This window comes from Nelumbo nucifera, chromosome 2 (assembly GCF_055504915.1).
Source record: "Nelumbo nucifera cultivar China Antique chromosome 2, China Antique-T2T, whole genome shotgun sequence".
NCBI classification, from domain to species: domain Eukaryota; kingdom Viridiplantae; phylum Streptophyta; class Magnoliopsida; order Proteales; family Nelumbonaceae; genus Nelumbo; species Nelumbo nucifera.
In genome coordinates, this window is record NC_142650.1 from 93090321 (window position 1) to 93234499 (window position 144179).

At 39.9% G+C, this 144179-nt stretch overlaps 2 protein-coding genes, 1 long non-coding RNA gene and 1 pseudogene across 5 annotated transcripts; 3 read left to right on the top strand and 1 right to left on the bottom strand.

The window, feature by feature from the left end:
* Positions 1-21002: 21002 nt before the first annotated feature.
* On the top strand, positions 21003-24176 carry LOC104612010 (uncharacterized). Its single transcript, XM_010279311.3, has 2 exons — positions 21003-23755; positions 23877-24176. The coding sequence occupies exon 1, from the start codon at positions 21269-21271 to the stop codon at positions 23738-23740; it is 2472 nt and encodes an 823-aa protein (XP_010277613.1). The 5' UTR covers positions 21003-21268; the 3' UTR covers positions 23741-23755; positions 23877-24176.
* Positions 24177-58796: 34620 nt separating this feature from the next.
* On the top strand, positions 58797-118362 carry LOC104612011 (uncharacterized). Of its 2 annotated transcripts, XM_010279313.3 has the most exons (16): positions 58797-59342; positions 59489-59683; positions 65730-65804; positions 65930-66097; positions 66312-66475; positions 77480-77698; positions 79895-80021; positions 84625-84813; positions 106286-106372; positions 106460-106614; positions 111214-111333; positions 114997-115222; positions 116106-116165; positions 116243-116416; positions 116520-116629; positions 118057-118362. In XM_010279313.3, exons 1-16 carry the CDS (start codon positions 59160-59162, stop codon positions 118220-118222), a joined length of 2418 nt encoding a protein of 805 aa, XP_010277615.1. In that variant the 5' UTR covers positions 58797-59159; the 3' UTR covers positions 118223-118362. The 2 variants fall into 2 exon arrangements, with proteins under 2 accessions (XP_010277615.1, XP_088753364.1); XM_088897238.1 differs by lacking the exons at positions 116243-116416; positions 116520-116629 and having other exon boundaries at positions 118057-118221.
* Positions 68583-76979, top strand: LOC148802524 (uncharacterized). The gene is made up of 3 exons (XR_016082186.1): positions 68583-68701; positions 76726-76756; positions 76876-76979. It is a non-coding gene; the product is annotated as an uncharacterized LOC148802524 (long non-coding RNA).
* A 13684-nt stretch (positions 118363-132046) lies between the features above and the next one.
* LOC104612012 (scarecrow-like protein 3 pseudogene) lies at positions 132047-134522 on the bottom strand (annotated as a pseudogene). Its single transcript, XR_016082187.1, has 3 exons — positions 134127-134522; positions 133918-133994; positions 132047-133649 (listed from the first exon to the last, which is right to left on the bottom strand). The product of XR_016082187.1 is annotated as a scarecrow-like protein 3 pseudogene (transcript).
* Between the last annotated feature and the right edge of the window lie 9657 nt (positions 134523-144179).

The window sequence follows — 144179 nt, forward strand, 5'->3', positions numbered from 1 at the left end:
TGCAAAATAATTTGCCTTTTTGTTGCCTTCTTTGGAAACAAGGTTTATCTCAATCCTATTCCTTTTCACCCAAATTCAAATGTCCTTAGTGATGTTGATGGTGATGGTCCACAGGATTTGAGCTTTCCTAATCTATGCAATCGATGGAGAGATTTGTTTCACCTTCAATACAAACCATGAGGACAATAAGAGTGGATGCTGCGAACTTCTCCCATTCTAATCGAAGCATGGAGTTAACTTTGAGATGATATTGTTGGGGTAGTTTCCCTTTGATGAGCACCAAGTGTCTAATCTTAGTGGTATGTTTGTATTACCACTATCTTGCAGTAGTTTCTACAGTTTTGATGGCGTTTGGATGATCATTGCTGAATATAATTTTATTTCTTTGTTTAAACACACTTGGACTAATGATCCATTGGACTACCTTTTCATTCTCCGTGGGCTCCAATTTTTTAGTGTGAATCTCATTTGGAGTGGGTGAGAATGCATATATAAATTTGCTTAATGCAAATTCTGGTCTACTTAATTAATTTTGCTTCAGATTTGGTTGTCTTTTTTTGTTTGTGAGAAGTAGAATGGGAGGTTCCCACTTTATATGAAAGAGAATAAGGGCAAGAAGATAATTTGTTTGAGAAGGAAGCTAGGAAGCAGAATGATGTAATCACCACTTCATATGGGAGGGAATTAAGGAAGAAGGAAGGTAGTCCAAATTTTGCATTAGTATTTTGGATGCAAACTTTGCACTACCAATGAGTGCAAAAGAGATAAGTGCAAATTTTGCATCAAGTAAGAGTGCAAATCATAAACAACTAGATGAAAAACTGAATTGGATGCACAATTTGCAATGGTTCAGATTTACACTGCATACAAATGCATGGCATGACAGTGCGAATAGAAAATTGCAAATTATGGTTCATCTTTGCAACAGTTCACATTTATACTGCATACAATTTGCAACTGGCTCAGATTTTCACAATTATTTAGCTTCATGTTTAATTTTACTTCAGATACAATACAAACAAATAAAACAAGGCAAAAGCTGAAACAAAAATGAATCAGAATTTACATTGAAATCATTTACACTCCCATAGGATCATTAGAGTACTCCAAATTTGTGTAAGGACATCACAAGGGATGAAAGTGTATTTTTTTCCCGATCATCATTTCAAAATGGGCATGATAGATCGATGTTTCACCCTCAGCTTAATTTAATATACTCTTAGTTGACAACTTTCCCATAATCAACATCCACAAAAATACTTTTATTTTGGGCTGAATGCGAATTTTTCTCATAAAGTAGCTTTTGCTTTGCAGCATTGCACTTCGGCTGAGACAGGTTGCTGTTTTAATTGAAAACCCCACTACGAAAAGTGAGCCTTATCAAGAATGACTTGGAATAACATTTCAGAACCTTATCAACAATGGCTTGGAATAACATTTGCCAATATCCATTAATTGTTAAATTATTAGTGCTTAAATCATTTCTAATTTACTGTTTGAATCTTAACTTTTTGATCTACTCCTAACCCTTTCTCTAATTCAACTTATAAGATTATCTGAGTAAATCAAAATTTTTGAATCTTACTGACTGCATGACAGATGACTCACTTATTATGATGTTATCTTAGGTTATTCTTTTCAGTAAAGCTAGAAGAGTTGGCTTCTATCACCTTGGTGATACCTCTTGTATGAATGTTCTTTGGATATGTTTGAATGGATTTTACATGACATTTGTTGTTACAGCAATTGGTTTTGCCCTACAGGCACTTAAAAATGAACCAATTTCAAAGTGAGTGTTCTATGACATTTATCTTTTTGTTTTCATTTGATTTGTCTTTAAAATTGTCACACTAGCAAAAAATTGAAACATGTTCTCGAGCTATGTCTTTGTTTGTTTTGAGAAGCAAGAACAAGTTTCTGTTTTGAAATCATCAAAATTATGGTTTTTAAAACAAAACGTAAACTTTAGAATATAAATATCAGATAATCTATACTACTTTAAAAAGTATAAATGGCCTCAAGAATATTTCTAAAATTTTCTAAGGACAATATTTACCCCTCTATATTTAAATTTAATGATAAAAAAATGAGGGCAAATAGGGTAATTGGTTCTTAATATTAAATGAGTTGAAAAGAGGTAATTTAAAGATATTCAATGCATTCAATCCTCTCTCATTAAATCCAACATTTATGTTATTCATTGAATCATATATTTAAGTCATTTTTATTTTTTCTCATCATTAAGTTCTATTAATTAAATCCATACTTCATAAATTAATAATTCCAATAACATAAAAGCTTATACCTTTAAAATCTACATACCAAAAATAGTGTTTTCATCTAAGTGGTGGTAAGAAATTAAATCATTTTGAGTCAAATGGGTTAATCTAGGCTGCCACGGTTAAATAATAAAATTAAAAATAGATAAAATGAAAAAAATAGGGAACATTTTTAACATGCATATTAAACAATAATAAGTATGTTAAATAAGAAATGTTTTTATTAATGATGAAAATGAAATGTTAAATTTAAAACCAATTGGAAATAAAAATAATTTCCTATTCTCTTTCATTAAATCCTATATATAAAATATATTTTTCTCATCATTAAATTCTTGTTGTTAAATCCACAATATTAATTTTAATAGTATAAAAATAAATATTTTGAAAAGTAATTTGAAAACAAAACCATTTTCTTCCCTCCCAGTGGTGGACAAGCAATTTGACCATTTGGAGCCAAATGGATTAATAAATAATGTCATAATTAAATAATAAAAAATTAAAATAAATAACTATGAAATGTAAGAAGTATTTTTATTAATAATGAAAATGGAAAGGCAATTTCAAAATCTACCAAGAAATTAAATGATGCCATAGTCAAATAATAAAATTTTTAATAATAGAAAATACAAAGAATCACAAAAATAAAAAAAAGGATAAGAGAAAATTTCGGGTACATATCTAATGTTATATATTTATAAAAAAAATACTGGGTATATCTCTAATATTGTACATTCATTATATTGAACAAAAATAAGTTTTATACATAAGAAATAATTTTATCAATGATGGAAATGTAATAAAAAATTTAATGTCAACCTAGAAATCAAACAATTTTCATTTTTAGATGGTGGGTTAGTGGTTTGAGTAAAATGTACCATAGACAAACAAAAATTAAATGTGATAAGTAAAAAATATTTTATATAATGTAAATGAAATATATAATTTAAAGGGAAAATTATAATCAAAGTTGATTGTACATTTAAAATTAGGTTGCAGGTTGGTCTAGAAACCAACCAAACTCTGAAAACCAGCTCTACATTTCAAATTATAAAAACCCCCGCCATGTCATCAGAGGCTTATGTGGTTGTTGCCAACATGAAACTCTTATTCCATGTTGGACACAACAAAAAACCTATATCGAAAATAGGTTTTCAGTTTCTCTTCCACTCCCTCTATCTCTCGATCTCCCTCCCTTCTCTCTCACTCTCACAGTCATCTCTTGATCTCCTGCTCCCTCTGTCTCTCCCACTCTCTCTACTTCAGTTTGTAGCCAAATGAAAACCTCTCTCTCTCTCTCTCTATTGTTCTCCCTCAATTTTTCTCATTCTTCTACCTCACTCTCCTTCTCGGTCAAAATCTCCTTCTCCCTCAATCTCTATCGTTCTCCAATTGGTGTAAATTTCATAACCAAGAGTTTCTTGTGAATTTTATCAATTTGGTGTAATAATTTTTGAACTATACCAAATTGGTCTCATGTTCTTTTATATGATCCGATTAATACCATATAAGTGTGTAAGAAAAGAAGAAAATAAAAAAACTGAGAGAGGGAGAAGGAGAATGATAGAAATTAAGGGAGAAGGAGAGATCGACCAAGAAAGAGAATTAGAGAGATTGAAGGAGAATGGTAGGTAGAGAGAGAGAATTAGAGAAATTGATATAGAGAACGTAAATACAAAAACCAAAATCCATTTTTATTTATTTTCAAATCACATAGTTGTTGAGCAGATAAAGATGACTGTGAGTGAAAGAGTGTGAGGGAGATTGAGAGAGAGAGAGAGAGAAAGAGAAACTAAAAACCATTTTTCTTTATTTTCCAATCACCCAACATTAAAGGGCAATTTCAGTATAAGCTTTTTATTATGTCCAACATGGATTAAGAGTCCCATGTTGGCAATAGCCACATAACCCTCCGATGACATGGTGAGTGTTTTTATAACTTGAAATGTAGAGCCGTTTTTTAGAGTTTTGTTGGTTTGTGGACCAACTTGTAACCAAATTTTAAATGTACAGTTGACTCCGACTATAATTTTCCCTAATTTAAGACTAATCCAAAAGCAATGCTATTTTTTATCTAGATGGTGGGTCAATGATCCAACTTTTCAAAAAAATGCATGATGTCATAATTGAATAATAAATATTTGTATATTTTAATCATATTGTTACTCTTTTTAATTTTCAATTTCTATCTTAACTATGATATATCTAAAATTCAAGTAATTAATATGAAGAAAATTTTCTCATGTGCAACACATGTTCTTAATTACTAGTCTATGAAACGTAATATTAAATCATCATATGAAAAGATGTTCTTTCAACCAGAAACTCAATAATTATTTTCAAATAGGATGTTCTTTTGATTTATTTCTCTGTTTTGCTTCATGGAGCTACACAAGCGGCGGGGGGGGGGGAGGGCAGGTCTTTGCTACAATGGGCCAGAGATCCCACCAAATGAGCCAACAATAGTGTTGGTGAAGATTGGTTTTCAAACTCAAAACAAGAAAAACTGTTGTGAATAATTTACAATGGAGAGTAACTCCAAGGGGTCTTTTTTTAGATTTTGAGAGGGGGAAGTTGGTCAATGGGATTTTGGTTCCCGTTGACCAAGAATCCCATGTTCTTTTTTCAGATTTATGTGGGGACCAAGGAAAGTTTATTTTCCTGGGTATTACTTACCTGGGTAAATAACTTTCCCACCTAGGGGGAAGTTGCCAATACTTGAATGGGACAAAAATGCCCTTTTTAATAATGAATTTTTATGACTAAAATGGTCATTGCCTTATTTTCATGAGAAATAAAAAAACATGGGTAAATGCACTTACCCAGTAATTGCATTTACCTAGGTAAGCGACTTATCGAAAAGTGAACGGGGCCCAAGTGCATCTGAAATATTTTTTTTTTAATTTTCTAATATTTTGTTAAGGTCAATAATTTTCTAGTGTAAGTTTCTTTTTAATGCTTTATCCAATCTAGTTTTTTTGTTTTTGTAAATAATTTTCTAATCTTTTGTTTTGGTGATGTTCATTGCATAAAAAATAGAGAACAAAAATGAAGGTTGGAGAGAGAGAGAGAGACTTGTTGTAAAAATAGAATTAAGAAGAGAATGGAACTTATCATTCAGCGCTTTCCAAATCCGGTGTGCAACAATGCTACAGAATTGGTATTGAGAAATTGAGAAATGTAGTTTTTAAATGGATTGAGTCGTGCCACTTGGTCACTCTCTTTAAAATTGTATTTGCCCCCCTACAATGCAACCGGGTGATTGCAAATCGGTTTTCAAGATGAAACAACCCACATGCTTCTGATAGACGTGCATTTTCTTACCATATCTCCACGAATCACCAATGGAAGATGCTCAAAAAAAGACGAAGTTTAGAGGACTGTGATTGTCTGTGTTCTGTTCTATTAGGTTGATTGACACTTTATTTATAAAGCACTCAATCACCCGAATGGATGCAAAGGTGTCCTTTTAGAGAGATGTCTCTCCAGAACAGTGTGCAAGGCACTTGTTCGAAGAGACATGTAGAGCCAGACAAACAAAGAAGCACAAAAAGGAACGTTTAAAATAAAAACAGATTTTAAATGGTCCAAACGGTTTAAAAACAAGCATTCAAAATGGTCAAAGAAAAAATTGGTAAGGTGTGGCACGTGCACACGTACACGCATGCACCCTAACCCGACCCAACCCGGCTCAACTTTCTTCATGACTATGATATCAAAAAGACATGATGCCAAAAAAACTTACAACCAATCAATCAATTTAATAAAAGAGGGTGACTAATTTCATCAAAATTCATGGGGATGCTTTGATCAATTGGTGAAAGCTTTTCCCATACCATGTCTTTCCAGTATGTTATACCATGGTTTTCAAAACTGGACTGGGCCAGACGGTCGAATTGGAAAAATTGGGAACCAGTCAGGTGACTAGTTCTGTTTTCCCCTAAAACCGGACTTTCTCCCAAAATCAACGATTTTGATCAGCAAATCGCTGAACTAGGCGATTAACCATTCGAACCGTTTGAATGGTTTTGGCCATTTTTAATTTTTTTTTATGTTTTTGTCAAAATAAGCCGAGCGTTCAGTTCGAACAGTCGGACCATTCGACCTAGTAATCGGACCCCCAACCGATTACTAGGTCGAATGGTCCTATACTCGCATCTCCTGCCCACAAAAATCCTATACATGTCTACCCACATAATACTTGAGAACATTTTCAGTATCTACATGTGGGCAGACGTGGGTAGGATTCTAATGGACAGGAGATTCGGAGTCATATTTTCTTTCTAGAGTTTGTGCGGATTGCTATATGTATAATTAAAAAAATAAATTAATTGCAACGGGTAAATCAACCCTTTGCTAAAAGCCACCTTATAGCAATAGTTCTATTATTCGATCTTAATTTCTTGTAGTAGGTTGAAAAGGCAAAAATTCAAAATATAAAGGTACCTTCTCCCCCGAAGGCAACCTTCAATGTAATGGAAATTCTTATCCAACCTGCTTGAATTTTGAAGGTTTTCAAAAATAGAGAGTTTCAACAGGAGAGGTTCCATAAATTAAATGACGATTTTCATAAAAAAAATATACAAAGGGAATCAAGTGCGTTGGAATTTATTGCCCTATTTCAGCCACTTGGCTATTAAGTAACTATTTGGATACATTTGTCCACGTCTGCCTTGCATCAATCCAAATCATCAGCTCCACGCCTCCACGTCCTTCCTTATCTTGAATGCTAATTCTCTAGATAACAGCCTCTTCACTTTCGACGTGAAATTGAATCATAATCATTATTTTATTAACACAACATAATGACCCGATTTAAAGAAGCACAATGAGATTGGAAAATTCTCAACAAGTATTCTTCCTGTAAAAAAGTCCATTTTCTTCTGCAACTTGAAATAAAATAATGGACTACATATTGTTCACTCAGAATAACGAGTAATTTGGGTGGTTGAACCAGTTAATTCAACAACTCAACTCAATTAAGTCTGAGTCTATTATTAGAGCAAATATTTAATAGACCAAGCCCTATACTACAACTGAAGTACTGAACCAATTAAAGGGTCTCATCAATTCGGTTGAATTCAGTCAATCATGGTTCGACCGTTTTTTAAACCTACCTGTCGAATAGAAAAGATGGCTCATATGCTCTGTTTAAACAGATGGTTCATATGCTTCTTTTAGTCTAATAATGGAAGTGGGTTTCTTTGCCATTTGACTCGATTAGCAGCCAAAGCCAAAACGAGTCTGGTTCATCTTAGGATGATCCAACTGTTGGATTCATTTGAATATGTTAGTGGGCTTGGAATGGGTTTGGCTCAACACAAGGCAACCCCAATCCGAATCATACTCGACTTGATTCATTGGAATGGTTTGGCAAGGATCAAAATACAGATGTGGATATATCACTCCTGTATCCAAGGGTCCGATTCACTTCTAACAGTGAGTTTTTATGAATAAATAAATCATTGTATAATTTAACTAAGAATCAAAAGAGCATAGATAAATTCCTTCTTAGCCTAGTCTGTTTGAGAAATTATCAGAGTGACAAAGTAAAAGAATATCGGTTAATCAATATGCACCAGTACCCAAGGCGTTGGTATTGTGTATATCGATATTTTGACCTTGGCTTGGAAGAATTCACATTTGCTCCCCACAGCACATTCTAACCATGTATTAAAATGTCTCCTAATGATAGGCACGGGAGAGAGATGTTTTCAAGAGTAGCAGATCGTATTAATGTTGTAAGAACAATCCTCACTGTAACTTTTCTCGTTCTCCAACTCACTGCCTTTTTCCACCTCACTCTTTACAATTCTAATTAGGCTCATATCTACCCCTGTCTAACACTAGGCCCCCATCTCAAACTGAAGCCAGGCCCGTTAGAACGTCATCTCTGGGCCATTAAAATGGGTCTACAACGAGCTTTACAACAATCCCCACCTGCAACCTGAGATCGGCTTCAGTCAGTGCAAGTAAGTGCTCACACAGTTCGAGCAGTCTCTTTCAACATTGCATTGAAAATATCTTCCCATAAATAAAGCATATAAGTAGGAAGATATTCCCAATGCAAGGCTTTAAAGGGTGTTTGAACAGGCCTTGCACTGATCGAAGCTGAACTCCTACAACCTTCCATGGTAATTCGAATGTGATGACCGTTCAGCTGACTGGAACCAATGATAATATTCCATACTATGTAATAAATTCGTGTACCCCAGTGTAAGAGGTGTGAGTTTCATGTATTTCATTACTGGTGTGAAAAATTATCATTGGTTTACAGTCCACGGATCAGCCACCGTGTTCGGTTAATCTTCACAAGAAGTTTTCATTCACAATAGTGCTCAAATCCACCTCTGATCTGTTGGAAACTATTTTATATCTTTACACTTCTTTGGGTTATACACATCAAGGTTTTTAAAATTGGACCAGATAGGGAGTCGTTTTAGGGACCAGTTTCTAAGTCGAACAGTCTAACCGTCTGATCCGAATAAATAGCCTGTTCTGACAAAAAATAAATAAAAAAGAAAAATAGTCAAAAATCATTGTCTGGGTTGACGGCTTAATCACCCGAATCAGAAATTTATTGACAAAATCAATGACTTTTGGCCAAAAAATAGTTTTGGAGTGAAACGAAACCAATCAGATGACTGGGTCCAACTGTTAGGTCTGGTCCAGTTTTGAAAACATTGATACTATATATAACTAAGTCATCTATCAGTTGGATGGTCATAGTGTCCAAGGCCAGCCCAGGTATGCAACGGGCCTAGCACCCAGGATGAGGGGCTTTGCTAGGTCAGAGCCACTGAGCCAGGCGTAGAAGACATCCTGAACCTTTATTATAGGCTCAGCCTGAAATTTGCAGGTTGGGCTTCAAGGTTAAGCAAAAAACGACCACCCCTAACCAGGCAGCATACTCAATTGTAAAATTGCAACTTGGGCGAGCACAGGTTGGACTTTTGTCAAAATTTAAATGGGCTCAGTCTGAAGGCTCAAGTTCAAAGCAGTGTAAAATGCTAATTCGGACCAACCTATATTGCACTCCTGTTCAGGTCCAATCAAAATTTGCTTCTCATAGAGCGCTCCTCACACAGTCACACGTAACTTTGGTGAAAGAGTGCCAATATGGTCCATTAGAAGGTGGGTTATGATTCTTTGCATAACTAGTTGCATTCACTGTCCAAATATGTGAATATACAATGGTTTGAAGCATCAAAATTTGTTGCCAGAACATGTGACTATAGACTGTGTCCTGTATTTATAACTTAATAAGGCTGTTTTTATTTACATGTTCCATGAAGGTGTATTTCTGTTGGGAATTCAATTCAGTAATGGATTCCACTCATAGGTAACCACTAGATCTGGTTGCTGGTTTGAGTTCTAAAATTCTGTCAATAAGTTGGGCAGAGAAGAAAACGAATATACGAAAAGAGGATGGTATAACTTTGGGGTCATGTCTTAATTTTTAACTGTTGATTTTTTTTTTTAATCTAACGGTTGGTGTAATCCCTCTTTAGGTTAAAGAGGTTTTACATGTAAATGCTTTCTTTTTTATGTAGGGTTGAGGTTCTTTATGGAGAGAGGGTGTGAAAGAAAAGGATAGAGAGTTCTCTTGGTATAAAAGTGAGTTTTTTTTTTCTCTTATTTTTGTTTTTCGGATTGAAAGAGAAATGGGAAAATAGGTGTACAAGGGTTAAGGGTTGGTTTAGATTGAAAGCCACAAGGTACTTGTATTGTTTGTTAGTTTTTTTTCATAGTGAAGAACATGTTTCATCTCTCCCATAGGCATAGGCGGTAAGGCCGAATCACGTAAATCTTTATGTTCTTCGTGGTGCTTGTTTTTATTTGTCTTTGCTTATATTTCATTATTTCTGTTGCTATTAGATTTTTCTTATTTGTTATTTTAAATACTTTATGATTTTATCCTATGGGTGGTTGTTACAAGGCCCAAACAAAATCGTATCAGAGCTCATAGGTTAGTGCTTACAAAGTGTTTGTAAAATTGCTTAAGAGATGATGGTAGAAAAATGTACAAGTTTTCAGTTCCAGATTGAGAGATTTAATGGTAAAAGCAATTTTACCTTATGGCAAAGAAGAGTAAAAGATATCCTGATTCAACAAGGCTTGGTTAGAGCATTGAAGGGAAAGGATGTTGATTAGGAGGACATAGAGTCAAGGTGTTTTAATATGATTTGATTACTCTTGGCTGATAATGTTATATTTAATGTTATGGAGGAAGATTCTACACCAAAATTGTAGGACAACTTAGAGTAACTTGGGAAAAGGCTTAACTATAAAGCTATATATGAAGTGATAGTTGTATAAGTTGAAGATGGAAAAAGGTGGAAATCCCTTGGAATACCCAAATGTATTTAACAATATCTTAAATCAAATAGGAAAAGTTGGTGTCAAGGTGGAGGAAGAAGATAAGGCCCTTTTGCTTATTGCATCACTTCTTGATTCATATGAAAACTTGATGACAACATTGTTGTATGAAAAAGATACAGTGAAGTTTGAAGAAGTCACCGCATCTTTTATCTAATGAAGTTAGGAGAAAGCCCAAGTACGTGAGTAGGCATGATTCTTATTAGCATGATTCTTATTGGTTATATAGGGAACGGATCGAAAAAGAAGGTCATTTGACAAGGGATATGAGAGTAGTAGGCCTACATCCAAAGCTAGGGAAACGAGCAAAGTACAGTGTGTTATAGATGCAAAAATTTTGGGCACATGAAAAGAGATTGTTTTACACGAAAAATGAATGGGGATGAATCTGGAAGCATGGCAATTGCATCTAATGATAATGGAGACGTTCTCGCAGTCTCCAAAAGTATGTGCAATTTTTCTCCAAATGAATGGGTTTTAGATTTTGGATGTTCTATGCATATTTGTTTCAAGAAGAAATATTTTGATACGTTCTAAGAGAGGAAGACAAGTGTTGTCTCCTTGGGTGATGGATCTACATGTAACATCACAAGAGTTGGGACAATGAAAATCAAAATGTTTGATGGAGTGGTTTGCACTTTGTGTGGTATGGTGTATATCCCAAAAATGTGTAGAAGTCACATGTGGCAGTATTGCCCAGAAGAAAGAAGAAAAATGCAAAGGTTTGTATCATTTGGTTGGAAGTACAATGATTTTCAAGATTTCGATGGAATGTTAGAAATGGAGTGCACAAGGTAGTGTGGTCACACGGAGAGTCATTTTTGTGGATAAAGCATAATATATAGAGTGCAAAACCTTATATTTTGAATTATTTTGTATGTATTTGCACAGTACATATTTGCATTTGTACTCTTTCCAAACTTAGCCTAAGATTCAAAACATTATTAAATCCAACACATGATACATAAGTTCATATGCCTTATAATTAGGAATGGCAACGGGGTGGGGACCATACTCTTTGTCCTCGACCTTGATCCCTACCAGGGATAAAAATGACCTTCCATTCCCGATCCCCTACAAAGATGGGTTCCCGATCAAGGACCTGAATTCCCAAAATTTTTAAATTAAAATTATTTAAAAAAATAGATTTACTTAAAATAAGGATATTTTTTTAAATATAAAAATATTTTAAATATATTTGATAAATAATATTATATAAGTATATTTATCATATATTTTAAATATATATATATATATATATATATATATTATAATGTATTAATCAGGGTCGGATGGAGTGGGGAATTCACTCCCCATCCCCACTCGGGCATCACTATCAATCTCCATCCCCGCCCCTATTCTTGCCAAGGTAGTCTCCATCCCTGATCCATCGGATCAAAGAAGCCAAATACCCAATATGGATGGGAAAAATTGTCATCCCTACTAATGATAACAATTCAATTATAAGCAGGGAAGTTATATTAATAAATTCAATAAATGAATCAAAAGAATTCGCTTCTATCAGGGCAAATCGGTGTTTGAATCATTCTAACAGCCCCTTGCAACCTTGTATTGGAAATATCTCCCATGAAATGAATCATACAAGTATAGAGATATTCCCAACATAAGGTTGTAAAAGTTGTTAGAACCGACTTTGCCCTAACCGAAGTTGGACTTGAATCCGAAAGGGTTAGGTTTTATCTAATACCGTACTCTATTTGTTTCCATATGATAATAAAATCCTCCATCCAAACAGACCGAGTAAGGAGGAAAATGCATCCCTACGCTTAAAATGAATTTGATAAATAACCACGTGATTAGTTACCACTTATATGTTATACCGGTTGATCGGTTGATCGAATATGTTATTCCGGTTGATTGGTTATAAATTTTTCGATTATCAAACACTAAAAAGAATTTTGCTTCGAAAGATGCTTTACAGCCTACCAATATTCCTGATGTGCAGCTATAGTATACGTGTGAGTAACATATACGAATTCATCATTAATCCAGAATTTCAGATAGCAATGCAACGTGAAAAAAAAAATTGAAAGAAAAATCAACACTTGAAATCAACTATCGGCAGTTTAGGTTTCCATCAGAAAGAGTGCATTCCCCGACCATTCACTTTGTCTGACAAAGGGGCTGATCCTGCCACTATGATCACCCACTTAGGTGAATTCTTGGATTGTCCCAACATACCCAGGTTTTGACCATCTCTAAGGATCTCACTGATTGGCACATCAAAGACAACTCAATCCAACACTTAGTGCAGTACCATAATCGAGTTTAGGTGTCAGGTGTAACTTTCCAGTTTTGCCCATCTATTTCCAAGGTCCAAGACAATACTGGAAATTGGTTTAGTACAGGGTTTCAAGAAAACCCACACTGCATGTACCTCGAGTCTCACCCTGGCAGCTGAGGCAAGCCACCCTAACCAACTTGGTGGCACATCAGTGTCAACCTAGATAGGATAGACCTCCTCAGATCTATCCAACGGCTGTGAAGATTCTAAACTAACACGTGTCTCATAAGTGTCCAGTTTATGGGTAAAAACACAAAAATATACCACAATGACATAAATCAATTATGTACTTTATTCATTTACAATAAATGTCAAAAAGGTACATCAATCTGATTGGCACTAAGGGCATACACTATCTAACAGAGCTGCCAAGTTTTCTTTTGTGCAAACTGCACCATGCCTAGAATGGTAACCCGAGATTCAACCTACCTTTGGTGTTGAGGCTAGGAATGGCAACAGGGCGGGGCGGGGCCAGGTTTTAACTACCCCATACCCGACCGCGAATTCAAATCCCCAGCCTCGTACCTGTCTCAAACCCCAACGAGGCTAAAAATCCTAACCCTATCCCCATCCCCTCGAGGAATGGGGATCCCTGACTTAACCTTGCCCCACCCCGGTTATTCTTACTTGTATACTTATTATTTTTTTTTAAACATACTAGAAATATTTTATATTGTCTAATATAATAAAGTATAATATAATACATATATTAGAATATATTAATAATTATATATATATTATGTTATATAATATAGTCGGGGTCCAGGTGGACAAATACTGTCCCCGCCCTGAACCCAGATCAGTGATAAAAAAACCCACCCCAATCGGGGTGGGGTGGGGAGGGGACCCCACGGGGACGAGTCAAATTTCCATCTCTAGTTGAGGTAGTAATTACAATAAAGGTTGGATTTCTTATACTTCGAATTAAGCTCTACAACAAAGCCAATAATAGCAAGGGGCTTCAGCCCAAGCTCGACCTCCCAAAGGAAACTCAAGATCAAGACCAAATCAGGATGGGTGCTTATCAATAGAGGATATGGCAAGTACTACAATGCCCAGGTCCATAATTGGCAGTTCATGATAGGAGACCTTGTACTTCAAAAGGTCATCGTACTCGAGCCCGATGTTAGAAAATTACGACCAAACTAGGAAAGATTGTACAAGATCAACAAGGTGCTCGGTTTGAGCTCTTATCAAATGGAAGACCTTGGCAGCAATACTATACACCAAAGCAGGAACTCTACTAATTTAAGAATATATTATCAATGAATGGCAACTTTGCTCCTTGTACATAGAATTTTTACTAGCAATAAAATTTGTTCTTCTTTTCGATGTGTCTACACCTCAAGGTATGATGTTGTTGAGCACTAAAAATAGATCACATGCTAAGCACTAGCCATACACACATGCACTAATGGCCTTGATCTCCAACCTAGAAAGCCTAATCAAGATTAGGCACAAAGGGAATGGTGTCCCATCTACCCATGGTGAGAGGACAACCACTAGATTGTTAAGAATTGCGTTTGCATGGCTTCATTTGGTTGAGGACCCACAAGGTAAGCTCCCCAGCATGGGATTGTGGGAAGAGGAGTTAAATGAAGACCATGGCTATCTCTTTGATGAGCTATGTATGGCAATGTTTTGAAAAACAACCCAGAACCAGAACTGTTCTAAACACCAATTTCTGAGTTGATAGTTCAACCGTCCAATTCAAATGGACATCCCCCGTTCTAACAACAAAAATTAAAAAAAATAAAAGTAAATAAACAAATGGCCAATATCATTGAATGGGTCAAAAGGGTCAACGGTTCCACCACTTGGGTCAATGGGTCATTAACCAATTCAACGGTTTTTGGCCAGGGACCAGGTTTGGGGTAAAGCAGAACTGGTTGCATGGATGGTTCTCGGGCCGAACGATCTAACTATCCAGGTCAACGGTGATTCAAAAACCATGATGTATGGGTTCACAAATGACTTCATACAACTAAGCTCCCCCACTTAGACAAAACTCAAGGATCAAGAGCTTGGAAGTTCTTTGGTCACCATGGTTCGGTTGCTATTCAAACTTACCCAAGAAAGACCTTGGCCACAATCAAGCTAGGTTGGATCATAAGACCTCAACAATGCTTGGGCCAAGTCACCAACAAGATAATCCCGACCTTGTCATGGTGAGTTAGCATTATCCTATTCATCACACACTAAGTCAAAAAGCCCAATACACCAGTAACCAAGTCTAATAGCTTGACCATGCTTTAGCCAATTTGTATGAGGACCTCGACCAAATTGTGGTTGAGCCATATCATTGCATTATGCTATGCACTCTAGTCAAACATCTAAGCCACATTGACACACCGAGCTCTACTGTTAACAAAAAAATGTGACAAACAAAACAAAGAATTGAAGCAAGATACACAAAAAAATTCTCATTATACTCATATTGTTTTTACAATTAATCAACTTAGCATATCAAGCTCTATATCTGTACAAGAAAAAAGAGAAAGAGAGAAGAGAAAAGAAAGAAAGCAAAATGAGAGAGACAACGAAGACCAAAAGAAGATAGGAAAACCATAGCAATTAGTATTTGAAGGGTGTCGACTCAAGCAAGTCAATAGATTACTACTCGGTTAAAGAATTAGTTACATTCACCTGCTTGTCCTCCCTAGTTTGGTCGGTCACCTTAGCTCCATTCTCTGCCTTTGTCACCTCTATTTGCTGCATAAGTATGCTGCAATCAAAGGGATTGAGCTTCTCCACGACTTCAGCCATCTCAAGGTAGAGCCTCATGACCCTCCTCTTATAGCAAACGAAGATGAAGTAGTAGGAGTCAATGCTGAAGTTGTTTAAGATTGTCATGAACTCATTAGTTCTTTTGAATTGATGAATTCAACCATGACCCTATCCTTAGCTCGGCTAATCCTCTCCTAGGCCTTGTCTACTAGCTTCTTCTCAAAGGCTAGCTTTCCCTTTGGGTCATGAACCCGACTCTTTAGCTTTCAATTCTCTTTCCTCATTGGCCTTAAGTGCAACCTTGACCTCCTCCAACTCATCCTTCATTGCCATCTTAACACCCTCCATTTTTTCTATATATCTACACAAGTGTCACAACCTACGTCATTGTGCAGACATTTTACAAGATACAAAGTATGGATCCAAGCTCTATAAGTTGATAAATTTCAAGATAGAAACTTACCGCTATGGATATGTGGATGGTTGAGCTCTCCAATGACTCACTTGTGTGGATTATGGTTTCAAAACTTATTTGTGAAAGTAAGGTTGCTTAGGCAAGTTGCTCTACCATAACCTCTTTTTCCATGGTGTCATCGCAATGGATGTTTCTTAGGAGATGATACACCTATTCTTTGGGCTGTCCTAAGGTTTGGCCCTCTGAACTCCTCTTCGGAGTTGTCTATTAGTAGTTTTGGTTCACTGACCTCTTACTCAACATCCACCACCATGACCCCGTCTGCAATCACCCTCAACATTTTGGAAGGGCTAAATATAGAGTCCTTGGCTTACTATTGAGTTGGGGGCAACTCTACTCCCATTCCCACTAATCTTTTCTTCATCATTGCTTATTGTAAGTAAATTATCTATTGTTCCTCATTGGGGTCCATGGAAATTTCTACATGGAGAGATAGGGAGTTAGTACTTAGGAAAAAAGAAGCAATATATCTCAAGGAAGCAAACCTTAATAATTCAATAATTGACAAACCAGATGGAACATCATCCCAGTACGGATCAACATGGCCAAGGTGTACAACTTGATATCCACCTCAAGCTCAACTATCCATGCCAATGTCACACTATCCGCCTTAGACAGCTCCATTGCTTTTCAAAACCTTTATTTTAGTCTTTGAGGTGGTCAGCTTAGGCCCTAGAGGCCATCCATCATTGCACTTCACAAAAAAAGAAACGCTCATTCTAATGATGAGCCGAAGAAGGAGACCTGAAGAGCACCTTCATGTTTGGCCGAGCCGAAAAGTAGTAATAACCCTACTAGTGCTTCTTCAAGTGGAGAAGACCGTAGAAAAATGAGAAAGGTTGTCGGAATACCATGGATAGTATAGAAGCAGAGAAACTTGGCCAAGTATCTTAGAGAGTTTGGTAGCAAATGGACGGGCATAACCTTGTGCCTCTTCAACATGGATACCAATGTTGAATCTAAGGGGAACATCAAGCTAGCTACAAAGCCTTCCTCATACACATAGAGCTCAGCCAACCGAAGGGAGTGTGTCATTTCTCCCAACTTTGGGCATTTAAGCTTGTATTTCAACGGAATACAATACAACTCCATAATCCTCTTCTACCTCCCAAAGTGCACAAGGAACAAAGCTGAAGAAATCCAAGACTCTACTTCAACCTCTTCAATTTGTTAATCAACCTCAACTCGAATGAAGTTTCATTTGATTCCTCCTTGGACCTCGAACTATACCTCAACTTCTTCCATCTCAACCTTGGCTTGATTGGCGTTGGCCTCAAGGACCATCTCCTCGACCTTAGCCTGGTTGGCATTGGCCTCAAGGACCACCACCTCGACCTTGGCATCATTGGTGTCAATTTCAGGGACCAATACTTTAGTCACCTCTTAATGAGATGATTCTTGACTCTACTCGCTATTCAAGCTAGAGCAACTAGACTCTATGGACAAAAATGATGAGGATGAGGAAATGTTACCAATGACTAACTCTAACCACGGAAGCACCAAACAAGGACGAAGACCAACCAAACTCTAGAAGGCACTCTCACTCACATGATAAAGGAATATGACTCACCCCTTGCCTTATCTAGAGGTTATAGAGGTAGTCAACGACTAGGCTAAGATTAACCAGTGGTCCAGATCAAGCCTCGCACTCTGTGCATATATGTAAGCTCAAGAAGACACAACATCACTACTCATAAACCGTCCGTTCAAATTTTAAAATTTGAACTTTCCCACATATGGTTTGTCATCATTACTTCATACTAAACCCAACCATGAGCTAGGCAATTCAACCAAGGCCCAAAATCACAACCGAGCTCTGTAGTTGAGTATGTCTGGAGCCCATCCTCCAAGCATCTATTGAGCACCTCCGTTCTCAATTTCAGAACTAGGGGATTAGTGATGAGGTTGTACCTTGGCCGGGCTGAAACACCACGTGGAAGTCAACATGGCCAAGGGCCTGGCCACATGCTCAGGCACGTTGGCAATGTGAACCACCATTGTATAACATGCAACAACTATGACACAAATCGAAAACCTTGAACGAAGAGGGGCATGTAGTGAACGATGGACCTTCCATGGCCTCCCATGACAAGGAGCACAAAATTACCCTATGACTCCAAATGAAGGCCACCCTAGTGAATTCCTCATGTCCCAAAAAGTGAAGAGCACAATGGAATTCCTCTAAGGTATTTAAAGGCATGATACTTGAGGTATTCTTCTTTTCTTCTTCCACTCTCAACCTTTTTGGTCTCTTGCTCACTTGCTCTTCAGCTTGCTTTTCTACAACTAGCTCGTCTTTAGCAATTTGACCTAGCTGACCTCTTCTCTCTTGCTTATTGACTTAAGCGTCAAAGTGCTCCATGAGAAATCACCTCGTCTAGAACACCTCATCCAGCCTAGCTTGTCCAGCGTAGCTCATCCAATTCACCTTGTCTAGTTTGGCAGGACCTTTATCTTGCCTATCCTAATTTGATATTAACGATAGTATAAAGGTTTATTGCTCAACATGGTTATATGCTTTTTTCTTCAAACCAATTAATGCAGACTTGGTGATGAACAATGTCTAGTGTTAGGAAGGGCAAGGAAATAATACCAGTAAAATGAGGGTTTTGTCAGAACGTAGGGAAATGAACAAGAGCAATTGATTGAGAAGCAGTGAAAATTGCACTGGGATCATCATCATCATGTCATCCTTATCGCAACTATATGGGGTTGGCTAATGATTATGAGAGTTTAGCAAAAGTTTTAGTAATCACTCACAACCTAACCCAACCCTCCTCCTTTATCCAGGTTTGGGACTGATATAAGATAAGCTCACATTAGTGGAGTTGAAAATTTCATTGGAATCCTCAGTAAATATAGCATCAATAAACCAGCCTTCATTAAATCCTAGTTTGAGATTGAATGATGCTATAAAGGCTTATCATCCAACATGGTCATATGCTTTTTTTTCCAAATCAATTAATACAGACTTGGTAGCGGAAAATGTTTGGTACCAGTGAGGGTTTTGTCACAGGGTAGGGAAATTAAAGAGCAAGAGAAGTCGATTGAAAAATAGCGAAATTCACTGAAATCATCATCATCATCATCACAGCCTTATCAAAAATATGGGGTTGGCTGAGAATTTAGAAAAACTTTTAGTACCAGCAACCAATCTGACCCAACCCGCCTTTGAAACTGATTGTATAAAATAAATTCACAACAATGGAATTGAAAATTTCATTAGAATCCTCATTAAACATAGGATCAATACACCCAAACCACATAAATCTTGTATATTTTTCATGTTATCATTTTTCTTCGCTATTTCAATTTTTCTTCACATGACTCGAAAGTACAAATAGAATGGTATCAATAAAATAAAACAATAATACTGCAAATACTTAGACTGTGTTTGGAAACGATGCAAATAGAGTATAAATCCCGGTTCAGGGTAAATTTACACTCTGGTTCACTTTTGCCTGTGCTTGGTAACATTACATTTTTGTATTGACAAATGACAGATCAATGCATATTTACATTGATGATAAGATGTAAAAATGCATCAATAAAAAAAAAAGTAAATTTACATTCAAATGGGTTTTTAATAAAAAAAAATGCATATACTTGCATCCATTACAGCTAAAAATCTGTAAATTTATCAGTGCAAAACTAACCCAACTTTACACTTTATATGAGCCCTTTATACTCTACATATTTATATTCCACTTATTTGCATCGTTTCCAAACACAGCCTGGGAGAAAATGGAACAATAACCAATCTGACCCAGCAAGGTAAAGGAAAACAAAAATAAACTTGTCTCTCCTTATCAGTAGTTGGCAAGGAAGATATTTGATTGTAGACCAGCTCACATGGGTTCATGTGCACATTCTCCTCCAATAATTGATAAGAAATTCTTTCATCCAATTAATTCACTTTAACTCAACTCAATTCAGCCTTAGTTATAACCATTAGAGTGACATAAATCCTATCCATATTTCTTATCCAACCAGGGTTGTAATGATTATTTGAAGTTGATGTTTAGCACATTTTTCTTTATATTTATAAACAAATCAAATTAAAAAGAAAAAAGAAAAAAAAACCTGTATAGACCACCAAAACCAAACAATCTCCTAATTTCTGACTTCTTACTTCTCAGTAAACACGGCAGCTAGACAATCAACAACCGTACAGACTGGATTGATCATGACCCACCCAGTTGATCTCCTGGTTGGCAACCATGTAATCCCCCAAGCAACAAGCTGAACAACCCAACGTCGGTGGAAGTCTAAGCTCTAGAATGGTTCAGGCCTCAGGGGCGGTTATGCCGAAAGCAGAAATTTTGAAAAAAGTACTTTTTTTCGAGGAAAAGCAAAGACTAAAAAAAAGGTAAAAGAACTGACTAGTGGAGCGTTTGTGTGCCGGCCTTGCTCAGGCGGGCCCCTGGCCGGCACCTTTCTGCCGACCATGGCCCATGGGCCTTGTCTTCACTCAGGCGTGCCTTATTCTTCGTTATTCCCACTTATACCGGTCGATGTTACCATAACACCCATGTTATGTCAAGCCCAATAGAAGATTAATTATCCAAAACTTGAGGGTATATCTGTAATTTGAAGTTTGAAAGGAAAGTTTTGTGATTTTAGTAAATTCCTTGGGCAGAGAATATTCTAGCCATTGGTTTGTGGCGGATTTCTTCTCTCCAGTCACCATAATTGAATTTCTTAAAGAACTGGCCAAACAGGACCCAATGCTCAGGGTGTAGAGCCGTGTGGGTCAGCAATCAGCATCATGTTCCTATCTCAGCCATATTCAAAAACTTGAGCCAATCACGGTTGGGATTAAAAAGAAGGTAAAACCACCCAAGAGAGGCAATGAAACCAAGCTTGGAATCCTCTCTGTTAAGTTTTCATTAGTTTTCTTTTCTTTCTCTGTTAAAACAAAAACTCTCGTCTCAGAATCCAGGAATCCACAGAAACAAGAAGAGTGGTTTCTTTTCTTCAGAGTCTGCAGGCTTCATCTCAGAGGAAGATAGAGAAGACATCCCCACCTTCATCATTGCTTTCATGTAATTTTGATCTGTTTTACTACTTTGGGCCAAGTCTTGTTATGATTTCTCTTTGAAGATGGTTCAAAGAAAGTCTCCTAACAAGCTTGGAATCCAAGCAGCTTCCCAGAGACATGATAAGGCCGAGAAGCGGTCAACGACCCTTAAACCATCCCCTACGCAAAATCATGACATGAGAAGCAGAGGAGCTGAGTTGAAGAAGAAAATAAAGAAGTCAAGATCGTTGAAGCGTTCTGATTTGGAGAGCTTAGGATCGTCTCCTGTCACACCGGCGAAGTTGCGACATCAGAAACCAGCTATGGAGGAATCTAGTCCTTCTGTGATCAAGATGTCTGGTGCTTCTCCGAATTATATGAAGCCCACGAGCAGTTCTGATGCCAAGAAGGAACAGCGTTTACAGGTGAGTCCCAGTACATCTCAAACTAGCAATCTTCATGGTAGGAGTTCTAGTAGGAGGAATTCGAATTATTCAAAACATTCTGGTTCTGGTCACAAACCTGCAACTGCAAGGACTCTAGCAAAACAATCTAGTCTGAAACCAGTGAGAACTTTGGCAAAAACATCTAGTTTGAAAACGTCGAGGCCTTCCATGAAGAAGAGCTCCCGGGTTTCTTTGTGTCCCAGTGTTGATGTTGACCGGGCGACCTGTTCATCCACTCTGAAGGACTCGAAGTTCCCTGCCTGTCTGACGCTTAGTCCCGGCGGAACAGAGGCAGAAGGGACTTCAGTTTTCAAGGTCTGTCCTTACACTTACTGCTCTCTTAATGGCCATTACCATGCCCCAGTGCCTCCCCTTAAGCGTTTCCTGTCCATGAGGAGGCGTCTGTTGAAGACTCAGAAGAGTTTGAGATTGAGAGGTCTCTCTAAAACTTCTGGGGCCAGAGTCCGGGATCCTGCAATTCAAGAAGCAGATTTAGCAGGTTTGGCAGCATCTCCTATGATGGAGGAAGTGGACACAGATTATTTTGTAGAAATCTATGCAAAACCCAGAGAGGAGACTGTTGAAATCATGTTGTCAGATAGAGGTGGTTCTGAAATGGATGTAGAAAATGATGATAAGAGCCTATTAGATGAATCTCCATACTCGGAAATAAGCTTTGAAGATGGTCTCGACTATTACAGTGAATTTCTCCAGGCAGAAATGGATAATCAAATGACATTTCCTGAACAAGAGCAGTTGATAGAAGTTGAGAATGAGGATTACCGGCCTTGCCTGATAAAAGAAGTTAGCCCTGCCGAGACTGTTTCTGAAACTAGTGATATGGATTTGGAGGAAGAACAAGTCGTAGTACCAAATCTTGATAATGGGTCTGATGATTCCAACCCTCCTGGTAAGGAGCCAAATCCTGTAACTCTGTTTTTGACAGAGTCAAAGGATCCTGGACTGCACAGTGAGACCACCTTCAAGCCAAATGGCATTTTTAGTGATTACCGTCAGGAAGTTCCAGAAGATGGTGAACTGCGAAAAATTTATGAGGAAAATGAACATTTTAGTGAAGAACTTGGAGACAGTGGCTCTGAATCGAATTTTGGAGATGACTATTTGGAGGGTGACATATCAAGTGAAATAAGTGTGGAAGGGTCTGATGCTTCTCAAGCTCTAATTCGGGACATATTTTCTTCCACTGAGGATGAAATTGAGGAACCTACAGTAATTAATGGAGAAAACAATGAAGTTCCAGTTACAAATAAGTTCATCAGCAGCATGATATCTGCAGAATTGGAGGAATCAACAACATCCACTGAAGAGAAGAATGGGGATTCTCAACTAGATGACAACATCAGCAATGTAGCAGGGGAACCTGTCAAGGATGTGGTAACTGAGGATCTGGTTATTGAAGAAGAATCCAAACCCCAACTACATGAACTGGAAGACGCAGATAGTTCTATTAAAACACAGATTTCGAAGTCTTTCGATTCTGATGAAGCAGCTAAAAGCAATCTTAGTCTAAGCGAGGCAGTCTTGGGTGCTCATGTGGGAAGTAGAACAGAAGACAAAGTGCAAGAAGATTGCGATGCAAACCACCAAGCTCAAACAGAGATTGAAGCTTGCCAGCTTGATGTAACCACTGAAGATGACAAAGGCGTTCATCTAGAGATTCAAGATCATTCATCTGACAATCAATCAGATATGAGTAACACAGTTGAGGTACCAAAGTTCCCAGAAAAGGACGACCAACAACTGCTCAAGGACGACAGAAATCTGAGAGGGAAAGTCAGAAGCAAGAAGCCCACTGAGGATGAGGAAGAACTTAGGAAATTCAACCCAAGGGATCCACGATTCCTGCCCTTGGAGCCTGAACCTGATGCAGAGAAGGTTGATCTCAGGCATCAAATGATGGATGAAAGGAAAAATGCGGAGGAATGGATGCTTGACTATGCACTGCAACAGGTTGTTAAGAAACTTGCTCCAACTCGTAGCAAGAGGAGAGTATCTGTGCTTGTTCAAGCTTTTGAAGCAGTTAGTCCAGAACCCAAATTTGAAACAGCATCCTTTTCTCCTTCAAGAGTAATTCAAGCTTGTAGTTAATTTGTGGACATAGAAGTAAGAACTGATACTTTCCATTAGTAACTTTAAATCTTAGTGAAGTTACTTAGAGAATATCTGAGCTAATGAAGCAGAGAGAGAGATTCTCACTCTTCTTTTCCCAATTTCTGATATGCAGGTGATGATCAGAAAGCAGCTCTAGTATATCTACTATAAATTAATAAAGCAGATTGGCTAAGTATATTTCAGCACGAGCATTCTATAGTCTTAATTGAAGAAATAGCATCATTGTTACTCTGAAGTGCTAGACTTTGCATTCATGGCTGGATGGTGTTTGAATTGTGCATATGAAACACTGTAATTTTTCTTAAGCTTCTAAGATTATGTGCCAAGTTATGGTATTTGACAGTAGAATGAATGAGGAAACTTATTAAATGTACTCTATCCTGTGATAATTAAGTGTGCTATTTAATATTTATTTGATTGGTTTGTAGTTATCTGTATGTACCCATTAGAAGAAAATTGATTGTGCTCTTAACCCATAGCTCCTGTTTAAGATATGAAAAGGAATAAGCCAGTAATTGATTATTCCTGTCAGTACCTCAGTTACTAGGTTATAACAGATTGAACCTATAGAGTGAGATTTCAAGTGCTAGAGAACTGGATTGAAAGTTATCAAAGCAAAGGCACTCAGATACCAACATGGTTAGCAAAACCTATCAACCCATCTGATATGTCATTCATTAATGTATTGTTCTCAGTATAAATATGAAAAGCATCAGTTCCATAGGAAATGGATTTCTGTCCTTATTAGCAAGCTAATCGATGTAACTCCAATTCTAAGAGGTAAATTCACACCAAGGGATCCCTTTGAAAACAGTAAGATTCATCCCTAAGGCACCAATTTTCACAGGGAAGAAAGTCAAAGAAATACATGCAAAGGGGGACTTTTTCCAGCTATATCAACTAGATTTATAGTAATAGATTTAGGCCATGTTTGAGAGTGCTTAAAAATAAGTGCTTATTTGGGATGAGACCACACCATTAAGCACTTATTGGTGTTTGGAAAAAAAGCCTGAAATAAGTGCTTATTTAAAAAATAAGGGCTTATTTTTTAAGCCCAAATTTCTGGCTTTTTCAAGAGCTTATACAATAAGCACTTATTCAATTTTTACTTCTAAAATTATCCCTAGTTGAATTTTATTAAAGTGTTTTCGTAAATTTATAGAATTTTGCAAAAATATTTTTATTAAAGTGCTTTCATAAAAGTACTTCCATAAAATACTTTTATAGTACTTTCGTAAAAGTGCATTTATCAAAGTGCTTTCATAAAGGTATTTTTGTAAAAGTGCTTTCATATAAGTACTTTTACAAAAGTGTTTTTTGTAAAATTTGAAAAAAAAGGACAAAATAGTTACAAATGCTTATTTAAGTGGTTTTTGGAGAAAAAGAGTATCAATCACCCAATATAAAATAAGTGCTTATATTTTAGGGATTCTAGTTGATAAGGGCAACTTTTGGACCCTAATATCAATAAAAATATATTTTTTAATATAATTTCTAGAATAGGTTAACTTTTTTTTAAATATCAAGTAGGGGAAAAACACTGTTCATCTTCTTCTTCCTCCAAACCGCCGAACAAATCTTTCCACCTCTATCTCTCTCTCTCTCCCTTCTTCTTCTTGTTTTCTTTGTAATCCATTAAGAGCACTTCTGCGATTGGGTCTCCTACTCTTGATCTTCCCGTGAAACTTCGCAGTTCAACTAAATCGGCCCTACAGGTGAACTTAACATACACCACATCAAGGCAGGCGGAAGCCAACTGCATGGCTAGCTGGACTATCTCTTCTTCGTGTTGTGCAACAGCCTCGAATGTTCTTTCGTAATTGGCCAGGTGAGCCAGCACTCGAACGGCGACTCTTTGCTCGACCCAACTGATCTTCCCTCGAAGAAGCTCCATCAGTGGTGAAATTATGTCAAATTTCAAAGCTTCCTCTGCGAACTCGACCTTGTTCATAGTGTAGGAACTGATGACATGAGCGGTGTAGTTGAGGATGTAAATATTCTGGTCTCTCAGAAGCCTGTTAGAGGTTGAAGCAGTTTTGAACACCATCAAAGCCTAAAAATCAGGATTGGGGGAGATTTGTTTGGTGGTTTGAAGGAGGAATGAATAAATAGTGTTTCTGCCCTTATTTGATATTTTTTTTTTAAATTTAACCTATTTTAATAATTATATTAAAAAGATTATTCTTATTGATATTAGGGCCCAAAAGTTGCCCTTATCGACTATAAACCCTATTTTTTAAAACAAGCACTTGAAAAAGTTGGGTGTCAAATGCAAATAAGTGCTAATTCGAATAAGTACTTATTTTTCAGAACTTATTCAAGAAGCACTTATTTTTAACATAAGCACTCTCAAACATGGCCTTAATAAATAAATACATAAGTTGAAAAGTTGAAAAAGAGAAAATATAGGTGTCAAGGGCCAAGTTTGGAATGAGTTTGCTTCAATAAAATAAATCCAACACTGAACCAACCCAACCCAAATAAGTAAAAATGGAAATTTGGAATACCAAACCTGACCAATACGGTAGACCTATACTCAACCAAGGCCATCTCCACAACTGTTTCAATGCTAAAATACCATTGGGTCAGGCTTGGCGCGGGTTCACTTCAATCCACAGCCAGGTTGAAACCCAATTAAGGTCTGTCCGGTCAATGCGGGTTTACCACTTAACCCGACCCACTTGCATCCCTAGGAGTAAAAACACATGCTAAAGGCATAACAGTAAATCTATCTATTAACATATATAACTTCTTCTTCATCAAAATGGCAATAGATGATCATGTCAGGTGGTTTCAGTGTAATAAGTAATAACTGGTCCATTATCACTTTGTCTTAGTGCTATAAATCAGAGATTAGGTATGTGATATGTCTCCATACACCAACCATATACACATCAAAGCTTAAACAAAACGACTTTGCTCCGGCCTCTATGGAAGTGTATAAGGGCCCGTTTGGGAGGGCTTCAGCGTTTATTGAGCAGTATTGTACGAGTTGCTTCTAAGAAGCTCCCGAAAATAGCTGTAGTAGGAAGTCAAATTCTCAGCTTATGTAAGCCTATTTTTGGCTTTTCAGATTCAGATTTTCCATTACTGTTCTTTTCACAGCTTTCTGCAGGGCCTACCTTTCAACACCAAAGCCACTGCGTAAAAGCCGGGCACAGAAGCTGTAAGATCAGAGTAAGTCATTGAGAATTAAGATCAATATCACACTTCCCCTGTTTTCTTTTTGGATTACGTGTTAAATAATAGAAGAGGACGGAAAACAACTTGGGTGGAAGAAATTAGAAATGATTTCAGCACTCATTTAATTTAATGGATAGATATGACATTAAATATGGCAAAACATGATTCATGTATCTAACCCAACTATCATATAGTTAGTTGGAGGATTCATGTATCTAACCCAACCACCATTTTTTATTTTATTTCTCTTTTCTTCAATTTATATATGAAACTGTCTTACTTTTTTTTCCTACACTTGGTATTATATTCATTGTCTTTTCCATTGAGCTTAACTGAAATGACTATAATAAACACAACAGTGAATGTCTAGAGTTTTCAAGTCTATCTAGAGTTTTTAAAATCTATGCCCAGAAGCAGCTGAATGACCCTTTTTAATTATTAACTCACTAGAATGTTTTTTTCCTTTTCCAACTGTGAGTCCTTTTTTAACTTACTGAAGATTTTTTAATTAAGTTACCGGATATTTCTTCTTTTTCTAGTGATGATAACCGGTGAGATGACAAAAGTATTTCCCGCCGAGAAGAAATGGAGGTATTTTTGGGACAGTTAGGTTTTAAGAGAAAAAGAACAAGAAAAATAAATAGAGAAAGTTTAGTGGGGTATTTTAGTAATTTAATGCCTCCCATCATCTAACTTAATGGTTAAGGGGGTATTTGTCACAACATAAAAGTTTAGGTCTTTGTCACTGACCCCATTAAACAATTTGGATAGAAATACACTTTGGAAACGCATGAATATGAAATAAAAAATATGGAAACACTTGGATACGTTAGGGAAACAAATAAAAATTCAATGAATACATTAATAGTATTAATTTTAAGGTCAAATAACCATAGATAATATGTAAATACATAGAAAATGTATATTTTTATATAAAAAAATATATTACAATTAATATCACTATTTTCAAAACCGTACTGAACCGGATGGTCGGAGTGGAAAAACTGGGAACCGGTCACTGACCGGTTCCGTTTTCCTCCAAAACCGCTTTTTCCTCCAAAACTGTTGATTTTGGTTAGCAAACCCCTGAACCGGTTGGTTAACCGTTCAAACCGTTCGAACAGTTTTGACCGTTTTCCAATTTTTTAATTTTTTTTAAATTTTTTATTTTTTTTGTCAGAACGTCCGGCCGTTCAGGTTGAACGATCGGACTGTTCGAACCGGTAACCGGACCCCTGATCGGTTCATTTTTTAAAAACCATGATTAATATAATAGGATGCATAAATATCATACAATTTTATTGATAATGTATCATTCAAGAGTCCAAAATGCAAAACATATGCTCCTATTATAAATATCATACAATTTTATTGACAATTTTCATAAACTACCCTTATGGTTTAGCTAGTTGACTAAGTATATCCCTATTGTTTAACTATTATCTAATTCTACCCCTACTGTTTCGAAAAATTACCTTTGTCGTTAAACTATTGACAGAAGTGTTGAAATGTCCATTTTGCCCTTATGTCAAATTGGAAGCTCCCCTGGTTCTTCTTATCTTCCTCAATCTGGTCTTTGCCACCCAGGTCCAATCTGGTCTTCATCGATTAAAATCACCGCCATTGTTGCAACTTCCAGTAGGAACGATGATCTTCCTCCACCCTCCTTCCCCTATTCATCAATCAAAATCCCTGCCATTGCTACAACTTCCAACAGGAGCAACAATCTTCCTCCACCCTCCTTTCCCTCTTCGTTCTCCCAAGCCTACCACCTCTTTCACCTCTATTGTTCTTGTTGAATTGCTGAATGAATGTCTTCCATCAAGGCCCCACCATATGATCTCCAACCATTGCCTTACCTTCTTCCATTCTTTCATCCACCATCCATGCATCTTCGCTCTCCACTGACCGAATTCTCTTCCACCACACCGATTTGGCGGTCTTTGATTGGTTTGAACCTAAATAGGGTACACAGAAACAACACTTTCTCTTGGAAAATGCAACATCCAATAAGTCTTCACCCAACCCCCTTTCTTTGTTCTTGAAATCAGGAGTCTTTGTTGCCATCCAGTTGATAGATCAAATAGAGAGGAAACAAACGTACTTTAGAGGTTAGCAAGGAAAAGAAAGGAGAAAGATCTATAACCAATCCTGGAACCCTAAACCTATACTTCTTCCCCCTGCCTCCTCTTTGGTGTAAGGAAGAGAAATAAAGAGCCAAGTCAGTAGAAGGGTAAAGTTGGTGGATTTATAAATTCATAATTCACTAGTGTTACCAACTCCCTGTGACGTGGAGTCTCTAACGGTTCGTTTCGTTTTATCGGAGGTGGAGAGGTCCACTACTGTAGCGGCGGTGATGAAATAGGGGAGAGAACAAAGGGGAAGAAGGAGAGAGAGAGAGAGAGAGAGTGAGTGAGTGGATATTGCTATTGTTGGTTAAGGATCAAGCCGACTTGGTTTGCTACTATTGAAAGGGAAAAATTGGGTTAAAAAAATTATATGTCATGTGTGTACGAGTTTTGACAGAATATTAACAAATGCTAATGATAAGGGTAGAGATAGTCAATTGTTAGAAATAGTAGGGGTAGCATTAGACAATAGTCAAATTATAGGGGTATACTTAGTCAATTGGCTAACAAAGAAACCAACCGAATATTAAATTCTCAAATGTAAATTAAAATATTAATTAATAATTTATAAAATATATAATCTCAACTTATATCAAATCTATTAAAATTTCTATGATACATATCATATGCAAATTCATAGTTTTTAATTACTAAAATGATTATTCCATTATTAACATTTTTATTTCTATAGTTTTATAAAGTTAAAAATCTTTTTTTGCATACATGTAGAGTAGTAGATTTGTTAGATTCAGTTTAATATTATATTCTTGATTATTTTGTAAACATATTTTTTATTTTTATAAATAATAAATATGTTATTATTTAATGTAAATTAAAATATTAATTAACAATTTTAAATATATATAAAATTTTAAAATACATGTCATGTACAAACTTATAAATTTTAAGTACTAAAATAACTATTGTATTATTAATATTATATTTGTATAAATTTCTTGTGACTCAAATAATCTTTTAATAAAAATGTGGATTTGATATGTTATTTATTCCACTATTTTATAAAATACTAATTTTCAATACTATTTTGTTAATCTTTAGTTGAAGTTGTTAAACATAAATATGCACTATTTATTTGAATTGTATTTAAACAATAATGGTAATAAAAGCTATTTTATTTTAATTACTAATACAAATGGTTGAGTGGCTTTGTGCCTTAAGGGTGAGTGCGTTTAAGTGTTGTATTGATATGGAGCGATACAGACCCATATTAGTGTATTATTTCAATCCTTTTATAAAACTAATAATTGTTAGATAATTTTGTTTTAGTTTTATATTAATTATAAATGGATATTAGTTTTAATTTATCTTATTACATTTTACTAATTTATTTGTTTTGTATTATATTAATAAAAGTATTATCAATAATAACAATTAATAATTATTTTTGTAAAAATGTTTTTATTAAAGTGTTTTCATAAAAGTGCTTTTATATAAGTACTTTTACAAAAGTGTTTTTCGTAAAATTTGAAAGAAAATGAAGGACAAAATAGTAACAAATGCTTATTAGAGAAAAAAGACTATTAAACACCTCATATAAAATAAGTGCTTATTTTTTAAAACAAACACTTGAAAAAGTTGGATGCTAAATGCAAATAAGTGCTAATTCGAATAAGTCCTTATTTTTTAGGACTTATTCAATAAACACTTATTTTTAATATAAATACTCCCAAACATGGCCTTAGTAAACAAATACATAAGTTGAAAAAGAGAAAATATGGATATCAAGGGCCAAATTTGAAATGGATTTGCTTCAATCCAACCCAACCCAAAGTAAATAAATAACTCCAAAGTCTCTAAGCCAGCCCAAGTAAGCAAGGATGGAATACCGAACCTGACCAAAACAGTACACCTATACTCAACCAAGGCTATCTCCACTACTGTTTCATTGCTAAAATCCCATTGAGTTGGGCTTAGTGCGGGTTCACTTCAACCCACAGCCGACTTAAAACCCAATTAAGCTCTATCCGGTTAATGCGGGTTTACCACTTAGCCCGATCCAGTTGCATCTCTAGGAGTGCACATGCATGCTGAAGGCAAAACAGTAAAACATTTTTTTTGTTAACAAGGCTTAGTTTGGAGGAGTGCAAATACATATAAAATAATACAAAATACAAGGTTTTGTATTTTAGTACTCCTTCCAAACTGAGCCGAAGGAAAAACGGTGAAACATGAATCCAGCTATCAACATAACTTCTTTTTCATCAAAATGGTAATAGATGATCACGTCAGGTGGAGGTGGTTTCAGTGTAATAACTAATCCACTATCGTTTATTGCTATGTATGAGAGGTTAGACATGTATCCATACATCATTCAACATATACACATCAAAGCTTAAACAAAATCACTTTGCTCTAATCTCTAAGGAACTGTGTAAGGACCCATTTGGGAGGGCTTCAGCATTTATTGAGCATTATCAAGGATTAAGGTATTGATAAGATACTTCCGGTATAAGGCGTATGGTATCTGTATTGATATGCTACAACTGGATACATATTTTATAAGTCATGTGTATCAGTATAATATGCCTCCGTATTATGCTGTATCGCACTGAATTAGTGGATACAGTCCGATATCCACCAATATGGAGATGTATCTATGCCTAGTTTGACAAAATTGTACATTGAGTACATTTGGATTGTTTTTCATCTTTAATACAAGTTAAAAAATAGTATTATGAAAACTAAAATAAATAATTTAAGATTTAGTTTTTCAAAAAAAAATTAATAAAAACTAAAAATATAAAAATAATGTATTTCATCTACCTTAGATGATTTATATATTTTATTTTACACATAATTATATGTAAAAAATGAAAACATGGTTATTATATGAAAAAATAGAGTTATTATATAAAAATACTAAATAAATAAAATTTTCCAACAAATTTAATGGAAAATAGAAAATTATAATTATAAAAATTGAAACAAATAATTTAAGATTTAATTTTCTCAAAAAAAAAACAATAATAACTAAAAAATTAAATATAATTTATTTTAGGGGTTTTTACTGTTCAGTCCACCCTTAGAAATCTTATCTCCTTCGTACACAGTTGGGGTAGGTGCTAGCTCGGAATTGATGCCAATTCAAAGGCGGGTAAGGGTGTTATAGGTGGAGTGCAATCTAAAAATCCCTTTATCTTATCTACCTTAAATGATTTATTTATTTTATTTTACAATTATGGGTAAAATAAAAACATTATATGATAAAAATGAAAACATCCTTATTATTTAAAAAATAATTGTTATTTAAATAAAATGCTAAATTAATAAATATTCCCAAATATTAATACAAATTAAAAATTATAATTATTAAATTGAAAGAGTGATAATTATTGTACAATTTTTGAATGTTCTAGAGTCCCGATGTTGTTTATTGTAATAATTCTCTTCATATAACCTATTGAAATATGCATTTCTCATGTGATTATATTTTATTCATAGATAATTCAGCTTTCAGTTTAGTATGATTAATGCATTTATGTGATCTGCATGCATTTTACTAGCGTATTCAAGTGTTTTTATATCTTTCATTCGTATCTATGTGTTTCCAAAGTGCATCCGTATCTATATCTATATCCAAGTTATCCGATGCAATATCCGATATTTTAATCCTTCAGCAATATTGATTGAACTTGCTTTAAGAAGCTACTGAAAATAGTGATGGAGGGTGATTTGGCCCGACCTCGTAGCCCCGGTACACGTGTGCGTGACCTTGCTCAAACGATGACTCAGCGCGACAGCACAGCATGCGCAACTGCAACTCGGAGGGAAGGTCCCACCGAGTTCAACCCGGCAACTCGACGGGATAGACTACTCATCGGGAGCCGCTTGGCCTGCACCTCCTCCCTGGGGCTAAGGCACCCTGAGTTACCCCCGAGCTTGGGGTCCCCCGACCTTTCCTAATACCTGAGCTCCTCCTAGTGGATCTCGGGCCACTCCCCGACAGGAACACACCGATTCGCCTATAGATACCCCAAGGTGAAGACACCTCGGGCTAGACAGCTCGGCTTAGCTTGCCACAGGAAGCCCGTCGCTTATGAGATAGCCCAACATAGGGTAACTCGCGGAAGGGTAGTTCGACATACCGCAGGAAGATCTCCTGCCCGACTACCGTACCTGACAAATCTGGGGACAGCAGCCATATCCCTCGTCAAACAGCGTCGTGCCTGCCACCTTTAGAGTGTGCCTTACACTTGACAGGCACGTACCCTGCGATGGCGGCCCCGCACGTGCCACCTCACCTCTGCCTGTAACAACTGCAGCTGGCTGATAGTGGCGGTTATACCTGCCTTGTCAGAGGCCAATAGGCCTGATGCAACGGATTTCTGTTATAAGGAGCTTATTATCAAGGAAGAGAGGTATCTTCTACTCTCGCACTATCTGCACTCTTAGCCTTCATCTTCTCCTTGCTTCTCCTACAGAGCACTAACTTAAGCATCAAAGTGTTCCTACCGGGCAAGCCCCCGGGGATTCTTCTTCTTCTCCGTCTCAGGTACCTTTCGGGAGCCACACAAGTGCGAGCTAGGAGTGACCGGATTGCACACCATCATTTGGCGCCGTCTGTGGGATACGCTTCAAAAGGCCTTTCTCTAAACCTTCACAACTCTTTCTTCCTTGAAAAAACTCAACACCCATGGCTTCCTCAAGTAACGTTAGACGAAGCATGGAGATGGGTAGCTCCAGGGAACAACCCCAGGTTCCCACGGTCTACATAGGGCAGTTCACCATTCCTCTCTCGGTGGACAGAGTTCCCAGCTTGAATGTGTCGCGAGCAACGGAGCCTGTGGTGTTCCCCTTCCTTCCTATGTAGAAACGACCTTTGCCGAACCGACTGTCGTTCCTTTGGTGAACAGCCAGAGCCAACTCGATGACCTGATGCAATGCATGCGGGCCATGCAAGCCCAAGTGCAGCAGCTCCAGCAACACCAGCTCTATCAGTAGCAAGTGCTGCACCACGTCTCCCAGTACCACTACCAGCAGCAGTTCCCCCAGCTGCCTCAACCTCAGCTTCAACAGCAGTAGCTCCCGCCTCGGCACCCAGCCTCACAGCGAGCTAGGTCTCGCGCGCCAGGAGGAATGCCCCTCTCGCCAAGGAGAAGCCTCCCAAAACCCTCTTAAAAGCCAGGCCTCCTCCCGCGGCAGACAAGAGAGACCGGCCACCTCGGTCTCGCCGCGGGCAGTCAGGTCAGGAGGACACTAGCTCGCCAGGTCTACGTCACCTCGGCAGTCAAATTTCGAAACCCCACTCCTGGAGAACCGGTTCGAGATCCTGGCAGTAGACTCCAAGTAGAATCCCTCTGTCCGGAGCCATCACTAGCGGCCCGAGCTACTTCCTGCACAAACCATTCCTGACAGCACGGAGGTGAGCAGCACAAACGTCGAGCCCGCTAAGAAGCAGAGACGCCGCCGCCGAGCTCACCGATCTGCCACCCACAACCTGCCCAAGCTCGAAGACAAAGAAGAGGTAAGCTCGGGTGAAGTCAAGGCTCCCCTCCTTTCAGTTACATCCCCCCTGTCTTTTGAACTCCTGGTAGTCCCAATGCCTAAAGACTTCAAGCTCCCCCCTCTTGACAAGTATGACAGGTCGTTTGACCCAAATGATCACGTAGATACCTTCCAGTCGCAGATGCACCTAGCAAGAGCCAGTGAGTCGTGCATGTGCGTGGCCTTCTCCACCACTTTTAGAGGAGTAGCCCGTACATGGTAGTGGAACCTGGCACCTAGATGGATAAGAAGTTGGGCGCAGTTCGTGCAAGCCTTCACGTTCCACTTCGTCACCAGCAAGCGATGCCCGTGAACTGAAGAAAGCCTCCTCAACATAGTGCAGAGAGAGGGAGAGCCATCCGGGGCTATATCAAGCGGTTCAACGATGCATGCATGCAGATACCGTGCCTCGACCCCGTCGTGCGCCTCGTAGTAGCAAAGAAAGGCGTGACGCATAAAGAGTTCAAAAGGCACATGGTCGTCAACCAACCGGCGACCATAACCGAGTTTCTTAAGCTCGCGGACAGGTTTATAGTCACGGAGGAAGAGATCAACCAGAAAGGCGAGGGCGCGCCCGAGAAGAGGAAAAGGGAAGGAGAACCTTCCAGCCAAGGGGACAACTGAAAGAAAAAAGATGCAGCTCGGGGGGAAAAGCCCGGTCACTCGTTCCGAGCTCCTGTGGCGGACCGAACTGATTACACCCCACTAAATGCAAAGCGGGCCGAAATCCTGATGGCAATCAAGGATGCCCCATATGTGAAGTGGCCACCCCGTCTGAGGGGGAATCCCAATGAGAGAAATAAGAACCTCTATTGCAGTTTTCACAGAGATCATGGTCACAGTACCAAGAGTTGTAAAAACCTCCGCGACGAGATAGAGGAGCTCATCCGTCGCAGATATTTAAGGAACTTTGTACAAAATAACAATAATAACAATAGTAAGGCATGTCGGCAAGGGGAGCACGGTAAGGATGCTCCCGAGTCGAGCAGCAGGCCGGCCGAACAGTCACAGAGGCAGCCTCCAGAAGAGAGGCCAGTTCGGGGCACCATCCACGTGATAGTGGGAGGCTCGATTGTCGTGGGTTGTACTTCAATAGCAGCTCGGACGTCAATTCGTGAAGCCGCCCGGGAAGAACAGAATCCTCCGAAGCGGCCAAGGACAGAAGAGCCAATTCTCTTCACGGAGGATGATGCGCGAGGGGTCCACTACCCTCACAACGACGCGCTTGTGATAAAGCTAAGGATCAACGACTTCGAGGTCAGGCATGTACTCGTTGACTCGGGCAGCTCGGCAGATATTTTCTTCAAAGCCGCGTTCGACCAACTTCAATTGTAGGGAAGTGACTTGAAGACCGCGAGCACTCCTTTGGTGGGCTTCAGCGGAGAAGAAGTCTGGCCCCTTGGGAAAGTAACAGTACCTGTGGAAGTCGGCACATGGCTCTGCGTAGTCAGATTCAACCACGACTTTCTGGTGGTCGCGACCCCCTCCCCATACAATGCCATAATAGGTCGGCCAATCACCCATATCCTACGGGCGGTGGTCTCCACCTATCAATTGGCGATGAAGTTCCCTACAGACTTTAGTGTGGGGGTAGCGCAGGGCAACCAGCTCGAGTCCCGCAAGTGCTATGTCGCCGCCCTGAATGGAAAGACCAAGGTGGCCGATGACCTCGAACTGGAGCGGCCTACGGAGCAAGGAGAAGATGAGCTGCACCCACAGAAGAAACAGTCGTTGTTCCGACCTCAGCCGCAGACCCAGCTTGGACGCTTCAGATCGGTGCTTTCGTCCAAGAACCTCTACGATCCAAACTGGTAAGTTTCTTACTTCAAAACTTAGATATTTTTGCATGGTCCACTGCAGAAATGTCCGGTATAGATCCTGACCTTATAACTCACAAGCTCAACACTGATCCTGTAGTTAGGCCCGTTAGACAGAAGAAACGCAACCTAGCCCCAGAGCGGTGGAAAGCGGTCGACGAGGAGGTTGCGAAGCTCCTCACAGCTGACTTCATAAGAGAAGTCCATTACCCAAGCTGGGTAGCCAACCCAGTTCTGGTAAAGAAGGCTAACTGCAAGTGGCGCATGTGCGTCGACTACACCGACCTAAACCAAGCCTCCCCGAAAGACTACTTCCCGCTCCCCAGAATTGACCGCTTGGTGGACGTGACCTCAGGGCACGAGTTGTTGAGTTTCTTAGACGCCTATTCGGGCTATAACCAAATCACAGAGTTCGATCTATACTGTTACAAGGTTATGCCCTTCGGGTTGAAAAGCGCAGGGGCAACCTTTCAAAGGCTTGTAAATAAATTATTTGAGCCATTAACTGGCAGAAAAGTAGAATGTTATGTAGACGACATGGTCGTCAAAACCCAATTTTCGCATGAATTAATACAAGACTTACAATCTGTTTTTGAAATTTTGCGTAAGTTTAACATGAGATTGAATCCAAACAAGTGTGTGTTCGGTGTTACCTCGGGTAAATTCCTAGGGTACATCGTCAACCGGCGCGATATTGAGGCCAACCCGGATAAGATTAAGGCCATCTTAGATATGAGACCACCCCGAAGTTGAAGGAGGTTCAGAGGTTGAATGGCCGCATAGCCGCCCTGAGCCGCTTCATGTCCAAATCGAGTGGACCCAAGACTGCCAGCTTGCATTTGACGAGCTCAAGAAATACCTCGCTAGTGTGCCGATCTTAACCCTACTCGAGGAGGGCGATGTTTTAGAACTGTGCCTCTCGGCGAGCGACGAAGTGGTCAGTTCGGTACTAATAAAGGAAGTAGATCGGGTCCAACGACCCATCTATTATGTTAGTAAAGTATTGCAGGGAGTAGAAATGAGATATCCGGAGATAGAAAAGCTAGCATACGCACTGGTAATTGCAGCTCAGAAGCTCCGCCCGTACTTCCAGGCTCACACTATTACCGTCCTCACCGACAAACCTCTAAGGCAAGTCTTACTTAGCCCGAGGTCTCTGGTCGGCTGACGAAATGGGCTGTTGAGCTCAGCGAGTACGACCTTTAATACAAGCCGCGAACTGCCATTAAGGCTCAAGCCTTAGCAGATTTCATCGCCGAGTGCACATTCAGCTCCGAAGTTCCCAGGCCGGTTGAGCACGAGGTCCCCAATTCGGGTGAGCCCGAAGCTCTCAAGCCGGTTCAGTCCGAGCCCCGTGAGGTAGCAGCCAGTGTGGCATCTCTCCTACCTAGGCCAAGTGTGTGCTGGGATGAGGAGCCCTGGATCCTTCATGTAGATGGCTCCTCGAACCAACAGGGCAGTGGAGCCATAATAGTTCTGTATGGCCCAAGTGGCACGAAACTGGAGTACGCTTTACGCTTCGAGTTCGCGGCATCTAACAATGAAGTGATGTACGAAGCGTTGATAGCTGGACTAGCCTTAGCCAGAGAAGTAAAAGCCAAGCACATCGTTATCTGCAGCGACTCCCAGCTCGTGGTCAACTAGGTCACCGGTGAGTATGAAGCTCGCGAGCCGACCATGGTCGCCTACTTAGCCAAAGTCAGAGAGGCCCTACTCAACTTCCAATCACACTTCATCAGACAAATCCCTAGGTCGGAGAACGCTGAGGCCGATGCCCTGTCCAGGTTAGCCAGCACTAGCGACATCACCATAAGAACCGTGTACATAGAGGACATGCCTCGGCCTAGCATTCTCAGGGGGGCAAAGGAGGTTGCTCCCGTCGTTCAAGTAGAGCCGAGCTGGATTGACTCACTCGCGAGCTTCTTGCTACACGGGACCCTCCCTGCAGATTGCATTGCAGCTAGAAGGGTGCAGCACCAGGCAGCCAAATACGTCATGATAGGCGAACGTCTATACCGGAGATCCTACACGCTCCCCTACCTGCGTTGCTTGCGACCTACCGAAGCCGAGCTCGTACTCTGTGACACTCATGAGGGTCTATGCGGCGGACACTTGGGGGGCAGGGCCCTCGCCCAAAAGGCACTTTGACAGGGGTATTATTGGCCAACAATAAAGGCAGATGCCATTGAACTCGTTAAAAAATGTGACAAATGCCAGAAGCACGCCAATATCCACCACCAACCTGCTGCCAACCTCAAATATCTCACAAGCCCGTGGCTCTTTGCACAATGGGGCATCGATCTACTCAGGCCATTCCCACCAGCAACGGGTGGGAGGAAGTTCTTAGTAGTAGCAGTGGATTACTTCACCAAGTGGGTAGAGGTTGAAGCTCTTGTAACGATCACAGCCCGGAACGTCCAAAACTTCTTTTGGAAGAATATCGTGTGGCCGCTTCGGGTTACCTCAGATACTGATTTCTGACAATGGCAAGCAGTTTGAGGACATCAAATTCCAAGACTGGTGCTAAGACATGGGGATTCGACAGAACTTTACTTCAGTCGCATACCCTCAAGCAAATGGTCAGGCAGAAGTCACAAACAGAGCCATCCTCTGCGGACTGAAGGCACGGTTAGACCGAGCTAAAGGGTTGTGGGCGGACGAGCTACCTAGTGTTCTATGGGCTTACCGAACCACAGAAAAGACCGCTATGGGAGAAACTTCCTTTAACCTCACCTACGACACCGAAGCAGTTATCCCCGCAGAGATCGAAGTACCTACGTTGCGACTAGAAGCATACAGTGACCAGACGAATGAAGATGAGCTGCGTACCAACCTCGATCTACTCGACGAAGTAAGGGACCTCGCGTACATCAGGACCGCAGCCTACCAGCAGAGAGTAGCTCGGTACTATAACGCCAGGGTCAAGAAGCGAAATCTCTGCGTTGGCGACCTGGTCCTTCGTAAAGTTATGGTACCTGAGCCCGGTGCTGGCAAGCTTGGGTCCAATTGGGAAGGACCTTACCGAGTGAAATGAGTGCTCGGGGAAGGAACATACGAGCTCGAGACTCTCGAAGGGAAACAAGTACCTCGGGCATGGAATATTGTCAACTTAAGACAATTTTATCTATAACAACCGAGTAGGCCACGAGCCACTCCCCAAGCCTAAGGGCCAAAATAATGAGCTAACATGACCTCCGCACAATAGGACCCAATCACCTCTATGGCATGGGCAAACTCCAAGAGTGGGCTATAAGTCACTTCCAGAGCCTAAGGGCCAAAATGCCGAGCTAACATGACCTCAGCGCAATAAGACCCAGTCGCCTTTATGGCATGGGCAAACTCTAGGAGAACGGATTATAAGCCGCTCCTCCAGCCTAAGGGCTAAAACGCCGAGCTAACGAAAGACCTCGGCACCATACAAGACCTAGTTGCCTCGTCGGCATAGCTAAGTACTTGCAATGCCTAAGGCACAGGCAGTTCGGGCGAGAACCTTGTGACGGACAGCCCGCCCTGGCATGCAACAAGTTGAACCCGTAAAGGACAACTGATGTCAACTTAACCCGGGTGCAGACAGGTCGGGCATGTACACTACTATGTCACTCACCTCGGTGTACACAAGGCTACCCCTACTAAGTATTGGAATACAGTTCGGGACCACGACAGCTGAGGAACCCTCACTTCGGGTAATTAGCCTAGTAGCCTAACAGTTTAGAATAAGACAACCACTTCGGCAAGTAAAATAAAACTGCACAAGTGTTTGGCAAAGTGAATTTTTCATTATGAAGATTTCATTACAAAGTTTTGTTACAAGAAAAAGAAAAAGAGAAGATTAATACAAGGACCGAGCTATTTTGGAGGCTCATTGTCTTTGCCAGGGACCTCCTCGGGGGTAGTAACTGGGCCAGCAGCCTCCACTTCATTATCGGCGCCTTTGTCTTCAGAGTCCGGATCATCCGCCGACTGACACACTATGTCATCAGTGATCTGGGAAGTAGTGATGGCGCTGGTATCCAGATCGGGGTAGAGGTGCCTGATCAGCCACCGGCTGAGCTTGAAGCCCTTCGGTAAGCCTCGGCCATCACGTCGTCAAACCTCGACGACTGGACATAATCGATGACAGCCTTCACTTTGGTCTCCTCGAGAGCGTCCTCAAAAATTTCCGTCTTCTCCTTGATATCAGCTCGGAGGAACTCCACCTCTTGCTCTAACTTTCCCTTGGCCTCTTTAAGGCCCTACACCTCAAGCTTCAGGTGTCCCAGTCTGCCCTAAGCTTATCCCGATTTGCCCTAAGGCTGTCCTGGTCTACCTTGAGACTGTCTAACTCCAGCCTCAATGCTTCCTGACCGACCTTGAAACCGTTTACTTCGGTCCTCAGCCTATCCTTGTCTCGGGCCAGCTCGCTCTTCTCTGCCAACAGCACCTCAATGAAGCTCTTCTGAGCTAAGGCGTTGTTCTGAAGGTGGTGGATTTGACCCCGAGCTGCCCTCAGTTCGGTATGGGCTTCACGAGATGACCTCTGGGCATCTTGAGCCCGTCTCAAGTTCCGATCGGACTGAAAGGTCAAGGCACGCACGGCGGAATTCACCTGCACAAAGGCAACACCGGTCAGTACAAAAAAAAAGAAGAAAAGAAAGAAGTGATGGAGAGGGGAAGAACCCTTCGCGAATAACTCACCACCATGGCATGCGCGGCAGCTCAGCCACCGAGCTGACCGGGAGTGAGATTAGCCCATTCGATGACTTCCTCCGGATAAGCAGCCCCCTTGCTCTTCTGAAGACTGCATCGAGGGATTAGAATACTTTCACCCCCCGGGCTATCTGAGCTTGAGACAGTCACCTCCGCCGCATGGGCGGACTCCTCGGAAGCTTCGACAGCAGTATTAGTAGGACAGGCCCTGGTAGTAGTCTTCACAGGGCGTGCCCCAAGGGTAGCTCCTGTATCACCCCCAACGACGGTCTCGGCAGGCTTCGTGGTGGGCTCTGCCGCTATCTTGGGGCCTTGAGCCACCATGTCCTCCTCCAAGTTGATGACGGGGTGAGGACGAGGGAGCTTGGTTTCCGGAGCCGGGGCTTGTGAAGATTGAACCTCGGTGGAGGCTTGTGGAGATTCAACGCGAGCCTTCTTGGCCACGCGCTTCTTCCTCTTCATTTGACGGAAGAGTCTTTGACCATCAATCTTCTCTACCTCCATAGGACCTGCAGTGAAGCTCGGCGTTAGTAACTCTGAAGTAAATATATGAACAGAAAAGCCGAAGTGAAGAAAGACCTACCCGGGCTCAAGCCAGCCTAGATGAGCTTCTCCTCGGATGTGAAGTCTTTGTAATTCAACCCGAGCTGAGCCAGTGACTGGAGTGCCTTCTTGGTCTTCCCATCTAGGATGACATCGGGGTCTTGAATGGCCACCCTCCAGTCAGTGGGGAAGGGTCACCCCGTGCTACTCTGAATTACGAAGTAGTCCCGCTTTTAGGCCGAGACTTTACTCGGGAGCTTGTGCATGAGTTTGAAACTCGTGCGGGGAGACAGGTAGTAAGACCGTCTGTGCCTGGGGAGAGTGCCCGAAGCACTCTTCTTTGTGGCCAAGATTGTGCTAAGGATGTCTAGGTCAATGGAGAGAGAACGGTCAAAACAAAGGGAGATGGACCCCACCACATTCCGTATGGAGTTCGGGTGAAGTTGGTCCAAAGTGATGTTAAAGTGCACCAACACCTCAACAATTAGGGGGTGAAGAGGAAGTCGGAGTCCAGCTACCAATTGCTCCCTAAAGACCACGATCTCATCAGGACCGTGCTCCCATGGGAAGTTGTTGGTAGGAAGACTATATGAGTATCTCCCAGGGAGGTTGAACCTTTGTATGAGGTTCTGGAGCCTCTCTGGAGTCATTGTGGAAGGGCCGAACTGATCAGGCACCCGACCTCAGTGGGAGGTGGATGCCAGATGGCTCGAAGCCACCCGTACATCGGGCGACTGGGCGGCAAAAGAGCCACCCTGAGCTGAGGTACCCACCTCGGGCTCGTCGATGAGGCTATCTACATCTACGCTAGACGACATTACAAGACAGAAGGGAAAGAATGCTCGGAAAAGAAAGAGGAGCTCGGGGACTCACCACTAGAGACGCGAACTGACTAGAGGAACAAACCGAGCTAGAAGACCCGAGCTAAGAACCTCAGACGCGAGCTCAAACACTAACGCTAGAGACTTTGTGGCGAATAAATGGCCAAGGGTCCCCCACTATTTATAGTTGCTGTGCCCGAGCATCAACAGTCAAGATGAAGACGATCCAATAGCTCTCAGAAAAAGTGGCTATGGGTTCCTCGAGGTGAAATCAGTTTAGCGCATTTTTTCCCGTCCGCACGTAAGCTAAACGCGACCCGGGTTCCTTTTAACTGAGCCGGGAACTAGACCGGTCCAGCTGGGCGGAATGCGTGACGAAGCGGCATGAGTACCGAAGCCAAATACACCCGGCGCAACATGAACTCCCCGCGTTGGGTTAACACCGCCAGCACAGGAAGTGGGGGGTAATTGATGGAGGGTGATTTGGCCCGACCTCGTAGCCTGGGTACACGTGTGCGTGACCTTGCTCAAACGATGACTCAGCGCGACAAACAGCATGTGCAACTGCAACTCGGAGGGAAGGTCCCACCGAGTTCAGCCCAGCAACTCGGCGGGATAGACTACTCGCCGGGAGCCGCCTGGCCTGCACCTCCTCCCCGGGGCTAAGGCACCCTGAGCTACCCCCGAGCTCGGGGCCCCCCGACCTTTCCTAATACCCGAGCTCCTCCCAGTGGATCTCGGGCCACTCCTCGACAGGAACACATCGATTCGCCTATAGATACCCCGAGGTGAAGACACCTCGGGCCAGACAACTCGGCTTAGCTTGCCACAGGTAGCCCGTCGCTTACGAGATAGCCCGACACAGGGTAACTCGCGGAAGGGTAGTTCGGCATACCGCAAGATCTCCTGCCCGACTACCGTACCCGACAAATCTGGGGACAGCAGCCATATCCCTCGTCAGACAGTGTTGTGCCTGCCACCTTTAGAGTGTGCCTTACACCTGACAGGCACGTACCCTGCGATGGTGGCCCCGCACGTGCCACCTCAGCCCTGCCTGTAATGGCTGCAGCAGGCTGACAGTGGTGGTTATACCTGCCCTGTCAGAGGCCAATAGGCCTGATGCAACGGATTTCTGTTATAAGGAGCTTATTATCAAGGAAGAGAGGTATCTTCTTCTACTCTCGCGCTATCTGCACTCTTAGCCTTCATCTTCTCCTTGCTTCTCCTATAGAGCACTAACTTGAGCATCGAAGTGTTCCCGCTGGGCAAGCCCCTGGGGATTCTTCTTCTTCTCCGTCTCAGGTACCTTTCGGGAGCCACGCAAGTGCTAGATAGGAGTGACTGGATTGCACACCATCAAATATCTTTATTAGAAAGTCAAATTTTCAGCTTGCAAGCCTATTTTTGGCTTTTCCGGTTTTTCATTAAACATTATTCCTTACACTGCTTTTTATGTAGGTCCTACCATTCAGCTAGGAGTGACTGGATTGCGCACCATCAAATAGCTTTATTAGAAAGTCAAAGTTTCAGCTTGCAAGCCTATTTTTGGCTTTTCCGGTTTTTCATTAAACATTATTCCTTACACTGCTTTTTATGTAGGACCTACCTTTCAACACCAAAGACGCTGCGAAAATGACCTCCCAAACAGGTACAAAAGCTGTATCAGAATAAAATCATTAAGAAATATCACCTCCTCTTTTTAAAACAACAAATTGGAAATTATTAAAGCACTTATAATTTAATTAATAGGTAGATATGATACTAATAAATAGAACAGAATAGGAAGGAGGATTCATGTAGCTGGATTCACCAAAGCCTTATCCAACTATCATATACTTGGGATAAGGCTTTGATGATGATGAGAGGGTTACTCAACGTTTAATCTCACCACCTTACCAACTAACCATCTTACTTAATGGGTCATTGTTCAGCTATGATGGTGTTTGGCATCGGAAAATGGCACTAAATCAGAAAAAGTGATGTTTTAAAAAACGGTTTCTTATTTGGTATCATTTTTTTAGAATAAAAAAATGTTGTTTTAAGTTGTCTTGAAAATTGGGAAAGTGTGGTTTGAAGAAACATTAAATTTAATGTTTTTTCAGAAAACAGTCTATTATTATCAGCGGTGTAATGATGTAGCATCATCTTGGACGTTGAATAATATGGACCAATGCTGAAAACGATTCTAAAGCACTAATACCAAACAGAAACAGTATTGTTTTTCCAAAAAACAGCCTATGTGACAGTATTATTTCCAAACAAAAAATAAGAAAAAATGGTACTTACAACTCAGACATTCCCAACACCGATGCCAAAAACCTAATATATTTTTCCGCTTGAGTTGATCATGAGAAACTAAAAAAAGAATAAAAAGCAAAGAAAAACCCGAATATCCCTGTTTTTTTCACATGGCTTAACAAATAGAAAGATAAGACTACACTTCAGAAATCCAGGCCTCTCTCCCGCAAAAATCTTCACCAGCTATATTGAAAATGGCAAGGGTGGGTTCCAGAAGCTACTGATTCTCAAAACTCTTTATGAATTGGATCCTCCTTTCTATTTATTCATTTATACATATTTGTAAGGACAATGAAAGGAGCTGGTACTGATATTCCTCATTTTTTTTCCAAGTGTTAGTATCTTTGAAAGGTAACTAGGTAAGCCATCCGCATCAAGAAAAACAAAATAGAATGAGGGATTAAAAACTCCAATATTATCACGGAAGTGATCTAATTTAATATATGGGAAGCAGCACTTTCTCTTTACGCTTCAAAAAATTAACAAATAGTAAAATACTAAAAGAGAAAGAAAATTGCTTATACGAATACGAATATTCAAAGAAACAATCACATACTGCAAGTAGATTTTACATTTTAGGGTAAATTATAAAGACCCCCTTTTACTATTGGAGTATGGGGTTAGTGACAAAAGCCACGTACTTTAATTTGCAACAAACACCACCTTAATTTTAGCTATTGGACAAAGACTCCTTCATTAGGGTTCAGTCAGTTAACTTCGAAAAAAGATTCTCATCAAATTATTTAAAGTTTTCTAAATACCCAAACTATCATTTTCTACTTCATTTTACCCTTTTCTTCAATTTATGAAACCATCTTACTTTTTTTTCTACGCTTTGTATTATTCATAGTCTTTTCCATTGAAGTTAACCGGAATGACTATAATAAAGACAATGGTGAATGTCTAGAGTTTCCAAGCTTATCTAGAGTTTTCAAAATCTATGCCCAACAAGTGAATGTCCCTTTTTAATTAACTCACTAGAGGTTTTTTTTTTTCCTTTTCCAATGGTGAGTGTCTCTTTTTTAACTCACTGGAGATTTCTTCCTTTTCTAGCTATGATCACTAGTGAGATGACCAAAGTGTTTCCCAGCGAGAAGAAATGGAGGTATTTTTTGGTCAGTTAGGTTTTAAGAGAAAATGAGCAAGAAAAGTAAATAGAGAAAGTAAAGTTTAGTGGGGTATTTTGGTAACTTAATGCCTTCCGTCATCTAACTTAACAACCGAGGGGATATTTGTCGCAACTTAAAAGTTCAAAGGGTATTTGTCGCAACGTAAAAGTTCAAAGGGTATTTGTCACAAATTAAAGTATAGGGGGTCTTTGTCACTGACCCCATAGTACAAGGGGGTCTTTGTAATCTACCCTAGATTTTATACGCTAATGTGGGTTCTAGGGGTAGGGGAGGAGTTGGGACTGCAAATGCCACCTGTTTATTTAATTTTATATGCATGGATTTTATTAAGAAAAATTGAGAAAGGAGCTTTATGAGATTTCCGATTAAATGGTGCTCATCTAAGTCCAATTCAAGCTTTCTTTTTTTTTGTTATGTTTAGTCTTTTTCGATCACAATTCATGTTCCACTTTAATGATAGTGACTAATTTCCAATGCTCTAGATAAATCTGTATTATTATTTTTTTTTAATTTTATCGTTTGTAAATTATTTTTAGGTAATTTTTTTTTAACCAAAATCTTTTTTGGTTTGTATTATTTCTGAATAAAGTTGGTTAAGGGTAAATTTGGTATTTAAAGAAAATTAATGCATTACATTAACATTTTCTATTTCAAAAGCTAATGAAATGAAAATATCTACACCTTCTTGCAAAACAATATTGAAGGTTTTTGTTAAGGTCAAAACATATATAGGGAATGTTCATAGGATTGTTAATTAGAAAACCCAAGGAGGATTTTATAATTTTTCCTATTTTCAAATAGAATTTAAGTTGATTTTAATTTATTAATTTTCTTTTTATTACTCTTTATTAATGAAGTGGTAAAAGTTGATCTATCATAGAAGCTTATCCACAGTAGTTGATGATGTATATTATTAGTGAATATAGTGTATGTTAAAATTCTTAATTTTTTATACAGATTGCGTGCAACAATCAACAATCAGTAACCACTTAATGTTAGTAGTAAACGTTGATCTATCATAGAAGCTTATTCACACCAACCGATGATGTATATTATTAGTGAATATAATGTAAGTTTTAACATACAATGGGTTTCTTTTTATAAATCCCATATCTCTAAATTTTTGCATGCAATCATCTACACTCGATATTCTTCAATGAGTTACAATAATTTTTCAGTACACTCAATGAGTGTTTCTTCATTACGATTAAATATCCTAATTTCTATAACCCAACATACAAGAATCAAAGCTAGCAAGCGGATGTATTTTCCGCAATCCAATGGTAGTTGAAAATTATAATGTATGATGATATAAAAAAATCTACCAATTGAAAAAGCTCTTTATGAAATGTATAGTTATTTTTCTATTACATTACTTTGTATTGTATTAATTTTTATGTACTTTCTTATATTACAATATTAACTTATGTTATTTCTATACTAATGTATTGTTTCAATTATTTTTTATTCCTTATTTATTGAAATATTTGAATATTTAAATTATTTAACCAATTTTACCACTTTATAAAAATGATATACTTTTTTTTTCATTTTTGTAACATTTCAATATATATATATATATATATATATTTCATTTTTATAACATTTCACTTTTTAAGTTGATATCTTTTACTTGAACTTATATTGATTTGACCAACTTGGTTCAAATAGAAGGGCCCAGAATAATTTAATATCTTTACAAGTGAAGGGGACGGGTGCTTGTAGCCTACATAGAGTGCCTGTAGCACATTGACTGCACTAGAATCAATGGCAAATGTTGACAATGATATACATCTCACCCATTTAGGGACGATGGTGAAACATCCATCTCTCCCCTGCTTTCAATTATTCCTCCCCTATTTTGTTGTAATAGAATCAATGACAAGTATTAACCACCTAATATGTGTTTGGTTCTGTTTACGTTTATTGAGTAAATGTTTTGTACTTGCGTGGCTATAAAGCCGAGAAAAGTAATTAATGAGGGTGTTTATGACACATAGGCACCATTAGGCACCACATCGACAAAGGTGTCAATAAATGCCTACCCGTTGGAGGAAGCTCCAAAATGAATAGAATCAATAAACAATGGCCAAACATCCATCTCTCCCCTACTTTCAACCATTCCTCCCCTATTTTGTTGTAATAGAATCAATGACAAGTATTAACCACCTAGTACGTGTTTGGTCCCGTTTACATTTATTGAATAAACGTTTTGTACTTGTGTGACTGCAAAACCGAGAAAACCAATTAATGAGAGTGTTTATGACACATAGGCACCATTATGAACCACATAAGCAAATTTGTCAATAAATGCCTACCCGTTGGGGGAAGCTCCAAAATGAAGCTTCTTGAAACAAGAGAGGTGAACAAATACAAACATCGATACATACGGATGCGCATAATGAGGCCTTTGCTGATGGGGTGCCTATGTGGCAATGTTTACTAAATAAACGTAAGTGGAACCAAACACATACCTATTCTATTTTAGTTTGGATTTAAACTTGCTCGCCAAACAACTCAAAATCACTAAAAGTGGTAGAGACCCACTTCAGTATTTAGAGTTCAAAGGGATCTAATGGAGCCTTAAGTGTTTTAACTTTAAATTTTCATGTTTTTCCAAGCAATTTTTACCCAACTTATTTTTTTACTAATTTTTGTTTCCCGCAATCCAAAGCTCAAAAATAAAAGCTTAACCAAACAAAGCCTTATTTGGACTCATTCTTTATTGTCATATGTTTCTTTCTAGAATTGCATCCATTTGCCCCATGCTTTGAGCATCATTATCTATCACCAAGATCTTAGAAGAATGGAAGATCATCTCGACCAAAAAACTTGTGAAAAGGTTATATGATCCTTTGAAATTGTAGATAAAAGGAATGCTGCTATGGGGTTCTTATCATTCCACTCCATCAAAGGGTGTATTCATTATTAAATTATGAACTTTTAAATCATTTCTCCTTATATCCACCTATCTTTTTTTGAGTCACCCTCTACCAGACCCCTCAACTTGAATTGCACCTTTTCTTCTTATGGGTGCAAAATTATAAAATGTTTAATATATATATATATAGGCTTGGGCTTATGTTTCAGCCCTAAGCTTTTCAGACTAGTAAACCACTATGACTTTTTTTTTTATCTGAAAATCTCAAAAACTATCCATTTAGTCTTTATCGTTAGTAATTCATCCGTTACTTGTATCACGTGATGGCATCTTCCACTTAAAAGTTTAAAAAATGTCAAAACTACCTTTCAAAAGAAAACACTGGTCATTGTCTTTATTGGGTTTTAATCTCATTAGAGATTAAATCCAATGGGGCTTGACTGATCAATTACATGAAAAACACACCTACACACATGTCTTGAAAAATAACTTTTTTCTCTTACTAAAACCAGTTTTAACTTATCCCACATTGGAAAATTATAAGACTTGTGTGTAGGTGTATGCGGCACACGTGTGTTTTAACTTATCCCACATTGGAAAATTAAAGAGGGTAGTATAGAGGCTTGCTGCTGCACAATGCGCGCGCACGTGTGTGCGGCGCAATGAGGTGCTTTAGAGGTGCACTTTGCTCGCACTTCTCACGCACCCACGTGGCACGCGAAGGGTGGCTTTGACTTTTGGTGTGAGGTTGACCATTGATGTTTTCAATGGCCACAATTCGATCAGGTGTGATCAAAGGCACAATTCAAAATTAACAATCATTAATTGTTAACTATCGTTTCAGTGGAACTGAGTGGGGGCAGATAACGTTTTAAAGATAGTGTCTTCAGACGCGCTTCACAGCTTCTCATAGTTTTAGTGACCCCATTTTTCAACAATCTTCTACCTTAAGACTGAACCAATAGAGAGTGACATGTAATCTTCACACGACAGTACAACACAAGTAGTTCCATCACATTGAATATCCAGCTCCAAGGTACCTTCCTTTGACTAGTCTCGACTAAAGAATAGGTGAGTCTAGCCTCCTATTCTCCATTTTCAAGTATTATCTTTCTTTCTCCTTCTCTACTATTGCAGCTGAAAATTCTGCAACAAGTGACTTGGCAAAACAAGAACCAGTACCCTGGCTCCTACTTTCATAGCTGCCTTGTTCACTTCATCAATCCCTTCCATGATCACTTGATGTCTTCCAAGCAATTCGTTGTATTTCTCTTGTAGATCATCATGGTGTTCAACAATTTTTTCTCTATCTTTAATTCCGCCTCTACCTTCTCTGCATGTCAACGTTTTGATTCAAGATCAATTTTAAGTTCATCAGTCAAAGATATCCACTCACTCTCCATCTCTGTCCACCTCTGTCTTTCTTTCTTAATTTCTTCATCACTTTTGTCATGGAATCTACATTTCTTGGCTGGATTGATAGTGATAATAGAGGAGAGGAACAAGAGCTTTATGAGAGCTCAATAAGAGAGCGAGAAACTAAGAAAGCAAATGAAGTTAAAGAGAAAACACAAGATGGAGATGGTCACCACGAAACGGTACTGATGATGCGCAATCCGGCCGGTCTTAGCTGTCAACGACCTTGCCTCTGAACCGAGTAGCAGAGAACCTAAAACGGAGGAGATGAGGAAGCTCCGGGGGAACCCGGTGTAAAGGCTCCGAAGCTTAAGTTAGAATCCTTCAAAGGCAAGGTAAAACCAGATGGCGCAAAGTTTGCATACCTCCTCTTTGGGGGTGGAGAGCCTTTTATAACCACCTCGCGCACTCACTCCTAGACTCCTGTCAGGTCGGGAATGAGTATTTCCATGCTTCTGCCAGTTCGGGCATCATCGCCTCTACTGGGGCAGAACCATCACTGCTCCTTTTGTCGGAGCCGTCTTTGTAACTGGAGGTAGCGGTGATAGGTGACGGTGGCAGGTGGCCGTTTGAAATGCGGCTGTCAAGCGTCAGATCCCAAGTCAGTCAGGTGTGCCGCCCCTGGATACGGACTCCTTCGGTGTCAGGTACGGCGCGGTTCGTCCAGTTCAATGCTTCGGAAGCGAAGTGCCTGGAGCGGTGCATGAGGCAAAGTCTTGAGTTCGGATAAGGGGGGCCCCGAACTGTCATAGGACGGGCCAGTTCGGGTCTCTGCTTTGTGCGACTCGGGGCCAAAGGGAGAGTTCGGGCTCCTCGTAGGGAGTTCGAGCACTAAGTAGGGAGTTCGGGCACTTTCTAGGGAGTTCGGACCGCTGGTCTCTTCCCTTTGGCGTTTGTACCCTCGGTACGCTGTTTTAAGTGCCGAGCTACTTGCTTTTTTGCCACGTGACGTGATTTGCGAGGTCGGGCCAAATCATCCTTCATCAATTGCCCCCCACTCCTCGTGCTAAGGGTCTTGCCCTGGCGTGGGGAGTTCACAAGGTGTCAGGTAGATTTGTCCTGCACTTTGAATCTTGGTTCTGTTGGCGCGGGGTGCGTTGTCAGGGTTTCTTGGGCTTCTTCGAGCGTCTATTTATGCGGGAAGCGCGCCGGCCTGTCTAAATGCTGATAGATGTGGCGGCGCGCGCGTTGTTTCAAAATTCCAAAAAAAGCGCCCACTTGGGGGCGCGATAGCGGGCGTTTTTTCAAATTTAATAAAGACGTGCCGCTGCCATTTTTTTTTCTGATGAGACGTGCGCTGGCGTTCCGTCAGTTTCGAAAAGATGTGCACCGGCACTGTCAGTTTCAGAAAGACGTGCGCCAATCACGTCTCGGTCTTGGGGGACATGCGGTCAGTGCGGCCGTAGGCCGTCGGATTGGCTTTGATCTAAGCCATTGCCTTTCGGTCACTGTGAGCATAAATAGCGGGGGGGACCCCAGTTGTTGTCACTTCTGTATTTCTCTCGAGCTCGCGTATGAGTTTTAGCTTGCATTCAGTTCGCGTCCAGGTTTTTTCAGTTCGCGCTCAAGGTCTTCCATTCGTCCGAGCTCCTGTGGTCTACAGCTTTTGTCCGAGTGAGTACTTTCCTGGATCTCATCACTCCCGATGTCTAGCTCGGATGGCTCAGATAGTCCTTTCAGCGGGTCTGATCCAGGTTCTACGAACCAAGTTGCATCCCCCGATAGCCCTAGCGAGCCGGAGGTAGAGCTCGAGGAAGAGTTCGAGCTCGTAGGTCGTGGCACTTCGAGTAGTTTGGCGTCCACCTCTCGCCGGGGTCAGATGTTAGATAAGTTCGACCCTTCGACCATGACGCCCGAGGGGCTCCAATCCCTCATTACTTATTATAACTTGCCTGGGGAGTATGCTTATTTCATACCTTCGGGTGGCTTTCCTTGGGAACACGGTCCTGATGAGATCGTGATATTCCGGGAGCAGCTCGCCGCGGGGCTGCGATTGCCTTTCCACCCCCTCTTTGTCGAAATCTTGAACCACTTCGGCGTGACGGTCGGCCAGCTTCACCCGAATTCCATTCGAAACTTGGTGGGGACAATCTCCTTTTTCTGCGACGAGAGCTTTCTGTTGGACTTGGAGATTTTTTCTTCAATCTTGATGCTTAAGAAGCAAGCGGGTCCCCTCCCCGGGCACAGGCGGGCTTATTACATGTCTCCTCGCCTGAGCTTTAAGCTTTTACACGAGCTCCCCAACAAGGTCCCAGCATGGAAGCGGGACTATTTCGGGGTGCAAAGTGTGCTGGGGTGGCCTTTTCAGACCGAGTGGGGAATGACCGCTCCTGACTCCGGGGTTACGCTTGACAACGAAACGGCGAAGGGCCTCTGGCAATGGACACGGCTTGGGCTGAAGTGTCAACAGTATCTGACAGAGGCCAAGCTCATTGCGGCCGGCCTGAGCTCGGGTAGGTTCTTCACTTAGAGACTCTTATCTTGTTGTCTTTCTTGCCTTTTACTGATGGCGAACTTCTTTTCGCAGGTGTGATGGATTCGCGAGGGACCCGGGGTGGGCACTTGTTTCAAGGTATGAAGAGGAGAAAGCGGGTTGCCAAGCGAACTCGCACTGAGACTTCTCAGGATGCGGAGCCCGAGGTGCCGGGCTACCAGTCAGAAGATCCGCCCAGGGAGCCCGAGATGGTCCCTCCGATGCAGGAGCCGGTAGGGGGCCCTTATGCTGAGACTACATACACAGGGGCTCCTACATACTCCGGTGCTCCTGCTTACTCCGGGTCTTCTCATACGCGAGCTGGGCCCTCGGGCTCGGGGACCCCGGGGGATTTCAGGAGTGTGTTGACGCCGACCCATGTTCTTCAAAAGAGTAAAGAGGCTATCTTCCCCGAGGAGGTTGCGGCGTGGACTGATCTCCCTCTACATCAAGTGGCATGCCGTGTCGTTACCCATGCCATGGTGGTAAGTGTTCTCCTTTTTTAGAGCTCTTTGGCTTTTGTTTTGTTGGTTCTTTTAATCATTCGGTCTCTTTTGGTAGGTGAATTCTTCCATTCACGCCTTGGCGGCTCAGGTGGAGAGGAGCTCGAGGCAGGCGTGAGCTGCCAAAGAGGCTCGTTGTGCTGCCGAGGAGGCTGCTCATGCTGCTGAAGAGACTGCTCATTTTTCCCGGATCAGGCAGGCAAGGTCTCGGAGAGATGCCGAGGCCATGGGAGTGGTGGTGAAGCACATGGCGGACTTGAGGCTGGATCTGCAGCATCAGGTCGAGTATCTTCAGGAGGACATCAGGGAGAGGACGCAGATCTTTTCTCAAAGTATCAAAGATGCCAAGAAGAAGGCCGTCGATGAGTACATCGCTCCGCCGGGTTTTGATGATCTGATGGTGGATTTATATAGGAGGGGTTTTAAACTAAGCCGGTGGATGATCCATAATACGTACCCCGAGCTCGATGTTAGCGCCATATCCACTTCGCGCATAACTCAGGAGATGGCTAATGCTGCTGACGCCGACCCAAACTCCGAGGGCGAGGCGGGGCCTTCGGGTTTTGTCGAAGTGCCTTCTGATGATGAAGAAATAGCTCCGGGCTTGTAAATTTTTTTTTTGTACTACCCTACTTTTGGAATGGAATGATTTGTTTAAGTGTTGGTTATTCTTTCTCCCGAATTGAGCATATTTGCCGAACTAAACCTATTTGCCGAACTGACTATACGTCCGGTTTGTTTTCTGCCCGGGTTACCACACTCGCGCGGCCTGTTTTCTTTGCTTGCTTGTGTCGAGATTCCTTCGTTAGCTCGGCATCCTAGCCCGTAGGCTTTGGTGGTGATTTTATCCACTTTGCTTGGCGGTCTATAGGTAGTATCGCCTTAGGTTGACAATGTTCCATGCTCGGGGTACTTGTTTTCTCTCTAGGGTTTCAAGCTCGTATGCCCCCTCGAGTGCTTTCTTTACTCTATAGGGTCATTCCCAATTTGGTCCAAGTTTTCCTACGCTGGGTTCGGGTACCATGACCTTACGGAGAACCAGGTCGCCGACGCGGAAGTTCCTCTTCTTTACTCGCGCGTTATAGTACCGAGCTACCTTTTGCTGGTAGGTCATAGTTCGGATGTGCGCAAGGTCTCTCACCTCGTCCAGTAGGTCGAGGTTGGTGCGTAACTCGTCTTCGTTTGTCTGCTCGTCGTATGCTTCTAGTCACAGCGTAGGTACTTCGATTTCCGCCGGGATTACTGCCTCGGTGCCGTAGGTGAGGTTAAAGAGGGTCTCTCCTGTGACGGTTTTTTCCGTGGTTCGGTGAGCCCATAGAACACTTGGTAGCTCATCCGCCCACAACCCTTTTGCTTGGTCTAGTCATGCTTTCAGTCCGCGGAGGATGGCTCTGTTCATTACTTCTGTTTGGCCATTTGCCTGCGGGTGTGCGACCGACGTGAAGTTCTGACTAATTCCCATACTTTGGCACCATTCTTGGAACTTGATATCCTTGAACTGTTTGCCGTTGTCGGAGATCAATACCCGAGGTAGCCTGAAGCGACATACTATGTTCTTTCAAAAGAAGTTCTGTATGTTTCGGGCTGTAACTGTTGCCAGTGGTTCAGCTTCTATCCACTTTGTGAAGTAATCTACTGCCACCACTAGGAATTTTCTCCCGCCTGTCACTGGTGGGAATGGCCCCAGAAGGTCGATGCCCCATTGGGCGAAGGACCATGGACTGGTGAGGTATTTGAGGTCGGCAGCAGGCTGATGGTGGATATTGGCATGCTTCTGACACTTGTCGCATTTTCTGATGAGCTCGACGGCCTCTGTCTTCATCGTTGGCTAGTAGTATCCTTGTCGAAGTGCTTTTTGGGCGAGGGCTCTGCCCCCCAAGTGTCCGCCGCACAAGCCTTCATGAGTGTCGCGGAGTACGAGCTCGGCTTCGGCAGGGCACAAGCATCGCAGGTAGGGGAGCGTGTAGGATCGTTGATAGAACCGTTCGTCTATTATGACGTATTTGGTTGCTTGGCGCTGCACCCTCTTGGCTGCATTGCGGTCCGTGGGGAGGGTTTCGTCTAGCAGGAAGCTCGCGAGTGGGTCGGTCCAGCTTGGCTCTGCTTTAGAGACAGGAGCGACCTCTTCTACCCCATCGAGAATGCTGGGCCGAGGTAAGTCCTCTATGTACACGGTTCTCATGGCGTTGTGGCTCATGCTGGCTAGTCGGGACAGGGCATCGGCCTCAGTGTTCTCTGACCTCGGGATTTGCTTGATGAAGTGTGACTGGAAGTTGAGCAGGGCCTCCTTTACTTTTGCCAAGTATGCAATCATAGTGAGCTCGCGTGCTTCGTACTCTCCTGTAACTTGGTTGACCACGAGCTGGGAACCACTGCAGATAACTACGTGCTTTGCTCCGACCTTGTGCGCTAGGTTCAGCCTGGCTATCAGTGCCTCGTACTCCACCTCGTTGTTGGATGCCGCAAACTCAAAGCGTAGTGCGTATTCCAACTTTGTTCCGCTCGGGCCGCGTAGCACTATTCCAGACCCGCTGCCCTGCTGGTTCGAGGAGCCATCTACGTAAAGGATCCAGGGCTCCTCATCCCAGTTCGCATTTGGTCTAACCAGGAGAGATGCTACACTGGCTGCTACTTCACGGGGTTCGGACTCGATTGGCTTGGGAGCTCCGAGATCGCCCGAACTGGGGATCTCGGGCTAGACCGGCTCGGGGGCTTCGAGGCTAAACGTGCATTCTGCGATAAAATCTGCTAAGGCTTGGGCCTTAATGGCAGTTCTTGGCTTGTATTGGAGATCGTACTCGCTGAGTTCGATGGCCCATTTCGTCAGTCGACCGAAAACCTCGGGTTTGAGTAAAACTTGTCTCAGAGGTTTGTCGGTCAGGACAATGACGGTGTGAGCCTGGAAGTACGGGCGGAGTTTTCGAGCTGCTATCACCAGTGCATAGGCTAGCTTTTCTATCTGCGGGTATCTTGTCTCTGCTCCCTGCAAAATTTTACTAACATAATATATGGGTCGCTGGACCCAGTCTGTTTCTTTTATTAGTACCGAACTGACCACCTCGTCGCTTGCCGAGAGGTACAGTTCTAAGACCTCACCCTCCTCGGGCCGGGCTAAGGTTGGCACACTGGCGAGGTAACCTTTTAGCTCATCAAACGCGAGCTGCCAGTCTTGGGTCCACTCGAACCCTTTGCCTTTGATTGCTTTGAAGAAAGGTAGGCAGCAGTCTACTGATTTGGACATGAAGCGGCTCAGAGCGGCTATGCGGCCGTTTAGCCTCTAAACTTCTTTTACTTTCCGAGGTGGTCTCATATCTAGGATGGCTTTTATCTTGTCCGGGTTGGCCTCAATACCGCGCCGATTGACAATGTAGCCTAGGAATTTGCCTGAGGTGACGCCAAAGACACATTTGTTGGGGTTCAATTTCATGCTAAACTTACGCAGGATTTGGAAGACAGAATCTAAGTCTTGTATTAATTCTTGTGAAAACTGTGTCTTGACGACCATGTCGTCTACATAACACTCTATCTTCGTGCCAATCAGAGGCCGAAACAGCCTATTTACAAGTCTTTGGAAGGTCGCCCTGGAATTTTTTAATCCGAAGGGCATGACCTTGTAACAGTACAAGCCGAACTCGGTTATGAAGCTGGTTTTTTCCTCATCGGACTGGTCCATCCGGATTTGGTTGTAGCCTGAGTAGGCGTCCAGAAAGCTTAGCAACTCATGTCCCAAGGTCGCGTCCACTAGGCGGTCAATTCTGGGGAGGGGGAAGCAATCTTTCGGGCAAGCTCGATTCAGGTCGGTGTAGTCGACGCACATGCGCCACTTGCCGTTCGCCTTTTTTACCAGCACAGGGTTGGCCACCCAGCTCGGGTAATGGACTTCTCTTATGAAGTCTGCTGCGAGGAGCTTCTCGACCTCCTCGTCGACCGCCCTCTAGCGTTCTAGGGCTAAGTTGCGTTTCTTCTGTCTAACGGGTCTGACTACAGGGTCAGTGTTAAGTTTATGAGTTATAAGGCCAGGGTTAATACTGGGCATATCGGCCACGGACCATGCAAAAATACCTAAATTTTGAAGTAAAAAACTCACCAGTTCGGTTCGTAGGGGCTCCTTGACGGAAGCACCGATCTGGAGTGTGCGAGCCGGGTCCGTAGCCGAAGTCGGGATTGCGACTGTTTCCTCTGTGGGTGAAGCTCGTTCCTCGCCTTGCTCCGCAGGCCGCTCTAGTTCAAGGTCATCGGCTGCCTTGGTTTTTCCCTTCAGGGCGACAACATAACACTTGCGGGACTCGAGCTAGTCGCCCCGCGCTACCCCCACACCGAAGTCCGTAGGGAACTTCATGGCCAAATAGTAGGTGGAGACCACCGCCCGTAGGATATGCGTGATCGGCCGCCCTATTATGGCATTGTATGGGGAGGGGGTCGCGACCACCAGGAAATCATGGTTGAGTCTAACCGCACAAGGCCATGTGCCGATTTCCACAGGTACTGTTATTTTTCCGAGGGGCCTGACTTCCTCTCCGCTGAAACCCACCAGGGGAGTGTTCGCGGGCTTCAGTTCGCTCCTCTATAACTATAGCTGGTCAAATGTTGATTTAAAGAGGATGTCCACCGAGCTGCTCGAATCTACGAGTACGCGTCTGACCTCGAAGTCGCTGATCCTTAGTTTAATGACAAGCGCGTCATCGTGGGGGTAGCGGACCCCTCGCGTGTCGTCCTCCGTGAAGAAGATTGGTTCTTCGGTCTTTGGTCTCTTTGGGGGGTTCCGTTCCTTGAGGGCCGCTTCGCGAACTAAAGTCCGGGCTGCTGTCGAGGTACACCCTACTACCACCGAACCTCCCACAATTACATGGATGGTTCCCCGAACTGGCCTCTCTTCCGGAGGTTGTCGCTGCAACGGTTCGGTAGGTCTGCTGCTAGATTCGGGGGCATCCTTTTCGTGCTCCCCTTGCCGATCTGCCTTATTGTTATTATTGTTGTGCTGTACAAAGTTTCTCAAGTATCTGCGACAGATGAACCCCTCTATCTCGTCCCGGAGATTATTACACTGCTCGATACTATGACCATGGTCTCTATGGAAAATACAATACAAATTCTTATTTCTTTCGTTCGGATTTCCCTTTAGGCGAGGTGGCCACTTCACGTATGGGGCGTCCTTGATCGTCATTAAGATCTCGGTCCGCCTTGTGTTCAATGGCGTGTAATTCGTCCGAACTGCTAGGGGAGCTCGGAAGGATTGGTTCGGCTTCGGCTCTCGGGTCGGGTTTTTCCTGTCGACTGGGTTGGAGGGCTCGCCTTCCCTCTTTCTTTTCTCGTTCCCGCCCCTCGGTTCGTTGGTTGATTTCTTCCTCTGTCCTCATGAACTTGTCCGCGAGCTTGAGGAATTCGGCCACGGTTGCGGGCTAGTTAGCTACCATGTGCCATTTGAATTCATTGTGCGTTACCCCTCTTTTTGCCGTCGCGAGCTGCACCGCGGGGTTTGGTATCTGCAAGCATGAATTCATTGTGCGTTACCCCTCTTTCAGAGGTTGAGAATGAAGAGGAGGAGATAATCCAATCAATTGGATTGATCAAACAAAGTAGTCATCCGATAGATTATTCTCTCTTACTTTCTTGTTTATATTTGATTATCTCCTCTTTACGGTTGTCAGAGGAGAAGATTTACAGGAGTTTGGATGACATTACCTGAACGCTGCATTTCATGGTGCTTATGAATGTGTTCTTTATTGTTTCTCTGTTTGCGATTTAATTACGAAGGGGGACTTTTGTCTAACGGCCAAAATAAAAGGGGTCTTCGTCGAAAAAAAAAGTTCAGGGTCTTTGACAAAATACCGTTGTGACGAGATCGGCTTCCGTTGTTGTGACCTATAAGGTCAGAAACTCAGAATTCTTCTCTTTTTGATCAAGAGCTGAGAACCTCGTCACTTCGTCAGCCATGGCGATTACACGCCAGAAGGACTAAAATATAACGAATTAAAACACAAATAGAGAGACTTCACAAGTTCTCAAAGAAATGGAGCCCTTTTCTCGCCTGGTATTGCTAGTCTCTATCTGTCTACTTATCTCGCAATTAGAATCGGCACCTCAAGCTTTTCGTAGAGATCCAGGGCATCCGCAGTGGCATCATGGAGCCTTTCACGACATCAAAGACAGCATTCGTTCTGATGTCCGACGAATGCTTCATTCCCGGACTGAGGTAATTGTTTCTCTTTCGCCATTCGATTTCAGTTATTTACCTTTTTGTTTTCTTACTTTGGTTCGAAAAATTAAAGAAATCATACGTATAAGCATTTGGTTCTTTAGAATTTGATGGATGGACTAAACAGTATTACCGTCATGCAGGTTCCTTTCCAGGTCCCACTCGAAGTTAATATTGTCCTCGTTGGCTTCAATGGAGATGGGGGCTATAGGTATGTGGTAGATTCGCACAAGCTGGAAGAGTTTCTCAGAAGCAGCTTCCCATCTCATAGACCAGCTTGCTTGGAAACAGGGGAGCCACTTGATATTGAACATCATATTATTTATAATGCATTTCCTGTAAGCTTCTTACTTTGTAGCTAAGATGTCCAAGATGCTTGAGGTTTTTTTTTTTTTAAGTTTCCTGCAAATAAATTGCCTGTATCTCAACCATTATGTTAGTTTTTGGTTTTGTTTTATTACTAGCGGAGGGGGCCATGCAATGCAGGGCCTCACTCATAAACTATTAGGCTAGAGCTCGATTCGAATTAGAGACTTTAGCTCAAGCTCGAGCATAGCTCGAGCCAAACGATCGGAAGTTCGAGCTCGGTTACCTTTGATTGTAGGTCTCTCAAGCAGCTGCGGTCTCCCTCAATTGCCAAGGTGCCAAACCGAGGTCTCCCTCAGCTGCTGAAGTGTCGAGCTGAGGTTTCCCTATCAGGCAAGGTGTCGAGCTAAGGTCTCCCTTAGTTGACAAGGTGTCGAGCTGAGGTCTCCCTCAATTGTCGAGGTGTTGAGCCAAGATCTCCTTTAGTGACTGAGGTGCCAAGCCGAGGTCTCCCTCAGTGGTCGAGGTGTCGCCTAGATCGAGCTCAATTCGAATTAGAGACTTGAACATAAGCTCAAAAGTTCGAACTCGGCTCGCTCGAACTCGACTACCTTTGATTGTAGGTTCCCTAGCAGTCGAGATGCCGAGTTGAGGTGTCCCTCAGTTGGAGAGAGAGTGGCATTCTTGTAATTTATAAGGAGAGAGAGAGAGATGGCATTCTTGTAATTTATAAGAAAGAGAGAGAGAGTTGGTAGGAGAGAGAGTGGCATTCTTGTAATTTGAAAGAAAGAAAAGTAAGAGAGAGAGTGGCATTCTTGTAATTTGAAAGAAAAAAACAAAAGAGAGAGTTGGTAGGGAGTGGCATTCTTGTGATTTCTAAGAAAAAAAGGCAAAAAATACTGTTAGATTCCATTTCCTTCATCCTTAGGCCTTCTTACGTACACATTTCAGCTTAATATATTTATATAGATTCTTCAACGTTCCATTATGATAATATGTGCATCTACAATTTACCTTCTTGATACTAGAAAATTTCTCACAATGGATTGAGGAGAGAGACATGAGAGAGAACTTGGATAGGGGAAGCTTACCACTCTAAGAAATTTGCCAAAGAGATAAGAGGAATTTCTCACAATGGATTGAGCTCGAGGTGAGCCAAGCTCGAACGTACGAACTTTTGAGCCAAGCCGAATTTCAGGCTCAAGACTCTAACTCAAATCAAGTTCAAGCCTAACATTTTTTGGCGACCTAAGATCGAATAACCAGATATTTGGCTTGGTTCGACTCGAATCCACCCCTATTCGCGGGGACTTGAATCCATGAAAATTTTAAATTAACAGTATTTTTGAAAAATAAAAAAAATTAAAATAAAGAAAAGATTTAAAATATAAATAATATTTAGAATATATTTTGATATATATATAATATAAATAATATCATATTTATATATAAAATAATATATTTTTAATATAAGTAATATCTAATATATATAGTTGGGGTTGGGGCTGGCCCTGACCCTGATTGGGGATCGCTATTAATTCCCATCCCTGTCCCCACCCTGCCAAAACAATCCCCATCCCCGACCCCATCGGGTCAGGGAGGTCGGGTAGTCAATGGGTATGAGGAAAATTGCCATCCCTAGGTCCATGCATTTCTCACTTACAATATGCTGATGATATACTTATCTTCCTAGATGCAGATGCGGATCAGGTGTTAAATTTAAGAGCAATTTTGGCCAACTTTGAGATGCTGACAGGGATGAAAGTGAACCTGGAAAAAAGTCTTATGATTAGAATTGGGAAGATTAGTCAAGAAGAGATGGTGCAATTTGCAGAAGCCTTGGAATGCCAGATTAGGGAATTACCTTTTTCCTATTTCGGCCTCCCGGTTGGGGCTAAATCAGCCTTACTTTGTATATGGAGACCTCTTATAGAGAGAGTGGAGATGAGGTTGGAAAAGTGGAAGGCAAAATACCTCTCACTGGGAGGTAGGATTACCCTCCTTAAGAGTGTGCTGTCGAGTTCACCTATCTACTACCTCTCATTGTTGAAGATCCCAACAGATGTGGCCAACAAGATAGAGAATACAGAGGGATTTCCTTTGGGAAGGGGCAAGGGGAACTAAGAAGTTTCATTTAGTAAAGTGGTAAAAGGTTTGCAGGCGGAAAGAGATAGGGGGATTGGGGTTTAGAAGAATAAATGCTTTCCCTCCTGGGTAAATGGCTTTGGAGGTTTGGGTTGGATAGGGAGAGGGAGTCTTTATGGAGGAGAGTGATGGTAGGGAAGTATGAGGTGGTAAGGTTTGTGTGGAAACCAAGAGAGGTGTCAAGCTCTTATGGGGTATGTGTTTGGAAAGGCATTGTGAAGTTCAACTAGGAGTTAAGGGGCTTGGTAGATTTAATGTGGAAGGGGCTAGTGTAAGGTTTTAGAAAGATGAACGAGTGGGGTTGGGAAGCTGTGTGAAGTGTGAACTATGCCCAAGACTGTATAGGTTGGCTGAACAACAATTAGTGATTGCTCATGCTATATGAGGTTAGAGATGATCAGGTGGCTTGGTGCCCCAAATTCAGAAGATCTTTATTGGGTCAGGAGGTGGAGGAATGTATCCTACTGTTGGACAGATTTAGAGCAGTTCAGAATTTCAATGTCTTCCAGTGATGGTTTGTGGTGGAAGGAGTGTAGGGATGAAAAATTCTCAGTGAAGTCCTATCTGGCTTTGATCAAAGAGAATTTGGATTCTGACCAAGTAGGTGGAGTGTTGGGGAATCCAGTCCTCCCTAGAGTGGAAGCATTTTGCTTGGCTAGTTGCCTTGGACAATATCCTAACAATAGATCACTTGAAATGCAGAGGTTTTAGCATGGCTAGCTATTGTTATTTATGTAATAGGGATGAGGAATCTGTATGGCACCTATTCTCTTCCGTAAAGTGGCAAATTTCATCTGGAAGTTCTACTCCTTCCTTTTTGGTATACTGGTGTTCCAGCCTTCCTCACTAGCAGAAATCTTTTCTTCTTGGCCAAGGTTCAGAGGAAGCAAGAAAGAAAAACACCTTTGGAGCTGTATTCCCTTTGCAATTTTCTGGATAAATTGGAAAGAAAGGAATAAAAGGCTTTTTGAAAATAAGGCAAAGTGCATTGTAGATTTAGTGGCATCGGTTGGAAAGCTTGTCACAAGCTGGGTTTTGGTTCTTCCAGAGTTCGAGCAAGTTAGGCTATGTTTGGTTCAATTCTCAATCTTTCTAATTTTTACCCAAGATGAAATTCCAAAATGGACAAGAATGGGTAAAATAGGCAGAATGAGAAAATATTACTATGAACCAAACGCTTTTTTCCTAAAAATGAATTCTTTTCAGACTGACAAGTGTCCTATCTCCTATGTAAAAGTACTTTTGTAAAAGTGTTTTGTAAAATTGCTTTTGTAAAAATACTTTTGTAAAAGAGCTTTCATAAAAATACTTTGATAAAAGTGCTTTCCTAAAATTGCTTTTGTAATAGTACTTTTATAAAAGTACTTTTGTAAAAGTGCTTTTATAAAAGTACTTTTGTATAAGTGCTTTTATAAAAGTACTTTTGTATAAGTGCTTTTCTAAAAGTACATCTGTAAAAGTGCTTTTATAAAGTACTTTCATGAAAGTGTTTCTACAAAAATGCTTTCGTAAAAGTACTTTTGTTTATAAAAGTGCTTTTGTAAAAGTACTTCCATGGTAGTCCACTAGTAAACATTTATGGCAGCAGTTTTGTAGGCATATTTTCCTCAAAGAATGAAAATGAGCAAGATGGGGCATGATTATTTTTCATGCTGCAGGCTACCTCAATTTTTGTGCCATGGGCTGATTTTTCATTCTAAAAAGAATGTGGCCATGGCAAGAATTTTGTAACCAAGCACTCTAATGTTATTCATTCTTTCTCATTCTTGCCCAGAATGAGCAAGAATTAAAAGAATGAGGCCCAGGGCATGAACCAAACATGGCCTTAACAGTTCAGATTTGGTGGAAAATTTTAGGGATGTTCTCAAAGATTCAAGCTTGTAATGTGAACCTTTTCCATATTGACATCCAACGAGGCAACCAGTTTGTACTTACATTTTATTTTAATATTTTTTTTTCCTTACTCTTCAAATGAAAAAAAAAGCTTCAAAAGGACTGCATCCAATGGTTTGACTAGAAGAGCAATTGTAGGCAAATTCAGCTTGAGATAAGGTGAGATTCCATTGCTGGATGTTTTGCCCCACTAAGTTTCTCAAGAGATTTTCCAAACTTCGATTTACAACCTCAATTTGGCCATCTATTTTTTAATGACAAGAAGAACTAAACTTCAGTTTAGTTCCTAACTTCCACCAAAAGTGTGTGCCGAAATTGGCTTATAAACTTAGAGTCTCGATGCGAAATTATGGTTCTAGCAATGTCATGGAGTTTGACAACCTCCTTGAAGTAAGGATCAGCTACATTAGAGGCATCCAAAATCTTGTTTTTTTTTTTTTTAATTTTTTATTTGATAATTACGTCCAAAGTTTTGTTATAGGGTATAAAATGTGCTATTTTGGAGAACTGATCAACAACCAACATGACTAGGTTCTTATTTTCTCTGGATACATGGCAAATGAACTATGAAATCCATACTCACATCTTCCCAATGTGCATTTGTATGGGGAAGAGGTGTATATAATGTTGTATTTTAGCCATGGCTCTTAACAATGTGACATGTTCTGCAACGCTCCACATGCCTCGTAACCATCACATTTCATTCAAGGCCAGTAGAAATTTTCTTGCACAAGAGCAAGTGTCTTGTGTCTTCCAAAGTGGCCCGTGACCATTACCATGATCTTCAATGATAATGGCTTCTCACAACGAACACAGAGTGATACAGAGATGATTATCCCTGAAAGAGAGCCATCTTGCAAAATAAAGTGATTAGTAGGGCCTTTGGAAAAGACGATTATCCATTTTTGTTCAGTGCCACGTCCATTGTCAAGTTATGAGTTCTTAGGTCAATTCTTATGTACTTCAGCCCATGTCCTTTTTGGTTTGCCCCAAGTACTTCTAGCCCCTTCAACTTGCAACATTATCGCTTCTTCTTACTGGATAATGCCTATACTTGAGTTGAATAAATTTTAAAAGTGTCCATCTTAGTATTTAAAAATCATTTTAAAATGTACATCTACAATTTACCCTCCTACCTTGAAACACTTGAATTATCTACTTTTACCATTGAAGCATTGTATTTTGTTGTGCTGATAAAAAAACATTATATTTTGTTGTTGCTGTTTAGTGGAACTTTGGATCAGGAAATGAATTAAATTCTCACATTTCACACCATGGTAATAGTCTGTCCAATCCATAACATTATGTTCCTGAAGCTGCTCAAACTGAATCAAGCTTACCATGTTTCCTTTTTTTTTTTATTTTCAATCTTTTATATGGGTTACTGTTATGGGCCCGGGAATAGGATCTCGTCATGGGTCGGTCCACGGGGAAAAGCTCCTGTTTTCCCTTGTTCCTCCCCTTCCTAGCTGAACCTATCTTGGCGTCCTAGAGGGTGATTTGTCCAAGAGAGAGGGTGATTTGTCCAAGAGATCACCGAACTCTCATTTTACTCTCTTTCTTGACTGGAAATTTGATATCTTTATTCAATAATTTCAGCTCCTTAAATAGGAGATTACAAGAGGTAAGAGTCCTCCATGTAGGAAGACTCCTTGATAACTAAACTGCTTACAGATAAGATGGATAAGACTCCTAGATAAGACTCCCAACTCAAGAAGGATAAAAACTCCCCAAGATAAATCAGACTCTATACTAATCCTTATTAGAACAGATAAGATAAGAGTAAGAAAGCAGATAAGATAAGGATAAGGTAAGATGAACTGTGGCTAGCTAGATAATCTGATGAGGGTCCCACCTTACTGCTGCTGCCGGCGGCGGTACTTCTTCCCCACGAATGCGTCCATAACAGTTACTTACTAGATGCTGGTTAGCGATTAAAAGGAGATGCAGGTTAAAACTCAGTTCCGCTTCTCATATGTTCCCTATTTTAATGCATCTTCTTTATTCCAAATTTCCATTTGATATGTTTTCTAAATGTAGGTTGGGCAGCCAGAACTAATAGCACTTGAGAAAGCACTGAAGGAGGCTATGGTTCTTGCTGCAACTGCTAGAGAGGTAATTGCCATTCTAATTTTTTGTTATCTTGTCTGTACTTCTACCTTTTTTGTCCTTTTATTTTTGATAATTACACCTTTGGTTTGTCTTTGAATGGAACCTAATAACTTTATTGCAACTTTTAGACTGATTACGGAAGGGAGGTCCCTCTATTTGAGGTGAATGCTACTGCTGTTGAGCCAGTATTTCATAGGTTGTATTCCTACATATTTGACATAGATCAGGGTAGATATTCAGAAGTTGAGATGGACAAAGCTGTACCTAGTGCGATTTTTGTTGTCAATTTTGATAAGGTATATAATCTACATCTTCAAATTTATATCACTATGCATTGGCCATTTTAAAATGCCTTTATGTATGTCAATTTCAAATGGTAATGAGATCAATTTGTCTCTCATCAAATGTAGATATTGGTTTTCTGAAACCATGTTAACTTAAATTTCACTGTCTTCATTAGATTTTAGGTTGTTGTAATCTCAAAATTGCTTTGTGCTTGCTACTTTGCAGGTCAGGATGGACCCTAGGAACAAGGAAATTGATCTTGATAGTCTGATGTATGGCAAAATTCCTGAGCTTTCAGAGGAAGAAATGAGAAAACAAGAGGGGGACTACATCTATCGTTATCGCTACAATGGAGGAGGGGCATCTCAAGTTTGGTTGGGGTCTGGCAGGTATAGTTGATCTAGACCAATTTGTTGGAGAATTTCTAAATAGAAATTGATAATTAGTGAGTTTTGTTTGTTCTTTTCCTGTTTAAGCATAGTATAATTTAAAAACTAGAGGAGCAAAGAGCTATGCTACCAAAATTGTATGATCTGGTGTCTATGAATGCTTTTTTCCTTTGCTTTTGCATTTACAACTGCACTCAAAGGATCAAAGAAGATGAGAGAGATTTTGTTAGATATAAGTAAAAGAGGAAGTACATGAGAAGTTGTACAACATAGAAAAAGAGATACACAAGTATTACAGTGTTGATTTCTCAATCTTTTCTTTCCCATTTTCTAGGTGATCTAGGAAGGAAATTACTAGTGGTTTGAAAACATTCTATATTATTAAGAGAAAATCTATTTAGATATAATTGTCATGGTACATTCATCCAGAATCAGTTTTAGCTTTGAACCCAAACCACTTTCAAGCAGAACAGAAATCTAAGACAACTTATAAAAATACTCTAATCTATTGACACTCTAAAAAGCAAAGGCAAAAGCAAATATTGACAAATACTCTGCAGAGACAAATATGTCCTAGGGTGTGCACTTTGGGGGGGGGGGCATTCAGAAATCTCTACTTGAATTTAGAAGAGGGATCAAAGTATGTGGTGGGAGATGGTATGAGGATACAACTATGGCTGATATTTGGTGTGGAGATTGACCCCTTGAAGAAAGTTTTGCCCACTCTGTCCGAGATTGCACAGAATAAAGAATGTGTGGTAACAGGAAGGAAATATAGGTGATTGGTGTCCAGTTTTTAGAGGGAACCTGAATGATTGAGAGATAGGGCAGTGGATGGAGCTGATGCAGAAAATCTGCACCATTACACCTGATGTTGAGGGACAAATGAATATGGAAATGGGACAAAGCAGGAAGTTTCATGGTCAGATCCTTCTATAACAAGCTGATTGAAGAGAAGATAAATTGCTTTCCAGAAGATAGAATGTGGAACACTGTAGCTCCTCCAGAGGTTGCTTTTCTGTTATGGACTGCAGCTTTGGGGGAAGTGTTTAACAACAGATGTTTTGGCAAGGAGAGGTCTGAGGGTAGAGCCCAGCAGGTGTGTAATGTGTGGGGATGTTTCTGAAGATTCAGATCATCTGTTTATTCATTGTAGAGTTGTAAGGAGTTTGTGGTCAATGTTTTTGGTGCTGTTTGAAATACAGTTCTGTTTCCCAAAAAATCTGGTTGCCTTATTATGGTGTTTTTTTTGAAGAATAAATAAAAATAGATTTCATTAAAAATAAAAAGTATTACAACCTCAATGGGTGTCAAGATGACACACCGCATAAGCTAATCAGCAGAGAAAAACTCAACATTACAAACTTGTAGATCAAATACATCCCAAGAACTCTCCCCCCAAAACTGCCCTGAAAACTAGTAAGCCTTCAAGATTAGCTCTCCGTTGTCCATATCCCTTTGATCACCCTTCAGACTCGCATGAAAGCTTTCCAGACTTATTTTCTGCAGAAAACCCACCTCTAATTGTGTTCTCAATTCAGTTTTCTTACCAATTCCATTCTGACCTTGTGCCCCCAAACTTCCCTCAATATTCTTGAGTCTTCGAACTCTCATTCGTTCTCTCCTAAGAACTTCTCTTCTCCCCCTTCTTCGTCCCAGTCCTTATTCTTCTCAGTTCTTTTTCTAATTTTTCCTCTCTTTTATTTATTTCAAACTGTTTAAAGGCAACTTTTGCAAAACCTTCCCCACCCCAAAAGAACAGACCAAGTGATTTACCCACTGTCACCTCCCTTTCCACTAACTTAATGATCTCCACTTTCCCATTTAGAGATACTTCAGTAACTTCTTGACCACCGACCTCCTTCACCTGTGCCTCCTCTCTAGGTGAAATCCCCAAAATTCTCTTTTTTCTTTTGGGAGATTGAAGAGCATATTTTATTACTGAGCAAACTTGAGGTGGGACAGATTTTGCCTTGGGAGAGTGATATAAGATGGTGGAAAGAGTGCTGTAATGGGTGATTCTCGGTTAAACTATATTATATCACTCTCATTCAGAATCAAGTAAACTATTCTAATGTTGGAGGGATTTGAGATAACCCTATTCCTCCAGGTGTGGAAGCTTTTGCTTGATTGGTGGATTTGGATAGCATCCCGACAACTGATCATTTGAAGAAGTCTTCAAGATGACAAATTTATTCTACATGCAATAACAATGAAGAAGATGAGGTATCTAATTAAATTTTTTTGCAAAGATGCTGATTTTCCTTTGCACTTCTTTTCATTGTTCAGGTTACAAGCATTTAGGCCCATTATCCAAATAAAGTGGTTTCATCCAATGTTTAAAATGTTGGTGTTGATGGAAATGTCGGTTGTCCAAATATAGGAAACATGTCGGAAATGTTGGAAATATCGCATGGAAATATTGTAAAAATTATAGACATGGTAGAAACATTGTAAAATATGCAAAAAATATAGAATGATGTTTTATGAAAAGATAAAAGAAGCACAAACACACCATTTTAAATTATTATCTTGTTCTGAGGTTGTAGACAAAAGAATATGTTCTGAAGTTGTCCTATAAACCTTAATATTCAAAAATACATGATAAAATAAGTTAAAACAAAATTTAAACTCATAGAAAATGCAAATGGTTCTAATAGATCAATGACTAAATAATGTATTACACAACAAAAGCAAATGCTTAACTGCATTTTGAAATGAATATCAAGTTGGGTCAAAGTGGTATCATTAGTGGTGTTCACGGTCCGGTTTGGAAAAGATCCAGACCAAAACCAGTAAATTATGGTTTGAGAAATTCTAAAACCAAACCAAACCAACTATTTTTAGTATAGAAACCAAACCAGACTAAACCATTCTATTACCGTTTGCTCTGGTTTCTAATATAGTTTGGGCCATTCTATTGGGCTTAACCCAATTAGAAAGCCCAAATAACATGCATTCCTACATAAATAACAAATATAATTCAAATGTCAAATTGAAATGAGTAAGTCGTACAAGACTACAGATTTGAATAGAAAATAAAAGAAAATTAGAAGAGAAGAGAAGAGAAGAGAAGAGAAGAGAGATGGAGAAGAACTCGTGGAAGGGTTTTAGGAGAAGACAATTGTTGGTGTGTGTTTAAAACAACCGCCCCACTCCTTAATTTATATACATAGTCTTCTAATTGTAAAAGAACTTTAATGCTTACATGGCAATAAAAGATAAGTTTAAAATAAAACTAATCCTAGATAAGATAGAATAAAACTAATCCTACTAGGAAAGCTGATCCTAATCGATTTAAGTCTAAGTACATCTCAGGGTGCCACACGAATACACTTAATGTGGGATCCATAGTTTCCTATACTCCCCCTCAAGTTGGGTAGTAGATATTTGTCATTCCCAACTTGCATAGATCTTCTTCTAACTTCTTTCTTGAAACAACCTTGGTGAGTAGGTCTGCAAGCTGCATGTCGGAGGTGATGTAGGAAAGGCATACTTCTTGAGATGTAACCCTTTCTCTGATAAAATGCCGGTCCAGTTCGATATGCTTAGTTCTCTCGTGCTGTATTGGATTATGGGCTATATTGATGGCAGCCTGATTATCACGGTACAACATTAGGGGTATATCATAAACAATACCCAATTCCTCAAGTAATGAACTCAACCATAGAATCTCAGCCACACCATTTGCCATGGACCTATATTCAGTTTCAGCACTTGAACGAGAAACAACACTTTGTTTCTTACTCTTCCAGAAGACCAGATTACCTCCTACAAAGGCACAATATCTAGTGGTAGATCTTCGGTCATCAACACACCCAGCCCAATCAACATCTATGTAGACTTCTATCTTCATATGGTCATTTTTCTTGAACAAAATGCCTTTGCCTGGGGACCTCTTCAAATATGCTAATATCCTTTCAACCGCAAGGAGGTGAGTAGTTCTAGGAGAGTGCATATACCGACTAACTACACTAACTGCATAATTGATGTCAGGTCATGTGAGGCAAAGATAGAGAAGTTTTCCAACTAACCATTGAAACATAGCTTTATCTTCAATAGGCTCTCCACCCTCTGCACTAATCCTGTGGTTTTGTTCAATAGGTGTGTCCATAGGCTTAACTCCCAACTTTCCTGTTTCTTCTAGTAGATCAAGAACATACTTTTGTTGAGAGACAAAAATCCTATGCTTGGATCTAGCTACTTCAATGCCTAAGAAGTATCGTAGTTCCCCCAGATCTTTTACCTCAAACTCTTGATGAAGGAGTTGGTTAAGAGACTCAATCTCACTAGTATCATTCCCGGTTACTACAATATCGTCTACATACATGGCAAGCAAGATTACGGAGGAACCCACTCTCTTGATAAACAAAGCGTGGTCTGACTGAGCCTGCACATATCCAGACCTATCAAGGGCTTGTCTGAATCTATCAAACAATGCTCTGGGGGACTGTTTTAGTCCATATAGAGCTTTGTTCAACCGACAAACCTTTCCTCTCTCCATACCATAAAATCCTGGAGGCAACTGCATGTAAACTTCTTTCTGCAAGTCTCCATTGAGAAAGGAGTTTTTAACATCCATCTGATACAATGGCCAAGAGTAACTAGCTGCAAGAGATGATAGTACTCTGATAGTGGTCATCTTTGCTACTAGTGCAAAAGTTTCTAAGTAGTCAATACCATATGTCTGAGTAAATCCTTTTGCAACTAACCGGGCCTTATACCTTTTAACAGAACCATCAACATTATGTTTCACAGTGAATACCCATCTACATTTAACCAGTTTCTTTCCTTTAGGTTGATCAGCTATCTCCCAGGTATTGTTTTTGATGAGGGCATCCATTTCTATTTTTATTGCATCTTTCCGTTCTAGCACTTCCAATGCTTCCTATATTGTTCTGGGAATGGGAATATCAACAATGGATGCGAGAAAAGACTTATAGGAGGGAGACAAATGATCATAGGACAAGAACTGAGAAATGCTGTGAGCTGTAGATGTGGTGCAATGACGCTTGTCCTTACAAACTGGTATGGGAAGGTCAAGATCATCTAATGAAGGTGAATGCTCCATGGTGGGATGTCTCTCATTTGTAGTATCTGTGGTACCTGGATCTGGCTCCATGGTGGGATGTCTCTCATCTGTAGTATCTGTGGTACTTGGATTTGGATTTGTAGAAGGAATTGGGACTACTGTGGTACCGGGATCTGGATCTGCAGAGGGGACTGGGACTGGCTTGCACTGCTGATGTCCGAAATCAACCTGTCTCCATTGTCTGTGATAGACTTGTTAGACAGTGTATGCCCTTAGCTCCAATTAGCATGATGTGCAGTATGACATTTATTGTAAATGAATAAAGTACATATTCAATTCATGTTATTATGGTGTGTTTCTATGTAATACCCTTAAACTGGATACATATGAGACTCGTATTAGTTTAAAATCTTCATAGCCGTTGGATAGATTTGGGGAGATTTATCCTGTCAAGGCTGACACTAATGTATCGCCAAATTGGTTGGGGTGGCTTGTCTCATCTACCAGGGTCAGACCTGAGGTACATGCAGTGTGGTTTTTCTTGAAAACTTGAACCGGACCAAAATTCTATTATTGCTTTGGACCTTGGAGATAGATGGGCAAAACTGGAATGTTACACCTGACCCCTAAACTCGATTATGATACTGCACTAGATGTCGGATTGGGCTGTCTTTGATATGCCAATCAGTGAGATCCTTAGAGGGGGTCAAAACCTGGGTATGTTGGGATAGTCCGAGAATTCATCTGAGAGGGTGATCATAGTGACAGGATCAGCCCCTTTGTCGGACAAAGTGAATGATCGGGGATGCACTCTCTTCGATGGAAACCTAAATTGCCGGTAGTTGATTTCAACCGTTGAAAAAAATATATTTATATAGAGATATACATATATATATTATGGTTTCAAAATGTTTGCAAAAAGTTTTAATTCCCGGGATCCATGTGAGTAGAGAGTGCAGCACTGCACCTTGCAGCCGAGGGAGAGGTCCTCTCTTGTCGGGTAGTGTTTGATCATTATGGGCTGAGAGGTTAAGTGTAAGACCATTGAGGATTATACCTGATGGGCTAATCTAGCATCTGTCCATAGTCCTTGGGCCTTCATAAGATGGCTGGACCCAAGGACCATTTAGTGTAAATGTTGGGCCCATTAAGAGCCCATAGTGATGGACTTAGGGGTTCACTGTATTCAGCAGTGAATTCGGACAGGCCTTGTAACAGAGGTTAGGCTGAATCCATGTGGCTGATGTGTAGATCAATGATAGGGTCCCACGCCATACAAAGAGAGCCAAGCTAGCCAGCATTAAAGTGGAAATGAGCCTGAAAGCTTAATGGGCCTAAAAGCCCATTTCGATAAGCTTAATAGGGGCGGACCTGGGATTTGGATCAGCAGATAAGATAAGGGGTTATCCTTATCCACTTAAAGAGTCCAGATCCAAATAAAGATTTTGATCAAAGGAACTCCTAATTTGATTAGGAAGGCTGATCTTTATCTGTAGATAAGATAAGGGATTATCCTTATCACTTAAAGAGTCCAGATCCAAATAAAAGATTTGGATTAGAAAACTCCTAATGGGATTTGGAAATTTCTCTTTAAGGCTATGAATAAGAGAGCAGGGCGAACCTCCAAAGACACATTCGCTGAATACAGAGAGAAGACAACACAGTTAGACTGAGAAACAAAGGATTTCTTAGTTTCACTATCTAACTGATGAGCACTTCCTCCAAGTAGGTAGATTCCATTTGTCTCACAGCCAGTTCCAATCACCTTCCTTGTCTCCAGATCCTGAAAAACATATCGATTCGAAAAAAAAGTTACTGAACAATTCTGTTTTTTTGTAATGCTACTAACTAAGAGCAAGTTAGTATTAAGCTTAGGAACATGCAAGACGGAGGATAGGGAAATGACATCAAACAACTTGATGTCTCCTTTGCTAGAAATAGGAATAAGGGATCCATCAGTAATTGACACTTTGTCTTTATTAGAAGATAAATGATAGGTAGAGAAAAGTGATGGCAAGCTAGTCATATGGTCAGATGCTCCTGAATCTATTATCCAAGAATGTTCTGTATTACCTGGAGCTAAAGCATGATAAGCTGAGGCCCGATTACCTGATTGAGAAAAGGATGAGGTTGAAAGAGCTGATGGTGGCTGAGGAGATGAGACTGAGTTACTAACTTCACTTTCCAATTGTGTCAGAGCAGCTCAGACAACAGCTAGGGTGTCTAGAGGAGTGCCTCTTGAGGCTGTTAAGGCTGCATTATCAGTGTTAACAACCATATTGGCATTCCCCTTTTTGTTTCTGAGTTTTGCTGGAACCAGGTGTGGATATAACTTCCAACAAGTGTCTTTAGTGTGTTTAGTTTTCTTGTAATGTTCACACACTAGGTCTTTCTTAGACTCTTTCTTCATATCTTTTTCCTTATCTTCCCCAGATTTGGGTTTAACTGCTGCCAGGGCAGATTCAAAAGACTGCTACTACAACATAACCTTTCTCCTAGTCTCCTCATTGTGCACTAGGGAATAGGCTTGAGACAAAGTCACACCCTCTCTTGTCAACAGCTACTGTCTTATAATATCATACTCAGAATTTAGACCAGCTAGGAACTCAAATATTCTGTTAGTTTCAACTTGTCTTTTATAAGTCTATGCATCTCTCTGACTTTCCCATTCTATTGTCTCAAGATGGTCAATTTCATACCACAGAGATTTTAGGGTTGAAAAATAAACAGAGACCTGTTTCTCTCCTTGTTTGAGATTTCTAACTTCCAATTTCAGCTCATAAGCTCTAGCAACATTAAGGGGCTGAGAGTAGGTTTCTTTCACAATATCACATATTTCTTTAGCTGTTTTTGTCCATAAGTAATTTCGGTTGATGTGTGGCTGCATGGAGTTGCACAACCATGTCATCACCAAATAATTTTCCTGACCTAGCATAAGTGGGATCTTCCTTAGTTGGTTCCTTCACATCCCCCAACAAATAGTTCAGCTTTCCTCTTCCCCCAATGGCCATCATGGCTGATTGGGACCACTCTAAGTAGTTTGAACCATCAAACTTCACAGTTGTAATTTGGAAGGTTTTTTCAGACATGCTAACTGAACCAGTCCCCAAAACACCCTCCCCTTGTCTTTTAAACTCCATTAATAATCAGTAAAAATACTTCCTAATTACTGTACCAGTTGGCTTATTGAGTCTGCAGCAGGTAATAGCAGTAAAAAAAAATGTGACAGTCGGCCTATTGAGACTGATAGTAGAAAATAACAGTTCTGTTGTAACAGTCCTGCTGAAACATCTCTTCCAGAGAGCAAAGAAGTCGAGGGAGACAAGTCCCGAAGCAATAACAGCCCTGAAGCTTGAGGGTTTTCTCTTAAACCCTAAAAGGAACTACAGAAATCTTCTGGAGTTTTTTTTGTACCTCTTATCAAGGTATTCTTACTACCGATCATAAGAAAGATTGAAAAACTTACCAGAAAATTCTGAAAAGCTCTGATCTTGAACCAGAAATCTTCTGAAATTCTGACTGCAACCTCTAGTACTGGTCGAACAGAAATCCTTTGAAATTCTGATCGCCACCTCCGGTACTGATCAAGGGTTGATCTTGATCCTTTTTTCTTCCTCTGATTCTTCCTGGTTATCTAGGATACGATCCAATCTTTGGACTGTTGCTGTAGATAACCTCCAAGAATCAGCTGAGGAGAGCTTTCTCTATTCTTCCAGCCCTAGGTAATTCTCATGTGGTCGGCTGGATCAAACTCACATGAGACTCCCTAATCCAAGCTCTGATACCAAATAGTCATACAAGACTACAGATTTGAATAGAAAATAAAAGAAAATTAGAAGAGAAGTGAAGAGAAGAGAAGAGAGATGGAGAAGAAGAACTCGTGGAAGGGTTTTAGAAGAGAGTGGTTGGTGTGTGTTTAAAACAGCCGCCTCACTCCTTAATTTATATACATAGTCTCCTAATTGTAAAAGAACTTTAATGCTTATATGGCAATAAAAGATAAGTTTAAAATAAAACTAATCCTAGATAAGATAGAATAAAACTAATCCTACTAGGAAAGATGACCCTAATCAATTTAAATCTAAGTACATCTCAGGGTTCCACACGAATACACTTAATGTGGGGTCCACAGTTTCCTACAAAATGTTAACAAGTGTCACTTAATACTATTATACAAATTACATTCATACTTTCTAAAACATAAACAACTCCTTGTTAAACTACAAGTTAAAATTGAAGTAAACAACAATAACGTATGAAATGTTAAATGAATATATACATACATACATATGTTTAAACATATGTATTATATATTATATACATTAATAAATATATTATTAGCAATTCAGTTTAATATGGTTTATGGTTTTGTCTGGTTTCTAAAATTTAGAAAACCAAACCAAGCCAATCTGTTTTAAGGCCAAACCAGACCAAACCACCAATTACAGTTTGGTTCTGTGCGGTTTGACAGTCTAGACCATATATCAGCATCCCTAGGTATCATGAAAGTTAGGCGGGAAGTTGCATTGCTACTCTACATATTTGCAATGTTGACACGAACTTATGTTATAATACTTTCTCTTGTACTCTGCATAGTGCTGGTAGTGTTCACTGGGGAATATGTTGATTCTAGTAAAATTTCACGTTGCTATAGAAATTGAAATATGTCATGGAAATATTAGGAAATTTAGGCTCAGTTTGGAAAGAATACAAGTACAAATATGTACAGTACAAATACATACAGAATACAAGGTTTTGCACTCTACATATTTGTATTTGTACTCTTTCCAAACTGAGCCTTAGGGACATTTTAAACCATGGTTTCATCATGACCGCACATTCAAGGTGTCAAGAAGGCCAAGATTCTTTGGAGCTCTATTTCTTTTGCTATTTGTTAGGGTATTTAGAGAGAAACAAATAGAATATTGTTTTTTATGAAAATTGTAGAAATATTTAGAGAATATACATTGTCATTGGCAACTAGATAGTGGGTTGGCCTCTAGTACTTATAGAATTTTTGGGTGTGGCTAGATCTTCCTTTGGTTCTAATTTCTATGATACTGTTGAATTGTGTTGATCATGTTTTAACGTAAATATTTCTAAAAGCTTTGTATTTTCTTCTCTTTGTATCTTTTCTGTACTTTTGAGCTTCCTTCTCACCACCCTTCTTGACTTGTATTCTCTTCTTTATTTTAATGAAATTTGTCTTTGATTACAGAAAGAAGAAAGTGACCCAATTAATAAAACAGGTAGAAATTATGAAATTACCATTGAAACCCGAAAAAGGAACTTTAAGATATCTTTTACATGAATGAGTTTTTTTTAATCTACTGATTGCATTGACTAACTTGTTTTTGCATTGCCCTAGGGGCAGTTGAGATATATGGCCCCACTGCCCCACTTCTGGTTTTTGCCAATTTTTCTCTTGTGAGCCTCCTGTGAGATGGGGATTAGGCTATAAGCCTTTTTCAGGTCCTTTCTTCCTTGCTTCTAAATCTGTTGACTTATTTTTAGGTTCTAAAAAGGCTCAAACTGATCTAACCAATCACATGTTGTTGCATGGCTGTAGAGAAGAGCCGTGACTCTGCCTCATTGGAATTTGCCTCTTCCTAAAGGCCCACAACATACCGAAAGAAATAAAAGGCAGGATCCATTCTACCTAGATAATACACTTTCTAATTATGCTACCATCAAAATTCAATTTGAGATCTTGAGAGAACAAGTTTTTACTTCTTTCTATTTGGGTTGCAATGAGTTTCAATAGTTCAAGCTAAGTATCTTGTCAGAATGTTCAAGCTAATGCCATGAAACTCATGCAAAAAACCCCACAAGATCGGAGAAGAAATGATCCTCTCCTTCAAGATGTAATAGGATAAAGATTTGTTCCCAAATGGATAAATTTTGTATTATTTTCTTCACCTCATTTTATCCTTGTGAGTCTAATTTTATTTCCATGATTCCATGTCATTCAGATTTGTTGTTATCGACCTTTCAGCTGGCCCTTGCACATATGGAAAGATAGAAACTGAAGAAGGAAGTGTCAGTTATAGAACTCTCCCTCGGTTATGGAATTTAATCTTCCCAAGAGGTCCAGGTGGTTCCAGTTCTCGCTCTACACAGGATATTTTTATGGGACATCTTGCAGCTCTAATATCAACTACTATTGAGCATGTAATAGCTCCAGATGTTAGGTATTTTAAATTTTATTGACGTACAAAATGACAGCATCTGTTATTTAACTCATTTCATGAATTTCTTCCATTTAAATTTTACTTCGCGGTAAAACCAGACAGTAAATTGTTACATAATCTCTTGCTAAAGTAAAATGGAATTTGAACCGTTGGGATATGGTGTTGAAAATTATTATGACAAAGCTGGAGAAGTTATGCAAAGGGACTCTTGCCACTGTATTTTCTTTTGGTTTTAGTCAATGAAATTCCCTTTTTCCTATCTGAACAGTACTTTTATCATCCATTGTATATTTAATCAACAGTGCATATAGTTTGGTTGCATATCTTTTTTGTCTTCGATGCTTCATCTTCTGCCTGTAAGAGATTTTTCTTTTAAACACCTGTCTTCTAACTGTTTGTTAAAAGTATATAAACTATTGTACATTAGCACTAAGAAGGCAGAGAAGAGACAATTGTATGTAAATTTGTATTGAAACCCTATCCACCTCAAGCTTGACTGCTTGAGTTGATTCATAAATTTTGTGTGCTTCAGATATGCCAAGTTTTCCATATATATATTTTTTTCTTTCTCAGTTGATTCATAATTTTGGAGAGAAGGTAAAGCATTGTATTAATTCTTAAAAAAGCATGTAGAATGCCCTGCAATGATCAAGCTTGCCATATATATATTTTTTTCTTTCTCAGTTCGCAACAAGTTTTAACCACAAATTCCTCTTTTTTATGTTCATCAATAAAAAGATCTTAAAATAATTTTTTTTTATTAGTAACTTGTAGAAATTTTATTGTTGGAAATGTACAGAGTCAAAATGCAAGATGTAGACTCTCTTGTAAACACAAGGTCTACAGGTCTGTTGAGTTAGCCCACAGCTGCTCCCCTACTACCATGATAAGCCCCTTTTACATCGGAAAATTTTGGTTAATTTCAGTGGTTTCCTCCCTTCTACAACATTTTAAAATAGTATTTCAAAAGGTGGAGAATGGGGAGCTAAAATCTTCTGATGCTGACTCTTAAGTGTCATGAGATCTCATTCTTTCAAGAGAAACATGGATTATATGAGATAAATTACAGAGCTATAAAAAATGTATAGATGAATTAATCATCATATAGGCAAAATTTTCTGATGATTAAGTCATCTATACATTTTTTATAGCTCTGTAATTTTGTATGGAAGAATGTACAGATGAATTAATCATCATTTGGGCAAGGACTCATTAGGAGCTTAAAAAAACTAATTGCATTCCTCCAAATCCTCTAAAAATATATGGAAATTTTTAATGTGAAATAGGGTGTCAAAACCCCTAAATATTTAAACAAATTACAGACACATGCAGAAAGGTAGACTTAATCCTGCTGTTGTATATGGAAACTTTTAATGTGAAATTGGGTGTCAAAATACCTAAATATTTAAACAAATATTGGGATAGCATCTTGATGTGGTGGAGAGAAATGTATGCTGCTTTACCTTATCTTTTTCAAAAAATGTAGAGTTAATCTTTAACATGGTCTTGCGATGAGAACCTTTAATGCATGTTCTTTGCATAAGGCGCCTCAAGGTGTGAAGCATGCTCTTACTAGGCATGATCATCTGGGCATTTTCCTTAATCAATGCTTAAACTTCAAACACCTTCTACAAAGTTGTTGCAGAATAAGCACTTAAGTTTTTCAGTTGAATTAGTGTTAGTGTTCCACTGAACAAATGCCCCTTGATGTCATGTAATCTTAACCTTTGGATAATGCAGCCTAAATAATTTCTTGACAACAGAATTACAGTGAATAAGTTGGATGTTAACAATATCCATTCTTTATTACACATCTGTGTTATTTATTTATTTATTTGTTTGTTTGTTTTATGTCTTGGTCCTTGATAAGTGTTGCTTTCAAGGACACTCTGCTATAGATTTGTTACAGCCTTCTTAATCTATTTCCTTCTTCTGTACTTATAAATTAGCTATTCCTTCACTGGCATTTTTGAGATGCTATATGATTATTTTATAGTTTATATTGTTAATAGCATGGCTGGTGAATTCGTTGATCATCTTTATGATCTTTTAACTTCTGTTTGTAAATAGTATCTTGAAGGATATAATGGTGTTAACTTTTATAGCTCCCATAAGATATTTTCACTTTCCTGTGCTTCAAATTGGATACTTACCTTCTATAGAATTTATTCAAATGCTTTTCTTCTTTGACCTCAGGTTTGAAACTGTTGACTTGACAACAAGATTGCTCATACCCATTATTGTCCTTCAAAATCATAACCGATACAACATACTGGAAAAAGGCCATAACTACAGTATAGATATTCAAGCAATTGAGGCAGAGGTAGGCTGTTTCCTCATGAAAAATTCTCTGAACCTACGTGCTCTTCTAATTCCTTTTTTTACTCATTTTTTTGGTAATGCGGAGGGATGATATATGGACATTCTTAAATGGGGGGGAGGGTGCTGACTGATTAGTTTGACAAGTCTCTTGCGTGATGCTGTGCTCCATAATTTCTTTCTTATTTCCCCCTTTTACCATGGTGTTACTTTCAATTTATTCTTCTGCATTCTGTATATAGAGAGTGCCTTTACTGTGGGATCTGCTTTACACATTCCCTGTAAATATATTTACTTGCCTGGTGGGAATGACAAAAACGATTTGGAAAAGAAAACTGATACTTAGGTTAGTGGTTTCTTCTCCACAGAATTTGTCATTAATAAGCTAATCTCCAAGGACCAGAGTCTTTAACTGCAGCCCATCCTATGGCATTCTTAGGGTCCCCCTCAACAACAAGAGTGCTGACTTGGATAGAAACTGCAATCCTCAGGCCAGTCAATAGCACTCTAATTTCAGCCTCTGAGGCATCAGCCATCCCAGCTGGTCCACTGAAGGCCCAAAAACACTACCATCAGCTTTGAGGAATACACCCCTTATGTCAAACAAGCAATTTGTACCAGAGAAGAGAAGACAGAATTCTGGGGTGAAAACTGAATGAATTGATCCCACCCCAAGAGCCATAATATATTTCTATATCTATCTATCTCTCTATCTCTCTATCTATCTATCTATCTATCTATCTATCTATCTATATATATATATATATAAATGAAATAAGGACTGGAGTTTTCATGGAGGCCATTGGAGTTTTCAGCTTTTCTTGCAGGTCATTGGAGATTTGCCTGGTGGGCAGGAAGAGTCAGAGAAATAGGTCGGTTTGTATTCTTGGGTTGAAATCAGTGATTGAAAGTGGTGCTCAGACTTTTCTGGGTAGGTTTCACTTTCCTTTTCAGGCTGACAGCTATTAGGACTGTTTTTGAATCCTCTGGAGAGAGCAGTTATCAGTTTCATGTTTTCTCCAGGGCTGATTCTAGGGTTTCAGCAAGAAAGTGATCAGATATGGGCATAACCTTCCTTTTTCATCTTATTTCTCTTCTCTCTAGAGTCCAGGAGAAGCCTGTGAACTGTTTCTATTGTGGAGATTCAGAACAGCTCCTGACAACTGATTTGTGAGAAAGGGGGAGTAATATTGTGCAGTTTTCACTATCCTGTGTTTTCTTTGGGGTATATTCAGCATGGAAACTACTGGGAATGACTCTAAATCCTATGGAGAAGGGTCTGTGGGGACTGGAAGTGTTGTTGACAACAACTCCTTTCAGATTACATCTGTCAAATTTGATGGAATAAATTATTTAGAGTGGGCTCAAATGGCCATGATGGCCATTGGAGGAAGAGTAAAGTTGGTATATGTGACAAGAGACATAAAAAAGCCACCAAAGGAGGATCCATATCATGCCAAGTGGGTTCAAGAAAATTATCTTGTCATGACTTGGTTATGCAACTCTATACAGCCCCTATGTTAGCAAGAACTATCTTTGGGCAAAAACAGCTAAAGAAAATTGGGATAATATGAAAGAAACCTACTCTTAGCCCCTTAATGATGCTAGAGCATATGAGCTGAAAAGTGAGGTGAACAACCTTAAGTAGGGGGAGAAACCTGTATCTGTTTACTTCTGCACTCTAAAATCATTATGGCATGAGATAAATCACTTGGAAACAATCAAATGGGAGAGCCAAAAGGATGCAACAACATACAGGAAGTTAGTTGAGACAAATAGGGTGTTTGAGTTCCTTGCTGGATTAAATTCAGATTATGATATCGTGAGACAACTTCTTACTAGAGATAGTATCACCCTATCTCAAGCTTACTCCATAGTATACGGTGAGGAGAATAGACAACAACTTCAGATTCATTTTTCCCTTCTCTTCCAACTAATACATTGGGGGTTGAGGGTTTTATTAGTCTGGCTTGACAAATGACTAAGATTTTATATTATTTTTGGTTTTATTGGCTAATCAAGGTTACAGATTGTGACACCAGTCAGCTACACAGAACTGCGTACCTAGAAAGGAGAAATTGGAAAAAGATGAAGGGCCTTGTATAAGAGAAGGCTCGAAGCTTGAGATTTATATGGACACGATAAACTGTTAGGTACATGCGAGATAAGTTGGACTCTCTTTGTCAATGGATATGGAAAGGACAAGAAGCGAATGTATTATCCTATGAAGGGGAAGACCTTTCAATTGTGTAGGAAAGTCCCCTGCCTCCCATCCGGCATTCTAATTGCTGCAAATATATGATTCTATTATTATTTTTCTTTTTTGGGTTTCTTTTTATTTGAAACTTGGAGATCAAATCTACTTATTGTAGTTGTGGTTGTATGAACAACCTTTTTATCAACTACTTTTCTTAATACACATGGGGACGGAGAAAAATAACCACCTTTTGAAATTGTATGCAGGAGAAAGAGAAGGAAGAGACAACGCATTAACGCAATGTCTTTTGGTAGGTAGAGTGTGGGTAGACACTAGAGAGTAGTGGGTAGGGACCAAAGGTAGGGGTGCCTAATGGTCACACAAGCTGTTATTAATGCAAAGATACACTTGGAAGAAACCCAATTTCCGACCGTGGAAACAAGATTATGCTTCAGAACTGGTTTAAAAGGGCACAATTTTTCAAATCTATTAGTTGTGGTTAAGGAAAAAGGATTTGATTTAAAGGGGAAAATTAAAGGGACAAAAAATTTGATAGTTGGTTCTGATTTAAGCGAATGGTTGATAAGAAAATTAGATGGCACTCAAGGGGCATTTGTGTCTTTTCACATGCCACTTAATGGCTGGTTAACGATAGGTACTAAATTGGCACATTTTGAAAGTTTGGGGATCAAGTGGCACTAGGCCCAAAGTATAGGGTACTAATCGGGAATTTTCCCTAAAGTATAATGCCAATGGTATAGTCGCAAAATACAAGGCTAGACTAGTTGCTAAGGGATACACAACTTATGGTATTGATTACTTGGAAACTTTTGATCCAATTGCCAAAATGAACACCATCAGAGTTTTGTTGTCTCTTACTGCTAACTTCTCATGGCCATTGTTTCAGATGGATGTTAAGGATGTTTTTCTAAATGGTGACTTGTAGGAGGTGTATATGGAGTTACCTCCTTGTTTTTATGATGTAGATGTTGGTAAAAAAGCCTATAGGTTGAAGAATGCTTTGTATGGTCTGAAACAATCTCCAAGAGCATGGTTTGATAGATTTAGACTTGCTTTAGAAAGATTCCTCTGTGTAAGTCCAGTTTGATCACACTCTTTTCATTGAGAAGAAAGACTCTACTTTGAATCTCCTAGTTGTGTATGTTGATGACATTGTGGTGACAAAGAGTGATATTGATGAAGTTAATTCCCTTAAATAGTTGCTTAATCAAGAGTTTGAAGTGAAAGATTTGGGTGAGTTGAGATACTTCTTGGGGATTGAAGTGGAAAGGTCCAAGCATGGCATTTTTATTTCCTAGAAAAAACATGTTCTTGAACTCCTAGAAGAAACTAGAAAATTGGGGGCTAAACCTACTGACACACCTATTGAGCAAAATCACAAGAGAAATGCAGAAGATGGTGAACCTCTTGAAGATAAAGTTATGTATCAGCGACTTTTGGGAAAGCTTTTCTATCTTTTCCTAACTCACCCTGATATTTCTTATGCTATTAGTGTTGTTAGTTAGTATATGCATTCTCCAAAGATACACACCTTCCTGTTGTTGAAAGGATTCTAGCCTACTTGAAGAGGTGTCTAGGCTGAGGTATACTTTTTAAAAATAATGACCATATGAAGATTGAAATATACACTGATGGAGATTGGGTAGGATGTAAGGATGATTGTACATGACTAAATCAGGGAAATGGAAAACAATTCTTGTAAACTATGATTTTACATGCAGAAGATATCGGACAAGAAATTGGTAAGAAATATCACTCAAAGCATATCTGTCACATCTTCTTTCTTCTTCTTGTATGCTTCATAACAGTAAGTTCTCTTTACTCCTTGGATGATATTTTGTATGTTTTGGATGTTTATTCATACACACCTCTTAGCAGATTGCTGGATCTAAGAAAGTGGGTGACCCTATACTAATCTTAATAATATTGACCTGATGATGCTTCTAAGTTCTAAAAAATCTACTTACCACTCCAAGATAGGGAGGGAGGGAGAGAGGTTACTTTAACTTGCAATTGTCAAATTGGTCAATATATTGCAGCCATGACATTGATTTGGAGACCAAGAAATTTTAAGCTCTGGTCATTGGTATTCTTGTGGAGATACCGGTTGTTTCATTTCCTTTTTTAAGTATGTGTTTTACACTATTACCTTGCATGACATTAAGGACCGAGAACTTCTGATAGGTGAATTAATAAAACAATTTTGAGAGGGTAGGATACTAGAGGCTTTGCATTGGTATACTTGCAACAAGTACTCTTGTTGAATATTTATCTTATTAATTTATATTCATCAAATTTTTGAGAACATATGTTTTCCTCATAAAAGGAAATTTAATAATTTTGTACGGTGGGATTGTTTTATCTTCTCCATATCTTTTGTCTTTTTCAGGTGAAGAAGATGGTCCATGCTGGGCAGGAAGTAGTAATTATTGGAGGTTCACATGCATTACATCACCATGAAAAACTGGCAATTTCTGTTTCAAAAGCAATGCGAGGTCATTCTCTGCAAGAGACAAAGAAGGATGGTCGTTTTCATGTTCATACCAAGACATATTTGGATGGTGCTATTCTTAAAGAAGTATGTGCTTATTCTATATACTCTGTTGCTTTCATTTGCTAAACTGTGACTATTGTGGATGTGTCAAATGTTTATTGCTGTTGCATTATGCATTATTTGACCGAAAAATCTACAATTTGCAAGGTTTTCAAAACTGAGCCTACAAATAAGGCATCCCCAGTAGGAGAAATTGCTTTGTGCTATTGTAAAATCTCAGGCTGACAAGCATGAGAATGCAGATTCATGTTTGAGAGTGGTCATTAGAATGGGACTTTTCTAAATGTATGAAGGGTCTGCATGAGATATGAGACTTATGAGTCAAGTTTTCATATCTCATGTATTCTTGAGGATACTTATACATAACATTTTCCTTTCTCATCTTATTTGACACATGAAAAACTAATATACACAATTGTGAACCAAACTGAGAACAAGAGAGAGAGCAGATTTAGGGGTGTCAAGAATAGTCGACCCCCACCCCAAAGAGCCCCTTTTATATTAAAAGATATGTACAGTTACAAGAATGCCCTTATAGGGCTGAAAGATAAAAAGAACAAATAAAATAATAAGAATACTGTACAACAAGGGCTATACTAATAATGTACATTAAGATATATCTTCACACTCCCCCTCAAACTGATGTGTTGCCCATAAGAACGAGGTGTCGACTCTTAGTCATGGCCTTGGTGAAGATGTCGGCAATCTACATGTGAGCGGCTACATGAGGAAGAGATATAGAGCCAACAATGAAAAGATCTCTAATAAAGTGATAGTCCACCTCGATATGTTTAGTCATCTAAGGAAGACAGGATTAGATGCAATCTTGATAGCACTTGTGTTGTCGGAATATAGAGGGATAGGAGTAGGAAGATGAGTACCGAGATCCATGAAGAGGGACTTCAACCAAACAATCTCACTACAAGTAGAAGACATGTCTCTATACTTAGCTTCGGTAGAAGACTTAGAGACAGTTTGCTGTTTCTTACACTTTCAGGAGATGAGAGAGTCACCCCTGAAGACGCACCACCCAGTAGTGGATCGACGAGTGTCAAGACAACCAGCCCAATTTGCATCAACATAAACTCTTAATTGTATGGGTGATGAGGAAGAGAAAAACAATCCCTGAGAAGTTGTCTCTAACATAACAGATGATGTGGCGAACAACAGTCATATGAGGTTGACGAGGGGCAGAAACAAATTGACTAACGACCTGAACAACATGTGAAATATCAGTTGGAGTCATAGTGAGATAGATTAGAGAGCCAACAAGCTGACGATACAAAGTAGCATAAGGAAGAACTAGGCCTTCAGATTTAGATAACTTGACATTCAGTTCTAGAGGGGTATCAACGTGTTTCTCATCATTTATTCTAGCTAGTTTGATGAGATCATAGGCATATTTTTGCTGACAAATGAAATACCCTCGACTGCTACGATGGACTTCCAAACCCAAGAAATAAGAGGGCCCAGGTCCTTCATGTGAAAGGAGTTATGAAGTAAGGACTTCAACTCACAAATGCCATCATAATCATCCTCAGTTAAAAGCATGTCATCAACATACAATAGTAGAACAGTAATACCCTGGGGCCTTCTCTTAACAAAGAGAGAGTAATCAGAGGAACTCTGGCTATACCCAGCTACAACATCTCGAAAGCGTTCAAACCAAGCCCTAGGTGCCTACTTCAGATCATATAGGGATTTCTTTAGGCGACAGACACGTGAAGAATTACTACACGTGAAGAATTTCTTTAGGCGACAAACCAAGCCCTAGGTGCCTACTTCAAACCAAGCCCATGTGGAGGCTTCATGTAGTCTGTCTCCTTCAGTTGACCATGAAGAAAAGCATTCTTCACGTCTATTGGTAGATAATCCAGGAATGAACAGTAGATACGGCAAGAAGATCCCGAATTGTGGTGATCTTAGCAACTGGGACAAAAGTTTCTTCATAATCAATCCCATATTCCTAACTGTATCCTTGGGCAACTAACCGAGCCTAATATCGATCAAGGGAACCATCTGATTTTAGTTTGATCGTATAGACCCAATGACTTCCAACAATAGAAGCATCTAGAGGAGCAGGCACAAGGTCCCAAGTATCATTCTCATGGAGGGCTTGAATTTCGGCATCCATGGCTTCTTTCCAATGAGGACTTCTAATGGCTTGCTGATAAGAACTAGGAATATCTGTGGAAGAAAGTACAATAGAAAAGGAGCTATGGCTTGAAGGAAAACCATAATGGTCAGGAGGTCAAGAAATACGAGTAGAACGATGAAGTGAAATAGAACTAACATATGAAATAGGAGTATCTTGGGTTGGGGCAAAATGTCACTTACAGGAGGTGTAGAAGGAGGATGCTCTGGACTGGGTGGAAGGAGGGTTGTAGGTGTAGGATCTGGGACACGTGCTGCTTGCGGGTGAAGACGAGAAGGTCTCTCTCAGTAGAGGAAGTAGGAGTGTTATCTGAATCAAAGTCCTACAAAACAGAGATAGAAGGATCAAACAATTTAGCAATTCTAGCAAAGAAGGAAATATGTTAAAAAAGCACAACATTCCATGAAATCCGAATATGACGAATAGTAGGGTCATAACACAAGAATCCTTTGTGGTCAGAACTATATCCCACAAAGGCACACGTAGCAGACTGAGCAATTAATTTAGAACATTCATGAACATGAAGATGTGCAAAACAAAGACAACCAAAAACATGAAGACTGGAGAAATCTAGGGGATGACCAAAGAGTTTTTGGAAGGGAGAAGTATTGCCAAGAACAGAAGAAGGAAGATAGTTGATCAAATACACAACTGTACTGGCTACTTCTACCCAAAATGAAGTCAGAGCCTGGGATTCCTGTAGTAATGTCCGCACAACACTGAGGATATGTCCATTCTTCCGTTCAGCTACATCATTCTATTGAGGAGTGTCTGGACAGCTATGCTGAGATTGAATTCCATAACTCCTCAACTAGGCCTGAAAGTCTTCGTCTCTATAATCTCCCCCTAAATCTGAATGGAGGATACTCACATTACACTTGAAGCAAGTTTGCACCATAGTATGGAATAATTTAGATGTCGCAAAGACCTCCGATTTGTGCCATAGAAAACAAATCCAAGTGTATCTGGTACAATCATCTATAAACAATACAAAGTATTTGTATCCCAATTGTGAAGTAATAGAAGTAGACCAAAATCACTATGTATTATCTCAAAAGGTTTAGTGGCGTGCTCAGAAGTGTGAAGAAAAGGTAAAACATGACTTTTACTCAAACAACAAGCAATGCAAGAAACATCAAAAGTATGAACAGGAGGAATTTTATTCTTAATTAGACTAGAATCAAACAAAAACTTCAATTTTTGAGAATATGGATGACCCAATTGTCTTCTACCCGCTGATAGTGTGGGTACCTATACAGGCGGACATTTGCGGGAGGAGCTCCCGATTGGAGAACAATCCGGTGCTCCATCTGTCTAGTGGGGGGAAGAGCAGATGGATCTTGGAACACGTCCCTATATTGGCTTAGGAGCTGTTGGAGTTGGTCCTATTGCTCTGGGTTTTGGGCTATGGTATCATCAGCAATCAATGTCGGCCCAAGAGGCATGGGGCCCATACTCATTAACAAGGGGGTTTCTGAATATTGACAGCTTTTGAGAATGCGGTGGGGAGGTTCGACTGTGACTGAGACAGGTCTGATTCCCCTTAATAAGTAGGTGATTCAATCATGTTGGAACTGCATCGTCAAATCAGCCCAATTGCATATTACTGGGCCCAATTGTTGAAGCCGTTCAACGCCGAGGACTATATCAGCCCCTAAAAATTCAAGGGCGTGCAGATCTATGGTGAAGATGTACCCCTGAATTTTAAGCCTAACAAATTTACACCTTCCCTCGTATCTGATCCCTTGCCTATTGGCCACGTTTACAGTGAAGGGAGCTATGGGTTCCACATCCAATCCAAATCTCCAAGTCAACCCGGGGGTGATAAAATGTAGAGAACTCCCACCGTCAATTAGTATAGCCACCTTTTGGGCTTGAACTCACCTGTCAACCCTCATGGTATGTGGGCTTTGGCATCCCGATAGTGCTTGGAAATCACATAATATTCAATTTCCGTAGTTGGGACCGCTTCGATGAGTCCAACTTCCGGTTCCCCTTCACACTCGGCATCCTCCTCTTCAACTTGCAATAGGTAGAGGTGTGGGGTCTTACACCAGTGCCCTTGGGTAAATTTTTCATCACAATTGTAACATAATCCTTTTTCTCGACGGGCCTGCATCTCGGTCCAGGATAACTTCTTGTAAGGTACAATCATGGTTCCGGGGTTCTTGGGTGCTGGATTTATGGTTTAGTGCCCAGAGTGGGAAGTAATGGTCTTGGAGCAGAATCCCCTCGGTTGGGTGGGTTTTGTAACAGAGGTCCAACCGTGGGACCAACAGGTCTAGTGGTCTTCCTTAATCGGTTCAGCCTGTCTTCTTGGAGTTTAGCTAATCCGATAGCAGAAATAAGGGTTGAAGGTTGTAGTGATTTCACTTCAATCCTTATAGCGTAGGGGTATTTCTGTCTTTATACTTAGATTAAGGTTGCTGATCTGTAATATTAGTGCTCCTTACTTAAATAAGGGCACATATGTCTTTTCCGTTAATTTTAATAATAAAAGCACATGTCTGGCTGAATGGGAGTTATGTTCTTTGACTTCCAGTTCGAACCAGATTTTCTTCTTTTCTCTCTCTCTTTCTTCCACCTTTCTACCTCTCTCTACGTGACTGATCTCAGACAAACAAAACTCCAAGGCAGGCCGAATCATAACATGGTATCAGAGCCACTCGAATCTGCCTAGATTTCTGTCTGCCTAGATTTCTATTCTCTGCGCACCCTATCTAGGGTTTCTCTTGATTTTCCTGCATTCAACTGGAGATAAGGGAAAGGGCTGAAAAGGAGTGATCGCCCTCTCCCCTTGGAGGTTTCTATTACCTCCAGTCGTGTCTTTGTGGTTGGTTGTTGTGGTTTCTAAGATCGCCCTCCCCTAATCGATGAAGAGAAGAGGGCCGATCTGTGTGGTGCAGTGGCTGTCTTGTGTGGACTGATTTTCTACTTGTGTGGTTGTTCCTTCAGTGATAAGGTAAGAGATTTCTGTGCATGATTTCTGTTGTGGATCAAATAGGAAGTATGTTTCAGATCATATGCTGGGGTTTCAGACAGTAGTGTGGTAGGGTTTATGCTGTTTTTGTGTATTTCGAAGGAAGAGTTGTGAGATTTCAGGTAGCCGTAGGAGTAGGGTTTGTGGTGTAAAGAGTACACTTTTCAGCAACAACAAGTGCTGAAATCAGTGTGACGAGTGTGATCTAGTCGTGTGCAGTGTGCAGAATTCAGTGGTAATAGAATTCAGCAAGTGTGCAGAATCAGTGATAACAGAATGGGAGATAACAGTGATTGTAAACCCAATGTGATGGTGCCTACAGACTACCTGAATGTTCAGATGACCTCCATTAAACTAAATGGAGAGAATTATGTGCCTTGGGATAAATCCGTCGAAGTCTTTCTGAAGGCAAAGAAGAAGGTAAAACATATAAGAGAGGAGAAACCCTCCACCGACTCTCACGAGTATGAAGACTGGGAACAAGAGGATGCTCAGATCATCACATGGTTATGGAATAGTATGGAACCCGGGATTAGTGTAAACTTCATGTTTCTTGACACTGACAAAGATGTGTGGGACCATGCAAAGAAATTGTATTCGGGTCAGGACAATACAACCATAGTGTATCAGTTGTATCAGGAGTACTTTAATCTACAACAGGGCAATCGAAGTCTTGAGGAGTACTATGCCAGTATGAGAAACATACGTAATGAGTTGAATGTCTATCACCCTCTCACTTCTGATGTCAAGATTCAGCAACAACAGAGAGAACAACTTGATGTGACTAGATTTTTGGTGGGACTGAAATTTGAATATGAACCAGTACGGGCTTAGATATTAGGAGGATCAACTCTCCCCTCTTTAGAAGAGATATTTGCTCGACTCCGGAGGACTTCTATCGGATCTACTGAGAACTCTAATATCTCAGATAGACTTGCCTTTGCTGTGTCGAGAGGCCGTGGTGCTAGAGGTGGAGCTCGGGTAGCTCTGTCTGGCCGTGGTGGTAGTAGTGGTCCGGTGTATGGCCGAAGTGGCAATGGTGGGCCTACTTATAATCGTGGTGGTGGTCGTACTGGGGGCAGAGATTCAGGGGGAGTTCGTGGTAGAGGACGTGGAGGTGCACTCATTGTGGTATGGATGGACATACCATTAACTATTGTTATGATCTACATGGTCCACCCTCAACCTAGGCCAATCACGTCGTGACTAGTGACACCAGTTTCAGCTTTAGACAGGAGAATCGTTCATCTGATCAGATAACTCCTACATCCACAGATGGTCCTATGAAGGAAATGGTGAGTGCTCCCCGTGATGAATATGAGAGGTTTATCCAATCACAGCAGAACCCGACGACTTTCGCTCACTCAGGTATGGCTTGTTTGGCATCCACACCCAATCCCTAGATCATTGACTCTAGAGCCTCCGATCACATGACTGGAACTCCAGGTGTGTTTTCTTCCCTATCTCATTGCTCAACATCACAATCTGTCACCCTTGCTAATGGTTCCACATCCTCAATTTGTGGTGTTGGTAATGTTGACCTAGACCCTGTATCCCTCTCCTTAGTTTTGTATGTTCCTAAATTGCCTTTTAATCTTATGTCTGTTAGTAAGCTGACCAAATCGCTTAACCGCTCCATTACTTTTTATCCCTCTATGTGTGTTTTTCAGGATCTCAAGACAGGGATGAAGATTGGTGGAGGGCATGAAGCTGGTGGACTGTATTATCTTGACGGTGGTGGAAGAACTTCAACAGCTCTCCAGTCATCCCTTTCTCCTCCCTAGTGGCACTGCCGATTTGGTCATCCGTCACTAAAAGTCTTGAAGTCTTTAGTTCCGTCTTTGAGTCAATTTTCTATTTTGGATTGTGAGTCGTGTCAGTTTGGGAAACACTATCGTGTTCCCTTTAGTTCTAGGGTTGATAACCGTGTGTCGAGTCCATTTTCTTTGATTCACTCCGATGTTTGGGGTCCTTATAAAGTGATGTCATATAATGGATATAGATATTTTGTCATTTTTGTAGATGACTTTTCAAGGATGATGTGGCTCTATCTAATGAAAGAAAGAAGTGAATTGTTTACCATTTTTCAGAAATTTTATGATGAGTTTCGTAATCAATTTGGTATTCACATTAAAGTTTTTCGTTCTGATAATGGCCGTGAATATTTATCCTCATCATTTCAAGAATACCTGGACCAACACGGCATTATACATCAGACCTCATGTACCTACACCCCACAACAAAACGGGGTGGTTGAGAGAAAGAATCGCCATCTCTTGGAAACAGGACGATCCCTCATGCATCACATGAATGTTCCCAAACCCTTTTGGAGTGATGTGGTGCTTACCTCTTGCTTTCTGATTAATCGGATGCCCACGTTCATCCTTGATGGTCATTCTCCGTTTACGATCTTGTTTCCCGCCTTGTCTCCGTTCCCTCTTACGCCTAGGGTATTTGGGTGTGTCTGCTTTGTCCATAATCTGGGTCCCGGGAATGACAAGTTCGATGCCTGTTCTCTCAAGTGCATCTTCCTTGGCTATTCTCGGACCCAGAAAGGGTATAAGTGTTACCATCCTAGTTCTCGACGGTCCTTTGTGTGTGTTGATGTCACCTTCTTTGAGTCTACTCCGTTCTTTTTGGGGTCTGGTGATGCTTCTTCCTCCTCATCACCTCCTCCTCTTCCACTTCCCGTTGCCGACCCTCTTCCCCTTGTTCCAGCCGTGACCAAATCCTTGCCTCCGGTGCCACCACCTGTTGAACGGCCACCTATCTGTCATGTGTATACACATCGCCCACGCGTACCAGCTACTACTCCGACTACATCTCCGTCGATAGATCCGGCTCCAGACCTGAACCCAGCATCGGAGTTTGATCTCCCCATTGCCTTGCGGAAAGGTAAACACACTTGCACCCTTCATCCTATTTCTAATTATGTTTCACTTACTCACCTTTCCACCTCCCATCGTCAGTTTGTCACCTTGTTATCATCAGTTGTTGTCCCCAAGGATGTTCAGGAAGCCCTTGCCTCTCCAGGGTGGTGCCGTGCGATGGAAGAACTTTCAGCCCTTCATCATAATCATACTTAGGACCTCACCGTTCTTCCTCCTAGGAAGCAAGTTGTTGGTTGTAAATGGGTTTATATAGTTAAGTATCTGCTTGATGGTAGTGTTGAACGCCTGAAAGCGCGATTGGTTGCAAAAGGGTACTCCCAAACCTATGGTATTGACTACATAGAGACCTCACCAGTTGCTAAGATAGGGTTAGTTCGTGTTGTGATCTCTCTTGCAGCTATGTATGATTGGCCGCTATATCAGCTTGATATCAAGAATGCCTTTTTGCATGGTGACTTACTCGAGGAGGTCTACATGGAGCAACCTCTAGGGTTTGTTGCTCAGGGGGAGGATGATAAGGTGTGCAGACTAAGGAAGGCTATATATGGGCTTAAACAGTCTCCTCTTGCATGGTTTGGTAGGTTCAGTGAGGTAGTAAAGAAGTTTGGTATGAAACAGTGCTAGGTTGATCATTCTGTATTCAGTCATGACTCTCTGGGAGGAAAAATACTATTGGTGGTGTATGTAGATGATATTGTTATTACCGGGAATGATAACATGGGTATTGACAGGCTGAAGACTTATCTACAGGATCATTTTCAGACAAAGGATCTTGGTAAACTGAAATATTTCTTGGGGATAGAGGTAGCAAGATCTAAGTATGGTATTAATTTGTGCTAGAGGAAATATGTGCTTGATTTGCTGGAAGAAATAGGTTTGTTGGGTGCTAAACCAACTGAAACACCTATGAACACAAATACTAGGCTAAGTAGTGATATGGGTGAAGTGTTTGAAGACCCTGGCAGATACCGACGACTTGTAGGTAAACTGAACTACCTAACCATTACTAGGCCAGACATCTCATTTGCGGTTAGTGTGGTGAGTCAGTTCATGCAGAAACCTCTGATTCCTCATTGGAATGCAGTTTTGAGAATTGTGAGGTATTTAAAAGGGGCTCCAGGTCGCGGTTTGATATACAAAAGTGGCGGTTCTATGTTTGATAGGCGGTCTACCACAGGCTATTGCACTTTCCTGGGAGGTAACCTGGTGACATGGAAAAGTAAGAAGCAAATAGTCGTGGCAAGAAGTAGTGCAGAAGCAGAATATAGGGCCATGGCGCATACTGCTTGTGAATTAGTGTGGCTAAGGAACCTTCTACAGGAAGTAGGGTACAACATCAATACTCCAATGAAGCTCTATTGTGATAATCAGACTAAGGGAGCTGAACCCTCACATTCTCTCTTCCTCTTCTCTTTTCCTCTTCTCCTCTTCTCTCCTCTTCCTTTTCTTCTCTTCATTTCTGGTTTATTTTTCTTACTAGACTGGTCTGAACCTTCTTGGTTTCAGACAAGTTTGATGGAACAAACTATTTGGAATGGGCCCAATCAGTTGTGATGGCCATTGGAGGGAGGGGAAAACTGGGGTATGTGATGGGAGACACAAAGAAACCAGCACAGGAGGACCCTTCCCTTGCTAAATGGGTTCAAGAAAACTATTTGGTTATGACTTGGTTATGCAACTCCATGCAGCCTCATATCAATGGAAACTATCTTTGGGCAAAGGAGATTTAGGACAATATGAAGGAAACCTAACCTCCCTTAATGGTGCTAGAGCCTATGAACTGAAAATGGAGGTGAATTATCTTAAACAGGGGGAGAAACTTGTGCTAATCTATTTCTCCACCTTGAAATCATCGTGGTATGAGATTGATCATCTTGAGACTATCGAGTGGGAGAGCCAAAAGGATGCTGCTACATACAGGAAATTGGTTGAGAAATATAGTGTTTGAATTCTTGGCTGGGCTGAACTCTGACTATGACATTGTAAGACAACATCTTCTCACTAGAGAGTGACTCTTTATCTCAAGCCTACTCTCTGGTACATAGTGAGGAGAGTAGAAGGAAAGTTATGTTGCAGATCCCATCTGTGGAATCAGCTTTAGCAGCTATAAAACCAAAGACTGGAGGTGATAAGGAGAGGGAGGTAAAGAAGGATGGAAAGAGGGATGTGTTTTGTGACTACTGTAAGAAGCCAAAACATACAAAGGACACTTGTTGGAAGCTTCATCCTCAGCTAATTCCAAAAAGACTTAAGAACAAGAAGGGAAATGCTAATGCAGCTATAACCATAGGAACTTCATCTACAGTTGTGACTACAGGAGCTCCCAACACTAAGGAGCCAACACTATAACCAGTTCTCTTGATGCATTGGCTCTATTAGGGCTGCTTTATCTCAGTTGGAGAGTGAAGGTGGCTCTGGACAGTCTCATTCTACTTTCACCTCTACTTTTGCTCAACCAGGTATAAGGGCCTCTGCCTATCATGCCTCTACCCCAGGTAACACTAGCCATTTTTGGATTATTGATTTAGGTGCATCTGATCATATGACCAGTTTATCTTTATTATTTCATACCTATTGCTTGTCCTTTGGCAGAGACAAAGTGTCTATTGCTGATGGCTCTCTTGTCCCTATTTCAAGCAAGGGAGACATCAATGTCTCTGATGCTATTTCCTTATCCTCAGTTCTGCATGTTCCTAAACTAAGCACTAATCTGCTATCTATCAGTAGTACCACTAAACACCAGAACTGTTCAATAACCTTTTTCCCTGATCATTGTGTTTTCTAGGATCTGTCTACGAGGAAGGTGATTGGGACTAGCCGTGAGACAAATGGGATCTACTTGCTTGAACATCCACTTGGGAAGAGGAAAGAAGATGGGAAGTCTTTTGTGTCACAGTCTGTGAGTCGGATTATGCTTTGGCATAACCGATTGGGTCATCTTTCTTTTGGGTCTTTAAGGAGTCTTTTTCCTAATTTGTTTGAGTCAATCCAAGTGTCCAGTCTGAAGTGTGAGTATTGTGAGTTGGCAAAGCATTGTAGATCAACTTATTCACAAAGTAATAAAAGAAGTTCTGCTCTTTTTGAAATTGTACATACTGATGTTTGGGGGCCTTATCATATTCCTGCTATGGGTGGGTATAAATACTTTCTATTGTTTGTTGATGACCACTCTCGGTTTTCATGGGTTTACCTCATGCGCTTTCAAGATGAGGTTCCCACTTTGACCCACATTTTTCATCAAATGATTCCGACTCATTTTGGGGTTAAAATAAAAAATCATAGATCTGATAATGCCAAAGCAAAACCCCTATCCTCTTACCTCCTTGAACATGGAGTGATTCATCAGAGCACTTGTCCTCGTACACCTTAGCAGAATGGTGTAGCTAAGAGGAAAAATAGATACAACCTTGAAGTTGCAAGAAACATCATGCTGAATACTAATGTTCCTATAAGTTTCTGGGGGGATGCCATTCTTACTGTTGTTTATCTCATTAACAAGATTCCTTCACGAGTCTTGGACATGAAAGCTCCTTTTAACTTGTTGTACCCTAATAAGGAGTAGTTCTCTGTTCTTCCAAAAACCTTTGGTTGCACTTGTTTTGTCCAAATCCTTGGGTCTACCCGTTCAAAATTTGATCCTAAGTCTGTCAAATGTATTTTCCTAGGGTATGCACAAAATCAGAAGGGGTATTGTTGATATGACGCTATCTCGAGAACCAGATTTGTATCCATGGTTGTCACCTTCTTTGAAGATGTCCCTTATTACCCTAGGGTTTCACCTCAGGGGGAGAGTGGTGAGCAGGGTGTGTTTGCTCAAGATGTTCCTTTGCCCATTCCTACAAGTGGGGGGGGGGGGGGGAATGTATTGAAGGGAGTTGTCAAAAGTGTAAAGAATTGAGGGTGTTTCACATAAGATGGTGGTGGCAAGTTGGTTCTAATAATGATCAGTTCAGGCCAGTTCCTATCCCTTTTGCAGCACCAGATTCAGGTATTGCTTCTTCTTTACCTCCTACTATTGATGACATACCCTCTTCCACTACTGCACCTCTGCCATCCTCAGATGACCTTGACCTTCTGATTGCAGTACGTAAGGGGAAACGTTAGTGTACCTCATCCTCTACCCATTTCATCTCTCATTTCTTTCCTTATGATCACATTTCATCATCATATAAGTCATTTTTAGCTTCCATTGCTGTCATTCCCATTCCTAGAACAGTTCAAGAGGCCCTTGTTGTCCCTGAGTGGAGGGAAACAATGAAGGCTGAGATGGATGCCCTTGTAAAGAATGATACCTGGCAACTGGTTGATCAACCAAGAGAGAAGAAGCCTGTTGCGTGTAGGTGGATATTCACAGTGAAGTATAATGTTGATGGTGTTGTAAGGCTTATTTAATTGTTACTTTATAGTTGTTGTTAGTAGGCTGACTTCTTAAGATACTGTCAGTTAGTTACTTGTCCTTCTTTTTCTTATTAGTTTGGTTCTAGGGTGTGCCGCCAGGGGCATTCTTGTAATTTCTATTCTTTTTATTAAGTTAATATAAATAGAAAACTGGCGGCAGCCATCAGTATCTGTTTTTTCCCTCTCAACCGTATCTCCCTTTTCTTCTCTTTCTCTCTCTCTCTCTCGTCTCCCACTCTCCATGAATGATTACATGGTATCAGAGCAGGTTTCCTGGGCTGTAAAAGGCCTACGATCCCTCCTTTTTTGAGCAAGGTTTCCTTCTTTAAAATTTTGGATGTGGAAGACAGGGAAACCCTAGTAGGTTACTGGCGGAAACCCTAGCAGATTTCTGGCGGCACTTCCTGTGTTTTTTTCCTTGGTCGTAATACCAAGGAAACCCTAGTCGGAGAAGGGCAATGCTGATAGAGACTCCCTTACTTCTCTATTCGATGCTGTGAAGTCGATTTCAGGTTAGCACCTTCGTACAAGTCTGGATAGGTGTGTTCTTGTTTTTGTCTTCTTTGGCCGATGGTGTGAAGGGCTTATTCCTTGGTTATATATATATTGGTTTGGATGTTGGATTGTTTGACTGTATGAACTGCAGCCGGACTGATAGTAATGCCTGCCTTGGTTGTGTTGAACTAATTACCGGGCTGGTTTAATGACTGAACCATCTCAGAGTTGATTTCAGCAGTGTCTTGTTCTCTTCCTCACGTCCTAGAAGTAAATTCCTTGAGGGTTGGTATTCTGTTTGTGGCTGTTGTGTAGTTGTGTGGTGTTTGGACTGTTTTTCAGCAGTATCCGATGACAAATTATGAATCAACTTCATCGGGGGTTACACCAACCCACAACACAGCTGGTATGGGAGGTGAAAACATGATTTTTCCCATGCCAATTACCCCTTTAAATGGTCTGAACTACCTGGAGTGGGCTAAAAGCGTAAACTCTATGTAACGGCAAGGGGTAAAGCTGGTTACATTAATGGAAGGGTGAAAGAACCCAAGGGTGAGACAGCTGAACATGATAGGTGGGACCAAGAAAACAATATGGTGATGTCTTGGCTTCTCGCAGCCATGGAACCTGATATGAAGAAGAACTTTATGTGGGCAGACACCGCTAGTGAGATCTGGGAATAGGCCAAAACTACCTATTTTGAGCAAAGGCATTATGCCAAGGTTCACCAGTTACAAGCTGAATCTTCAACCTGTAAACAGGGAAATCGTAGTTTGTCTTCATATTATTCAGCCCTTACCTCCATATGGAAAGAATTGGATCATTATCAGGCTATAGAGTGGAAACATGATGATGATGCTAAGGCCTACAGGAAGCTGGTCTCTCAGCAACGTGTGTTTGCCTTCTTGTTGGGACTGAACCATGCATATGAACCATTGAGGGTTCAGATCCTAGGAAGCAAAGAGTTGCCGACGGTTCACGAGGTATACTCCCTTGTTCAATCGAAAGAAAGCAGGCGGAGTGTGATGGTTACAGCTGAGGGGGAGCAACAAGTTGCTTTGGCTACAATGAATAATAACTCCACAGGGAAGAAAAGTGACACTAAGAAGACTGATCATAAAGATAAGTTATTCTGTACTCATTGTCGGCATTCACGACATACACGTGACATTTGTTGGGACATCCACAGGAAACCCAAATGGGTAGTGAAGAATCAAGAACAGGGTAAACGTCAAGGTCAGAAGAAAATGAACACAACACAGAATGCAACACATGTGGAAACCCAAGATACTCAGGTTGCCGGTGAGTAAGTCTGACCCCAAGGAAGATATAATGAATTCCTTCACAGAGCACCTGGAATCTTATGGTAGGGCTTTGCGACAAATGGACAGTTCAGTCACTGGTACTCCCTCTACTTCATTTGCATCTACTTCAGGTAATACGGCTTCTGCATTCCATGTCACTCTCACGGATTCCCCTTGGATCATTGACTCAGGGGCCTCCAACCACATGACCGGTAAGCTGAATTTGTTTCAGTCTTATAGCCTTTTGTCAGGAAGGGATAGAGTGAGACTTGCAGATGGTTCTTTTTCCTCCATTGCAGGCCAAGGATCAATATCTCTTCCCCATGGCCTTAACCTGAATTGTGTATTGCATGTCCCTCAACTTCCTATAAATTTGCTTTCAATTAGTAGCATTACAAGCTCTTTAAACTGTAGTGTAACCTTTTTTGCTAACTCATGTGCTTTTCAGGACCTAATTTCTGGGAGGATGATTGGTAGAGGGAGCCTAGTGGATGGTCTCTACATTCTCAACAACAAAGCTGGTCTCTCGGTGTCATCCTCAGAGTCACATAGTCAGTCAAATAAGAGTCAAACTTTTTTGTGGCATAGTCGTTTAGGTCATGTTTCTTTCGAAATAATAAAGTTTTTGTTTCCGGTTTTATTTAAGTCATGTTTAGTGTCAGAGTTCCAGTGTCAAACGTGTCAGTTGAGCAAACAATGTAGAACAACTTTTCACTCAAGTAATAAAAGATCAAATGTTCCTTTTCATGTTGTGTATTCTGTTGTATGGGGGCCTACCAATGTAATCTCTGAGGGCGGATATAAGTACTTTATCACATTGATCGATGATTACTCTCGCTATACATGGGTAATTCCTATGCGTAGTAGAGACGAAGTTCCAAAGATTGTGAAGACTTCTAGAGGATGGCATTTACGCAGTTCCATGTTGAAATACAGATCTTCCAATCCGAGAATGCAAAAGAATACTTCCATGGGGAGCTCAATGAGTTCTTTGTCTCCCACGGATCTATTCATAGGAGCTCATGCGCCAGAACACCACAACAAAATGTGTTGCAGAAAGAAAAAATAGACACCTCCTTGAGGTAGCTCGCGGGATGATGCTACATATGAATGTTCCAAAGAGGTTTTGGGTGGATGCTATACTTGTAGCTGCTTACGTCATCAATCGCATGCCCTCCAAAGTGCTGAACCACATGGCCCCTCATCAGTTATTGTACCCTCAGTCTCTTTTATTTTCCATTCCCACGAGTCTTTGGTTGTCGTTCCTTTGTCCATGATTTGTCTCCATCTCGAGGTAAGTTAGACCCTCGGTCCATTCCTTGTGTTTTTCTAGGGTATCCCTCTTCTCAAAAAGGGTATCGGTGCTTTGATCCCGTTAGTCGTAAGTTTTTTGTGTCTATGGATGTGTCATTCTTTGAGTTTGAGCCATTCTTCCCTGCTTCTCCTTCGGGGGAGAGTAGTAGTGTGGAAGAGGAGAAGCAGGTTCAGGTATCTCTTCCTTCTATTCCGGACCTTGCTCCCTTCCGTGTCTTCCAACATACACATCGTAGAGATCAGCGGTGTGATGGAGATGTGGAGCAGCCAAACACTGAGCAACCGACACTATTACTCCCGGGAGGTAAGTCCACTCCCTAACCCTACTCCTACTGTGGATGACCTTGACATTCCTATTGCCCAACGAAAGGGAGTCAGGTGATGCACTACCAAACACCCCATTACCCATTTTGTCTCCTATGATCACATTTCCCTCTCATACCGAGCCTTCCTATCTGCAGTTGATTGCATCCCTGTTCCCAGAAATGTTGCAGAAGCCTTAAAATGCCCTGAATGGATAAATGCCATGGAGGAGATTAATGCTTTTCACAAAACTCAAACTTGGGAATTGGTGGATCTTCCAAAGGGGAAAGACCCCGTGGGGTGTAAATGGGTGTTCACGGTTAAGCACAAGGCAGACGGAACAGTTGAAAGGTACAAAGCAAAATTAGTAGCCAAAGGGTACACACAAGTATACGGGGTTGACTATGATGAGACTTTTGCTCCAGTAGCTAAGATATACTCAATTAGGGTTCTCCTGTCCTTAGTTGCTAATCTTGACTGGGAATTGCATCAACTGGACATAAGGAATGCTTTTCTAAATGGTGACTTAGAGGAGGAAGTATACATGGTTTAACCCTCTGGATTCTGTGCCAAGGGAAGTGAAAATAAGGTGTGCAAACTGCGAAAGTCTTTTTATGGCTTAAAACAGTCTCACAGAGCCTAGTTCAGTAAGTTTCACATGGCGGTTCAACAGATGGGCTTCAAACAATGTCAGTCTGATCATACACTTTTTGTGAAGAGATGTCAAGAACAGGTTGCTGTATTGATAGTGTATGTGGATGATATCATCATTACAGGAAGTTGGAGCTCAGAGATACAAAATTTAAAACAATTCCTTGCATCTAAATTTGAAGTGAAAGATATAGGTCCCCTGAAGTATTTCCTTGGGATTGAAGTTGTCCGCTCAGAAAAGGGTATCTTTATCTCTCAAAGGAAATACACCATTGATCTATTACAAGATACAGGCAAATTAGGTGCAAGGCCGACAGATACTCCCATGGATGTTGACCACAAGTTAGGTGACTGTGTTGGTAAGCCTATGAAAAATGTGAAACAGTTCCAAAGGTTAGTGGGAAAGCTGATTTATTTGTCCATGACCTGTCCAGACATTGCCTATTCCGTTGGGATCCTAAGCCAGTTCATGCACTCTCCTAAGAAACCACACATGGAGGCAGCATAGAGAGTTCTTAGATACTTGAAGAAATATCTCGGAACAGGTCTACTATTCAGTAAACACAATCACCTAAAGGTGGAAGTCTTTACAGATGCTGATTGGGCAGGAGTTGTGGATGACAGAAAGTCTACAAGTGGGTATTGCACATTTGTGGGAGGAAATCTAGTGACCTGGAAAAGCAAGAAACAAAGTGTGGTAGCAAGGTCAAGCGCTGAAGCTGAATATAGAGCTATGGCACATGGGGTGGCTGAAGTCCTTTGGCTAAAGAATCTTCTAGGGAAGCTTGGAGTTGTTGTTCATAGTCCTATCTCTCTTTACTATGACAACAAGGCTGCAATAAACATCGCCAGCAGTCCTATCCTACATGAGAGGACCAAGCACATTGAGGTGGACAAACACTTTATAAGAGAAAAATTGGAAAAAAGGGAAATTTGCATCCCTTATGTCAACTCCATGGAACAACTTTCTGATGTCCTCACAAAGGGGCTTCCATACTCGCGGCACAATGAGTTATGTGACAAGCTGGGCATGATAGACATATTCAGCCCAACTTGTGGGGGAGTGTTGTAAGGCTTATTTAATTGTTACTTTATAGTTGCTGTTAGTAGGCTGACTTCTTAAGATACTATCAGTTAGTTACTTGTCCTTTTTTTTCTTATTAGTTTGGTTCTCGGGTATGCCACCAGGGGCATACTTGTAATTTCTATTCTTTTTATTAAGTTAATATAAATAGAAAACTGACGGCAGCCAACAATATCTGTTTTTTCCCTCTCAACCGTATCTCCCTTTTCTTCTCTTTCTCTCTCTCTCTCTCCCACTCTCCATGAATGATTACAGATGGTATAGTTGAAGGGTATAAAGCTAGACTGGTTGGTGGCAATGGGATATACTCAAACTTATGGTATTGATTACTTAGACCTTCGCACTAGTTGCAAAAATGAATACCATCAGGTTTTACTCAAGGTTTAAAATGTTGATGTAGATGGAAATGTCGCTTACCAAAATATAGGACATATGTCGGAAATGTTGGAAATGTCGAGGGGAAATATTGTAAAAATTAGAGACATTGTGGAAATATTATGAAATATATGGAAATATGCAATGATATTTTGTAAAATGATGAAAGAAGCATTAATACATATTTCTAGACTATTATCTTATTCCCAACCATTATATAAAGCTAAGAAACTAAGATCAATAACAAATTAGTAAATGACGAGTTACTGATTTATTATGCATTTTGATGTTTTTACAAGGTTATCTGATATTTTATTTTCTTATTTTCAATTCTGATTTATTATAAATTCTAATATATTTATTTCATACTAGTAAATAGAAATACATTTATTCTGATTTTTTAAATATTTTAAATATTAAAGTTATAATACATTATGTTTTATTATAAATTTAATAAACTGATTCTCCTTTTTGTAGTATTAAGATTATGACAAGTTCTGATTTCTTATAAAACTTAATGAATTTATTATGATTTTTAATACTAAATTTATAATAAATTATGATTTAGTATAAAATTTAATAAATTTATTCTGATTTCTTATATTAAATGTAGAATATGATTTATTATAAAATTTAATAAACATTTTCTGATTTTAATAAATATTTCAAAAAATACTAACTAGTTAATATTTTATTACTTGAAAAATATTTTATGTTTTATATTATAAAGTAATTAATTTATTCTTTTGTTTTTTTATTTTTTTAATTCTTTTTTATAAATATTTTATTTGAAATATTAAATAGAAATTATTAATGGAATAATTTATATTAATATATTGTGTTATATTAATATAATATACTAATATATTATATTATTAATATACATTAGTTGAAATCCTATCGACATTAGTTGACATCTTGCCGACATAATAGGAAAAACTGTCCTTTTTTTGGTTATTTGGACTGCTTTGGTCGACATTTCCGAAATATAGGAAATGTCGACCGAAATAATGTAATTTTTATATTACCATCCATTTTCATGTTGGTGAACCTCGACATCAACATATGTCAGGCGACATTTGGCGACATTTGAAACCATGGTTTCATTGTCTCTTGCTGCTAACTTCTCTTGGCCTCTATTTCAGATGGATGTTAAGAATGCAATTCTAAATGGTGACTTGCAAGAGGAGGTGTATATGGAGTTATCTCCTAGTTTCTATGGTGCAGAGACTGGTAAGAAAGTTTGCAAGTTGATGAAAGCTTTGTATGGTTTAAAACAATCTCTAAGAGCATGGTTTGATAGATCAGACTTGCTTTGGAAAGATTTGTCTATGTTCAATCCAAATCTGACCACACTCTGTTCTTTAAGAAGAAAGAATCTACTTTGATTCTCTTAGCTGTGTATGTGGATGACATTGTGGTGACAAGAAGTGATATTGAGGAGATTAACTCTCTTAAGCAGCTTCTGAATCAAGAATTTGAAGTAAAGGACCTAGGTGAGTTGAGGTATTTCCTTGGGATAGAAGTGGCAAGGTCCAAGCATGGCATTTTTGTTTTCCAGAGGAAGTATGTTCTTGATCTGTTGATACTCCTATTGAGCAAAATCATAAGATTAATGCAGAGGATGGTGAGCCTCTAGAAGATAAAGGTATGTATCAACGGCTTGTAGAAAGCCTTCTCTACCTATGTCTGATTCGCCTCGACATTTTGTATGATGTAAGTGTTGTTAGTCATGCACTCTCCCAAGAACTTACACCTTCTTGCTGTTGAGAGAATTTTAGCCTACTTGAAGAGGTGTCTAGGCCGAGGTATACTTTTTAAAAATAGTGGCCATATAAAGATTGAAGTTTACACTAATGCAGATTGTATTGATGATAGGAGATCTACTTCTGGGTATTGTGCCTTTGTTGGAGGAAATTTAGTTTCATGGAGGAGCAAGAAGCAAAATGTTGTTGCTCGGTCCAGTGCTGAAGCTAAATACAAGTCTATGGCATGTTGCTGAAATATTATGGCTGAAGTTTCTCTTTACAGAATTGGGAATTGAGTTTGAAAGAAACTTGATGCTGTATTGTGATAATCAAGCGGCCATCAACTTTGCTCACAACCCAATACAGCATGATAGAACCAAACACATTGAAGTTGAGAGACATTTCATCCGAGAGAAAGTTGCTTCTCAAGAAGTGTGCCTTCCATATGTTGCCACTAATATGCAGCTTGCCGATGTCTTCACTAAGGCAGTCAACAAAATCAAACTTGAGGCGGATTTAAGCAACTTGGGAATGATCAATATATTTTCCCAACTTGAGGGAGAGTGTAGAGAAAATGGTTGACCAGCTTGTGGTCCCACCACCTGCTCATATGTTCTTTCTTTTCTATAGTACTGTTAGACCTTTTTTTTCTGTTGTTTCTAGTGACAGGGGCATTCCTGTCATTGTACCACTTAATGTTGAAGACGTAAGTTTAAATGTCATTTGGGGCGACAAACTAAGGGAGCTGAACCTTCACATTCTCTCTTCCTCTTCTCTTCTTTTTTCCTCTTCTCTTCTCTTCTCTTCCTTTTCTTCTCTTCATTTCTGGTGTATTTTTCTTACTAGACTGGTCTGAACCTTCTCGGTTTCAGACAACTAGGTTTTAATTTTATACAAATAAAAAACTTAAGAGATAATAAGGAGAAAAGAACAAGAGGCAGAGCTCTTGTTCTATTTGGTGCATTTGTGTGGATATGAGAGAGATTTCCAAATTGAATTTGGAAACAACACTGTTTTAGAGCTAGTGTGGGATCCATACCACTCTATATATTTTTATTTTGAATTAAATTTTATTTACCCCTTTTCTTAGTGCAAGGCTATCTAGGCTAATTACCTAGAAATTTGCCTTCTGATTTAAGTCATGATGGTTGGTTGCCTTGTTGCCTAGGCAATGTCTTGACAACTATGGTTAAACTATATCTCAGTTTTAATGCATGAACAATTAACTTGCTGCTGTTAACCTAGGCAATGCCTTTTGATTTAAGTCAACAAAGCTTGAGGATTTACAAACCGCAAATAGTGTATAAGTTAATCAAATATTGGATTCCAAGTGGTTAGATATTAGATTTAATATGCCATCCTATGTACCTGGATACCTGTACTGCCTAGTGTACTGGCATGGATATGATACTGGATATTAATTATCAAAAAAGAAAAATATGATACTGGATATTGCATGCATACTTTTAGATGTACTCTGTGGCATTATAGTTAGCAAAATATAAATCTTGAGAAAATGACATTCAGCTTCAAAAACTAGATACAAAAGAATGATATAAGCATATTACATGGGTTACCTGTGCTTGTATCTGTGTCCAGAATTTTAGGAAATGGAGAGTGATATCCCTGTTTCTGGTATCCATGTCCATGTCCATACCCGTATCTGGGTAGTGTATCAGTCCATACATAGGTTTTCCATTTGCTTTATAGTTACCAAAGCTTTAATATTACTAAAGCTTGATTCATGTAGTGACCTTTACTAGATGGCTGTTTCAATCTTGGAAAATGCTTACTGTAGGAGATGGAACGTTCTGCTGATGTCCTTGCTGCTGGTTTACTTGAGGTTGCTGATCCTTCTCTCTCAAGTAAATTTTTCCTTCGTCAGGTTTGTATTGATTTTGTGTGTGTATGTGTGTTTATGCACATTTGTTTGTGGATATGTACTCTGCTAACAATTGCTTCATCTTCCCAGCAATGGATGGATGAATCTGATGGTTCTAGTGATCCTATATTAAAGCACCGACCTCTTTGGGCAACTTACAGCCCGAAACGTGGCAAGGATAAGAAGTGGAATGTAAAGAAAGAAGGAAACCTATACAGGACTTATGGAACCAGAGTAGTTCCTGTGTGAGCACAACATACTCTCTTGATATCACTACCAAATTAAATCTCCTAGTCTTACTACCTAAAACACCCTCCTGTCTACAACATATCTATAATTATATATAGTTATGTATATATTCTGTTCTTATGTTTTATGGGACATCTTTCTTTCTATGCATTCTTTTATGAAATTTCTTTCTATTGATATGTACATCAACATAAAAATATGCACTAACATGTAAATATATCTGTGTGTGTGTGTAGTTTTCTGTTGTATAGAAAATGGTCGTTATACATGATCAATTCACTTGTTCAAAAAGAAAAAAGGCCAAAAGTTAGGACCATCCTAGTCTACACTTCCCAAGACCCCATATAGCTAGGACCAACATTGGGAAATGACCATATTTTGTCTCATACTTTATCGGTTTACTTTTTCAGTATAGGTATGCATATGCATGTGCACATGCATGCACACACACAGAGGAGAGAGACAATACAAAAAATACTCAAACACACTTAAACTCATCTAAACCTCAACCAAACTATATGGGGTTCGTTCCATGAATGAAGTAGAATGATTAGCTCCTAGGCCACTTGCACCTTGTTGCCCATCCGGTGATGAGTTGGAACTGGCCATATCTCTCTGACTCAGAAACTGCCCATATCTCTCCAATTCGGCCTTAACTGTAGCTGCTACAATTGACTCCAAAGAAGTTGTGGTAGGTGGTCTAGACAAGTCACTGGTCAGTCCCATATTAGCATTCCCTTTCTTGTTTCTATGCTGATTTGGTATAAGACGTGGATGAAGCTTTCAACAGGTATGTTTGGTATGCTTAGGCTTCTTACAGTAGTCACAGATCATGTCCTTCTTGTCCGCCTTCCTACCATCATTGCTACCCTTATCCCCAACAGGCTTAGGTTTTAATATGCTAAAAATAGTAGATTGCTCAAGGTTTTAAGTTCTTCATCATCACATTCCTCCTACTTTCTTCTCTACACAAAGGCATATGCCTAAGCGGGAGTGACACTATCATAGTAAAGAATATATTGTTGTGCAATATCATACTCTATGTTGTGTCCTGCTAGAAACTTGAACACTATTCTTCTGTACCAGCTTCTCGTAAGTAGCTACATCTTTACTACTCTCCCAAACTACAGTTTCCAAATGATCTATCTCCTACCATAAGGTTTTGAGGGCAAAAAAATAAACTACAACAGATTTATCTCCCTGCCTAGTAGCAATCACCTGATTCTTCAATTGGTAGGCCCTAGCAACATTCTCACTTTGTCAGTAAGTCTCTGCAACTCCACCCCAGATCTCCTTAGCTATGTTAGCCCATGAAATGTTCTTGCTTATATGGGATAATAGAGAATTGCATAGCCAAGACGTCACCATGTAATTCTCTTATACCCACTAAAAAGAGTTAGTCTCAGGCTTCTTCTCTTCACTAGTACCCCAATTTTCCTCGAGCACCAATAGCCATTTTTGCTGATTGGGACCATTCCAAGTAGTTTGTACCATCATACTTAACTGTAGTTATAGTTCCTACCCCAAAAGGGTCACTAGCACCTACTCCACCTAATCTCATTTCACCTATGTTCTTGTATTCAACTCCATTGCCCTTCATAATTCCTAGAATAGCTTAGGAAATCAACTGTAAATGAGGAAAAAAGGCCAACCATTCTCTTCTGATTTCCTCTTGTTGCACTTGAATAGTAGTGGGTGTGGGCATGGCTCTTTTCCGTTTTGCCCATCTAGCTTTCATCTCGTCGACTTGGTCTTGAATGGTAGATCGGGAGGAACTCCCTTGCTGAAGAAAAGTGCCAAGAACTTCCTTAAGGGTGCCATTCAAGACATGTTGAACCTCGTTTAGGATTTCATTCAAGTAGACTTCCAATTCCGCTATTGAACTCTCGATGGCTTCAACATTTAGGTGCTCAATTATGAGTCTCCCCAATTATCACCTCATAACGGAGGATGCACTCTCAAAGGCAGCAAGCTTGTCAGCCTACTTGTCACCCTTGCTAGATTGTGGATGTCTTCTAGGCTTTGTCTTTGAGGGTTTCATCATCTGGTTCCTCATCGGTCTTGTGGGCTTGGAAAAGCCCATGTAGCATCTTTATTGTGCTGCAATTGTTGTTGCAACTTGAGGGACATAACGTGTTGTTGAACAACTAGCTCTGATACCAATTGCCACGAGACTAGTCATTGAGGCCTTGCGTGACACTTGAAAGGGTCAAGTAAGCCTACAAAAGAAGACAACACGTTAAAGACAACAAAAAAGGCACACAAATTAGTAAACATGCACTTTATATTGCATAACAAGATAAGTACAAGCACATAATTTGTTCAGGGGGCCCTTATGCTTAACCTTTACACCTTAGTTTCCATTTAACTACTTACCTCCCCTTAAAGAGGATGCTAAGATTTTGGGGATCTGATGGAAGGATACAATAAAATGTTGAACAACCATACTGGTAATTAAAATAATACCATTGGCAATCCCCTACGTACAAAATGCATAAATTGTCCCACCCAAGACACACAAGAAGACACTTGGTTAGCATACTGGTGGTGCGGTCGATGGATTCGATTGTAACACTTGTCTGCACATTTTAAGAGTCCATGATTGTCAAAATATGTAAGCCTTATAACAAGGTATTGATCTCTTCTTTAAAGGAATTCCCTGAACTTTATTACTCTTTGTAGTGGAGGAACCAGATTTCAGTTTCTAGTCTATCTCAATGTGGAATTTCTGTAACAAAGGACCAATATCTAATCATGTTGTCGATAATGAAATCTCGAAATTCATCTGTTGTTTGCAAACAGTGAGCAACTCTGGCAGTAGTTACCTATATTTGCACTTCAGGCAGTCTGTTCTGGTTAATGAAGTTGTTATCATTTCTTTCCTCTCATATGGTCCACACTATTGTTTCAGTTGGACACTTCTGCATCAGTTTCACCCTTTTTGTCCTAGGTGAGAACTAAAAACAGGTGAAAATAATTTTGGGATGTTCAAAAGGGGAGCAGCATTGGAGAGAGAAAAAAAAGTGGTTCTAAATCATTGTAACATGACCACATGAGACAGGTTATAGGTTTCCCTATCATTATATTTTCAAAGAAGCTATATATTTACAGAGAAACGCATATGGGGGATAAAGTCCTAATTTACCTTCTAGGATGAAGCATTCCATTAGGCTGTGTTTGGTTTGAAAGAAAAGGTAGGGAAAGGAAGGGAAAGACAGGGAAACCTTATGGTCCGTTTGGTTGCCGAGAAAGGATGGGATGAGAAAGGAATATATTTTTTCCCATTTTTGCATCCAGTGTTTGTTTCCCGAGAAACAGTATGATCAAAATTCATTTTCCTGTGTTTGCTTTCTAAGAAAATTTAACAGGAAAGACCCATAATGATACATCCCAATTCACAGCCAGATCTGGAAGACGTTTATTCAAACAAGCATGAGCAAAGACCCATAACAATACAGACCGGAGAGGCAGGGGAATAAGTAGATCAAATATCCATAACGATAAATCTGGAAAAGAGAGGGAGCTCTTACCTTCCCACAGTTGAATGGAAATATTTGAACCCTACAGACCAAAAAAGTTGATAAGCATGTTAGATCTACAATGTACACATGCAGATTTGTAAAAATCATAGCTTCATACTGCTGGAAATAATGACATTTAGTCGGCAAACAACCGTGTATTACAACCGACTGGAAAGAGAGTGACAAAGCCAAAAGGGGGAAGAAAATAATTGCCAGGGTTTAGGGGTTATAGATCTGGCCTTACCTTGGCCGGATATTGCCTGAGACGTCGTTGGAGACTCGACCGTTGTCAAGATGTTGAGGCAGTGAGAGGACGACTCCAGTCACAGTCAAGACAGCCTGATATTTTTTTCTCAATGTTCTCTTTCTCACCGGGGTTGCACCATATCAGCGTGACCCCGCATCCTAACTTTTGAGAAACTGCATACCACATTTTCGCATCCCATCGCAACAAGCAAATGCGTGAAAGTGGGAATCTTATGGGAATATTTCCATTTTCCCATCCCAGTCACAGAAACCAAATGCACCATTAGCAAACCTTGTATAGGCCACTTCTCCTATAGATATCCAAGATTCTATATACGATCAGGTCCTAAAGCCCTTCCCATCATTTTTCTTAAAACACCTTTAATATAAAAAATTTGGTGCCATTGAAAATACCTAAAATCTCTTTCATAGTAGACCCACTGTTGAAAATACCATTGAACTCTTATCATATTCTTCACTTGATAATCTTTGAAATAATTCCTCCAACTTTTTGGAATTCTAATTCATCTAAAATTAGATATTTGAATCAGATCAGAAGTAGGAACATGGAGTTCTGAAGATGCTATCGACAAATGAGGATGCAGAAGATGGATCATGGGTTTTGATGAAAATATTTTCAGTTCTTTTAGCTAATTTTCATTGTTTAACAATATGTTTTGCCTTTCAGATAGTAGTTTTATGTTCCTATAAGTATCAGTACCTTTGTTATTCATAACAACATAAATATAAATATATTGTACTCTGTTGTGGAGAATAAATCATTAGATCTGTATCTATATATCCTTTTTCATTTTACATCCTTTCCAGCTTTGTGCTATCATTGGCTGATGTTGATGCGGGCCTTATGATGGAAGATGATAGCCTTGTATGGACAAGTAAGGATGCTGTTGTTGTTCTTGAGCACCAAAGTGAAAAGATACCTCTGAGGTAAGTTACCGATGTATTAAAGATCTTCATTCTGTTGGCCCTCTTCTCTGCATAGGAATTTGTTTAACTCATCTATACTTTGCTCTGGAATTTCCCCCTGGTTCATAAGTTGTCTTTTCAGGAGTCCAACTTGTTTATACAATTAGTTTAGAACAAAAAGTGGTTTAGTTATATATTTTATATGCATGGATTTTTAGAACCTTAAAAGCAATCTCATTATTCATCCGGTGTACTTAACAAAGCATAATGACAAACGGGATGTCATTGTGTATAATTCATTCGAGTACACACATTTGTTCAGCTATATACATGGATACTTCAAAATGGGCAGTTGGGCACCATATCTGTTGTGTGCACATGTGGACACTGACATGGCACTTGAGGGAATTTTGTCACATCATAATATCTGACTTTGTTTTGGTGGAAATAATATCTAACTAAAGAACTTCAAATGCTTAGGGTAAATTTTAGATATGAATGCTAAATTTATAGTTTTGTTACTTGATTTTGTTTATTATTTGTTTAGTTGGAAGTGGGACCAAGCATATTATTGGGGGCTTTTAGAGTAGTGTGTTTATGTTTTCTATTGAGATTTTTGTATCAGCCTCCCTATAAGGTCATATCAGCCATTGTAGATAGTTTTTATTTTAAGTATAAATACTAATGGGAGAGGGAGGCCAAATTATGTTGTGGCATAATCATTTGGGCCATCTTTCTTTTAATTCATTGCGATGTTTATTTCCAAAGTTGTTTAAGTCTGTTTAGTTGTCCATTTTGGAGTGTGAAAGTTGTCAATTGGGAAAGTATTGTAGGCATTCTTTTAAATCAAGTAATAAAAGAAGTTCTGCTTTTGATATTGTTCACACTGATGTACAGGGACCTTATAATATTTCCTTCATGGGTGGTTACTGCTATTTTCTTTTATTCGTGGATGATTACACTTGGTATTTTTAGATATATTTGATGAGATCACGTGATGAGGTACCTATTCTGGTGCAATAGTTCTAACAGATGATTGTCACACTGTTTGGAGTGAGGACTAAGATTTTTAGATCAGACAATGCTAGAGAGTACTTCAAGAAGGATTTAGTTACATATTTTTTGGAGAGTAGGGTAGCAGAAGTCTTATGGTGTGTATGCTTCATGTTGAGTTGGGCCGATTTCTAGTTATTGGGCCTAGTTATTTAGCTCTTATTTTTAAGTTGTTAAGTTAGGAAGTTGTTGGGCTTTAGGCCCATTAGCTTATGTTTTTAAGTTGTGACTGTTCAGCTACTTTAGTAGCCGCCCTACCAAGGGCATTCTTGTAATCTCTATTCTTTTAAGTTAAGTATAAAATATAATGACGGGTTGGCGACCAGAACTAATTTAATTCTAGTTGACATCCTATTCTTTCTTCTCTTTTCTTCTCTACTGTTGAAACTCTTCATCTTCTTCTTTCTCTTCACAAGGAATTCATCTAGATTTGGAAATAGTGATTTCTACTTGGTATCAGAGCGGGCTAAAGGTTCCCTGAGCTGTTTTCTCATGCAGCCCTAGATTAGCCGACTGCATGGTGATTTAAGAGGCTGATAAAAGATCTCAGGTAAGCCCGGTTTTTGGATTTTTTGGTGGATTTGTTTTGCCCTATATTTGGTCTAGGGTTTCCCATCAAGATCAGGAAAAACTGGAGAAAGGGGGAGAGTCTTGTTTCTGTTGGACTCTTCAATTTTGACCTAAGAAGTGGCACCCTAATTTTTTAGGGTTCCTTGGAGTTTTCTGTAGGGGGCAATTCAAGTCTTGCTTGATTTGGAGGTTTCTGGAGAGAGCGGCTACCTATTCTCTCTCTTCTCCAGTCCCGCAGAAAAGGAATCTTTTGTAAGAGGACCATCTAGGGCACCAGAAGGGTGTCGTTGGTACCAAAAGTGATTTATTTGATATTCTTGCATATTATAGTAATCTTCTATCCCCTTTTTGAGAAGTATGGAGGGTAACGAAGTTGAAAACAAGCTCGGGAGTGAAATGGGACCAGTGGGAAGAGGTGTTGGAGACCTTTTCGGGGTTGAGACCATTACTACAGTTAAGTTGGATGGTTCAAATTACTTAGAATGGTCACAATCTGCAAAGATGGCCATTGGTGCTCATGGGAAGTTAGGGTATACCACTGGTGAAGAAATGAAACCCGAAACTAACAGCTCCTGGTGGGTACAGGAGAACTATATGGTGATGACTTAGCTGTATAATTCCATGCTGCCCCATATAAGTAAAAACATTTTGTGGGAAAATACAGCTAAGGAAATATGGGATGGGGTTGCAGAAACCTATTCACAGAGGGAGAATGTTGCTAGGACTTATCAGTTGAGAAATCAGATTATTGCTACAAGGCGGGGAGATAGACCTATTGCTGTTTACATTTCAGCCCTTAAAAACCATGTGGCAGGAGATTGACCATTTGGAGACAGTTGTTTGGGAAACCACTAAGGATGCAACTGCCTACCAAAAGCTCCTAGAGAAGTATAGGGTGTTTGAATTCCTTGCTGGCCTTAATCCTGAGTATGCCCTTAAGTGGGCGGCCAGCTAGGCAGTAACATAAAGAGATCAAACCAAAAAAAAATAACAGGCCCATTAGCTAACAAGAAAAAGAAAAGACATTACAAGAGAAGATACTAGGACCCATTCGGCCCAGTCTCTTTACAAAGACAAAACATATTGAGGTTGATAGACGCTTCATAAGAGATGGTGACAGCTGAAGAAGTTTGCCTCCCTTATGTCTCTTTTGAAAGGAGTAAGCTTGAACATGATCTACGCGAGTTGGGAATGTGTGACGGTTACTCCCAACTCGAGGGGGAGCGCTGAGGACTTTTACAGTTTTGTTACTTGATTTTGTTTGTTATTTGTTTAATTAGGAAGTAGGGACCACAACATATTATTTGGGAGATTTTATAGTAGTGTTTTTATGTTTTTTATTGAGTTTTTTTGTATCAGCCTCCCTATAAGGGCATATCAGTCATTGTACATAGTTTTTTTGTTTTATGTATAAATACTAATGGGAGAGGGCAGCCTGATTAGTTTTGCCTTCTCTTCCTTTCTTCACTCTCTCTTCTCTTCTCTCACAAAAACACTTCTTTTCTTCCTCTTTCTTTTACAGTTTTTGTTTCAGCAGATTTCTACTAATCAAAATCTTTGTTTTCTTAGTGTTCTTCACATTGATTAATGCATCTAGATTGTTTTTCCTTTTCAACTACTGTTCCGTCATTTATGTTTACATTACATAAATGATGTGTTATTAAAAACTGTAATTTAAAACTAAGATATAGCAGCTGAGTCCTCAAATTCTAGTTTTTGGGACTTGCTGAATCGGACACCTTCATACTGAACAATTTTCCATCGTTCCCTTGCTTGCATGGAAGATATTGTTTCAGGATGGTGGATAATGGAAAACATTGTTAAGTATATTTTAGATATCATGGATAGTGTAGTTTGTGTCCATCCATACTTTCAGATCTAGGACTACCATATCATGGTTGCTTTTGTTTAATCTTTTTTTTTTTTCCTTGTTAGCAAATTTACATTTAACTAAAGAAAATGTCAATGTTTGCCATCCTTTACTACTGTTAGAAAACATAGAAGTCTAGGATCCTTGTTGTTGTTACATATTATCTTGCTTATTTTCTTTTTCTTGCTCAGTTATGTTTCAGAAACAGAGAGAAGATATGCTTTTCCATCACAAGCACAGCGCCACATATTAGCAGGCCTGGCTTCTGCTGTGGGTGGACTTAGTGCACCATATGAGAAGGCTTCATATGTGCATGACAGGCCAGTTCTGAATTGGCTTTGGGCAACGGGTTGTCATCCATTTGGACCATTCTCCAACACTTCTCAAATCAGTCAAATTCTTCAGGATGTTGCCTTGGTGAGGCCAATATTACTTTTGTCTCATTTTATATAATATTTGAAACTGTTCCAAGTAGTAATAGTGCTCCATCAAAATTACAATTATTCGTAAAGCAGGTTATTTAAAATTGACATCTATAAAAATGGATGCTATTGGGCTTTCTCTTCCATGTGAGTAGAATTCTTAGTAACTCCCTCTTACACTATAAAGATGGTCTACTAGCAGCCCAGTTACATGAATAGTGGCTGCTGCACATGTAAGGGGTGGGGCCTGATTGGTATTGTGTAGGAGGTAACTGAAAATTACATTTTACCAGTTTTTAACTCACTATAGAGAATAGTGTGAATGATTCAGGGTTAAAACTGCAGTTTTCAGTGTTGTAACAAGTCTATTTTGGCCTAAGAAATCTCCAAAGTAGAGGGGCCAGTGCTTGATGTAATGGTAAAATCTCATGCTGACAAGGATGATGATGTTGGTTCAAGTCTGCAAGCAGCTACTTTAGATAAAGCGCCAAAGGTTAGGTCTGTATCCAGTCCACCCTTCTCAAGACCCCAGATAGCTGCAACTAATATTCGGTAATGGCCTTAAAAAAAAAAAAAGAAAATAATATAAAAACAAAAATGCCCTCTTTCAACTTCTGTCTGGTGTTCCCTGTGCCACTTGGTGTTGGTAGAACATTTTTTTGGGCTCTTCCATATGGTAGGTACCTTAGGTTTCAACTTCATGGAGATGGTATACAGACCTAATTTTCTTCTCATGGTTGTCATTTCTTCTTGTTTAACCACTTCTGATACATATGTGCCTCTCTTTGCTTCTGGTGCTTGTGGGTGGAGATCTGTTAACATTAAATTTGGTTACTGAGTAAAGGATTTTTTATTCCTCTCTTCCTGTTTGTTGGCAGAGGAGCACTATATATGCATGTGTAGATTCTGCACTTCACAAAATTCGGGATACTTCAGAGGTAAGGGTGATCTTGCATTCTTTCATTATATGCATCATAAAGCTTGAAACTTCTAAGTTCTCTTTTCATTAGTACAGGCTGTACAAACTTTTGCTTCTGACTATCTAAGAACACCACTTGGAGAGCCAGTAAAAGGCAAAAGGAACAAGTCAACCGCTGAGCTTTACCTAGAAAAGTTTTACAAGAAAACCACCACTTTACCTGAACCTTTCCCACATGAGTTAGTTGAACAATTGGAGAAATACTTGGATGTAAGTCACTCCTAATGTGTATCTGACAGATTGTTTAAGCATTTGAAGATTTAAATACTCTTTTAGATAACAAGATGTTCCCTTGGATAAAATTGGATAACAGAGCCTTGAGGAGCGGCTTGTGGATCTTTCTTCACTGTTATATGATCATCGGTTAGCGGATGCACACACAAACAGCTCAGAAATACTACAGAGCTCTATATTTACCCAGCAGTGAGTAATCTTTCCAGTTAACATATCAGAAATAATTCATTGCAGAGAAAATGTGTTCCATTTTACTTTCTAGAGCATGAAAAGAATAAAATCGGTCATTACTCACCAAATGTTGATCCCATCTATCTGTTGTCTTGGGAGGGAGGGGTGGCATAAGTGCAGTCCTAACGTTTGGCCTTTTTTATGCACAAAGTGACTCCCCTCAGACTCGGACCTCCATTCTCACTCTTGATAGCCTGAAATTTTACAATTACACCAAGTAAAGAATCAGTTCATATATTAAGAACATGAATCTGTGATTGGGGAGGGGGAGGGAGGGAAATTCCTTTTCCACGAAAAATTATGCCACTTGAGGAATTTTTTTTACCTTTTCTTATTTTCTTATTTTATTTTTTATTTGGGGGAGGGGGATACCTTTTCCAGGATAAATTATGCCACTTGAGAGTATGGACATTTTGGAGAAACAAGTAAAGGGAATTTTTTTTACCTTTTCATTTTTTATTATTTTATTTTATATTTGGGGGGGGGGGGGGGAGGAGGCAGAAAGGGACATTTTTGTTGGAATTAGATTTTGAGCAGGGAGGACACAGAAAATGAGGAATTTAGTAGAGATGGATAATGATAAGATTGAATTATTGTTACCACCTAAAGCTGAATTTCTATTTGATATTGCTTTGATGTAATTAGTTGTAGAAATTCATTTTCTATTTTTTAAATCCCGATGTACCATCTTCAGTGTTTGGTTCATTAGACTTTACACCCATTCATAAAGCTCGTTTTATTAGGTCCTTGAAAACAATATGAGCAGATAACCTGCTAGGTTGGATCTGCAGATCTCACACCAACCTTACAACATGTCCCAACTGCACATCGGGAACATCTCCCGTATTTATGTGTTCTTATCTATGGGAGATGTTCCCCATACATGGTGGGATGTGCCTGTGAGGTCAGTGTGAGGTGCGCTCTGTAAGGAGCAAATCCCAATTGTTTGGTTCTTCCATGCTCTGATATTAGTAGAAAGGATTTGTATTGATTGTTCAATACGAAGAAGTATATGACATCCTTACTGAAATAAGACATTAATAATATGCTTGCAAAGTAACAAATCACAACTCTGCCCTCTCCAAATAAATACTCCTGCCAAGTATTACCACCAGGATACCTCAAGGACCCACCCTAAACTGCCAAAGTATATTGTGTTAATGACAGGTTGATTCTCCGATACAAGTTTTTACATGAAAATAATAGCTCGTTTATGAAAATCCATAGCATTCACAAAAACATGCTTTGGTTGTATCTTTTCCTTTATGAAAATACCTTTTTTACCAGCTCTGAAGATCGAGTTACAACCATGTCCTCCCACTTGGATCCATTTATATTTCCCTGCTGTTTCTGTTCTGTGATAGTTGTCTGCATATTTTGGACAGGTACGTGGATCGTGTTTTGGCATCTGAGAGAGAGAGAATGAGGTGCTGTGTAATTGGATATAAGTTTCCTGTGCAGTCTTATCAAACCTTCATCTATGGCGGAATCCTAGTTGCTGGATTCTTTGTTTATTTTGTTGTTATCTTCTTTTCTTCTCCTGTTCGCTGATCTACAATTAGAATATCTGTCGGAAATTACACTCTTTGAGAGAGTTTTGCTTTACCAAGAAAAAAAAAGTTAGAAAGGTCTTTTATCTTGTCTTCTAAAGTCTATAATCAATTTGTGCCTTTTTTGCTTTGCTTTGGTCTGGATTTGATGCTAATAATAGACATCCCGATACGGCTAGTGCCTAGAATAGGAGTTGGAACAGTTGAAGTGTTTTAAACGTTTACCATATAAATGGCCTGTCAGGATTCAAAAGAAATGTTGGGTATTTCGATCTACCTAAATTATTGATTCGGCAATCGAGCAAGAGTGTTAATACTTTGAACCATGGCAAAGAAAGGAACATTATGATTTGTAAGGTGTTTCTGAGGAAATTAGAAGTGTCATTCACCATGGGATGAATTCAATGTTGCAGATATATTAGGCTTAAAATCAAGTTAGAGAGATGCTTGCAGTTTCTTAGGGTCATTATCTGCCACCAACATGATGACTACCAAAACCATACCAACACTATGGAAGCGCTGTGTTACATGTCCATGCAAGGTTTTAAATTTTGCAACTTATCGGCCGATATGTATTGTTTCGAAAGAGTTTTGATACACGAAATATGTATAATTGGATGGTTTCACATTTTTTCGTCTATATCAGACTGATACGGATCCGTATAGGCCCGGACTGTTTTGGGTATATATCGGCCATTTGCTTACAACAATAATTAATTAACCATTATGCCAACCTTAATTGCTTATTTAAACATGTTTTCTTATACTTAAAAGTAATATTTCTTGCCTTGGTGGATGTTTTCCAACAAATGCGAAAATTTGATTATTAATATTTATATAATAATAAGATGAATACAAATTATATATTATTTATTAAAAATTAAGGTATATATTAACTTGTATACATAATAAATATTATCTAAATCTATACATAATAAATATTATAATTAGTATATATACACACACATACATTTTAGTTCTTTTATTATTTTTCAACGGTTAGTAATTATATCCCGATACTTTATATAAATCATTAAAGAATGGATTTTATGTTTAAATAAATTAGTTATAATCACATAAAACTCATTTTTATTGTTCATATCTTTTCAAGGATTTTTTTGGGTTTTCTAGTGTATCTATGCATATCTTGATTTTTTGTCCATATCTATGCATTTCCAAAGTATATTTCGATACGTATTTAAAATTACCCTTCCAATACACCTTGTGTTTTCAATACTTTGAACCTTGTGTCAATGTAATTCACTATTTACATTTCTTTCATTTCTACTCTTTGTTCTCATTGGAACACAGTTCCATCCTCTGAGCCCTAGCTTCAAACTATGACAATACTCCGGCGACCAGTTTTCACTGACAATTAATCTCATCTAAATTAGCAACCAAACCTGTTTAGTACATTTTCTCTTCCCACCCAAACTATGATAACTAGTTTTTCTATATTCAGCATCCCTTTGTATTCACCAATGTAGGAGGAAGGGAGGTACTTGAGTTTGTTAACATTGTTACAATTGTAGAACACATGGACCAAGATACAAGCCAAATGTGCCAAGTTGCTAAGGCGGTTATATATATATAGATAGATAGATAGATAGATAGATATAAGAGGTTGGATGGGCAGTTGGTCAGATCTAGTATGGATCGTACATGGACAGTAGTTGGAGTCGACGATTCTCTTAGGGTTCCCTCATTTGGGATCCCTGAGGAAGAGGATCAAGTTGGCCCTTGCGAACAGCTTGATGCACTATATCCCTTCAACCCTTTGAGTGAAATGTAGCAAAAGGAAGAAAAATCCATGGTCACAAATTGACCATAGAACCCTATTCAATAAGTGGAACTCATTAGTTGTCTGCTCAAAGATAGATATGTGTGTGTATGTGTGAAAAGAAAAAATTCACCTGTTCTTTTGTCATGGTACTAGAGCCATGACGTTTGAGTCTACGCTTTTGGTCGTTGCGAAAATTTGTTGATCGCTGCTTCACATTGAGATAGTCACTGTCATTGCCAGAGTGTTGTCTTCTTGATACAAAGATTGTATTCTTGCTACAACAAAGACAATTCTTGGATAGAGTTCATAGAATTTGTTTCTATAATAGAGTTGATTGTTAGACATAATTTATAGGGTTTGATTTCTTGACAAATCCTATTGTTGAAGACAGATTTTGCGATTGCTATAAGTCTTGATTCCTCTCCACCTTATTATCTTCATCCCTCTGACAATCAAGGGGCTATATTGGTGTCATCTCCTCACATTGGAGAAAATTATTTCACATGGCAGCATGCAATGAGGAATGCCTTGCACACCAAAAACAAATTCAGCTTTATAGATGGCACACTTGACAAGATATAAGGAGAAATCATGGATAAAGTGCAATTCCATGGTTATTTCTTGGCTATTCAATTCTTTACATCGTGATCTCTATGAGAGTGTGGCCTATGTTGTTACAACAAGAGATATAGAAAGACCTCAAGGAATGATTCTCTTAAGGCAATGTTCCATGAGTCTACTAGTTGAAAAGAGATTTATCCCTCTTGCATCAAGGTGATTTCTCGACTGCTTCATACTTCACCAAATTAAAAGAATTTTGACAAGCCATCTACATATGAGGAGAAATCATTGATAAAGTGTAATTTCATGGTTATTTCCTAGCTATCCAATGAGAGTGTGGCCTATGTTGATATAGCAAGGGAGAAGGATAGTCTCCATCAGTTCTTGATGAGCTTAAATGATGTTTTTAACAATGTTTGATCCAACATTTTAGCAATTGATTCCCCTCCCAGCCTAAACCGGGCCTATGCTTTCTCTACTTGTGTTCAAGAAGATTTTGCTATTAGCCAAGGACAAACCTCTCCAATTGTTGGCCTAATCTCTGACCAATATACCTAGTTTTTGCGCCTCCTTAGTACTAATACATAGCATGCTTGCACCTCCAAGTAAGGCCTTTCTCTCATTAGTTGCATCTTCCTTATGGATTCTAGACAACGGAGCATTTGATCACATGACCTCTAATCAATCTTTACTAGTTAATTGTGAGCCCTTATTAGTTTTGTCTCTTGTTACTTACCGAATGGTTCTACCATGATGGCCACCCATAAGGGTGTGGCTGTATTAGCCCCAAACATTCTAGTTATAAACATTCTTTATGTCCTTGGCTTTCGTCATAATTTTCTATCTATCAATAAACTCACCCTTCAGTTGAATTGAATTGCACTATTGTGTTCCTTCTCACTTGTCTTTTATAGGGACAAATCTTGAAGATATCGATTGGCAAGGGGAGACTACTTAACAGGCTCTACTACATGCAGCTTGGTTCTGATTCCTCCAAACAAGTGTTTTCTCTTAATACAATAGATGACTACTCCATATGCCAACTGACTCGATTGCTTCAACTCATCAAATTTCTTTGTTGTCAAATGGTTATCTTTCATCCTCTATTGATACTGCTTGCGACATTTGCGAGCGTGCTAAACACATGAATCCCATTTCTAATAAGCTCGTCTAGAGTAGAAGCACTATTTGTTTTTGATCCACTGTGACAATTGGGGGGCATATCATACTCTGTCTTTATCCGGTGCCCATTTTGTTTTGACAACAGTGGATGATTATAATAGATGTGAATGGTTGTACCTCATGAAATATAAGTCTAAAACATACCATTTTCTTACGTCATTTTGTAATATGGTTTGCACTTAGTTCCAATGTATGGTCAAGATAGTTCGGCCTAATAATGGCTGTGAATTTCTATCTGATCCAATTCAACAAATTTTTGAAGAGCATAGCATAATCCATCAATGGTCTTGTATTGATACACCACACTAAAACGGGATCGTCGAAAGGAAACACTTGCATCTCATGGAAATGACTCAGGTACTACGGTTTTATGCATCTTTCCTATTATCCTTTTGGGGAGAATGCACTCTCATCGCTGCTTATTTGATTAATTACTTATCGGTAGCACCTTTACAAGGAAAGACGCCATATGAGCTCTTATTTGGTAAGCCCCCTACTTACAACCACTTATGAACATTTGGATGTTTGTGTTATGTTCAAGCACGACTATTATCATGTGATAAATTTGCATCCTATGCATCACATTGTGTTCCCTTATGTTAGTATTGGGCCTGTTGATTCCCAACATTCCATAGATACAAATAGTCGTGTGGTCATTCCTTTATTGCACATTGTTGAGTCAGTTGATGATATGTTCATGGGATTGCCCATGGATCCCACTGAGTCCAATGACTTGACTAAGCCCAACATGTCTATGAGTATGGCAGAACCCAATAATAATTTTGATTCCATTAAGGTTATATCTCTAAATGAGAATGAGCCTAGTACCTAAGCATAGTTGCCCATTGAGTCCAACATTGGGCCTACTACCATGCAGTTTCAACGCACTCGATGACCTCCAATACGTCTTCAATACTATGTTTGTAACTTGGTCATTCTGCATCTCATATTACTCCTCCCATTTCTAAACCCACCTTATTCCCAAGTGGCTTCTCATCCAAATTGGTCTAAGGCAATGGATGAAGAAATTATAGCTCTTGAAAGAAAAAAAAAACCTGGTCCATAGTTGATCTTCCTCTTGGAAAATGAACCATTGGTTCTGAATGGGTCTACAAACTCAAATGCAAGGTCGACAATTCTATTGAATGTTTTAAGGCAATCTTGTAGCCAAGGGGTATACTTACATCGAAGGGTATGATTATCATGACATTTACGCTCCTATGGCCAAGTGGGTTACCTTATGATGCCTTCTTTCTATTACCGCAGTTTAGGGGTGGAAACTTCATCAACTTGAGGTTAATAATGCATTTCTACATGGTAATTTGTCCGAAGAGGTCTACATGTCAATTCTGCCAAGATTTCCAAAACATAACAAGAATAAAGTTTGTAGGCTTCACAAGTCTTTATATGGCCTTAAACATCATGGTGTTGGTTTGAGAAATTTTCTACTGCCCTAAAAAATATTGGGTTTCAACAATCTTTGGCTGATTACTCATTGTTCACATCCTCCCAAAGTAGCTCATTCAATGTTGTCTTTGTCTATGTGGATGACATGGTGATCATAGGGAATGAACCTAGTCCTATCACTGAGCTTAAGACCCACCTTGATAGTTGTTTTCGGCTCAAAGATCATGGGTCCCTTCAATACTTCTTGGGCCTCGAAGTTACTAGAAATTATTCTAGAATTTTTGCATGTCAACACAAGTATGCCATGGACATCATTATAGAAGAAGACATGGTTGGTTGCAAATCAGTTTCTCATCCTATGGAGAAACAACGATAATTTGTTGACATGTTCCCATTACTAGAAGACTCAACCCAATATTGGCACTTAGTTGGCCAAAGCTAAGCTATCGAATACATTCAAGTGCCCCACATGAGGAACACATGGATGCTACCAAACAAGACCTTCGTTACATTAAGGGGGAGTCTGGGTGTGGTATTTTCTTTTCTGCCCCAAATGATCTAGTTGTTTGAGCCTATTGTGATTCTGATTGGGCTGCCTGCCCTCTTACTACTCGATGTTCTACCACTAGGTATTTGACTATGCTTAGGCAATCCATGCTTTCTTGGAAGACCAAAAAACAAGCCATTGTATTTCACTCCTCAACTGAAGCAAAATACCAGGTAATGGTCATGGCTACCAGTGAACTATACTTTGGTTAAAACATGTACGACATGATCTTGGTCTTTCTCTCTCAACTTATACAGCTCTTTTGTGATAACAAGGCTGCCATTCATATTGCTACAAATCCAGTCTTTCACAAACAAACAAAACACATTGATATAGAATTCCATTTTGTTCGTGAAAACACCCAATCTAAGGCTATTCAACTTCACCATCTTCCTACTCAGTCACAACTAGCCAACTTACTCACCAAAGCATTGGGTTCAGAACAGTTCCACTTCCTTGCAAGCAAGTTGGGCCTCACCACTGCCCAACTTGAGGGGGAGCATAGGAGGAAAGGCAATACTTGAATTTGTTAAAGTTGTTACAACTATAGGACACATGGACCAAGACACGAGCCAAATGGACCAAGTTACTAAGGCGGTTAACTATTTTATACATTCGTATCTGATTATTGGTGAATGTGATCGGGTTGGATGGGATTGATCATCGGTGATTGTGGCCATCGCCAGAGAACAATAGAAAGGGATTCTCTTTTTAGTATTTAAAAATGGGAAAACTAGTAAGGGAAAATTGAACAGAATGAGTTTAATTGTCAGGTTGGACGAAATTGTTCACAGTGAAAACTATTTGCGAGAGGGTGGAGGCATGAAGTTCTGTTCGTGTAGGAATGAAGAATAGAAATGAAAAAAAGAATGTAAATGGTAAAATGGTGACTGGAGAAAGGTCAAAGGGATAGGTTAATCTTGCACATGAGATGCTTGCATCCATGTTCTTGGACACATGGTGCTTCCATGATGTGTTGGGATGACATTGGTAGCTATCATGTTAATGGAAGATCCAAGCCTGATTACTTGATCGAATTTCCTTCTCACAAAATTGGTCCTCACACCCACTTGACAACCCTTGCAGCTAGCATGTCAAGAACATCTCCATACTTGTATGTTTGTTTTCATGGGGAGATGTTCCCAATGAATGGATGCTAGGGCTGAGGACCAATTTTATTAGGAGGAAATCCAATACCAAAAGAAAGTCATAGGTTAGTTATGACCCTGTGCTTCTGTCCCTGGTCACTTCTTGACTAACTGGTCTATTAAACACCAAGGCTAGATAGAATATTGGCATTTATCTATCATAAGTGTAGGCCAACTGTTGCTAATGAAGTCATTAATCTAACAACATTGAGGAGGCCAAGGATCTTCGTTCAAGTGGCTTAAATAATGTGGTCTATAAAATAAATGCCAAGATCATCACAAATAAACAATGCCACTTACTGCCCCAACTCATAATTGCCAAGGCTACACCTTTTTACCACATTAAGGAAATCAAATACTCTTAAGTTGTAATATGTACGTTTTGGTGGGGTGACATAGAAGTAATTAAAAAGCCATGGGCCAGATTTCTAAAACCAAAAGAGAATATAAAGAACAAGTTGCAAAGCTCTGTTGGAAAATTTGCACTCAACCAGAAGCCCCCATGGGTTGAAATTCTTTTAACCAAGTACCTATCACATTGGAGTAACTTGTGATTGGTAGAGAGTAAAATTTCATATTCTCATGTTTGGGCCAGCATGTTGAAATGTAAGAAGACTCTTTCTAATGGTAGTAGATGATAATTGGGAATGGTTAATTGGTCAGTGGAGGTTTTTGATGCGTCTTGGGTTCTATGGGGTTATCTACAAAAATGGTTAGGTAATTATAAAATAGCTTAGCTTATAGACACAAGTCCATGAACTCGACGAGAGAGAGGTTAGTACAAAATTTTGAAGGGAATACATGCATGTAGTTGAAAGATTCCTAAACATCCCTCTCCCTAACCCAAGAATATTAGTTGATGAATTCATGGCTCCACATCATGAATGGTTATTACACTACAACTTCAATTCTGACTATGGTTTCAAAAATTGGACTGGAAATTGAATCATTTTGGCCACCAATTCCCAAGTTAAATGGTGCAATTATTCGCTCTGATGCCTAGTTGGACGGTTTTGGGGTCCAAAATTGGACCCGAAGGCATAACCGGTTCTCATGTCAACTGGTCCAATCGTCTAGTTTGATCAGGTTTTCAAAATCATGGTTCTGACAAAACCCTTCTTACTAATTGAGTGCATCTTTACTTGGGTGAAATTCTTCTGGAGTGTGAATATGATCCCTTCACATAGCAATTCATGTGGCAATTCCAACAAGATCAATGTTGCAGGCAGGCCATCATAGCAATAAACCGTGAGCACCCCTACTTCTCATTAGCACATTCAACCTATTACAATATGTCAATAGGATAGGGAATTGTGTGGCTCACTCTATTTCCCTGTTAGTTGTGTGTTCTCTCTCTTATGCTTGCTGAAATCTCATATAGGGGTTTTTGAAAATCATATAAACCTTTCCTGAGGTTTCACTTTAACAAAAAAGCTCCCCTGTAGTTTTGAAAAATCTACAATTTCCTTCCTTTCATCTTGTCCCAGGAAACTTGAAAGTTATGAAATTGCCTACTCATTAGGGGTTCAGTTGTCGGGTCAAACGGTCGGCCCGTTCTGATAAAAAAATAAAAAAAATAATAAAAAATGGTCAAAACCGTTCGAACGGTTAACTGCCTAGGTCAGCGGTTTGCCAATCAAAATCAACGGTTTTTGGAGAAAATCCGGTTTTGGGGAAAACGGAACCGGTTACCTGACTGGTTCCTAGTTTTTCTAGTCCAACCATCTAGTCCGGTCTAGTTTTGAAAACCACGCATTAAGGTATCTTTCAATATAATTCAAAATATTAGATATTCCCTTTTAGACTTCACTCGACCTAACAGGTTTATAGAGTAATTATTTTAATCTTTTCAACCTGACTCGAGAAATTCTTTTAATTAAAAGTTAAATGTTTTGGGGGTATTCTAGTAAATCTCCATCTGAATTGATATGCATAAGGGTAAAATGGGTGCTTTCAAAATTCATTAGGCAAACATTTTCCATCTCGGACGATGAAGGATGAGGAAAGGGAGGTAACTGCAGGTTTTTTTCAAAACTATAAGAGTTGCATGTATTCTATTATTGTAATGGAATGGGCAAATTTCTTAAACTACCCCTATTGTGTAGCTAATGACTAACTATGTCGTTACTATTTACAAATTGTCTTAGAGTACCCCTAAGTTTTTTGACAATTGACTAGTTCTACCCTTTCCATTAGCATCCGTTAATATCCCGCCAAAATCTGTTTACATGTGACACCATGTGACCTATAATTTTTTTTTAAAACCCAATATTACCCTCCATCCTTCTACTCAATTTCCAGTGCTCTAATAGCACTCCGACTGAACCCAAAATTCTAATTTCTTCTCTAGTAGCATTTCGGATACAACAACTACTGAAGAAGGATTTCAGCAACAATCTTCTACAAGCTTAGGGCTTTTATCTGCACTCTTCTACAAGGTTCTTTAAGTCCAATGGCATCCATCCTAAAGAGGAGCTTGGTTTCAACTTCTTTTTTTCTTTCTCCGGCTTCTCTTTTCCTCTCTCTCTCTCTCTCTCTCTCTCTCTACTTCCCCTCCCTTTTCTATCATTGCCATTGTAACTCATTGCAATGGTGGATCTGAACACACTCCTTCTTCCCCGACCACTTCTCAGTTCTCACTCTCTCATTCTCTCATTTCTCTCTCACTCTCTCTTACTGTCTCTCTCCTCCAATATGAGGACCTTGTTCACCTTCTTCAACCTCTCGACACAATGGTGGTACCCAGTTTTATTGTTCACTGTCTTCCCTATTGTGACACCGAGCAAGGCGGCAGCAGCCTTTTCTCTCTCCGATTTCTTCTCCTCTCTCTCTCACACACACACATTTCCTCAGTCTTTGTTCCTCTCTCCTTACTTTCTTTCTCATCTTCATTTTCTCGATCTGTCAACAAAACACCAACCCCCTATTTCCTTCCATCCACCTCCCTCTGTTCTTACCCGCCACTACAACCACTTGTAGTGATAGTGTTCTCAGTGTTGGGAAATGGGGTCTCTGAAAATTGGAGAAGCTCTGAGGTGCATCTAAAGACACTGTCTTTAGAACGTTATTTGCCCCCACTCAGTTTCGTTGAGTTTGCTATTGGGTTACAGGAAAATCCGTTCCCAAGATACAATAGAGCCTTGGGCGAGAATCTACATCCAACAAAGTTAAAGAGTCTCCAAAGAAACCTTCTGTGAGACAGTAGCAAATTGGACTGAGAGAGAGAGAGAGAAAGTGATTTTTGAAATTGTGTTGCATGTGTCGAATACTTGATTCACGCTCCTTAAATAAATTTTGAAGAGTCATGGAGTAGAGGAAGGTGTTGGTTCAAAAAAGGCTCATTGGGCATTGTTTTGGCATCCATGTGTGTTTCTTTCTCCTTGTGAAATCTCCGGTTCGAATGGGCCAGGTTTATGCTTCAAAGAGAGAAACTGAGGGAGATAGGACGCTGAATAGGAATAATTAGGGTTTCAGTCTAGGAATCTACCTTCAATACCCATGACATTGGCTCTTTCAAGAACCGGCTACCTTCAGTCCCCATGACACTGGCCAGTGTTCTCTGTTTGCCTGTGTCATTGCTTGATTGTTCACTATTACCATAGCTGGTTGGAAGTTGCAGCAGTAAGAGTTCCTCTCTCTAACGATGGCGGTGGGTATCCCGTTGATAGAAGATTTAGTAGAAGGGTAAATCTGACATTTCTGTTAGGATTTAATATATCAGAAACAATGGGGGTGGTTTAAGATAATAATTAAAGAAAAAGGGTAGAGTTAGTCAATTAGTTAAGCAGTAGGATAGTTTAAGAAATTTGCACTAATGGAATTGACTAAGGAGGTTTAAAAAATTGTGTAGGGCACAAATAAGATGAACTGGGTTGAGCTGATATTTGTCATTTATGTAGGCATATATGTTGTTTCGGTTTTCTAATTGGATTAAGCCTATTCAAACGGTATTAGAAACTACACTAAACCATAATAAAACAGTTCGATTTGATATGGACTAAGAAATTCTCAGACAATGTTTTATATTGGTTTGGTCTGAAATCTTTCTAAATCATATTGAACAGGACCATAAACACCTCTATACTAAAATACTACATATAGCATGTAGACCTAGCAAAAAGTTGATCCAACCTATGAACCTGACCTAACCCAACCCGAAAAACAGGGTTAGGGTCTCATATTTGGCTACCCAAATGTGAAAATGACTCAACCCGACCCAACCCGAAAGAAACTGGGTTGGGTTGGGTCATAGGTCAACCCGCTAAACCAATTGTCAAGTCTAATTGGGATTATTTATGCATTGCTAGAAGTTTCCACTCTTTAATCTTTTCTATTTAGTCTTTACTTTTATTGTTTACTCTTTAAATTGTTAAATGATCAAGTTTTTTATTTTATATTAGAATTTTAAGGTTAATTTTTTTAATTTTGACATTTTTCATATAGTTTTTCTTTATTTTTTTAAATTTCAATTATTTTTTGGGATGACCAGAATTGACCCATGGGTCAACCCTAACCTGAACATTTAAGGTTAGGGTCTAGCATTTGACAACCCAACCCGAAATTCAAGTCAACCCGAAATCAATCCAAAGTACCTTGACCCAAATCAAACCTGACCCACCCAACCCAATTGCCAGGTCTAATAGCATGTAATGATCAAGTGCAGATTGACACCCCATATACATATCTCATAATCTCACAGTGCATTGGGAACATTTCCCCCTACTTGTCATGGAGAGATGCTTCCAATACACAGTTGGGATATGGCGCCCATGGTACGCGCTCTGTGGGGGTGCCAACCTGAACTCGTAACGATCTAATTCAGTTTTAGCCTTTTAGGAAAGGGAAAATATGTGTTTAGGGAAATAAATGGTTCAAGTAGTGAAGGCTCGTGAACGCCCAAGCTCAGCTCAAAACCTAAAGATATTAGCACAGACTTAAAGCCTTCCTTTTTTAGCCCAACCTAAATTAATCGAAATCGAACAACCAATTAGGTCTAATCTATCACCTTATAGAGCGTCAAGAATTCAAGTCAGAGTTAACCATCATTGACTGTATGGAAAAATTCAATAGTCAGACATTTTATATGTTTTACAAAATATTGAATTGATGTCCTTTTGTGTATCAGATTTGTTTATGGTTGTCTCAGTAAAAATATCTTGTACCCTGATGAGGCTAGCTTAGGACTGGTTTTATCTGAAGAAAAGCTTGGGCCTAAGTTGAGTTGGACCGGAGGTGGAGAGAGAGAGAGAGAGAGGGAGGGAGAAATGTTGCAAGATTTTGATTGGACCGAATGGTAAGACCAATGGAACTGAGTGGTAACCATTTTCTTTTTTCATTGCCTGAATCTTAAAAACATTGACTTGGTTAAATTTGCTCAAATTACATGTACTAATATATATTATAACCTCTACTATTTATTAATTTAAGCTTTTTTGCACATAAAATAACTTCAAAGATGGTTTGGATCCATTTTCTAATTTTTTTTTTTTATTTTTTTTTACTTTTCTCAATTATTGAATGAATCAGGACCCGTTTTAAAGGGATTTTACATTGATTGAATCGCTTAGGAGAAGCTAATTAAGACAGATAGCTTCACCCGAAGGTCGATTTTTCTATTCATGGAAATCTATTTTCAGCACAAACAGGACATCATGGCTGTCTGGGTGTGTACAAGCCCTCCCAAAAAACGAGTTTGGCTTCGGCCAGTGCAAGCCCATGCTTATACTATTTCAACAGTCTCTTGCAATTTTGAATTGGGAATATCTTCCTATGAAATAAAGCACATAAGTACGAAGATATTTTCAATGCAAGACTATAAAGACTGTTCGAACGGATGTTGCAATGACCAAAGCCGAACTGCTCCAAAACAAAACTGGATTCAGTAAAGGTAAAACCGGTTCTAGTGGCCTTTACTGCCTTGCATTAAGAATATCCCCATACTTATATGCTTTATTTCATAGGGAGATATTCTCAATCCAAGATTGGAAAAGGCTGTAAAAATGGTGTGGGCACAGGTTTACCCTGATGGAAGCCGATCTCCTCCCAAACGGGCACTCAAAAGCTTGAAATGCTCAATATCTGGTCAACCCATTGAACCGAAGACCAAGTCATCAGAACGGTTCTGTGTCCGGTCCCTGAAGATCAATGGTAGGTAGTGCCAGGGTTCCTGGCAGTACCGTACCCTTGTTTGGAAAAGACAAAGACCAAGCACTAACACCCATGTTTAGCTGTTTAGCTTGAACTGTCCTTTGTATTTTAGGGGTACCATACGGTAGTGTTATCATTGCTGAATACAAAATAGATGTATATATAGACAAGGGAATTGGGTCATTCAGACAAGTCCAAAGAATACAATAATCTGCTTGTGGATGGCATGGTGGAGGCCTTAAAAAAATCTAAAGACAAGAACATTTTTATGAATGAGCCATATGGGACTGAGAAATCCCAGCCACATTTCCGGCCCTTATTTCTAGGAATTCTTGAATTAAAATACCTAAGCATTCACTTGCGAATGGCTCCCATAGGATTCTAGGCTGTAAAACTGAAATTAGATAACCCATGGCGAAGGACAACCCAAAGAGGCAGAGATCGCTTTTGGCCCCATCTGATGAAACCCATTTGACTTGATGATAGAACCAAACTGCCCATGGATTGATTGCTAGTCTCAAGTGTCTCAGTCTGCTACTGCTTTAATGGGGCTAGTTGTGCCGGGCTGAGCTTCAACTTAGAGAAGCAAGGCACCGCCCAGGCCCTGCCTGCGCTCACATGTGCCATGAATGCGGGTTCCATAAATCCAGTCGACTTGGACTGCAGGAATCTGCATTGAATGCTGGTTGCTCTGCAACTGCAAGAGCTACGCAGGGGTTTCAGTAATATTATGTTTTGGGTATTGACAAAAAGACAATCTCGATTTGCACCGTCTCAGCAGTGGGTGATCCCCAGGATTCATTTCCGTTGGATGAATCTCATCCATGTTCTTAATTGGGTTGGGTTAGTGAATCCACAACCTGAAGCTGGTTGGGTCCAGAATTTCCACCCAATAGAACACTGCAAAACAAATTGCTAAAATGGACCTTCTGGTATATGTGTGTGAGAGAGAGAGATGAGGGAGAGAGATTTAAGACTCCAAGAACTGCCATTAACTTCATGAAAATTTAAGACATGGGTATAAAGGCAATCACACCAAAGATGAGTCTATGTATCAGAAAGGAAAAAGAAATTGTAGAATAGAAGATGAGATCTCAGGAAAGTTCTTCAGTCCTACAAACCACCATACTATGGCCAAATTAAGAAAAAGAAAAAAATACAAATCCTTTGTACAGAAAACTGAAGCTCTAGATGAAAAATGACTGATAATCTCAGTCATACCTCCTGCACTTCCAAGCAGAAACTGAAAAAAGGGCTCGATCTTGCCAGCAGATCACTAAGCAGCCATTCTCTTCTTTGATCTTATATCCATCACAACCATAGCTCTGCAACAATCTCCTTGCCTGCAATTGACCATAGTAGCTAAAAGACACCCTTCGAAATCCTGCTGAATGGAGCCTCTTAATCCACCTCTCAAGCTTCTCGTGTCTCTCCTTCCTCTCAGCCCCCTCACATGCTATAATGTTCTTAATCTCCTCCCCAAACAGCATCTTCTCCACCTTCATTCGTTCTACTGATGCCCTCGACACTGTAGACTCAAGGCAATCAAAAAGTGATGCATAGAAGTAAAGTGACTCCAAGAGTCTATCCATCAGGGTTGATCCATTATGGTTTGATTCTTGCTCGGCCACAACCATGAGCTTGGGAGATAGGCCCCATAGAGCTGCGAGGAAGCCCTCCATCTTTGCCGAAGCAGGTAAAGATAGTGGGGATGAAGAGGCTGAGTCGGTATTAGGACTGTAGCCATTGACCAAATCTTTATCAAGCAATTCACCTATAGTGTTCTGTCTCATCTGCAGGACTCTCTGCAAAGGATGAGCTATGCTTATGCTTTTTGATGCTGGTGCAAGAGCCTCTGATGGTAAGAGGCAATGCAATTGGAGGAGAGAACTGATCGCAAGAGCCTCTCCCGTCTTAACGCGAAGGCTTTCAACATCAAGATTTTCCAGTTTGCTAACTATTGGGTTAAATTGAAATGGAAGGTCCAATTTTTCAGCTTCTTCTGTCAAACGAAGAGCTGTTTGTTCCAAAACCTCTTTATGTTCATGAATGCCGGTAATTCTCAAATGGGGTGGACCTTCAGGCCGTGCACTCAAAGATTGAATGAGGGCAATCCATTGTGCAGGCTCAACACAGTGGAGATCAATGATGTGAACCATCTTCTCTCCTTCCATGGATTCTATAATAGCTTGATTGGTGGTCACTATTGCGAGCTTTAAGAAGGGACATAGCTCAAAGAACAGTTTTCGAGCAAGAATTCCTTCAGAGATTGAGGATATCCTTGTAGAATTAAGGGCTTTGTGCAAACCAGGCCATGCCTTGAGAATCCGGTCAGCAAGCGCCTCGGTGAAGTAGGCAGCAATGCGCTGCATGGTGTCACCATCAGGAGAAGCAAGGTGGGAGATCTGCTCGAGAGCAATATTTGCATGCTCAAGGTTACCAGCAGCTACATGATTTGTACAGGACAATAGGAAATGGATCAGACACAAGCCTCTCTCCTCGGATTTAAGCTCCTTGAGCCAGGGATAAGGTGATCCTAAGTTGGGGGGAAGTGACATCAGTGAGAAGAATTGAAGAGGTGATGAAGTCACAGATGATGATCCCTCATCTTGAACCATTCTTGTCATTGAACTGTTCCAACAAGCTTTCTATTCTGAGGAAACGGAGGTGAATAAAGTTAATTGGGTATGGACTTCTTCATACACCCGAAATGAATTTGTAGACACTTCCAATAAAAAAATGGATGGATGATTCTCCAAACGTGAGACTGAGGAGATTTGATTCTCTAAATGGAAAAGCAGGCAACTTCAGAAAACTACCATTGCAAACATTGAGATTAATGAAAACATGTTCTCAGGCTTTCAATGAAATGTGCAAAAAAGGTAGTTGCAGTTAAGAACAATAACAGTTGAAGGAACTACCAATTATCCAGGTTTGTGAAAGAATTCCAAGAGCATCCAGGTTTGTGAAAGAATTCCAAGAGCAGGAACATATACCTCTAATTAGACAAAAAATATCAGAAATCAGAAGTCACGACACTGACTCAAATGGGTATCTTATCGTTGGAGAATTCGAACGAAACTCAAAAGGAAATTAAACAAAAGACAGCTGAGAGAGCAAAGAACACTACCAGAAATGGCTCAGTAATTCCTCTTAACTCAAGCAGCAGAACTGACCAACAACGTCCAGAACTGCAAACCCCAACTGGGTTTTTCAAATTCATCAAAAACCCAGAAAAGGCCACATAAAGAAAACTCCGGTTGCTTCCTCAGATCTCTAGGTATTCAATCAGAACGGTTACAACACAGGTTAGGGCTTCTTGTCTTTCTAGGGCTTGTTGCAGGAGTCAGGCAGGCAGGAGTCATTGAATTGAGGCTCTGTTTCGAAGGACTTTCGTTCATGGTTGCGTTGGCGACAATGCGAGAGTGTTGCGTTTTTGTCGTTTTTGATTTGGTGTCGTTTGGGATTCTGAGGAATTTAGAATTTGTGAGAGAGCGCGCCCTCTCCCACAACTCTGTAAAACACACACACTCTCTCTCTCTCTGTTTTGTCTTCACATTACGTGGATGAAGAATAAAGGCTGGCCAAAACTTGTTATTATTCCTTATCGATACTACCATCGAAACGTGCCTCAACAAAACAAAACAACACCCCTTACTTTGTTGCTTTGTGCCTCTGTGGGGATTGCAAGAAAGCCTTCTCAAATGCCTCCAAAACCATCATTTGTTTTCTCTCTGACACAGAGAGCATCCAATTGTTATCATCCTCTGATATCAGGACAAAGAAACAATGAACTTGGAGAAAAAGCAAAAGGTAGAAAGCACATTTAACTTTCTTACAACCAAATCTGACTGAACCCTACGTGCTAATCCATGGAAAAACCCTAGCTTCATTCCTTAAACCCATATATTCCTTAAATTCAATTCCATAATATACACTGTTCTATATTATAAATCTTGATTATGCCATGCCATCGTACCCACTGCACACAGAAACCTCATAGAGGCTGAATCCCCTTTTTCCCTCCGGGTCAACATGTCAGCGGTCCAACCATAAATGTGTCATCATTATAAATATTTAAAAATATGGCAACCCTATTAATTGGATGAAACGGGTCAATAATTGAACCATATGGAATTTTGGTCTCCAAATCAATGGCTTTTGTTTTTTAAAAATTATAATGGGTTACATGGTTTTCAAAATCAGATTAGATCAAATGGTTGGACCGGTTAACTCTGGCAATTGGTCCCATTTCACCTTAAAACTTTTGTGGGTCAAAACAGTTGATTTGGTCAGTGATCTGCTGACTTGGGCTGTCGAACCCTCAACCTGTCGATCAGGACAACGACTCAACATGATCAAGCCACATCATCCCAGGATGCATGTCGACCTGCTTGGTCACTGCTGCCATTTGTAACACATACGTGTAGAGATTAGTGATTGATTTAACTAATGATCAACCAAGTCATCCATCAGTCTTAGCTAAATTAGATGGCCGTGATTATACAGCCACACTGAATCTGATTTGGTAACTAATCTCTCCTAAGTGGGATCCCACAAAAGAAAAAACTGCCAACAAAAATGCCTGGTAGTGGTAGGTACATTATAAGATTGCCATGTATGCTACATGGGCATGCATGATGTCCCACATGGACTTAATGGTACCATTGTACTCCCTCAAGTTGCATCATACAGATACTCATTTGAACCCGTATATGAGACTTTTATACATAGGGGTGTTCACATTAAATGTCATATTAATTAAACCGTCCCGACTCAATTCGAGTTGATTGGTTTTGGTTTGCATGAGAAAAGTAAACTAACAATTCGGTTCCAAAATTAAATCGAACTGAACTGAATTGATCTAATATGTTTAAGTAATTATTAATTAGTCGCTATTCAAATATGTTAAATGTTGATATATTTTATGTGTTTTATTTGAATTTAAAAAAAAATGGTTATTTATGATAAAAACTGAAAACATAAAACCAATACAAATATAATATAATGGTACAATATTTAATTCAGTTTTGTATAAATTTAAGGCAGAATGACGGTTCAGCCCAGGGTCAGAATTTGTAGGTTCAAAATACATTTGGGGTAGGTGCGAATTAGGAATTGATGCCAATTCACGGTCGGGTATAGATGCATAGAGTTTGGTTTTTTGACCTTTTAAATATTTATAGTTCTGCAATGGAAATCAGAAATCTGCATTGGGCCTGTCCGTACTTCTCTATAAATTAAAATATATATTGATAAAAAAATCAGTTTTGCATAAAAAATTAATTGATTTAAATATATATTTTGTTTTTGCATAAAAACTAAAAAGAAATAAGCTTAAATATAAATAGATGTTTAGTAATAGATATTTTAGTTTAAAATATAAATAAAAAATGACTAAACCGATAAATTGACCCAAACCGATCCTTCATGTTTGGGTTGGTTTTGCTTCAAGGTCGGTCGATGATGTCACCATCGTCATTGTCATTGCCGATGAACATCATATCCTCCTCCCCCTCTTCCTTCTTCTTCCCTCCATTTTTTTTCCTTTATCTCCTTCCTTTCATTTTTTTCCTTTCTCTCATTCATTTCTTTCTTCCTTTCTTGCTTTCTTTCTTTCCTTATTTTCTTCTTTCTTTCTTTATTTCTTTCTAAACCCACAACACCATAGTCTCTCTTTTCTTATAAAAGACTAAAAGTCTAAAAGAGTAACAATATTTGTCCTAATAATCCAAACCGTCTGAATAGTTTGACCTGAATGGTCGAACTGCTGACCCAAAAACTGGTGGTCACAGTGGTTCTGTTTCTAGGTTAGTTTTTTAAAACCTTGATTCTCACGTATGGACTAACTGGATTATTTCCTTTATCAAAATTACTAAGTGTGCAAGTACTATGTGGCAATTTTTGATAATGATGACCGTTGTTTTCCAAAATTATCTATATTTTTTTATATTTCTATGTTTATAAAAATAATTATTCATTATTACACTTATTTTTTCTAATATGATTAATTAATATAGGATATAATGAAAGAATGAAATCAATACCATTAATATAAGACTTAATGAGAAAGAATTGAATAAGGAGAAATACAATACTTCAAATTATATTTTGTGCGCTCACAATTAAAGGGGGATCAAATTCAAAAACATTTTAGGAGTCCAGATTTCTTATCCATGACAACTTTACCTTACCCACACCTAGCACATAACATCGCAGACACATATGGGGAACATCTCATCCTCTTACATGTTATTATGCATGGGGAGATGTTCTCAATGCATAGAGGTAGTGTTTTGTTGATAGGTGTGGGTAGAGTTCTTGTCGGTAGGAGATCTGGAGTCGTATTCTAGTTAAAAATATTATTCCAATAAATGTTAATGAAAATTAATACCTTAAAATAATACATAATGAGAGAGCTTTAAATAAAAAGAAAAGTGATTGTTCAATTACATTTCTCTATCATTTTAACTAGATAGCAATCAAATTCAAACAAAAATTTTCACTCTCATCCACACTTTTAATAGTAGTATAAATATAAATTGACAGTTTGGCACCCCTTGACCCAACAAGCAACAAATAATGTGAGTGTCGTTGGCTGTGCTTCTTCCAAATCCGGTCTGGTCCAGATTGAACCAAGCTGACCCAAGTTATACCCATTAAAGGAAAAGCTGATTAAGGTAATGTTTTTAACTTTTGTGGTGTTTGTTTAGGTTGGTTGGTGAGTGGTGACTTTGACAAAAGATGGTCATAACATGGCAAGGACTCATAGAAGGCTGTGGAACTTTATCGCAAGGGTCGTTGTTAGTATGTTGTCCCTAGTGGAAGAAGGTATCGTGTATTGTTAAAGTTGGGTGGATATTTACGAGGCCAGTTGGGACATTTTTGTAGGTTTCTGGGGGTGCGTTTCGACCAAAATTTCCATCCTCACCACTTTGGAATATAAAGCTTTTCATATTTAACCAGATTTGGTTGTGTTTATTGTGATGAGAAGAAACCCAAGAACCCATATAGGAGATGGGGACATGAATATATATTGGACAAGAAGATCAAAATCATGATGTGGACAAATACTGATGACCAAACGGTTTTCTGTGTTTGGATTCATAGAAAAGGGTCACGGGCTTAAAATTGTCTAAAATAAGACAATTTTGAGTGCAGCTTAAATTAAAAGTTCAAGCCAGAGATATAAAGGGAGTGGCTATTTGGCATTTTCTAATATCGTGGAGCTGCAAGACAGAGAGAATGGGAAATTGAGATTTTGTTTCATATGCAATTGGAACTTGGGGGCTGTTTGGTAACTGTTGAATTGGCTGAACTGAATTGTTTAGTGATTTGTTGGATAAAATTGGCATATGGTGTGATATTCACCACTAAAGTGATCATTCCAAAATACTATTCAAAGGCAAAATCTATGATTGATTGAAATCTTATTTTAACGTACAGTCAATATTAATGAATGCATCGTATTTGATTTCTTGTTTTAGAATGTCGTAATTGATTTTTTCAGTTAAAAAGCTTATATACCCTACTTTATTGCTTATTCACTAAAACATAAATCAGTAAAGAATTTAATTCAGCCAATTCAGTAACTCGGTTCACCAACCTAATTGAATAGGATCAAGGGCAAATTAAACAGACAACCCATAACCAAATCCCATCCTGGACCAAACCGCGATGATCAATCCAATCCAGTTTCTCATGTCAATTATGTTTTTGTACAACCTGTGCTGACTGCTGAGTCAATGTAGGGGCCTCAATTACCGAAAGAGAGTCTATGGGCCTCAAAATTACCCTTCTTTTCATTGGGCCGACAGGTTTGAAAAGACGAAAAGATTTTATAGGTGGGTTGATGCATGGTTTTCAAAACCGGACCGAAAAAATTAGGAATTGGTCATTTGACCAGTTTCGTTTTCCTCTAAAATCGCTCTATTCCCCAAAACTGTTGATTTTGATCAGCAAATCGCTGAACCAATTGGTTAACTGTTCGAACTGTTCGAACGGTTTTGACCGTTTTCCATTTTTTTTATTTTTTTTATTTTTTGTTAGAATGGGCCTGCCATTCGAGTCGAACGGTTGGACCATTTGAACCGGTACATCAATAGTAATAGTAATAATAATAATAATAGTAATAATAATAATAATAATAATAACTTTATTAAAACAAAAAAAAGAGAATTTAAATTTGCAACCTTACCAAATCAACTCTAGAAAGGGGATTGAAAGTATTTGGGGTAGTGATTCATATGTAGAGAAAACTTCAAAAGTAAACATTTTGATCAGAGTAACTATACGGATATTTTCATGCCTATTTTTAAAGGATTCTAACAAAAAGAATCAACTTGCAACTATGATTGAGTGGTGGCTCGATCGGCACGTAAACTAGTAATCCTACATGAGATGTGGTCTTGAGCTTCACTATCAACTCTCATCACATTTGAAAAGAGTTATTAATGTTGTTAGAAAAGTATTTTAATATGTCAAGAAAATTTGAATTATGGCCATTGTGGGGAAAAGGCGATTAATCAATACAAAAAAAAAACAGAAACAAAAAAACAAAACTTGAAACTGTCAGAGTTCAGGGTACAATTAATGAACCAGAATGTATAGTCCCAACTCTAATCTAACCTGAAGTTGAATTCATACATTTTAACCCTAATCGAATCCAACCTGAATTTCAACCCAACCCGACTCTTTTAAGCTGGAATCTGGTTTCGGTTTAACTTAGACCAAATGGCAGCCCTAATCTTAAGTCCCAAGCGAGAGCAATATTTCTGCATTGAAAAATGATATACCATTTCTTTCTAGGTATAGTGTTGGTTTAGGAGGCGAAACTCCAATTGGTGGGTTATAAAGAGAAGGTTATTGAAGAGTATAAAATTGACAATTTAACAGATGTGCAACTCAGATTCCAGAGGATCCACTATCATATATAAACAATACAAATGGCATGTGATGTGCTGCTATACCTGCTATACTTGTCACTTAACAAATATGGTTAAAGGAAGAATCTTCAAAATAACACTTTAGGTGACAGCACATGTAACCATATTATCCTTGATAGTGCACGATCTGACTATTCCTAACTGGATGATGATCCGGATTTTAAGTGGATGGTGAACTGGATCGGTAGTCTGCAAAACAATCTATCAGAGAACCCGGGGTGGCTAATCCGGCAAGGTCGCTTTGATGCTTAAGTTAGTATGCTGTAAATGTGAGCTGAGTGCTAGAGAGTAGAGTAATCACGTGTACCTTTGCCTTGAGGTTTCCGTCTTTATATACTGGAGTAGTCGTGGGTCTCATGAAAGAGCTTCGGGATCTCCGGAGTGTGGAGATAAGGTTTGTTCTGCTTCTGAAGGAGTAGTACATAGATAAAGCTTATCATTTCACTTCCGACTCTAGCAGAGCTGGGATGAGTCCTCATCGTGATCTCGGAAAAGTTAGGATCTGCTAGCTCATCATGATCTTGAGAAATTCGGGATCTGTTAGCTCATCATGATCTCGAGTAACTTGGGATCCATCGGAGAAACCTCTGGAGTCGGTTATGTGGTGATTCGGGTTGTTATCCTCGAGCTGATACTTCGATTCTTTAGTTCTGAATTGGATTGGATGCCGATGTGAGTTTTGGGCTGAGTTTGCTGACTACCTGAGCTCAAATATTGCGAGCTAGGCTTGCCAAGCTAAGTTGTCATCCCTTAATCAGGTCGCGTCCATGTGTCCCCTTCTCGCTAGGTCGGGCCAAATCACCCTTCATAAATTGCCCCCACTCCCTAAGCTAGGGGTCTCAACCCAGTGCGGGGAGTTCATGACGAGTCCAAGTGGATTTGGCATGAGGTCTAGGCGGCTTGACGGGTGAATCATTGGTCAGACATGTTCGACTGCCCGGCTTAACCAGGAATAACCTAGGTTGCGTCTAAGTTACGAGCGAACGTCACATCGTTTTATAAACTCTACGGACGTCAAAACACGCGCTAAATCGATTCCAACCTTGGGGGTCGTGCAACCAGTTTTCCTAAGAGTCGTTGGATCGTGTTGATCTTGACCATTGATCCCCAGATACACTAGCTATAAATAAGGGCCAAGGGGCTCATTTTCCTCGCCACAAGTCCACTAATCCGCAATCTTTGAGGTCGCGTTCAAGTCTTTCCATGGTCACTTTCCTTTCTTCGGTCTTCCTTTGGGTGAGTCTTCCTTTGCTTTTTCTTTTCGATTCCGTATCTTTTCAGTATATATAGCTTTAGTTTTGATAGTCTCTTAGACGGGAGCAGTGAATCCGTTGGAGCCAAGGTGGGTACCTTGGCTCAGGCCGTGGATCCTCATCCTACCGAGGAGGTTGCTTCGGGCCAGGATACAGTCCACGATCCTCCAGAGGTGAACTCACCTCAACGGGAGCGAGAGGCCTCAGGTAACCTGGCTTCCACCTCACATTGAGGTCGGTTGCTAGATAACTTCGGTCCGTCGACAATGACGGCAGACAGGCTCCTAACCCTAGTAGCTCGGAACAAACTTCCCAACAACTTTGTGTATAGCATCCCCTTAGGTAACTTCCCTTGGGATCACGATCATGACAAGATCGTGATCTTTGAGGAGCAGCTTGCAGCTAGTCTTCGCCTTCCACTTCATCCTCTCATAGTCGAGATCATAAAATATTTCAACATCACCATAGATCAGTTACACCCGAACTCTATCCGCAACGTCGTAGGGACCATTTCACTTTTCCACAATTATAATATTTTCCTTGACCTTGACGTTTTTTCTTCTATCCTTTTCATAAAGAAGAATTCGTCATGTGTTCTACCCGAGCACAGGCGAACTTACTATCTATCACCTCGTCCTGTTTTTAAACTTTTGCATGAGCTCCCTAACAAGGTGTCGGCCTGGAAGAGGCACTATTTCGTGGTCCGCAACACTGAGGGGTGGCCTTTCCCGACTCATTGGAGGGCAGCCATGTTGGATCCTGGTTTTAAGTTGGACCTGAAGACAAGGGAGGTGCTTCGATCTTGGGCAGAGCTCGGCCTGAAATTCGAAGACTTCGTGACCGAGGAGAAGCTCGTGCAGGCCAATCTGAGTCCTGGTAGGTCACTGTTTGTTTTACTTTCTCTCTGTTTTACTTTGGTACTGCATCTGACAGCTCATTTCTTATCACAGCTATCATGGACATCCCCGCCAACGAACTCTTCGAGAGCATGAAGGGGAAGAAGAGGAGAGCCACCAAGAAGGCTCACGTTGAGGCCCCACCAGCTGCCGTTCCAGAGCCCGAGCAGCCATCAACTGCCGATTAGCCTCCTATGATAGACTTGGTCGAAGAGGACTCGAGCAAGCCCTCCCCACCCCGCGTGCCCGAGGAGGCTACGTCTTTGGAGCCCGTCCCTGCAGTTGTTGCTTCTTCGGGCAGCGACGACGCAGTTCAAAGTATTTTGACTCCGAAATTTGGCCTTCTCAAGAGCAAGGACATGGTATTTGCTGAAGACATCACTAGTTGGGCCGAATTACTAGTTGCTCAGCTCAGAGCCCGAGCGGCTACTCACTGCATGGTGGTAAGTTCTCGGACTTGTCTCTTCAATCTGTCTTGTACTAGGATTTTTGTATACTGACACTTGTTTTCTTCTCTTGGCAGGCGAATTCCACCATCCATGCCTTGGCTTATTAGTCCGAGGTAAACTTGAAGTGGGCCCTCGGAGCCGAGGAGTCTTCCCGGAAAGCTCATGCCAAACTAAACTTAGCTCGCAATGAGAATAACTAGCTGAAGAATGATGCACGGGCTAAGAAGGAGCTGCTCACTTTGCTGATGTCGAAAAAGGAGCTTGAGGAACGTGAGGTGGCATTGAAGAAGGAGGTGGAGAACCTCGAAGCCCATGTGAAGGAATGAACCGAGCTACTTCTTCAGGCAATGGAGGAGGCCAAGGCTAAGGCTGTCGAGGAGTACTAGTCCTCAGTGGAGTTTCGGAAAGAGATGGCCGAGGTGGGGATGACGAGCTACCGCAAAGGATTCAAACTTAGCAGGTGGTTGACCTGACGTGAATTTCCCTAGCTCGACCTCAGTGTCATAACCACTTTGAGGATCACAGAGGAGATGGTCATCGAAGCTGCCCAAGATCCGGACTCCGAAGCAGAAAGTGACTACGACATGCTCGATGAAGATGAGACTGGTGCTGGTGAGAGCCGCATTGAGACGGATCCTCCAGCCGAAGCCTCTAGTAAGGATGAGGAGCCTCGAAGTGACTAGATGCCTCTTTTCTTGAACCCCCTTCTATAATACTCCGAGCTCAGTTTATTGTAATTTTTTTTTTTTTTGTATCCAAAATGCCATATCAATGAAATACAAATGTTTTTTTGCAATCTTTGTGTGAAATTTTTTTTTTCTAAGTGTAGATAACTCTCGAACTCTCGAACTAAACCAAATAGGAGTGAATTTTTTTTTCTAAGTGTAGGTTACCCTGAATTGTCGAGCTAATGAGCTGGACTCCAAGTAGGGATAACTTCGTACCGTTGTACGCCGAGGTGGGTGGACACTGTAGGGTATATACCCGACCTATCTGCACACGGGCTACTCTCTTAGGTGTTGGTTATCCCTTAGTGTCAAGCCATCAGGCTTGACTTAAAATGGGATTAACCTGTTGTTATACGCTGAGGTGGGCTAGACATCATAGGGTTTGTACCTGAACCATCTATGCCTCAGGCGTGAGAACTGGTCTGCCTATGCCGAAGAGGCAACTAAGACTTGTCTACCTATGCCGAAGTGGCAACTAGGACTTATCTGCCTATACCGAAGAGGCGACTAGGACTTTTCGTAGTGCTGAGGTCTTATGTCAGCTCGGCACCATGGCCCTTAGGCTTCTGGGAGTGACTCGTAGTCCTCTCTCCAGTTTGGTGATTCTTTTTGACCAACTCGGTGGTCACAAGTAGTACCTTCTCAGGTTGTCGATATTCCATGCTCGAGGTACCTGCTTCCCTTCCAAAGTCTCAAGCTCATACATGCCTTCCCCGAACACCCGTACCATAACCTTACCAACGCCTGGCTCATACATGCTCGAGGTACCTGCTTCCCAATTCGGTCCGAGCTTACCAACGCCTGGCTCAGGTACCATAACCTTCCGAAGAACTAGGTTTCCAATGCGGAAGTGTCATTTTCTGACCCGGGCGTTATAGTACCGAGCTACTCTTTGTTGGTAAGTTGTAGTCC

Excerpts from the sequence above, each read along its gene's own strand:
- LOC104612011 (XM_010279313.3), top strand. The coding sequence starts at position 59,160 with ATGGAGCCCTTTTCTCGCCTGGTATTGCTAGTCTCTATCTGTCTACTT. Across the intron at positions 65,805-65,929 it reads TTGCTGCAACTGCTAGAGAG|ACTGATTACGGAAGGGAGGT; the intron begins GTAATTGCCATT and ends TGCAACTTTTAG. Across the intron at positions 84,814-106,285 it reads ATGGTGCTATTCTTAAAGAA|GAGATGGAACGTTCTGCTGA; the intron begins GTATGTGCTTAT and ends TGCTTACTGTAG.
- LOC104612010 (XM_010279311.3), top strand. The coding sequence starts at position 21,269 with ATGGTTCAAAGAAAGTCTCCTAACAAGCTTGGAATCCAAGCAGCTTCC.